This window comes from Dama dama, chromosome 7, assembly GCF_033118175.1.
Source record: "Dama dama isolate Ldn47 chromosome 7, ASM3311817v1, whole genome shotgun sequence".
In the NCBI taxonomy this organism is placed as follows: Eukaryota; Metazoa; Chordata; class Mammalia; order Artiodactyla; family Cervidae; genus Dama; species Dama dama.
The window spans coordinates 24,079,040-24,217,752 of record NC_083687.1 but is presented as its reverse complement, the minus strand read 5'-3'; the positions used below and the strand labels follow the sequence as shown (position 1 = coordinate 24,217,752).

Genomic DNA, 138,713 nt, shown 5'->3' with positions numbered 1-138,713 from the left:
ATCAGTTTATATTTTTTAAAAGAGATAATCCAAAAGAATGGAGAAAAACAGTGGGGGGGAAAGCAACATGTAAGATAAAAAATAGTTCATATCAAATATAAATGATCTAAGAACTCAAAAGACTGAGATTGTCAGATTAAATAAATAATACAAAACCCAAATATATGCTGTCTTTAAGTAATGCACTTTAAATATAAGGACGAGAATGGGCTTAAAAGTAAAAGGATGAGAAAAAGATATTCCATACTAACACTTGTCATAAGAAAGTTGGGAGAGTTGTATTAATATTGGACAAAGTAGATTCAAGAAAGAAAAATACAGCTAGGTATTTAAAAAGGCAATTTCATAATAATAAAACAATCAAGAGGACATAATCGTTCTAAATATGCATGTCCCTCATAACAAAACTTTAAAATCCATGAAGCAAAAATGGATACAACTGCAAAGAAATATAGGTAAATCCACAATTATGACAAAAAAAATTACCCCTCTCTGAATAGTTAATAGACACAGACAGAAAATCCCCAGTTTTCTCATTCAAATCTCAGGACATAAGGTTAAATATTTCCAGCAATTTTCTTTACACACTCAGAAGTAGAGGCTATAAAGAAACATTTGATTGCTGGTCAACTTATCATCGGGGCTTCCCCGGTGGCTCAGTGGTAAACAATTTGCCTGCAATGCGGGAGATGCAGGAGACGTGAGTTTGACCCCTGGGTCAGGAAGATCGCTGGAGGAGGGCATGGCAACTCACTCCAGTATTCTTGCCTGGAGAATCCCTTGGACAGAGGAGCCTGGCAGGCTACAGTCACAGGGTTGCAAAGAGTCAGACAAAACTGAAGCGACCTAGCACACACTCACGCAGCTTATCATCATTTCCAGGTGTTATATTAATCAGAACCAAATATGTGAATCAGCACTGTGAAGCAGCAATATTCTGGAGAGATTAATAGCTCTGGAGTCAGAGAAACTTGAATTCTCTCACACATCAACTATGCAACCTTGGGCAAATGGGTTAACTTCTTAGAGTCTCCGTTTTCTCATCTGTAACTATGAAGTAAAAATAGCATCATTAGGATCTGTTACATAGTGTGTTACCTATTATTATACAACAGTTTGAAAGAATTGACTCCCATTTGGTCTGATCAGAACTCTTTGTCTGTCCTTCTATGTTTTAGAGAAAGAGCTTAGTAGATGGGAACACTGTTAAGTGTGGAGATCATGGAAAAGATGTTTCTGAAACCAACTGTCACTTTTTATGCAAAGAAATATTGCCCTTTGTTCTGTGCCTGCAGCTGTCTCTTTTAGACTGTTCACATGTTTAAGACTTGGCTCAAGAAGGTTTTCGTAATGCCCACCAGACAGGATTATCTAGGACTGTGTTCTAGCAAGCCAAAGTCATGTTAAGCAAAGGAGTCAAGCCATTGTGTACAAAACATTTTAGTATCATGGTATGAAGTCGTGTGGTGTAAATCACTGAAACAGGAGCAGACCTAAATCCTAATCATAACTCTATTAGGAAGAAGTACATGACCCTTACCAAACTGACTTTCTGGGTCTTCATTGCATTACCTAAAAAATGACAGAATTTGATACACACAGTCACTCAGTTTCCCCAAATTCTGTTACTAGGAATGACTCTAGAACTAAAATGCTCAGAAGACTTCAATCATTCATTTACTCCTACATTTACTGACCAATTTAAATTCAGTAAGTTACCAGGAACTGTTCTGGACATAGTAGGGGTTAGAGGGTGGAGGAAATGGTGTGTGGAAGGGTTCTTGCTTTCAAGAATTTTTAATTCCTTGGAGAAAGAGAATAATAAACTTAAAAGTAAATATATAATAGAAAGGCAACTAGTAAAAACTTAAGGAAATACTAATACCAAGAAGGAAATATTTAGAGGGAGGGGACATGGGTGTACCTGTGACTAATTCTTGTTGATGTATGACAGAAAACCACAAAATTCTGTAAAGCAATTATCCTTCAATTAAAAAAAAAAATGTTTTAAAAGAAAGCAATATTTAAAAGATTGTTCAATCCAATCTACTATGAAGAATATAGTTATTTTAACACAAAAAGGAAGGATATTTCTTTCTTGATCAAGGCAATTAGAATGAGCTATATCCCAGATGCATGGTTAAAAGCCAGTAGCATAAAAAGGTGGCAAAGGCAACAGCAAAATGAAAAAATCAGCTCTTACAGAAGGGGAACACAGACATAAACAAATGAGAATGCTTGTCAGAGAACAAAAGAGGGGGGTAATGAGAAATGCCAGATTTAAAACTTTAAGTATATGTCAGGAGCTGTGTATCTGTTAATTCTTAACTAGTCACAACTATTCAACCATGTGTGTATTATTACTAATCTTGCTCAGTTTAAAACAAAGAAGCCCCAGTCACAGCTCAGACAAGAAAGAATCTGTCTGCAATGTGGGAGACCTGGGTTCAATCCCTGGGTTGGGAAGATTCCCTGAAGAAGGGAATGGCTACCCACTCCAGTATTCTTGCCTGAAGAATTCCATGGACAGAGGAGCCTGGAGGGGTACAGACCTTGGGTCGCAAAGAGTTGGACATGGCTGAGCAACTAACACTTTAACTTCAAGGCTCTAAGAGTTTGAGTCACTTGTTCAAGGTATGTGTTAAGATTTGCATGCAGTACTCATTAAGTTAAAAATCAGTGTTCTTTTCATGAAACACTTTTAGGAGAGTGAAAAGGTATGAGCTCCTCATTGCATACTCAGTTGCTTAGTTGTGTCTGACTCTGCAACCCCATGTACTATAACCCATCAGGCTCCACTGTCCACGAGATTGTTCAGGCAAATACTGGAGTGGGTTGCCATTTCCTGCTCCAGGGTATCTTCCCAACCCAGGGATCGAACCCCTGTCTCCTGCATTGACAGGTGGAACTTTACCACTGAGCCATCAACCTTGAAATTCTTGATGTGACATTGTTATCTGACCAACCAGAAACAAATCATGGTGTATGTTACTAAGCAATACCAGTAGTTGTATTATAAAGTGTAGAATTCACATTGAGGATTAAACAAGCAGTATTTCTCTGAAAATTTAAGATGAATCCCTGTTTTGCATGCATACTTAGTTGTCACTCACCTAAAGCCAGACATCCTGGAATGTGAAGTCAGGTGGGCCTTAGGAAGCATCACTACCAACAAAACAAGTGGAGGTGATGGAATTCCAGTTGAACTATTTTATTTTATTTTATTTTTTTATTAGTTGGAGGCTAATTACTTCACAACATTTCAGTGGGTTTTGTCATACACTGATATGAATCAGCCACGGATTTACACGTATTCCCCATCCCGATCCCCCCTCCCACCTCCCTCTCCACCCGATTCCTCTGGGTCTTCCCAGTGCACCAGGCCCGAGCACGTGTCTCATGCATCCCACCTGGGCTGGTGATCTGTTTCACCATAGATAGTATACATGCTGTTCTTTTGAAATATCCCATCCTCACATTCTCCCACAGAGTTCAAAAGTCTGTTCTGTATTTCTGTGTCTCTTTTTCTGTTTTGCATATAGGGTTATCGTTACCATCTTTCTAAATTCCATATATATGTGTTAGTATGCTATAATGTTCTTTATCTTTCTGGCTTACTTCACTCTGTATAAGGGGCTCCAGCTTCATCCATCTCATTAGAACTGGTTCAAATGAATTCTTTTTAACGGCTGAGTAATATTCCATGGTGTATATGTACCACAGCTTCCTTATCCATTCATCTGCTGATGGGCATCTAGGTTGCTTCAGTTGAACTATTTTAAATCCTAAAAGATGGTGCTGTTAAAGTGCTGCACTCAATATGTCAGCAAATTTGGAAAACTCAGCAGTGGCCACAGGACTGGAAAAGGTCAGTTTTCATTCCAATCCCAAAGAAAGGCAACGCCAAAGAATGTTCCAACTACCACACAATTGTACTCATCTCACACGCTAGCAAAGAAATGCTCAAAATTCTCCAAGCCAGGCTTCAACAGTACGTGAACCGTGAACTTCCAGATATTCAAGCTGGAATTAGAAAAGGCAGAGGAACCAGAGCTCAAATTGCCAACATCCGTTGGATCATCAAAAAAAGCAAGAGAATTCCAGAAAAACATCTACTTCAGCTTTGTTGACTATGCTAAAGCCTTTGACTCTGTGGATCACAACAAACTGTGGAAAATTCTTAAAGTGATGGGAATACCAGACCGCCTGATATCCTCCAGAGAAATCTGTATGCAGGTCAAGAAGCAACAGTTAGAACCGGACATGGAACAACGGACTGGTTCCAAATTGGGAAAGGAGTACGTCAAGGCTGTATATTGTCACTCCGCTTATTTAACTTATATGCAGAGTATATCATGTGAAATGCCAGGCTGGATGAAGCACAAGCTGGAATCAAGATTGCCAGGAGAAATATCAATAACCTCAGCTATGCAGATGACACCACTGTTATGGCAGAAAGCAAAGAAGAACTAGAGTCTCTCGATGAAAGTGAAAGAGGAGAGTGAAAAAGCTGGCTTAAAACTCAACATTCAAAAAGGAAAGATCATGGCATCCAGTCCCATGATTTCATGGCAAATAGATAGGGAAACAATGGAAACAGTGAGAGACTTTATTTTCTTGTGTTCCAAATTCACCACAGATGGTGACTGCAGCCATGAAATTAAAAGATGCTTGCTCCTTGGAAGAAAAACTATAACCAACCTAGACAGCATATTAAAAAACAGAGACATTATTTTGCCAACAAAGTTCTGTCTAGTCAACGCTATTTTTCCAGTAGTCATGTATGGATGTGAGAGTTGGACTATAAAGAAGGCTGAGCGCTGAAGAATTGATGCTTTTGAACTGTGGTGTTGGAGAAAACTCGAGAGTCCCTTGGACGGCAAGAGGATCAAACCAGTCAATTCTAAAGGAAATCAGTCCTGAATATTCATTGGAAGGACTGATGCTGAAGCTGAAGTTCCAATACTTTGGTCACCTGATGAGAACTGACTCATTGGAAAAGACCCTGATGGTGGGCAGGATTGAAGGCAAGAGGAGAAGGGGATGACCGAGGATGAGATGGTTGGATGGCATCACTGACTCAATGGACATGAATTTGAGGAAGCTCCAGGAGTTGGTGATGGACAGGGAAGCCTGGGGTGCTGCAGTCCATGGGGTCACAAAGAGTCAGACACGCCTGAGTGACTGAACTGAACTTAGTTGTGTCCAACTCTTTGCGACCCCATGGACAGTAGCCTGCCAGGGTCCTCTGTCCATGGGATGTTCCAGGCAAGGATACTGGAGTGGGTTGCCATTTTCTTCTGCAAGAATCCCTGTTTTATAAGAAAAGAAAACCCCTCCAGGCTTTAGGGCTTAATTCAGGTTAATTATAAAACTAGACAGTTGACTATAGTATAGCTCAAATTTTTTTTTTTTTTTTAGCTCAAATATTATTAGCACTGTTACCAAGTCCAAACTCACTCTGCTCACCACATGACAGGCCAATGAATCTGAGAGGCAGGTGTTAAGGCAAGGAATATGACTTTATTCAGAGAGCAAGCTGACCGAGAAGATGGCCAACACCTCAAAATGACTATCTGGTCAGGACCTGGATATCAGGGTTTTTTGTGGCTCAGAGAAGGGGGGGGGGGGGGGTGAGAAAACGAAGTAAAAAGACCTTTTAATTCTTGCAATTATCTCCTAGAATGACAAGCCTCAGGCAGGGGGATGTGTTAGTTTCTTTTCCTTATAGTCATTCACAGGTGGGCAGGGTCACATTGTCTCCCTGTGGGCTAAACAAAGGCACTTTAGATTAAGGGTCAGGCAGAGGGGGCAGGGTTCTCTGAGGCAGGCGTTTTGTGTGGTTATAATAACAAAAGGCAAAACTAGATTTAAAGTCACAGCAGGGAATCAAGTTTAACCCTTCCTCATTACCATTCCCCACTGTCAACATCTATCCCATAATCTTGTGGGGAAAGGGGGTGATGACCATTCTGCTTGTCAAGTGGATCTTTCTGGGAGTGTCTGCCATAGGTGCCAGTATTTCAAATGTTGAGATTTGTCTTCTTTTTGTTCCTCTTTGAACAGTGTCCACTTTACACCTGTAGACTCAGAAATATTTAACTTCAAACCCAAGAGGCGGCACATCAAGTTAAGAAATTTAGTGCTTTTCTATTTATGGGAAGATGCAGGAGTCAGGGCTCATTAAAATGATTTCTTTGGTATGTACCTCAGCTGTCTGAGACCCATAATCCTGTGTTTTCATCGTTTCCTCAGGATTCACTATTAGGAGTGACTACAGTCTGACTCCCCTTCCTTGGGGCTCACTGGCTCATGTTGAAGGTCTGTAATTGCTGATTTGTTTCTCAGGGCTCCCCTCTTGGTTATGGATTTGACCAGTATGTTTGACCAAAATGTTTGGGAGACATTTCATAACCAACTTTTGTCCCATGGTACTGGGAGGTTCATCCCAGACCAGGCAAAAATTTTTGATATGTCACTCCAAGTGTTAAATTTTGGACCAATACCCATCAATAATTAAAATTCTCTGGATTCTAACTATTAATATAATCCAGGAGACATTTTCCCTTGTTGCTTCTTCCCATACCAGAATCACACTATTACAATTATTTCATCAAAACATTTAGCCACAGAAGTTTTGTTGGAGGCTTGATTTACACATTGGTTACTGCAAGAGATAACAATCTTATAAATTAGACAGAATATAAGCAATGCAGTTAGTAATGTTAGGTAGTTAGAATAGAGAAAAGGAGTCCAAAATGGCAGTGGCTAAAAGACCTGGAAGGGAAAGGCCCATGAAAATAGAACAAAGGAAGGTCTGAGGACCAGAGTGAGGACCTCAGGTAAAACAAACAGCACTCCTGGCTGGCCCAATTTACATAGGACAGGCCCACGGAGAGAAAAACATATAAAAAGAGGAGCCAAAGCTCTCTCTCTCTCTCTCTCTCTCTCCCGCGGACTGGGGCGCTCTTCTCTTTGCGTCTTTGGATCAACTTGCCCTCATGCCTTGAAGATGGATTTTCCTGCTATCTTCTAAATAAAATAGAGCTATAACACTGATTTGTCTAAGGGCTATAACAATGTCTGTTCAAGACCTGAGAGCTATAACATGGTCTGTCCAAGACCCAAGAGCTGTGACACGCCGAGGGGGCTTTAATGTCCGTCACTCCAAATCTTTGTTGTGACGAGACAAAAACCGAGGAGCATACACTTGTGTGACAGTAACATTGACAATGACATAGCGCAGCAGGGAGACACAGCATGATTTGAAGACAAAGAATAAACATAAACAATGACTAGTATAATGGTTGTCATCTAGTCACAATAATTGAGAGTCCAAAGGAGATAGACCAGATAGGACTTTTGTATCTCAAAGATATAAGCAAGTTCTTCCTAGGATGACTTTGTTTCCCCCTTTCTCCCCCAAAGAACTGGGTGGCCACCCCAACGAAACCTAAGGACTGACACACCCATCCACCCCTGTTGGAAAGCTTCACCCCTCCTTCTCTGGTCTAGGGGAGAAGGCCTCCTGCTATTGAAGGTAGTAGCCAGGAGAAACCTTACAGAAAGTACTTCTCATTTTAGATGGAGCAATAATACCAGAGGTCTGTCTGTTACCAAAAAGTAAACAAACCAAACAGAACCACGCTAGCAGAAAGTCACAAGAAAAAGAAGTAAATGGCAAAGAGATGCCCAGAAATCCAAAAACCAAATGGCAAGAATGTCTCAAACAGGACACCGAATCCCACATAAGCTTGTGCGCTTCTCCAAAAGGTTGCAGTTTTCCTTTCTTGGGAGAGATCACCAAACGGGAGCTAAAATTCCCCACGGTCAAAGTTATCCAGGGCTCCTATAGGGGAAATTATAATTGGATGTCTAAAGTCCAAGGGAACCCCAAGGCCTGTTCTTTATCAGAGTATTCCTCTCTTTTGCAAAGAGTTTCTAAGAGCAAGATTGTCTAATTGTGAGTCATTCAGGGGCCATTGCTCTTCTGATCTTAGCATAACTAATATGGGCCCCAAAAATCTTTCCTTCAGGATAGATGAAATATTTCCCATTTTCACAAGTTTGATAATACCAAAACACAAAAGACATAGGCAAATTTCAATAAAAATGGCACAAACAGATTGCATCAATGCACCAATGAACTGGCTCCCAACTCAGGTAAATAAATTTACCCTACAAAACAAATGAACTCATTCCAACTAGGTACCTCACCCCATAAGAACTAGTTCCCCAGTGAACTGGTTCCCATTCAGGTAGAGTTCAGCAGCTCCTCCCCCTCCAACAAGGAGGCTTGTCCAACAAACTGGCTTGTCCCATAAAGGAAAAACCCAAATTGTGGGGGAAATATGTTCCTGGTGTGCCACCAGAGCAATTAACCCTACAAAATAAGTCTGTCAACTTGCAACGCAAAAGACACACGAAGCCACAGTCGTACCAGCTGAACCAGCTATTGAATTGGGTAGGCTTATCCTATGAACAAAATCAAGTTTGTTGACTCGCAATTTTTTTGGTTCCTTGTCTTTGTTATAGCCACGCTTTCCGGGAAACAAACTCACTCAGAAGGACAATGCAGATAGTGGAGTGCAGTTTATTACACCGGCGGGCCCAAGGCAGAGTCTCCTCTTAGCCAAGGACCCTGACCAGCATTTGTAAAAATCTTTTATACCCCATGTGTACGATGTGTACGTGTCCAAACCCACTACCCCAATTCCCTTGAGACTTACATAAACAAAGGAAGGGTAAATACAACTACAATAACCCCATCATTCACGTGTTATGTGTTCAAACGGTCAATAATCAATAAGCCCACAGTTACATTCCAAATAGTTAATAACCGATAAGCCTGTGCTTACATTCTGATAGATAGTGTCCGGAGGCAGGGGTGATTAGTGTCTGTTTTCTCTTAGGTGATGAGTGACCTGGATATGATCTTCAAGGTTCCCCTGTCCGGAGGGGGTCTTATCCTTCCATTGTCATTCCCACAGGCACTAAGCAGAGAGTTCAGAGTCCACTGGAGAGGTGGCCGAGCACAATCAGCACAGACAGGCCTGAGATGGAGTCCAGGCCCTATGAATTCCTTCTTCAGTCTCAGCTGCCAAGCGCTGGCAGCCAGTGTCACTTCAGGGAATCTTGAAGGAAAGATCCTCAGCATGAAAATGAACCCACCAGCTGCTTAGGGTCTTAACCACAGTACTCCTTGGTCTGAGCCGGTTACCCACAAACAGCAAGGCTCCTGGCTGGCTAAGCCAAATTTGTTACAGAGTCAAGCTCACTCTGTCTGCCACATGAAAAGCCAATGAATCTGAAGACCAGGTGTTGAGAAAGGAATATGACTTTATTCAGAGAGCCAGCTGACCAAGAAGATGGCAGACTAAAGTCTCAAAAATAACCATCTTGTCAGGACCTGGATGTCAGGTTCTTTTATAGATCAGGATGGGGAGAGGTGAGGAAACAAAGTAAAAAGACCATTTAATTCCTGTAAATATCTCCTAGAATGGCAAGCCTCAGGCAGCAGGATGTCAGTTTCTTTTCCTTACTGTCATTCACAGGTGGGCAGGGTTCCATTGTCTCCCTGTGAGCTAAACAAAGGCACTTTAGTTTGAGTCAGACAGAGGTGGCAGAGTTCTCCTATATATGATTATAATACCGAAAGAGAAAAACAAGGGCTAAAATCATAGCATGGATTCAAAATTACCTCTTCTGGGACACAGAAACGCTTTAAAAAAAAAATTTTTTTTTTTTTTTTACAGCAACCTTATATTTGTGATTTGCACTGAAAACTACTGCTGATTCTGTCTAGTTGCAACCACAAAGATTTCTATTTTTTTGAATAATACTTCTACTTAAAGATAATGAGTGGATTTGAATCTTCTTTCATACTTCCAGTTCTCAACCTGATTCTTCAGTTCGGTTCAGCTCAGTCACTCAGTCGTGTCTGACTCTTTGCGATCCCGTGAATCACAGCACGGCAGGCCTCCCTGTCCATCACCAGCTCCCGGAGTTTACTCAAACTCATGTCCCTGGAGTCGGTGATGCCATCCAGCTATCTCATCCTCTGTCATCCCCTTCTCCTCCTGCCCCCAATCCCGCCCAGCATCAGGGTCTTTTCCAATGAGTCATCTCTTTGCATGAGGTGGCCAAAGTATTGGAGTTTCAGCTTCAACATCAGTCCTTCCAATGAACACCCAGGACTGATCTCCTTTAGGATGGACTGGTTGGATCTCCTTGCAGTCCAAGGGACTCTCAAGAGTCTTCTCCAACACCACAGTTCAAAAGCATCAATTCTTCGGTGCTCAGCTTTCTTCACAGTCCAACTCTCACATCTGTACATGACCACTGGAAAAACCAGAGCCTTGACTAGACGGACCTTTGTTGGCAAAATAATGTCTCTGCTTTTTAATATGCTATCTAGGTTGGTCATAACTTTCCTTTCAAGGAGTAAGTGTCTTTTAATTTCATGGCTGCAATCACCATCTGCAGTGATTTTGGAACACCCCAAAATAAAGTCTGACACTGTTTCCACTGTTTCCCCATCTATTTGCCATGAAGTGATGGTACCAGATATCATGATCTTAGTTTTATGAATGTTGAGCTTTAAGCTAACTTTTTCAGTCTCCTCTTTCACTTTCATCAAGAGGCTTTTTAGTTCCTGTTCACTTTCTGCCATAAGGGTGGTGTCATCTGCATATCTGAGGTTATTGATATTTCTCCCAGCAATCTTGATTCCAGCTTGTGCTTCCTCCAGCCCAGCGTTTCTCATGAGGTACTCTGCATATAAATTAAATAAGCAGGCTGACAATATACAGCCTTGACGTACTCCTTTTCCTATTTGGAACAAGTCTGTTGTTCCATGTCCAGTTCTAAGCCTGATTCTTATTTTTATCTTAAATATTAAAATCTTCATGACCAAAGCTTCCAAGCAACATCTTCCTCCAGGACCCAGACCTTTACCAATTATTGAAAATCTACACATCCTTAATCTGAAGAGGCTATATCAAACCATGCTGGAGGTAAAGAAATAAATAATTGTTCATTTTATGTTTATAATTTCCTAAATCATTTTACCCTTGTGGGTTTACTAGCTTGTATGTATTTAAAACTGCCTCATATAATGTATAATGAGGTAATTAGATAAGATTCAAAATTAATAGAGCTGCTTTAGTTTTTAGTTTCTTTTAAATTTGTATATTTAAAAGTATTAGTTAATACATTTCTATTATTTAAGGTGACATTTTTATCCTAAAATATTTATGACTCAGGACTTTTATCTCAACTATTTCAATCTACGTATTTCATATGCACCCTACCATGAAGGAACTGATCTGTGATCATAGAGACTTTTCAGTTAACTACTCAAAACAGTACATGCAAAAGAAACAACCAAGAGCTTGCATGGTCCCAGAAACTGAGACTCGGAATTTAGTTTTGAGCTTGCATTAATTAGCTGTGAGAATTTATATAAGAAGTTGGCCTCTGTTTCCTTGTCTTTAAAATTACAGGGCTAGACCAAATGCTTGACCAGTTCTCTCCAATTTCCACTTCAAAGATTTTATAGTTCTTGACTGTGGGGTAAGACGGAAGGAAAGAAAGAAGGAGGGAGGAAGGGAGGAAATTTATAGCTTCCTAGCTTGAAAATCCTCACACAGTATACACTGAAGAGAAGACCACTACTTTACCTCAATGGGCAACTTAATAATAATACCAGTTTGTATTGTAGTTTTTATTTTACAAATAACTGCAAGGATTCCACTCACTTTGCACAACCACTCTAGGAGGAAAACAGGGAGTTATTTTTACCTCAGTTTTACATTTGTGTAACTCAAAACAAAATTCTGTCTAGTCAAGGCTATGGTTTTTCCAGTAGTCATGTATGGATGTGAGAGTTGGACTATAAAGAAAGCTGAGCACCAAAGAATTGATGCTTTTGACCTGTAGTGTTGGAGAGGACTCTTAAGAGTCCCTTGGACTGCAAGGAGATCCAACCAGTCCATCCTAAAGGAAATCAGTCCTGAATATTCATTGAAAGGATTGATGTTGAAGCTGAAACTCCAATACTTTGGCCACCAGATGCGAAGAACTGACTTATTTGAAAAGACCCTGATGCTAGGAAAGATTGGAGGCAGAAGGAGAAGGGGTTGACATGGATGACATGACAAGGATGACATGGTTGGATGGCATCACCGACTCAATGGACATGAGTTTGAGTAAAGTCCGGGAGCTGGTGATGGACAGGGAGGCCTGGTGTGCTGCAGTCTATGCGGCTGCAAAGTCGGACACGACTGAGTGGCTGAACTGAACTCAAAACAATTGGCTTTATTTACTAACTAAAGAACTAGGACTCGAGTTTTTTAATCTTGTAAAACTACTTTATGGCTTTTTCTCCTGCATTCAAAGGTCACATAGCACAAAGGTCCTCAGAACAATTTCTTTCAATAAAGTCCTTCATCTAATTCCATATACCCCAATCGCATTTATTTGTTTCCTCAATATCCCTGTCTTTGCTTACATATTAACCAGCTTAATCTCTGTACTTCTTAGTCTTCCATTTTTTTCCTCACTCCCACCGCTGTATTATTGCTTTGTGCTCATTTCACCTATGAAATATCTTCTCCCCACCTCTCCCTATGCTGTCTACCATTTTTCTTCCTTAAAATTTACCTCTCTAATTTTTGTTCTTTTCTGGAAACATGCCATATCCTCTTTTTTTTCTTTTTAACTGCTGGTAAATTGTTTTACAATGCTGAGTTGGTTTCTGCCATACAACTGTGCTCATCAGTCATCACTATATATATATATCCCCTCCCTTTTGAACCCCCCTCCTCTCCCTGCATCCCACCCATCTAGGTCATTAGAGCACCAGGCTGGGCTCCCCATATCCTCTTATCCTCTTACTACACAGTGGTCCTTACCTGAAGGACTCTGCCCTCACAGTCTCAGATCTTTATATTTATTTTAATTTTCACTTCCCTATAAGATTAATCTTAATTTACATTATCTTCCTAAATTGTAGCACCCTCCTGCAATTCCTGTTGCCATCCTAAAGTTGTTTTCTAAAATCAAGTATCTTAAAGAACATTAGCAGTCCCCATCTCATTTCCTACTTGAACTTTAATCCAGTTAGGACCACAGGTTCTGTCCCAGCAAATACAAACATATATTCTTTGCTGATCTTTGTCACTTACTAGCTGTGTGACTTCTTGGCCACCATACCTTGCCTATAACAGCAAAGATGATGATAAGATCTACTTCGTAGGTTGGTAATATGCATAGAAGTAAATAATGGTGCTGGGAATAAAGCTAAAGAGGCAACAAATGTTGGTTCTTACTATTTTTCATTATCAAAGAAAATGGAATTTTTTGAGTAAGAAGTGTTATGTGGAAAACGCAGAGCTAATTTGGTTTTTGGTCGTCATAGCATCTCACAAAAGGCAGGGCATGAGTATGGTTGTCAGGTAGTCAGGCCAGCGTGGTAGTCAGGAAATGTTTTACCTCTCTAGAACCCTGGATGGGCATTTTCTGAGACCAAACTAAATATATTAGGGAGCAGGACTTCCCTGGTGGTCCAGTGGCTAAGTCTTCATGCTCCCAAAGCAGGGGGTCCAGGTTGGATCTCAAGTCAGGGAACTAGATCCTACATGCCCCAGTGAAGAGTTAGAATGCTACAAGGAAAGATTCTTCAAGCCAAAATGAATATCAAAGATCTCGTGTGCCACATCTAAGACCTTGTGCAGCCAAGTAAGTTTTAAAAATAAAATAATTTAAAAAATAATTTAAACTACTAATTTATATATATTAGGGAGAAGCTATACATAAATTTCACAATATTAGGGCACTGTTACTACGAAAGCTCAAACAAAATGAAGCATAAGGATGGCCCATAGAAGATTGATAATACTGTAAATACGGCTTAAGCAGGTATAAGTAACCACAGGAGTATCTTTATAAACTAGTAAAGTAGTCTCATTTAATAAGGTCATAAAACTGGTTAGTTTGTTGAAGTTAAATTACCAAATATTGAGAACCAGTTCACTTGTTACTATGGCACAATGCTTTAGTTGTTTTTCTTTTTCTTAAACACCTAAGCTTCCCCAGAAATATATCTCCATTTATAGCATCCAAATGGGGCCAAGGAAGGTGGTGGAACTCTAGATATGAAATGGTGAAAGATGCCCTGGTTAATCACACTGATCAATTTGGGGAACAGTTTCAAATGCCTATATTTGAAAGACTTTTTGAAGGAAGAGGTAATAAACTCTAAACTTAAAATATATCCTTGTGGTTAAAACTATTAAATCAGTTGCCCTGTATTCTCTTGCATAATTTCTTTCATGATGCAATTTTTCCTTTATCAGCATATATATTACACAAATAGGATTTACTTCAGAGAAAAGTTATGATTTATGGTTTTATTCTTATTATATATAATAACTAGTTTTAGTAAATGAGTTAATTAGTAGCTAGCTACTTGCTGAAAAATACAATACCAGGGAAATGCAATGATAGAGAACAGAGACCACCCACTTAAAGAGGTCACAATCTAATGACTGCATAGACCCATTAAACAATACACTTAGTGTTGTAAATACACTGAAACATATTTTTACCTGGATAAAGTTGTTGCATCTTGCTCACGTGAATCTTTCTTAAACGCCTTGATAAAATCCAGATATTCTACTTTTATGGAATTTCATTAATCTAATGACTCTCTTACTTCCCTGTGGCTCAGTGGTAAGGAATCCACCTGCCAATGCAGGAGACGCAGATTCGATCCCTGGGTCAGGACATTCCCTTGAAGAAGAAAATGGCAACCCACTCTAGTGTTCTTGCCTGAGAAATCTCATCGACAGACAGGTCTGGCGGGCTACAGTCCATTAGGGTCACAAGAGTCAGACACGACTTATCGACTAAACGACAATAACAGCTCAACTTAGTTATTAGATGAGCTCTTTAACACTAACACTTTAAATCATTAACATTAGCTTAATAACTCTTTAAAAATGGAAATGATGTTACTTTGACCATTATTTTTAATAAACTAATATTGGCTCCGAGTAAATACCACTGAGACATTTTAATGCAACGATCTTTTTAAAAAGTTATTTCCCACATTCTTGTCCTCAAAACACTAATTCCATGAGATGGTAGTAGATATTCTGTGTGAAAAGGCAGCATCCGGGAATTTGAGAAATCCTACATGTTAGACTGAATCCTCTTTGGATGCATGGGTTTGTCTATTTATTAGCAAATTAAAGCTTCTGAGAAAAACACCAAAGCCTGTTTAATTTTATTTAATGACATTTTCCCTCACCTATAAGCCCTTGGGGCATTTCTTTTTCTTGGAATTCTCATGAATGTCTCATACAATCAGCACTGGGAAGCATTCAAGATTCTTAGTCTGTAGGTTCCAGGATTCACCTTCTCTTTTTCCTTCTAGAAATTTGGAACAGCTTCCTGTCTCTTGCTTCTGGCATCTCTGCTCTTTTCTACAATACCTTAAATATTGTTGGCTGACTTCACGATTATATATAAAATTGTTTTAATTTTTATCAATATCAAAGCTAGTAAAGCCACACAAGCTCAGGAGTGTTAAAATACGGTTCCTGACAAATCACACAGGGAGCCTGGCCCTGCCAACACCTTGTTTTGGACTTCCGGCTTCTAGAACTGTGAGAGAATATATTGCTGTTGTTTTAAGTAAAAAAAAAAAAAAAAAAAGCTAGTATTCTTTTTCCGCAAGCAAATCGTTTATTCTAAGAATCAAGCAGAGTTTTTGTTTTTTTTAAGTGACCTAACTGGTCATAGAAAACATTATTCAAAGAGGGAAATGACTACTTTCCACCAGTCTAATAATCCAAAACTATTAAAATGGGTCTATGCATTCTTATACCAATTTTGACTAAGCAAAAGAAAACTTTAATAATTTTGTTACCATTGGGCCATTTTAGAGTGTTTATTTCTTCATCTTAAATGTATTTAGGACTTTGGGACTAGTATTTAAAAGAAGTTCAATTACTCATGGTGCTAAATCAATGTTCTTCATATTTTCATCCCGATAAAGCTATACCTTGCTCATGTGGCTCTTTGCTAAATGTCTTATTAAATCCAGATATCTTCCAGTATTAGAGTATTAAAGGACCACAGAAGTCCCTCTATCTTTTAGAAAATAGCAGTAACCTCATAGCCATTCTGTATTCTAAAATGTGAACACTTAAATATCCAGGTGAGATAGTTTGAAGAGTCATATTGCTTGAGTTTTATGTAGTACAATATCCATAGACAGATTAACATTTTATTAATATAAGAATTGAATGTGAGCAGAATCGAACCTTCACCCAGGGTCTTTCAAAGGAAGGCGTACCCTGACATGAGGTAGCAGAGCAACTCTGCAAATATTTATCTTTTTCTTTTAGATTTTGTATTGAGAATAGCAAAGCTGGTTCTACCCCATTGCTAACACCTAGTGACTTAAGTGACTTAAGTCTATGCTAATTTCCAAATTTTGGCTATCAGTCAAACTCAGCAATTCCTTCCCTATCTCTTAAGCTTCCCTAGAAAAAAAAAATGCATACAGAGGAAGATCTGGGGCTGGGATCTGAGCCAAAGGGATAATGCCACCATCCCACAAACTCCATCAAGGAAAGATGTGGTTAACCTTAGCAACCCTCTCTTTCCTTAACTTTCTGAAAGTTATCATATGCTCCAACTCTTGTAAGAAATTTCTCTCATATGTTTATTATTATTTCCTTTTGGCATGCACAAATTCACTTGCCTGTTTAGTCAATAAATATTTACTGCACATCTACTATATGCCACAACATGTGTCTCTAGAAACTAGGAATAGGTGCTATATACAGATTATGTATGTATAGCAGTAATGTAGAAGCTTGCTTATAACCTTTGGTTGTGACTTTTTATTTGGGTAGTCTTCTGTCTCCTAATCTGTATATTTCCCCAGCAAGAGAGACTTTGTTTTTTATTGTTCACCAATCTCTTAATCACATCTAGCATGATGCAAGCATAACATACATATTCAATAATTGTTTATAGAATTATTTGTTGGAGAAATAGAATTTAAAAAAAATCTTCTCCAAATCCAGAAATCCTTCTCTCCACATAGGTAATAGAGAAAGAAAACAATTTTATTACTGAACTGCATTAAACCAGAACATGGTGTGCATCACATAATCTGCTAAGAAATTGCAAAAATAGAAAGAAATCTCACCATTTTATATAACCAAGCAGATACAACCCATTACAAAAATGTTATTAAGATAAAAAAGAATTAGTCCTCAAATAAGAGGATTTGATAGCACCATTTGTCACTGTTAAAAGATAAACTGAGGCATATTACCATTTGTCACTGTTAAAAGATAAGCTGAGGCATAGTAAACATTTTGAGTTTATTTGAACAAAAATCAACTTGAATCTGCCAGCATCCATTCTAGCAGCAAGGAAGGAACACCAAGGAGCTGTACAAAGTGAAAGACTTTTATAGTCAGAAGGGAGAAGGAATAAGGAAATTATTCTGGGCAAAAAGAACAGGGTTTTTATTTTAAAGTTATTTTCCTTTAGGGGATGGTAGGGGCCTATCAGGCAGATGACCTAACCAGTGGGATCAGGTGGTTCCTGATTAACTGGTTTTACGATTCCACTTATGGGACAACTGAACTACAATTAACTCACCATTTGGTGACTTGAGGCTTAGCCTAACCAACTCCATTTTTGGCCTGTTGCCTTGCTTTTAGCATCACACAGAGTTCATCTTAGATTCACTAGGTAATTGGGGTGACCATCTGTATCAGCTGGCTTTATCCACAGGAAAAGGAAATTTCTCATATCTTTTTCACAGGAGGTAGTTTTGCAACTTGGAGTCTTGCCAGTCACCAAAGTGAGGTGCCTCTCCTTTCAGAGATAACTGATGTTTATGTTCCAAAGAAATGGCTCCCGGGTCACTGAGAAAGATATTCCTAGGTCATAAAGCTGACCAAAGACCTACGTAGTTTTCAAAATGCTGAATATATAATTTAAAGCAAGGAGGTGAAAGTACTTACAAAGTTTTCTACAGTAAATACTCCAAGAGGAAGAGAAAATTCTGCCCTTACTTTCAATAGGGAGAATTTAATTCTTTTTAATTTTTATTTATCCTCAGAAATTAGATTTTAAAAGCTTTGAGGAAATAACTCAAGAACATTTTCTTTATTACAAGGAATTTTCTTCTCTCGTGGTGACACTTGGAAAACTATAAGAAGATTCACCTTGACCACCTTACAGAACTTTGGAATGGGCAAGAAGGCTCTAGAAGACAAGTTATAGAGGAAAGCCAGCATCTCATAAGGAACTTTGAGTCTCACAAAGGTGTGTAAAATAAAAAAAACATATTTTACTTTTTATGAGAAAGAAGTCAACAAAAGGTATACTTTTAATTATTTTGACAGAATTTCAGATTTGTAAAAAAAAATTCCAAGAATATACAAATAATTCCCAATATCTTTCTAGTCTTCTCCAAAATTCCCTAATGCCATCCTGTTACATTTGTTATTTTTTTCTCTCCCTCTTTTTCTGAATTGTTTGAGATATTCTGCAGAAATGCTGTCCCTTTATTCTTAAGTATTTTCATGTATTTTCTCAAAATAAGCAGACATTCCCTTCTATTTCCAAAGTCCTGTTTTCCAAAACCACAAAATTAACATCAACATGGAATCATTAACTAATCTGAAGAATTTATTCAGATTTCATCACTAATGTTGTAAACAAATCATGGGTCACACATGGCATTCAGTCATTGCGTCTTCTGCCGTCTTTAATCTGGAACAGTCTATCAGTTACAGGTATGTTTCTGATCCCTTTAAACAATGTAGAGATAATTTCAGGTTACTTTTATCAATATGAGGGGATAAACAAACCAAAAACTCATTTTCATGTCAAGAGTTTTCTCATTTCCTTAAGAAATTGAGCTCATTCCTTATTCAAAATGAGTCTATTTGAATATTATCATCACTGATGCCAAGTTGAATATGGAGAGAAATTATCAAAGGTAGATGACCCTGCGATGAACGCAGAGGAGAAACAAGCCTCGGGGACCCAGGTGCTAAATTAGCAGCCCCTGTGCATTTAGCAGAAGCTCTTGGCAGTTCGGAGAAAGTACATTCAGAAAAACCACTATTTCTTTTCGAGTGCTAGGCTGCTAACAGACATTAATTTCTCAGGGCTATGTATACACAGCCACCCATATGCCCTTCTGTTTGTGTATGAAGAAGAAAATATATTCTCTATAAGGATTCCCCCTTCGGCTTTACATTTAAGGTAGGCGCTGATGTTAAAAGTGAATCTTAGCAACTAGAATGCGCTTCACTTGAAAATAAATACATATCTGCTGATATATGTTTAATACTCTGAACAGTTTTCAGTGATACTGACAAAAATAGAACCCAGTAGCAGAAGAGGCTAAAACAAGGAATTGCTCTGGATGAAGTTCTTTAAAATACGATCATTTTAACCATCTAGATATCCTATTTTAAACTTTTAAAATTGAATGCAGCCTAGAAGGTTGAAATATTTCCCAATATAATCTGCATTAAAACTCTCCTACACACACATGCACACACACTGAAATGCCCCTCACCTGGCCCATTCTAACCTCTTTGAGTCAAATGCAGCTTTCCTTTGACATACATTTTAAGTTTTCCTTGTGGCAATCTTTTAACCAAATTCTGGGTATTTTTCGAGGTCCAGTGTAGTCTCACCTTTCCTTGTAGGTCATGGTCACCAATAATCCATTTTCTCTATGAAATCCTTCATCTGATAGTCTATCCCAATCAGTCTGAAATTGGTTTAATACTCTGTATGTGAATACAGTTTTCCCCTACCACCCAAAAGTAGACCGTTCCTACTAAGTCTTTCATAAGCCAGAATGGCATAAAAAAAAAAAAAAAAAAGAAGCAAATACCTTGAGATTCATCTTGATAAGGGATGCACAGAACATAACGAGATAAAGCACACACGCTCACAGACACAGTTCAAAGCTATGGCGGCTTGATGCTGAGTGTAGTTCCTCAGGAAGACGCTTGGTGGCGCCACTCAATCCAAGTTCCAGCTGCCTTTTCAAGGGTTTGCTGCAAAAACCAAAATCAACAAAACAACAGTAACCCCACTCAAGGATTTTGCTTTTTTTTGGTAAAAGCAAAAACCATCTTCGGATTTCTTTTGGTTTACGAAACAAATATTAATGTAGATCTTTTGTGAAAGTGAAGTGGCGTAAAGCAAACTTTTGAGAATCGGCCACCTGTTTTCCAAATCCGATTAATGAATTCTCTTGCAGGAAAGCCCCTTGAGGTCAAAACACTAATGAACGCTTCTGTGGCTAACATCCACGTGCTATGTTGCTTGTCCGTGTTGCTTGGAAAACAGTTTGACCACCAAGACACCCCATTCCTAAGACTCTTAACCTTGACAGATCCAGTGTGAAACTCATTGTCAGTCCTCCAACTGCCGTACCTGTATCCTTCTTATTCACTTTTACTTCCTCTAAGGTGCCCCTGACTGTTTTCAAGAGACCACGAAAAAGTACTTATTAGAGAATCACCATTTCAAAAATATACACTTTCTGAAACATTGAGTATTAACCTGCTTGGTTAAGAGATCTGATCAGTCTCCCATCACAGAATCCTGCATCAAGTATTCTATGTTGTAGGGATGGTGAATTACACCAATAAACAGTTTATTATATGGTTTTAGCAGATTCTTACCATCTTGACCCATCTTTGATCTGTCCTACTAGTTATGCATGGAATGTGGATAAGCCATTAATGAGCAAGGAAAACTCAGTGGAATCCACTCAGGAAAGTGAATTTTAACAGAAGAGGACTGTCAGTTATCACTAAATAAAACCTTAATATTTATTCTGAGCCATGTCAATGCACAATAGTTCTGCAATCCATTTTTTTTTACATTTACAGATCAAGTTGCTATCTTCTAGAATGTATGAAAAGAAGAGCTTTGTCAGTTAGTTCTCCTTTTCAATAATACCATGGACAATCAACCATATTATTTGACTTTGGAATTTATACTCTTAACATAAAAATGCAGCTTTGCTCTAAACACAAATGCTAGAGAACAGGGGGTTGGACAACAATGAGGACTAATTTTAACTATGACCTTTGTATCTCTGCTATTTATTAAGTCATTTGGCAGGGGTTAGGAATCCCTTTGTGAATCTGACCAAATATATAAAGCGTGTCTCTCAGAAAATGAATACACTGATAAACACTAAATTTAACAAACAGTGAACTTTTTAAGGGTCAGGGAATATTGGACTTAAGTGATACTTCTCTGAGACCTGTGGACAGTCAGCCTGTTGCAAATTTTAAAAAGAATTATTCTGATCCTGCAAGGGAACAATAGTCATAAATTTGTTGTTGTTGTTCAACCACTAAGTTGTGTCTGACTCTTTGTGACCCCATGGACTGCAGCACGCCAGGCTTCCCTGCCATTCTCTATTCCAGAGCTCAAACTCATGTCCATTGAGTTGGTGATGCCATCCAACCATCTCGTCCTCTGTTGTCCCCTTTTCCTCCTGCCTTCAATCTTTCCCAGCATCAGGGTCTTTTCCAATGAGTCAGCTCTTAGAACATCCGGTGGCCAAAGTATTGGAGCTTCAGCTTTAGCATCAGTCCTTCAAATGAATATTCAGGACTGATTTCCTTTAGGATTGACTGGTTTGATCTCCTTGCAATCCAAGAGACTCTCAAGAGTCTTTTCCAGCATAATTTGAAAGCATCAATTCTTTAGCACTCAGCCTTTTTTTATGGTCCAGTTCTCACATCTGTACATGACTACTAGAAAAGGCTTAGCTCTGACTAGACAGACCTTAGTATACTATATTGAACCAAAATAGTTTGACTTGGAATCATCTGGGATTTTGCAAGCAAAACACTTAGATTTATAACTCTGACCATAAAGCCAATATTGTTTTTATGTCTTATCTAAGCTCTAAGTACACATATCTATGACCAGAGGTGCCACATGCTAAATACTTTGGATACACAGAATTTATTGTAAGTCATAGCAATATTTGTTATATGTTAACTAAATTCTGATAAATGAAATCCTGTTGTCTAGTCCAGTCTGCCACTGTTAATTGAGATAAAATCTAAGTCTATAGGAGATGCTATTTCTGTAACACTTGTAGAAATAATGGTGTCCTTCTCATTATCCCAAGCATTACATATGTATATTTAATTTACTTTGTTGTTTTTTACTCTCTGAGCTTTTCAGTATGTTTCCTGTTTTAGGGTTCCTCTTAAAAACATATAAGACTATACTCAGGAATAAAGATGAATTATTTTCCTTTATAAGGATGACTTTCCTCCATCACCATCATAAACTTGACAAAAATGATTCAAGAAGCTTAACTGATGCCTTTTTGGTCAGACAGCAGGAGATAATGGCATTTTCTTCAGGGGTCACTTTAGCATATTATTTATTATGTGATTTAGTTAATAGCATCTTGAGGAAAAATACTTCTTTCAGAGAAGAAAGATAACTGGACTCAAGTTAATAATGATAGATTTGTACACTACAAAAAAACATTACTTACTACATTTTTGCATCCTCAAATATTTTCCACTTCTTTTCATATCACTCTCTGAAAAAAACAAGATATATGGAAGATCTCAGATATGCTATCTGGTGGAATTAATATTCTTTTTTCTTTGCAGTCATGAAAAATATGTTTCAATTGACAAACTTGAGAGATCACTTAATCTTGTTTTAAAGAAACAGTGCCAGGAATATTCTAATCACTTAATTAAAAACTTATTCCCAATCTTCCTAAATGAGAAATAGACTTTCCCAGTTTTTAGAATTATTTTTTATTAGTATCTGGGATGTGCTTTATCCTAAAATTCTGCACAGCAGTCTCAAAAAATTTCCACTCAATCGAGGGAAGAATGCAAGGCTTTATTCTTTAAATTCACATGAGCTTGTGATGATTACCCAGATAAAATTATTTCATCATTAATTATTCCTTTTCCTCTTTCAGAAAAAAGTTACATCTACTGATTATTTCAATGATGATACTTTGGTGGTATTTGTTAATAATCTGTTTGCAGCAGGTACAGAGAGTATGGTTTCCACCCTGTGCTGGAGGATTCTGTTTATGTCACAATATCCTGAGATCCAGAGTAAGCCTCCTAAGATTCAGGGCATTGCCTGAAGTAGAGGAAGCAGAAATCCGTTGGACTGGACAATACAGAATTCTAGAGCCATACCTTTAACTGGTACCCTTGAGGAGAGTTTGTACCTTTAGTCTCCTTGTGATATAAGAAAGCAGATTTGCTCTCTAAACATCCTGAGATGATCTGAAGGGTCCCCAGATGATACTAGGAATAGAGGGCTGGGGGTGGGAGCAATGTGGGGTAAAGATGATTCAGAACTCAGAGTACTTGGGTTTGACTTTCATATTTAAAGAAAGTGGAGAGACTGTTTCAACACCCGCTCCCACCACGGACTCTAACCATTCTCTCTTTTATCCAGAAAAGGTCCATGATGAGATTGCCAAAGTCACGCGGTCCACCCAGCCTCGAAGGGCACACAGAACTCAAATGCCATACACAGATGCTGTCATTCACGAAGTACAGAGATTTGCTGATATCCTGTCCGCACGAGGCTTCCCCCGAGCAACCACCACAAATACTGTATTTAAAAACTACTATATTCCAAAGGTAAGGGTTTAAGAAGGGGGATGAGGGGAGAGAGAAAGAACATCAGAATGCTGTTGGAAATCACAGAAGTGCTGAGATGAACTGTCAGGCAATCTCTGCCCTCACTCTGGTCCCTCCATCCTTCCTTCTTCCCTCCCTCCCAGCCTCCCCTCACCCCAGCCATTCAACCAGAGGCAACGGAATGTCTACATACACAGTAGGTGGTATTTGCTCGGTGTGAATTCATAATGTATTATTAATTTTTATGTCATAGCTGAGGAAGTTGGGCTGGCTTATTTTTGAGGATTTGTTTTGATGGGCTTGGTAAATTTAGTTTGTCCACTGACACAGTCTCTGGAGATAAAAGATCAAGGCTTTTGGAGCCCCCAAGCCCGCCAGGAAGGCTCACAGTCACCAAATGAGGACTTTAAACTCCCACCATGTGAAGTTATCAAAAGTTAAATAACATGCTGTTGTCACACAGCAGATGCATGGCTAAGTCAGAATTTGTTCCGAGTTCTGAATCCAAGGTTTGTGTTTTTCAGCAGGTACCAGATGAAAATTTGTTTGAGTATATGACTACCCTGCACTCAATCTCAAGTGCCATCTCCCCCTTCTCTATTTCCTGTTCCTTGTAGAATACACTGCTTCTCTAAAATTGCCAACTGAGGCCACCTTTTTAGGAAGGAATTTCATCTCTGTCACTAATAACACTTTTATCTCTAGGGCACTGAGGTCATCTTTTTGCTGACCTCTGTACTTTGAAATCAAACACAGTGGGAAAACCCAGACACCTTTAACCCTGAGCATTTTCTTGATTCTACTAGGAAGTTTATCAAGAAGGAAGCTTTCATACCCTTTTCAGTAGGTAAGGCATCTTACTTGACAAAGGTGATTCAAAAAATCTGAAGAGATTTGGCCCTGTCTCAAGGCCAGGGCTAAGGTTCTGTACTTTTGCCATGTGGCACTAAACTTCAGAAATATGGAAGAGTCCTCCCCTAGCTTTCAATCGGCTGTAGGACATTGGGCATTGGAATGACATTTTCTCCAGGAATCCTGGAAGATTCCTTGTGGCTGAGGCTAGGGCAGAGGCTTGGGAATTTGAAAAGAAAGTTGAGCAGGGTGACTATGGGCAAATCCACTTCGCTCCATCTATAAAAAGCCTTGCTTTAATTGTGCAAATACCAGTGTTTCTTTTAGAATTTCTTCTTCTTTTTTTTCTTTTTTTTTTTTTGCAGTATAGTTGATTTACAATGTTGTGTTAAAGTGTACTGAACTATGATTCAGTTAAATATATACATATATCTATTCTTTTTCAGACACTTTTCCCTTATAGGTTATTACAACATTTGAGAATAGTTTGTTGTGCTATATGAAATTATTCCAGTTTTTAAACATCTTGACATTTCTCCCAATAACTCATATTTTAAAAATAGACTAGCCAAACTCTCTTCTTGAAGGGCTCCAGCATGATCTAGGTTCTAGTCACACATGCAGCCTCAGGTCTGAGACTCGTGACCTCGTGTCTGGAGTTCTAGTCAGAGTCCTGTTCCTTCCCACCCTCCAATGCGTCACCACAGCTGACTCATCTCCACTGTGTGCTAGCTCACTTCTCTCCGTGTGTACCAGAACCTAGATACAAAGATCTCACACGAAGGTGAGCCCTCCTTTAGCTCACTTTCCTATGCGGTCTCATCACATACTCGGTTTTACCTGTCATAACATGTTTCACATTGAAACCCTAAAATTGTCTCCCTCAGGGGCGCCCAATTAATTTTCTATTTCCAATGTTTCAGCTAGGAGACAGAGCCTATAAAACTCACAAGGGGTTGACTGACTCACACATTCTGAAGGAGAAGAAATCACACACGGATGGTTTCCTTCTTTGTCCACACTAGTTTTGCAGATTTTTGATCTGTCTTATAACCCTTCACTACCATCCACCTCTCTAGGTCCCCAGATGTGGGCTGGGGAGTCACTGGCCAAGATGGAACTTTTGCTTTTCTTCATGAGTCTCCTGCAGAAGTTCACCTTCCAGCCGCCCCTGGGGTCTCCCATCTGGACTTGGACCTAACCCGGGATACTGGTATCATCATCCAACCAATGCCTCACAAGATAGGTGCTCTGCCCCGAGCCTAGGGTCTGCAATGCCAGCTCCCATCCCAGTTCTGGGTGTTATCTTGTGGTCCTCCACACTGACTGCACTGTTCTGCGTCTTGATAGCCGTGTACTCTGCCAAGTCCTTCAGCATTGCTTCAGCAGGCAGTCACAGAATCCCAGAGGCCTCTAGTGTTAAGTCAGATTGGGTTCCTCTGTTAATCTCTGTAGCAAAAGCCTCCTGACTGCCATTGCCCAAGACACTACACATCAACACAACATTTGACAAATAGAACCTTTACTTAGTGTCCTAAGGTTTTCCCCTTCAGTCCAAGAAACTGTCCTTTTCCTCCAAGGCATATGAGACATCTATGTATTACTAGCTCTAATTGCTTGGGGCAGGAGAGGGGGGTGCTGTATAATGCTTTGTCTAGAATGCTCATGAATATCTTAAAAACTGCAGCAAAGAAAATTCAACTCTTAAGCGAGGGTCTCATTAAACATAAGATATTGGCTTCATTCATTGGTTCAATCAATATAGGATGATTAATAACAGATCATTGCTTATGAGTATGACCAATTTGCTGAGGTCAGAAAATGAGGCTCCTGCTTCTGACATAACTGGAACTTGAAGACCACCCCCCTTCTCTATGTTCAGTGCTCTGAGTCCCAGTAAAGTCATACCCAAGGGACCTATGAGCAGAATAAAGAAATCATTGTTGGTTCCCGTGAGACACAAAGCATCTTTAGCCTTTACAAATCAAATGGATGTCCCTAATATCAACATAAACAATTCTCCCCTGCTCTCATCTGATTCCTGTCAAAGGTAAAATTGCACTGGGCAGGGTTAAACAGTAAAGGAAGGCTTTATTTAAGGCTATTGCAATAGGGGAGAGAGGCCAGAATTCAGTCTGAGCTCAATAAATCTGAAACAAGGGAAGGAAAGGTTTTTAAGTGCTAATGTGAGCTATTGGATTCAAGGGATTAGATCTGACAGAGTGCCTGAAGAACTATGGATGGAGGTTCGTAACATTGTACAGGAGGCAGTGATCAAAACCACCCCCAAGAAAAAGGAGTGCAAAAAGGCAAATGGTTGCCTGAGGAGGTCTTACAAGTAGCTGAGAAAAGAAGAGAAGCAAAAGGCAAAGGAGAAAAGGAAAGATATACCATCTGAATGCAGAGTTCCAAAGAACAGCAAGGAGAGATAAGAAAGCCTTCCTAAGTGATCAATGCAAAGAAATAGAGAAAAACAATAGAATGGGAAAGACCAGAGACTTCTTCAAGAAAATTAGAAACATCAAGGGAACATTTCATGCAAAGATGGGCACAATAAAGGAAAAAAACAGTATGGACCTAACAGAAGCAGATGATATTAAGAAGAGGTAGCAAGAATACACAGAACTATACAAAAAAAGATTTTAATGACCCAGATAACCACAATGGTGTGATCACTCACCTAGAGCCAATCTTCCTGGAGTGCAAAGTCAAGTGGGCCTTAGGAAGCATCACTATGAACAAAGCTAGTTGAGGTGATCGTATTCCAGCTGAGCTATTTCAAATACTAAAATATGATACCGTTAAAGTGCTGCACTCAATATGCCAGCAAATTTGGAAAAAACTCAGCAGTGGCCACAGGACTGGAAGAGGTCAGTTTCCATTCCAATCCCAAAGAAAGGCAATGCCAAAGAATGTTCAAGCTACTGCACAATTGCACTCATCTCACACACTAGCCAAGTAATGCTCAAAAGTCTCCAAGCCAGGCTTCAACAGTATTTGAACATGAACTTCCAGCTGTTCAAACTGGATTCAGAAAAGGCAGAGGAACCAGAAATCAAATTGTCAACATCTGTTGGATCATCGAAAAAGCAAGAGAATTCCAGAAAAACATCTACTTCTGCTTCATTGACTATGCTAAAGCCTTTGACTGTGTGAATCATAACAAACTGTGGAAAATTCTTCAAGAGATGGGAATACCAGACCACTTTACCTGCCTCCTGAGAAATCTATATGCAAGTCAAGAACCTACAGTTAGAACCGGACATGAACAACAGACTGGTTACAAATTGGAAAAGGAGTACGTCAAAGCTGTATATTGTCACCTTGCTTATTTAACTTATATGCAGAGTACATGATGTGAAATGCTGGGCTGGATGAAGCACAAGCTGGAATCAAGACTGCCGGGAGAAATATCAATAACTTCAGATATGCAGATGACACCACCCTTACAGCAGAATGCAAAGAGGAACTAAAGAACCTCCTGAAAGTGAAAGAGGAGAGTGAAAAAGTTGGCTTAAAATTCAACATTCAAAAAATTAAGACCATGGTATCCGGTCCCATCACTTCATGGCAAATAGATGGGGAAACAATGGAAACAGTGACAGACTTTATTTTCTTGGGCCCCAAAATCACTGCATATGGTGACTGCAGCCATGAAATTAAAAGACGCTTGCTCCTTGGAAGAAAAGCTATGACCAAACTAGACAGTATATTAAAAAGCAGAAACATTACTTTGCTGACAAAGGTTCATCTATGGTTTCTCCAGGTAAAGCTATGGTTTCTCCAGTAGAGTTGGGCCATAAAGAAGGCTGACCACCAAAGAATTGATGCTTTTGAACTGTGGTGTTCTCTCAAGAGAAAACTCTTGAGAGTCTCTTGGACTGCAAGGAGATCAAACCAGTCAATTCTAAAGGAAATCAGTCCTGAATATTCATTGGAAGGACTGATGCTGAAGCTGAAACTCCAATACTTTGGCCACCTGATACAAAGAGCTGACTCATTGGAAAAGATCCTGATGCTAGAAGATTGAAGGCAGAAGGGGACGACAGAAAATGAGATGGTTGGATGGCATCACGGACTCAATGAACGTGAGTTTGAGCAAGATCCAGGAGTTGGTGATGGACAGGGAAGCCTGACATGCTGCAATCCATGGGGTCGCAAAGAGTCAGACACAAATGAGTGATGGAACTAAACTGTGAGCTAGCGGAAACTGGAGTGTGGAGGGCGGTCAATGGGATGTGTCCTGCACACTGAATATTCTTTCATTTGCAAATGTTTTTCTCTAATTCTAGATCTGTGTTTGCTCATTTTTACCAACAGAAGTTAGGCTCCTACTCACCCTCAGAGCCTGGGAGATAGGGATACTAAGTTCCTCAAAGGTTACATTTCCACGGGATGTCTCCCATGTTCTTGAGACATCCCTGTATTGTAAAACTAGCAAGAGATTTTCAAAAATATTTACATCTTAAAGGGGCAGAGAAATAAATTTATAATTAAAAGTATTCTCAAGTAAATTCTCTAAGGAAAAGGGAGGTCAAGGTCTAGAGTCAGAAACTAGCCTGCTTAAGGTTAACCGTCCATGGGATTTTCCAGGCAAGAGTACCGGCGTGGACTGCCATTTCCTTCTCCAGGGGATCTTCCCGACCCAGGGATCAAACCTGCGTTTCCTGCATTGCAGACAGACGCTTTACAGTCTGAGCCACTAGGGAAGCCCTAATCAAGTAGAGAAAAGTACTAAGGCCTTGGTCATCCCAAATCCAGCATTCTCCACAAGCCCTTTTTAGAATGAGTCAGATGGGGGACTTCCCTGGTGGTTCAGTGGTTAAGAATCCACCTGCCAATGCAGGGGACACGGGTTTGATCCCTGGTCTGGGAAGATCTCCCGTGCTGCAGGGCAACTAAGCCCATGTACCACAACTACTGGGCCCGTGTCCTAGAGCCTGAGCTCCAACACAAGAGAAGTCACCACAGTGAGCAGCCCACGTGCCGCAACTAGACAGCAGCCTCCACCCACCACAACTAGAGAAAGCCCGTGTGCAGCTACAAAGACCCAGAGCAGCCAAAAATAAAATAAATAATAATTTTAAAAGAAAGAATGAGTCAGACTGGGGAATATTCAGGTACCCTGGCTTCCCAGTGGAACTAAATGATTAAAAAAAAAAAAATGGGGCTTGCCAATTTTAATTTGTTTAAGCATATCCAAGAGACAGCTGCATTTTCTGAATTGCTCATAATACATAATTGGTGTTCCATAATATATAGTTAATTCTAAATCTAAAGTCAAAATTAATTCATGGACTGCTTTCTTTTACGTAGAGATCAACAGAAACAGCTGTGATTCAAAATCAGGAAATCTGAGCTCTAATTCCAATCCTTTCAGTTGTCCATTTTTATGACTTTATGACTAGATATTGGCAGTGGCATACTTAGTGAATGTGACACCAGAAGCAGATGATTTTTAACATTAATATAAGAAATAATATTCAATAGTAATCACACAGTAAATAATTTTGATCCTTTGGTGAGTCTGATATAATTATTATATGTGAATAACTGTCAAGCAACTAATACACTTTAGTAAAACTGTCTAGTTTTTACATGGAGTAGAAATGTCTACAAAAGAAACAGAAACTACTAAATTATACCATTCGTGGAATGTTTCCTTTTCTTGATTCACTCTTAAAGAAAATCAATAAATAATGAACTTCATATTAATTATCTAAATCCAGTAAAACTGTTCATGAGTGAACTAAGTTTGCACTTATTAAACAAAAAATATTACATTTCACTGTTTCCCTATCTAGAATTTTATACATACGTCACAGATAATATCAGAACTGAAGTAACTTGAGTTCTCTTTCTTAATCACTACTACTCCTGTCTTACAAATTTATGCTGCATCTACTGTTGAAATACAGGAATATATAGGGGTTGGAGACAAAGTGTATTCCAAGTGAGTAAGATTCTGAAGTCTTAGGAACTTACTCTAAATGAATGCATGTTGCTGATTCTGTATGTGTATGAAAGAGACCGTGTGTGTGTGGCTGAGAGAGAGAGAGGGAGAAAGAGATTAATTAGGGGGACAACACTGAGAGTTCTTATGTTATCTTCCACACAGAAAAAAAACAGTAAAGGAAAATAAAAATATGCTCACTGGAGGCTTACCTCTGAACTGTTAAACTTCAAACAGAAATCACAGGAATTTTTTTACATTTTAGATTAACAATAGTTTTCTTCATAGACAAGTATTTTATCTTTTTATTTATTTTAAGCCCATAGCGATGATAAAAAAGCCGACAGGCTTTTAGTCCAGTGTTGTCATTATTTTTAAATCTCTGAATCGGATGTACTGCTCACTGTACTGCTTACAATGAGCAGGGGCAATCCCCCTGCTCATTGCCTGAAGGGAACTCAGTCACTGAATACAGATCACAGAACCTCCTTTCTTCTACTCCTATATTTTAAGATTATTTCACTTGTTAGGTTTGTACATTTTCCTATCCAGTTGGGATGCTGGGATGGAAAGATTGTAAAGCCTGAGCCCACATAACCTCTGGAATCTTGGCCAATATTGAGGCTGGCTTGGGAGGTCCATAGACCAGCACAGGGCTTCTCTCTGAAATATGGACATCAGTGGTCAGGGAATCCTTACACATGGTGGCTGCATTCACAAGGCCTCCCTTAAAGTCCTTTGATTTAAAAATTATCTGGTGCCCTGTATACCTCCTTGTCTCTCTCCCAAGTAAGCTGAATTCAGGGTATTCGTTTGTACCTACTTTTTCATAGACCCAGCAGGCTTTCAAAATAAGCTCAAGGTCACAAAATGTTTTAGAAGTGAGACATGTGCCTACGGATTATCCAACAGGCATGCAAATCAGCTTTAACACTCAGGGTTCTGAGCCTGGGGCAGGTTTGTCCAACAATAAATCAGCCTTAGGATTAGGTTTGTGCACTTAACAGCCTCAGTGATCAATGGATTGTGCCCTCTGCCTACATGGAGGCTGTGCAGTTCTTACTTTACTCTCAGTAAGATGGCAGTAACCCATTATACAGCATTTTGGGTGTCAACAGTCAGGGCTGCACGACGCCAAAGTATAGTTCACTCCATAAAGAAACTCCTTGCAATGCTACATTCTAAGAATTATAATGTGATTTTCTCCAAAAAAAGAATTCTGTGACTGGACCTTCCAGAACTCTGTAACTGGGTCTTCTAGTTTCTGTCTTCAAGATGAGTGATGAACAATATAAATGGGTAATAGTCAGATCACATGTGATAATAAATTAATAATATAAAAAAAAAAAGACAGAAAAACAGTCTTAATAAACACCACTGGTTTGAGAGACTGACCGCAAGTCCTCTGAAACAAAAAGTGAGTTTTTAAGCACTGAGGTTAGTTGGGCTCTGAAGTTATGAATGTGGGTCCTAACTCCCTTGCAGAAACTAGGAGTTGGGGACCTCATCTTTCTAGATGATATTTCAAAGGAATTGCTTCTGGTCCTTGAGACAAGACAGTCCTGTTCCAGGGTTGTAAAACGGGCACGAGGTCAGGAGATTTACATCTCAAAGGGGCAGAGAAAGAAATGTACAAGTTCTCTCAAGTAATGCTGAAATGCAGCAAGATCCTATGGTCTTCCTGCTGACAACCTCCACCTGCCTTTTGTCTGTGGAAAAACTTTAACCAAAGAACAAGTTTAATCAGAGAACTGAGAAAACACAGAAGCAAAGAAAAGCAGGACAAAACAACACACAAAAAAACAAAACAAAACAAAAAAACTTTGCTATTAATACAAAGCAAAGTTAAGGACTTTTCAAGTCCTTGCTTTTCAAGGGTTATAGATAACATTCTGAGCCATATCCTGTGAGCAGTGTTGCAGATACTGAAATCCCCACCAGGCAGAAGCTAACTACATGATGACCAGACTATAGCCATGACTTAAGCTGCCATAGTTCCAAGTACTGGCCTTCAGGATACAAACTGACTCTGGAACTGAAGATTAACTGTACTTAATCACGATGACACGAGTCAGACCACTGATGACCAATTTCAAGATGACTGTCAGAGCTGATGATGCTGTTTCTGCACGATGCCACCACCCTCTGTCTGCAAAAGCTCTAGCCCGCTGGAGTTGTCAGTGGGCCAGCATCTAAAATAAGGCAAACTGTCCTTTCTACCAACCTTGCTTCAGAATGGGCGTTTGAGTGGCCAGCAGCTTGATCCCACTTTCAGTTACAATGATCTAAGGAAAAGGAGCTCAGAAGCTATAGTCAGGGAAAAAACTGAAGTATAGCTTGAGCTGAGAATAAAGTTAACATCATCTTGGTCACTATAAAAGTTTCCCCTCTACCGTGCCTGCCTTCACTCCCCTGCCCAGTACAGGTGATATTAGCCGACTCCCTTTCTATAACCAAGCTCTGAATGAACAGCCTCTGTTTGTCCTATTTTTCAAGGCTGCAGCCTTTGGAAAGTACTCACTGGATCTTAGAAATCTTAAGTTTGAATTTAAATTAATTCCTTGCTTTGAAACTAACCAAGTCTTTTTTGTTAACTATTAGCTACATTTGTGCCTAATAACTGATTATAATTCCTTAGTCTTTCCAAAGTAAACTGGATTGTTTCTTTCCTTATCTTCATCTACAGAAACAAAGTTATAAAGATTTCCCCTCCCTAATTAAAGAGCAAAGTACTGACCACAGTCATAAGAAGTCAGGGTGTTCAAGAGTAGCAGTCTTTGTTTTCTTATCTGAATCAGTTGATTCAAATTCAGGCTCCACCTTCCCCCCACCCCTTCCCAATTCATTACCAGTGGCTGGCAAGTCCTGACTCAGCCTGTAAGTGTGGTAATTGGGCTTTCTTTAAAGACTTCCTGCCCACTTCCCTTAGGGAGATTTTTAAGTATTGTTTCACATTATTAGAGAATAAAAGAATCACATTTCTGAAATAGTTTGAGCTCCAATAACCAATCAGTCTTTCATTAGGAAAACCTTAGAATAATAAGGCTTAAAAAAGAAAACGACGACAAAACTTTTTAGAGATTGCTTTGCCAATTCACACAGCAATACATATTTCACTCTTTTGTAATCTCGAAATGTTTTCATAATTCTCCAAAGTGTTATTTCCACAACATTGTTAACAATTACTGAGGAATATAGAAAAAATAATTTTTTTTTTTTCATTTTCGTAAGTGACAGAGTAGGATACAGCAGTAAATATAGTATCTATGTCAAAACCTGTCAAGCTTTAATGTGAATCACGCAGGGCTCTTGACAAAATGAGAAATCCGATTCAATAGACTTAAGAGTGGGGCCTAGAATTCTGCATTTCTTAAAAACCCATTCTTCATGATGCCCAAGTTGCTGGTTCACAGACTACGCCTTGAATAGCATCCTAGTATGCATTACTTTATATGAAGACAATACTCAGATTTTATATATTGTTAATGCTCAGAAAAGTTGTATGTATATATGCACACATATACATACAATTAAAAATCAAATAAATAAAACCAGACTGGAAACATGCCAAATATTAAAAGAGATCTGGGGTCGCGGGTGAGTTTTTGTTTTATTTCATTTTTCCTTTTCCTCACAAACTAACATTTCCTTAAATTTTCTTGCAATGAATCTAACTTTTTCTGTTGACGGAGAGCTTTTTCTCTTTATCCTTTCCCTCTGTTTTTTTTTTTTTTTTTTTTTTTTTTTCAGCAAAAAGGCACATCAAGTGCTAGTGATGACCAACAAGAATAAGATCAGCAACTCTCAAAGTTGACGGAGGCTGTGGACAAAGGTTAAAAGAGGCTGACACTTGCCTGATCCACAGCAGTTATGTGGCTGTCATATGTGTCTTTGGCCACTTGAGTGGTCAGCTGGCTTCCAAAGTCGTTGCTGTGGTTCATCCACATAAGACAGTTGTATATGATCACATATTTGGTGAGGTGGAGGTAAGACCAAAGATCCAAGAGCCAGTCATTCTCAGAGACTTGGCTTTAAATCAAGTTGGCGTTGAGGATGCCCAAGCTTCCATTTGGATTTACTCCCAGGACACTGTTAACCGGAGGATTCCTCAGCTTCCATCCATGACAGGGTTCTATTCAGGGATCAGGAACACCTGTGAAGCAAACCCAACAGGACTTCAACGTATTACTTTCTACATCAGGGAGACAGATTTTAAAAGAAAATCTATAAGCATATTGTAGGCAGTTGGCAGGGAGGTTTATAAGTGCTTTAAAAATAATTTTGACTTAAAGAAAATTAACCCAAACATTTGGATTAAAGGAATTTGACTAGAATAAATACATTTTTGAAAGAAAGGAGATGAAATGAAAATTCTCTTATTCTGCTTTTCTGAGATGACAAGGGTGTAAGATTTCAAATCCCAGAGGGCAGCTAGACTAACCTGACAGGTCCTAAAGAAGGTACTCCAAGCTCATAGCTGCCAGAGAATCAAGCAGTCTGTGAATCCTCTTCAAAGGCTGTCAAGTGCAGGGCCTCTTAGACTTAGGGTCAATCTTATCACAAGCTGGGGAGAAGGGGGGCTATTACTAAGGAATTTAAGGAATGTATTTACTGATCTATTAAATGTTGGGAAAAGCTAGAAATAAGCCTCTTCTTTCAAGAATGCAGAAAAAAGCCCATAAAACCCACTTGTTTAGGAGCTATAAGTTTTTTTGTGTTGTGTGCCTTCTGACACTTTTTATTAAATAAAAGCCTAAAGTGAACTAAACAATAAGACAAACAATAATAAACATTAACCTTGAACATTTGCTATATGCCAAGCACTGTTCAAAATATTTTTCATCTAACTTAATCCTAGGAAAAAACCCTGTAAGGTTGATACTATTTATTATTCTTATTTAACAATTAAGGACCCAGAGGCACAGAGAGGTGAAGCACTTGCCCCAATGCACAGGGTTAGTTAGAGGTGGAGTGGTTTCAAACCAAAGTAGTTCAGCTCCTGAGTTTGCTTCATAGAGAAGGCAATGGAAAGATACTACTGTTTTGGGTCAACTTTAAAGAGGCTTTTCGAGAATTCCCTGGAGATCCCGTGGTTAGGACTCAGCATTTTCACTGCTGAGGGCGCAGGTTTGATCCCAGATTGGAGAACTAAGATCCTGCATGCCAAGCAGACAAAAAAACAAAAAGCAACTTTTCTTGTCTATATTCAAAGCTCAACCATGTGGGGCACATGTTGACTCTCAACAACTTATTAAGTCAGATCTGAAATTTGTTTGCTATGTTAAACCTCACATTGGAGCCAGGCAGGGTTGTTAGGTTAAAAGATAATTCATTTCATGGAGTCTATATTACCTTTTTGACCTACCAAGCAATTTCGAGCACAGATGAGCTCTCAAGATACTTAATTCCACTCAAGTGAAGGTCACACTGGCCTGAGAACTGCTAGGGGTGAGTCTCCAGGCTACAGGCCTGGCCAGACTCAAGAACACCAAGGTGATCTTAACATTTCTCATAAACATGAGACAGAAAACCCAGGCTGCCCTCACTCATCTCTGACTCCCTAGAACTAAGTCCTAAAGGCCATCCCCAAACTTTTACAAGAGAGATGACCAGATCATATTATCTACTTAGTAAGCATATGCAGTAACTAGCTGTGTGACCACTTGACCTCGAGGTCTAGGTTGGCTCATCTGTAAAATAGGGACGTAGCTTACCTGTCTTGTCTGGCAAGAGGTGGGTCAGGCCACATCTGAGGGTCTGTCAAGCTCTAAACTGAAAATAAGGGGCAAAGGAGGAGTCTGGGAGGGGGCCATGTTCAATAGTTCTACTCCTCAAGAGTCAGAGTCCCCATTTGTTTCATTAATTCCTGCAGTAACCGGATACTCCTTCAGTTCATCAGATCACCTCTAGAGAGGGTGCTTTGCTCCTCACACACCTTCAAACCTGGCCCCACTACTAGAGAGTTAATAAAGGTGGTGTTTAACAAAAAATTCAAAAAATAATAATAATAAAAAATGAGTTGTTTCAATAGCAGCAAAAGAAATTTTTTTCCCCAACAGCATCAAGAGAGATGTATTTTTGATTCGGTCTCGACTACAAAATCTTAATAAGAAACTCTGAATAAGATATAGTCATTTTATGGCAAACTATACATTTCTATCTACCTTTATTTGCAGTATTTCAAACATTAACTAAAATTTTCACATTAATGGCATTTTTACTTAACTAAATTAGATACTTTGGGGTAAAGTCCTTTTAAATGGCATTTCACTTTCAAAGTTTTGCCTTCTGTTTTCCCCCTTCTTTTCCTAGCGCCTGTTTACTTCTCAACCCTTGTGTTAGTCGCTCAGTCGTGGTGGACTCTTTGCGACCCCATGAACTGCCGCCCTCCTCTGTCCATGGAATTCTCCAGGCAAGAATACTAGAGTGGGTTGCCATTTCCTTCTCCCAAGGGATCTTCCCGACCCAGGGACCGACCTCTGGTCTCCCGCATAGAGGAAGTCCTAACACTTAAATGTGAAAAAAAGAAAACAAGAAGAAAGATGTGCGAATCAGAAGAGTAACAAAAAGATTTTGTTTACTGACTGCTTTGTTTTACACTTTATTCTTCCATTTCTTTTTACTTTCTATTCCAGCTTTAAAACAAGCCTCTCTCCCCAGATATTCCCACCTCCACCCCTTGGCAGAGAGCCGACCTCAAACTTCCCTTCTGCTTTCAGGTCTCATAGAGAAATGGGGCGGAGGCAGAAAAGTGACCAAGTGAGAGGAATTGCAAAATAAGAATTAACAAGAGTTTCTTATTTCAAAATTCCCGCGTTCTACAAATCTGAAAAAAAATATTTCTTTCCCTCTTCTGAGGTCGCCAGACCGTCACAGTATTTAAGCCACAGTATTTAAGGAGGTATTTGCTGCTTACAGTTCTTCAGTCTGCATTGGGTGCCCTGTGCCTTCCGGGAGAGCACGGCCAGACTCTGAAAATGTTCTTGCTGTTTTGTTAATCGCAGGTTGGAGCTTCCGGAAGCGCATTTTCTCGATATGCGCTGTTCCACCGTCCCCGAACATCCCCCGGGCTCCTCTAGCCCCGGGAATCTCCTCCGGGTATCCGGTCGGTGAAGCGATCTTCTCTGCGTGGACACGGTGTTCCTCTTTGTGCCGAGAGCGCGGGCTTCTCCAGGGATCCTGGCGCCCCGCAACGCGCCTCACTCCCTGTTGGTGCGGAAAGTGACCGCGGTCAGGGAGCGCTCCTCTGTCCGCGTGGTCAGGCTGCCCTTCGCCCAAGCGACCTCCAGGACTTCTTGTGTCACCTCATAATCCAAGACGCGCACGAGCAGGGGTTTGGGAGCTCGAGAGGGAGCGTCTACACGGCTGCCAGAAATTCGAATTTTCCGTGGAAAGAGAGAAGAGCGGTTGGGTGCCTGGTCCTGTCCTTCCGCCTTGAAAAGGTCCTCCTCATCGGCCACCTCTTCCCGCGCGGCGTCCCCCTGAGTCCCCAGCCACCTCTCCGGGTGCAAAAGAAAGAGCACTTTATCTCGGACCCAGGAATCACAGTCCGCGTTCTCCCGCTTCCCGCGGTCCTCGCGGGCGCCGCCCTGCCTGCGGCTCCATTCCGCCGCCGAGGGGTTCGGGGCGCCTGGGGCCGAGGGAGTCCCGCGCCCCGCCTCGCGCGCAAACAGCCGGGAGCGTTGCTCGCTGCGGAGCGAGTCTGCGAGATCTGGAGCCCCGCGGGGGCCCGGGGCCCCCGTCCCAGTATGAGGGCCATTCATTCGGTGGTTCTTCCACGGAATTTTGCAGCGAACGCCAGCGGAGCTCGGCAAAGCGCGGGCCCGCCGGCCGCGGGCGTGGCCTCGCGCGCCCCGCCTCCCGGGGCTCGGACTGGCCGCGGCCGCTACGGTGTTCCGCCCACGTTCTCCGGTATTCCGGCCCTTTAGAGGCGAAGAGCCTCCGCTCCCAAACACCGCCCCCAATCCCGCCCCTTCCACACCCCGCACAGTCTCCCCTCCCCCGCCTCGGATCGCACGTCTTCTTACCTGTGATCCTAGCCCTGCAGCTGTGGTCAAATTTCCGAGTCTCTCCGCTCTTTCTTCTCCGCTCTATACTAATTTCCAGCCCATCTCCAGATACGGTAGACACTTGGACTGCACACAATTCCCCACTTCTTCTTCGAAATGCCAAGCATAAAGTATGCCTTCTTTCCAAGGACTCTCCTTGGAGTGAAGGAAGAAGGAAGTAAACAAAAAACACTAATTTAATCAGGTTCTTCTGATAAAAGTTTCCGTGACTCCGAACCCACCCCACCAGGTTGCCAGGCTTATCGAATGTAGCTAGAAATGTGGAACCCTTTGAGAAATGGCTTTTGAGAACCCTTTGAGAAATATTTGTTGTTCTTCCATTGGAATGCGGGAATCAGTAGGACAGTGGTCACGCTGGTCTTCATTTTGGTTATGATCTTGCTTGTTCCAGGAAGGGGCATTAGTGCCTTTGATCAAATGGAAATAAAACCAAACCGCTAAAAGAACTTCAGAATTTAAAGTTTTGTGTTCATTTTTAAAGTTTCACTTTTCACTACTCCCCTACCTCCTCCCCGCCCCGCAACACACACACACTTCTCTTTAACCCCCCAAATTAAAATACATGTATATGAATCTCTGGGTAGACTTTCAGAATCTACTTATTACCAGACCTTCTGAATTGTGATGCTAGAGAAGACTCTTGAGAGTCGCTTGAACAGCAAGGAGATCAAAACCAGACAATCCAAAAGGAAATCAAGCCTGAATATTCATAAGAAGGACTGATGCTGAAGCTCCAGTTCTTGCCATCTGATGTGAAGAGTGGACTCATTGAAAAAGACCCTGATGCTGGGAAAGATTGAAGGCAGGAGGAGGAGGGGGGTGCAGAGAATGAGATGGTTAGATAGCATCACTGAATCAATGAACATGAATCTGAGCAAACTCTGAGAGATAATGAAGGACAGGGGAGCCTGGCTTGGTGCAATCCATGGGGACGCAAAGAGTCGGACATGACTTAGCCACTGAACAGCGGTAACAAGGTCCTCTGACACGCTTAACTTTGCTAAGACTAATGGGGAGAGCTAGCTAACAGAAAACAAAACTTAGTTTCTGATTTCCAGTTCAAACTTTGTTTCCAAGTCCTTGCTTTATCAGAAAGTGCTCAGTTTTCCTGTCTGCTTTAGAAAAATGACTACAATGGTGGAAATACCTACCTGTATTTGAAGGACCAAGTAGTATGGTGAAAGAGATATTTTGGAAAGAGAGGACCTTTTGAGATCTGCCAAGTCATTAAAAAAAAAATATATATACAAAGAAGTAAGAAAACCTGGGTCATACCTGGCTGATTTGATGCCTGACCTGGGGCCAGTTACTGCTAAATTGCAATTAACTAAAGTTTTTGAGTGTTTTAGGCACTCTATATATTTAAACTCATTTATTCTTCACAACAAACTAAGGAAGTCTCACTATTACCATAGTTTCCTTGAGAACTTTGAAGAACAGAGAGGTTAAAAATCAAGCACCAATAAACAGTGGAGTCAGGATTCTCACAAGTTTAAAGGCTTGATCCCATTTTATTAATAAATTACTTTCCTGTTTTCAACCTGTGACTTCATGTTCTTTTCTGTTCATCTGCTTAATCAGCCATCACTGAACTTATACTAAATGTCAGACACTATTCTAGGTGACAGGGACATGGAGGAAACAATTGCTTGCCCTCTTGGAGTTTTTATTCTTTACATGAGTTACATACATTGAATCCTCTGTCCAAAAATAGGAGATACTTATTAAGTTAACTTTAATGTATGTGAAAATCAACTGCAGGTTAATGCCGTCCCTACTCTCAAGGATTCTATTTGGGGAAGGGCTTAGAATGTGGACTCTTACCAAGACCCTCAACAAGCCTCATGCTAGTGGTCCATGACAACATTATGAGAAACATTACCAAAGATAATACTCTAGACCAGAGATAAACTCTAGGACTTTTTTTACTTTTTTGCTTTCAAGTGGCAATAAGAACACTGTGTTTTCCTTCCTTGCAGGAGTATTGGGAGAATTTGAAGAAGGTGTCTGTATTCTGAGGGAAGTATAATGTAAACCACAAGATTTGTAGATTTCAAATTTTCTATAGCCGATGGGGATTGGATGAGGGATTACAGTGGGGATGGGGAACAGGGAAAATCTATTTGCTGAGGAGTGAAGCTGACTCACCCACCACGTAACACCTGAATTTCCAGATGTCAAGAAGTTGTGTATTAATGCATAAAAGAATATTAAGAAGAAATGTCAAATAAATTAAACCTCAGTGAGAGAATGTCTAAAAAGAGTATAAAACAAAGAAATAGGCTGCTTGCCTTCAGGAGAATCGTGTCTGCCGTGCTTTAATATCTCCAAGTACATAAAAGCCTGATAAGGGGTGCTGGCAAACTGAACCCATTTACTTCCCTTCTGAATGGCCACCAGATGCAAAGAGCCAACTCATTCGAAAAGTCCCTGGTGCTGGGAAAGATTGAGGGCTGGGAGAGAAGGGGGCAACAGAGGATGAAATGGTCAGATGGCATCACTGACCATATGAACATGAGATTGAGCAAACTCGTGGAGATAGTGAAGGACTAGGAAGCCTGGCGTGTCACGGTCCAAGGGGTCGCAAAGAGTCAGACATGACTTAGCAACCAAACAACAACAAACTCTAATTTAAGGAAAATAGACTTTGTCCTAAAGATATTAGGAGCTGACAGATTTGTTGGCAAAAGTGAGAATACCAGACTTTAAAATGGGTAGAGATCAAAATTGTTGACGAGGGAATAGGGAGTTGGTACAATAGGAACAGATTTCTTTGCTGGACTGTATGAACTCCAACTCTCATACCTGCCCCCATGGCACTTACTGAGGAGTCAGCTTCCCACTCAGAAATACCCACCAGGCTGAGTTTATGCAACCTGCCTATCCCATGGCAATATGGGACCGTAAAAGAAAAGATGCAGAGAAGCCCTTGGCTTCTGTAATGCAAAAGCAAACAACTGGATTTACCACATAACAAAACTATACCATAGAGATAGGTCAGCATTCCAGAAAAGAAGACAGGGTGTCGTTAAGAAGTTTATAAAAAATTTGCTAATTATAACTATAATTAGCTATTATAACTATATATTTTAATGTAATTATAACTATATAACATATACATTATAACTATAATTTATATCTAACTGCTATAAACAGACTTTGGATATGGGAATGACAGATAGGGAGGGTATTCTGAATAAACATTATGAGCAATGGTACGATGGTGAATGTGGAGGCAAATGTAGAGAATAGTTTTGTCTTTGACATTTCTCTTCTCTCAAGTCTAAAATACTTTCCATGATTTCATCCATTCCCATGGCTTCAGTTGCAACCTGTACTCTGATGATTTGCCAATTTATATCTCTATTATAGACCATGATGCTGATTTTCAGACTTGAAGTAGTAGATTGCATTATTGTCTAAAATTATTTACTTCCTCATCTTGAAAGAGAGTCATACCCGCCAGCTTGTGTACCATGTGACTTGCAATACTCCTTATGGGAATAGACTCCTCCAACCCACCAATGTTGACATGACTTTGGCCATATGACTTGCTTCAGCTTAAACAGGTGTGACATTGGAGGCATCTGAGCAGAAAGGAAGAGTCGCTGCAAGATTGACCCAGGGCATTTCCCCATCATAGCTGCCATCTTGGCTGTGATCTGGGAATGAAGAAAGGACACAGCACAGATCTGGATAGTCTCAAACAGAACTGCAGCAGTTAATACATATTCTAAGCAAGAAATGAACTTTTGTTATGGTAAACCAATAAAATCTGAGGGTTGTTTCTTATCACAGCCTAACCTAGTGAAAAATTATTCTCTTCTATTTTTTATTTGACACTTTTTTTCATTGTCACTTGACAACTAAAATATTGCTTGCCATATCAGTAAACAAAGGATATTGCAGCCATCAAACCATCACTTTAGAGTCACCTGGATGGTAAGCCCTAAGGGCGTTCAGGATACATACAAAGGAGCTGCCCGTTGCCAAGCTCATCTAGCAGCCAGCTGCTACAGCCACACCAGACTGTGCAGCTGAGAAAATTCAGGATGAGAAAACACAAGCTATTGGCCCTAGATAGCTGAGGAGCATATCAAAGGAATGACTGAAGTGAGCCCAGACTCTTACATCTTCCCAAACGTAAAAAAGCACTAAATTCCTTAACTTGAGATATTCAGGTATCTTTTATTAACAGTAATTTTTTGATGTTTCAACTACCTGGTTATGTTGCCAAAAACTCCTATATGTCCTGGCTTCCCCCTTCCTCTTCAGGGCAGTCTTTCAATGTATTTGAGATGATATCTCCCAGACTTGAAGTTCTGAGAATGTCCACTGATAAAACATGACTCTCATCTTTTAGGTTCTGTGTTGTTGTTGTTGTTTTCAGCCAACTCACTCTAAACCCCAAATGTCTAAACTCAAACTCATCATTTATTCTCTTAAATCAGTCTCCTCTTTCAAGTGTTCCTCATCTCAAGGATTAATTTGACTGACAATTCTAATATCTTCCCTTTCCCTAAGAGGCTACACCCACTGCACATGTCTAATATTTAACCGAGTGTTGTTATATGTGTATGTGTGGATGTGTCTGTCCTCCATCTCCAATCCTCACAGCTTCAAAAATAAAGTCAGACTCTTAGGCATGACATAAAACATCTTCATAATCCTACTCCACCCTGTCACTGTTTACAGTTGAATAAATAAATAAAAGAAGAAACAAGACACCTAAATGAACACAGAGTAAGATTTGAGACCAAGGTGAGGTTATTGTGTATAAATAAAACCCAGTCTGATTACAGATGGACCTTGAAAACTATGAGCCTTTTAGAGGAGAGTCCAACCATATTTCCTTTGACAACTAATATTCTCATGGCTTGGACAACTCAGACTGTGCAAAGAAAATCTACCCTGGACTGTCAGGAGACTTTGATGGGCCATGTTATCTTGAGCAAGTCTCCCAATGTTGCCAAGCCTATGTTCTCATCTGCAAGATGTTAGTTATACCTGTCCTGTGTGCTTCCCAGGGTTGTCGTGGAGAACAGATGAGACCATTCTTCTAGGAGCACTTGGAAAACTATGAAACTTGCAAAATATTTTAAATTTATTTTTAAAATGTAATTATTGACTTTTTTAGAACTGGGAACCCAAAGCATGCTTTTGTTTTCATTTGTTTGTTTATTTGCCTGTTTTGCTATTTTTGATCACCCTGTGTGACTTAACAGGATCTTATTTCCCTGACCAGGGGTTGAACCCAGGCCCTTGGCAGTGAAAGTGTTGAATACTAATCACTCCACCACCAGGGAACTCTTCAAACTGCTTTTTAATGAAGTCCTAAAGGAAAGATTCAGAAGTCTAAAGTCAGAGAATAATTATCAGACTTATAATTTTAGAATAAAAGAGATAATGTTACTAGCTGTAAACTGAAGGGAAAAAGAGGAAGAGAGGGAATATGGCAGTTTTGGGGATATCAAGCAGCTTTGCCCAGAGGTGTGAAATAAAATGGAAACTGAAGGCAATTAAAAAAAAAAAAAATCTTTGTTTTTTTGTATTTTGTATTACCAAAAATTGTGTTCCTAGGAGAAAAGAGACTTAGTTTACCTAACATGTGGCCCTGAGACTAACTTGCTATATATGCATGATGTGTTTTGATTGAAACATTTAAGCACATTGTCTTTTCACTCCATAGAGAGGTGAAGGAAAGTGAAAGTCGCTCAATAGTTTCCAACTCTTTGCGACCCCGTAGACTATACAGTCCCTGGAATTCTCCAGGCCAGGATACTGGAAGTGGGCCGTTCCCTTCTCCAGGGGATCTTCTCAACCCAGGGATCGAACCCAGGTCTCCCATACTGCAGGTGGAATCTTTACCAGCTGAGTTATCAGGGAAGCCCAACAGAGAGGTGGTGACCCTTAAAAGATGTCTGCCTGGCACTTTGCAAGGACAAAGAATGCTAGGTGTGCCAGTTAGCTGCAGGAGATGATGCATGTAGCACTCTGAGTAGTAGTTGCTTAAAGGGGATTTTTAAACTATAACTCATTGTCAGCTGCCTACATTATCCAAAGTTTTAAAGTATATTCATCATCGTCCTGTCCTGTCAGAGATTAGGATTTACGACCAGGCTCTATCATTGAGTGTGAACAAGCAACTTATTAAACAGGAAATTGTGTCATTAGTAATTGAATTGGCATTTTATGATGCTATTAAAGAACCAGGGTTCTATACCCTACATTCATCTTGAGGGTAAACAAAATTTGATCTGTTCAACAGGGCACGTATGCTCAGTTGCTAAGTTGTGTCTGACTCTGCGATCCCACAGACTGTAACCCACCAGACTCCTCTGTCCATGGGATTCTCCAGGCAAGAATACTGGAGTGGGTTGCCATTTCTTCCTCCAGGTGATTTTCCCGGCCCCAGGGATCTCTTGTGTCTCTGGCACTGGTAGGTGGATTCTTTACTACCAAGCCACCTATGGTAGCCTGTAGTATTATTCCAGAGATAATTCAATTTTGACTCAATATTGGGTGAATTAATATTTATGAAATATTCCAAATAAAATAATTACGTAGATTAGTAAAATAAAAGTCATGATTTAATGTATCCAATCATGATTCACTTATAATCGAACATTTTTAATGGGGCAAGGCAATTGTTATTTTATTAACCAATGTACATGTAATCAGGTAAGGGGTATAACAGTTGTAGAAATCCTCAGTGATATTTTACACCTGGAGAAATTTCATTCCCCAAATATCTATCTGTTATAATGTGCTACGTTATATCAAGAATGGATAGAAAACACTGAGTCTCTCATTTACCAAGTCTGAAATGAGTTGACCTGGAGTATCCAGGAACTCAAAGAAACTGTTAGTAATAATCCCTCATTATCTCTTATTCATACTTTGTAATTCACCCCTCCAGGGCAAGGCTTGGGTAGAATGGTATAATAAGTTGAGCTGATCAACTCAACTCAAATTCAATTTTTGACTCAATATGGGTGAATTAATGAGTTTCTTTTCTCTACTACCCCTTCTTTCTCAACTCTTTTATTAAGGACAATCATGTCATTTTCAATGCCATAAATTCATTAAGAAAGGCATAGGATTTAGCCCTCCTTCAGTTTAAAACTTCTGATGTGTACCCTTTCCTCCTTTCTTCTGACCACACTTTGTGTCTCTTTTATCTCTCCTCTGCCCTTTCTCCTCCTATTTTTTTTTTTTTTGTCTTTTAAGCAGTTCCTTCCTTCCTTTCTATGGTGATATAGTGCAGAATTTGAGAGTGACTGATGGAGCTAATAATTCCTATACCTGCCATCTATTAGCTGAATAAATTAGTCTTGAGGATTTCATTTTTTCTTGCTCAAGGTATTCTTTCTTTTTCTCCTTTCCATTTTCCTGTTCTTCAGCTTTTTTCTCTAAGAGTTCTAGTCTCCCTGAAAGATATGTACAAAGATCTGACAATCAGGGGTGATCATTGAGTATGGTTACTTGTTGGCCTTTCCGTCAACAGAATCAAAAAACGATTGTATCTTAGATCTCAGTTTTATGGGGGCTTCCCTGGTGACTCAGATGGTAAAGAATCTGCCTGCAATGCAGGAGACGTGGGGTTCAATCCCTGCCTTGGGAAGATCTCTTGGAGAAGGGAATGACACCTCACTCCCGTATTCTTGCCTGGAGAATTCCACGGACAGAGGAACCTGGTGAGCTGCAGTGCATGGGGTTGAAAAGAGTCAGATATGACTGTGCAGCTAACACACACACATACCCAGTTTCATACATTGTTCAAAAGTCAAAGCAATATGAAAGGGATATATTCCGGAAGTCATTCCCATCTTTAACTCCACTACGTGTGTTCAGTCACGCAGTACTGTTTGACTCTGCAATGCCTTACTCCATTGTTTACAAGTCATTTAAAAATTAGTTTCTGATTTAATTTTCCTGTATTTTTGTTAGCAAAAGTAAGAAAAATTCACAGAAATCTATTAGATATACACTAATTTCCTCATTCTTTCTTATAGACTCTTGTACACGTAGTTTTCTTTTTCCATTTAAAAACATATCATGGAAATTACCTCAGGTTATATCACAGAGAACTTCCTTATGGTTATAAACACTTCATTGTGTAGATGTCTCATAATTCATTCAAATCGACTTTGAAGGATGGAAATTTAGGTTGTCTCTAAAAGCTTGTATTACAAAGAATAATATGGGAGTGAATAACCCAGGCAAACATTGGCTTTAGATTTGTGGAGGGATCCTCAGTCTAAATTTCTGGAAGTTGAATTGTGGAAATGCACATGTGTTTTATTAGATGTTACTGAACTCCCCTCAGTGGAGTTATAGCTTTCCTACTCCTACTATCAAATTTGTGTTATCAATATTTTTTATTTTTGCCAATCTGATAGGTAGGAAGAGATATCACACGATAGTTTAATTGCATTTTTCATTTATGTAAAGTTAAGCATCTTTTTCGTATAGTCAAGGCTATGGTTTTTCCAGTAGTTTTGTATGGATGTGAGAGCTGGACCATAAAGAAATCTGAGCACTGAAGAACTGATGCTTTTGAACTGTGGTGCTGGAGAAGACTCTTGAGAGTCCCTTGGACTGCAAGGAGATCAAACCAGTTAATCCTAAAGAAAATCAAGCCTGACTATTCATTGGAAGGACTGGTGCTAAAGCTGAAGCTCCATTCCTTTGGCTGCCCGATGCGAAGAGCCAACTCATTGGAAAAGACCCTGATACTGGGAAAGATTGGGGACATGAAGAGAAGGGAGCAACAGAGATCATCGACTCAATGGCCATGAGTTTAAGCAAATTCTGGGAGACAGTGAAGGACAGGGAAGCCTGGTGTGCTGCAGTTCATGGAGTCACAAGGAGTCGGACATGACTGAGCAACTGAACAACAAAGCATTAGGACCGTTTTGTTTTTCTGTAAATTCATCCTGCCTTTTGCTCATTTTTCTGTTGGGTTTGAGTACGTTTTCCTCTCACTGTTAAGGGCTCCTTATATTTTACTGAAAATAATTTTCTATTTGTAATATAAATTGCAAATAGTTTCTCCTAGTTTGTAATTTGTATTTTGACACTAGATTTAGTCTTTTGCCATTGAGGTATTACACACATGCACACATACATATGTATTTTATTTATCCAACTTAATAGTTTTATTACTTCTAAATTTGGAAAGATTTTTCTTGTATCTGAATGATAAAGGAAACAACCAATGTTTTCTTCTAGTATTTATATGACTTCTTTATTTATTTATTTGTATCTCGGATCAATTTAGAATTCATTCTTGTATAGATATGAAGAATGAGTACAATTTTATTTTACTTTTTTTCAGATTGCTATCCATTTGTCTCACTGCCACTTATTTAAAATTCCATCTTTATCCAAGTGACTTGAGATGTCACTTTGATCTTATTTTAAGCTTTCCTATGCATTTGTTATTTCTGGGCATTCCCGCTCCCACCCCAACACATTGTTGTGCATAATCATGTACCATTACTACACTTTACATGAGTTTTATAGTATGTTTTAATATTAGTGGGGTTAATCTCCCCTTTTAACCTATTTTTTTTTTTCAAAATCTGTATTGTTATTTTTGCATATTTATTTTCCATGTTCCTAGTCCCAGGAATCTGCTGGAAGGAAATAGTCCAAAATGTAAAAAAATTCTAATGAAACAAATAGAAACAAGTGCTAGCTCTTCGAGAAATAATCTAGAACTAAAATCTGACATCTAGTGTTTCGTGCAGTAACTGCATGGTACTAACTAACGTCTGACAGTCCTATTGCATTATAAATAATGCCTTTTAACAGTTTTCAGTTGAGTATTGTATACTCAAGCAGCGTTGGAAATGCATAGATCTGTTAGAGGGAGAGAAAGCTCCACCTCAATTAGTAAGAAGGGTAACTCAATGTAAGCTATTCTTGTTTGTAACTTTTAAAATCACAAGAGCCTGAATAAGGAGAGGGTGAGCAAAAGTTCACTCAAGAGGTGAGCCAACTTAGAACAGGGCTGGGAACATACATCCTACCAGCACTGCTGAGGTTGGAGGGGCTAAAGAAAAAAAGGAGAAGCTGGGAGTGGCTTCTGTCTCCTTTTCCTCTCATTGCCAGTTACAGTAAGATCAGAAAAAGCAAAGTGCTGTAAGCAATTGGGTTTTATAGTTGGAGCCAATATTTCTACCAGAGATTGAAAAACATGGGTGATTAGAAACCTGGGGGAAAGGAAGCTAGCTAGCTAGACTGCATTTTTCTTTCTTTTTTTTTTTTTAGGACTGGCCGCTCAGTTGATAAAGAATCCTGCAATACAGGGGACCTGGTTTCGATCCCTGGGCTGGGGAAGGGAATGGCTACCCACTCCAGTATTCTGGTCTGGAGAATCCCCATGGACAGAGGAGCCTGGCAGGCTACAGTCCATGGGGTAGCGAAGAGTCAGACGAGACTAAGCATAGTACAGCACAAAATAATTCTAGTGCTAACATCCCAGCTAGAAGGGAGAAATCATCTTTGAAGGTGGTGTGGTGTGATTCCATCAGTTGTGTTTTACTTTCAGTTTTAATTTTTCCCTGCTCCTAGTGAGACCAAACAAACTGACACGTGGGAGTTTGTAGGAGAAAGGCTTACTGCAGGGCTATGCAAGGTGGTTCATACCTTAAGAAGGTCCCAGCTCCTCAAAGTGTTTCAGCAAAGCACTTTGAAAAGTCAGGTGAAGTGGGGTGGGTTGCAGGGTCAGCTCCTGCACAGTTCTCCGATTGGCTGATGGCGAGGGAACAGGGTGGTGTCACATGGGTTAACATCAGTCCTTAGGCTCCAGGAGGCCTGGAGCTATGTGTTCACAGTTGTCCAGTAGTTAACATCTTCCATTTGGTGAGGGAGGGGGAGTGGTTTTGTATCTGCAAAACAACTCAGGAAATGTACAGCAAGAACTATTATCTAGGTACTTCAGAGAGGAGCTAAAGGCCTGTTCCCCTCCCCCCAAAGGTCCCACAGGGTCCTGCTCGGTTACATTACAGTTTACTGCAATTAGGGAAAACTAGGTATTATCAGACAACTGAAAGACAGGTAATTTATAGCTCTTTCATGTTTTTGTCAAAATTTAAATCACCAAACAAAAATTCGTGACAGAATTGCAAAGTGAGTAGAGTAGAAACAAAGCTTGTGTTGTTGGATGGATTCTGTTCTAGAGGATGTGTAAATGTCCTCCAAACTGCCCTGTCTTATCCTGCTCCCAAACTTTGAGCAGACTGAATTCTCTGTTTCTCCTCTGTATTTCTTCTCAGTGGGTCTGATGCAGAGAACTCTTATCCTCACTCAATGCAAAGACAATTGCAAAACCCAGTCAGCATCCACCTTGAGCAGACAAGCACACATCTCACGGTAGCTGAGGATGTTGTCTCTACTGAGTCCCCAAAGAGTTCCAAGCTGCTCGAGAGGCCAATAATAATTGAAAGTTCAGGCCTCATGGGACTTCCCTGGTGGTCCAATGGTTAAGACTCTGTGCTTCCAAAGCAGGGGGCACAGGTTTAATCCCTGGTTGGAAAACTAGATCTCACATGCTGCTACTAAAACCTGTCATGGCCACAAAAAAAAAAAAAAAAAAAAGTACAGGCTTCAGAATCTGACAAACCAGGCTCTGCTCATGACTTAAAATCTGCATAACTCTTGATGAGTCATTAAACCCCTGAGGCAGACTCCCCGTGATAAAATAAACACACACATATATTTATTACACATAAGTATATATAAAATTTGGCACAATTATCAGCATGCAGTTAAGTGCTAAGGAAACAGGAGGCACATTATCATTAGGAAGAAAGAAGGCACAAGGCTGTAATAATGAGACCATGTACCAGGTGGGAGTAACCCTCTGCTCATCAGTGCAATAGATACTGCATGTCCCTGGGGTGGAAATTAGACCACATTCTCCTGAGAGACCTACGGACTCCAGTTCCTTAGAACTCTTCCCTCCGGCCCCAAGGATAAGTCTCTAGGTAACCACTGGCTCAGGATAACCTAAGCGTATATTCACTCCCAAGGAATCGTTTTCATTATACCTGAAGCTCTCCTTCAGCCAGTTTACTTTTCTCAGAAAAAAAGTGAAAGTGAAGTCGCTCAGTCGTGTCCGACTCTTCTCCATCCCATGGACGGTAGCCTACCAGGCTCCTCCGTCCGTGGGATTTTCCAGGCAAGAGTACTGGACTGGGCTGCCATTTCCTTCTCCATTACTTTTCTCAGAATAAACACCTAAAATTTAGATTTCCTCTTATCTTTGTAGTTGAGATTTTTGTGACCTCCATACAATAAGAAACCATATAAGACATATATTTTCTATATGGCTGAGTCAACTTTATCCAGACTAGACAAATCCAACCATTGTTTGTGTCAGCTTTTATTGCAGATAGAAGAACACAGCTTGTGATGTTTATCTCTTCCTTTACTGTCCTTGAAAGATACACAGACAGAAGCAATTGGAACCCAAATTAAAAAAAAAAATACTGACAAGAATAAAAGATGAAGGAGATGTTGATTTTATTATTTAATCATTTAAATTTCTTTTACATTTCCTAAAAAGATACATGGTCTAATGAAAAGAAAACAGTTTGAAATCAATATAACACCATTCTGGCTCAACCTCTAGCACTGGTTATCTTTATAATCTTGAAGAAGTCATTTATTTTCTTTGGTACACAAATATTCATATGTAATGAGAATAAACTAGTTTACTATCTTACCACAATTCTCTGAGTATGTACGGATGCATACAGAAGTAAGAAAGAAGTGAAAATATATGTATATGTATGTTTATATTTGCATGTCAAATGCACACCTACATAAATAGGCCTCTTAGTTTTCCATGAGAAATCTGATTATGAACAAGTGGGCTGGAATAGGTGATAGGCAGTGTCCAGTTTCATGCTGAGAGCATCTGCTTCTAGTTTTTAAAATGCTTGTGTGTTCATTCCTCCATCCAAGGCAACTGAGAAATGGAAACTTGTTAGAATTACAAATTTTCAGGCCTGACCTCAGACCCATCCTCAAACACTGAATCAGGGGCTGTGGGGAGAGACTCAGCTATTTTTGTTGCAACCTGCCCTCCAGATGATTCTGAAGTGCACTAAAATGTGAGAACCACTACATTCAAACATTCCCAGGGAAGAACTATAGGCTAGAGAAGAGACAGGAATTAAAGGGGGGGAGGGGAGAAGGCAGGATAGTCTACAGAGAACCTGAGTCACAGGTGGTAGGAAGAGATTTGGGGAGACAGAACAGTGGCAGGCACAGGAGAGTGTTATTTATGGTTGTAGGATGCCGGTGTGGTTGTAGAAAAGCGGGCATAAGCCCAAGGGCAATAATAATGCAGTATCCAGGTAGGCCCACGTTAGTCATTTGTTCTCATGCAGTCATTTCTGCTCCTGTGCTAAGACCGCTGGCTTTAGAACCTTCTTCCTGCAGTGGATCCTAAAGGAAGATAGTTATCCTGTTTCTAGTCACAGCTGTTTCTGACCCCTATCGTCACTACCGTAGAAATCTGAGACAGGGAGAGTTAGGGCTTCCCAGCCTAAGCCTGTTTGTCTTCTGGTCTTTTTCAACAATTTAAAGTCCCCCTGATTCTAGTTTTAATTTTTCCCTCATTGGCAGCTAAGGAGTGTGTGTATATTCAGAAAAAGGAAGAGAACTCCTGGAATTCCAATGGGCTAGGGGTGAACTTGCCCAGAGAAAGACGGAGGTGTGAGAATCAGCCTATGGAACCGACAAGGCAAGAAGTCACCATGGATGCTCTTCGCGAGGTTAATGGATGTCGTGTTGTTATCCACGATGTTGCCTTGACAGGGGAATCCCCGGCTTTGCAACTTTCTGGCCAACATGAGGATCACCAGCCGATTATAACCTTTCCTGCGATGCTCAGGCATGGTGTAGCCATGGCACATGGTGGCAAACTGGTCCATCAGAGACCAAGACACGGGGTTCCCCTTGTCATCACGGACACACACACTGGGGAAGCAGGAGATGAGGTTGGCGATGTATCGGCGACACTGTTCATTGCCGCCCCGAGACCAAGTCTGGTTGAGTAAGTCAACATCAGCAACACTCAGGTAGGTTAGTCGTAGGGAAGAACTCATTCTTGAAGAAAATGACACGGGAAGAAATATGAACTCGGGATCACATGACCAAAAACAAGTATTTCTCTCTCTTTTATTCACTTCAAACCTTGGGGGATACTAGTTCTCCCACCAGGGATCAAACCTGGCCCCAGCAGTGAAAGTACCCTGTCTCAACCACTGGACCTCCAGGCAATTCCCCAACTACCTCTCTTTTTACATTGATTCAAACTGAGAAAGCATCCTGGAGATAGTGCCTTGCAAATACTAGAATATTTTCAATAAATAAGAATCCATCACTTACCACTTACAAACATCTTTTAAGATTTCATTTCTAACAGGACGAAACACTCATTATATTGAGTCTAAGTCTTTCCTTCAAATTTTATGCCCACTTGTTATTGTCCTCAGAATAGTTGAAGGGAAGGGTTTCATTTTTCTGGAGAATAAACCTCAGACTTGTTCTTATTAAGTCCTGAGTCTGCTGACACCCTCTCTGAGGCCTTGAACAAGTCCAGATACTTGGGCCCCTAACCTTTTTCTTGGTAACAATAAATGTTTTAGGATAAGACTCCTATATTTATGCAACCATGTCCAGAAAAGAAATATAAACTGCTTAATGTTCTAGACATTTGTAGATGCTTAAGAAATGCTAGCTCTTTCAGACCTTTCCCTAAACATTCTGGAAAAACGTTTCAAAATCCATGAGTGTTAAGATTAAAAAAAACAGAAAGGACAAAAATGGTTGCAGTTTCTAAGAACTGAGACAGGTTACTTAGTTGCAAGTCTCTGGGGGGCTGGTTGTGTTTTGAGTTTTCTTTCATGCTTGAAGTTATCAATATCCTAAGACCATCCCCAGTTAAGAGGCCACTGATATCACTCTCACTATGTCCTTTTTTAAAATGACTTGACTGCTCCAGGTCTTAGTTTCAGCATTTTGGATCTTTTAGTTGTAGCAGGTGAGATCTAGTTCCCTGAGCAGGGATTGAACCTGGGCTCCCTGAACTGGGAGTGTGAGGTCTTAGCCACTTGACCACCAGGGAGGTCCTGTACTAGGCCTTTCTTTATGAAGTACAAGTTTGTGTTTTCTTTAATTAGTGGTTATGCACTGTTAGCTCATATTTCAGGTATTCTGTGAGACCTGGAACTGGGCCATTCGCCTAACCACTAAGCAGGGGGAAAGAATATAAATAAATGCAAGCAATAACTGGCTTAATAGGATTTTTTCATTTAATTCTCGAAAACAAACTTTAGAACAAAGTCAAAGAAGCTTCAGGTAGTTATGTCACTACAAATAAAAACACTAAACCATGTGTTTCAGGAGGGACATTCGAGACAATGACCTTGTATGTGAAGGGCGGGTATCCAAAATAAAGTGTACAGATTTGGGTAATGATTTAGGTTTTAAAGACAAATTGTCTAACTTCCTATGCAGAAAGGAGCAACTCAAGTGAAAATTTGATTAAAAAAAATCTGACGGGGGATTGAGGAAAATTTTAAATAACATTTCAGGGATATGACAGCAAACAGACTTCTTGTTCAGTAGCTCAGTCGTGAGCAGCTCTTTGCAACCCCATGGACTGCAGCATGTCAGGCCTCCTTGTCCTTCACTATCTCCTGGAATTTGCTCAAATTCATGCCTATTGAATTGGACAGACTGTGGGAAACTCTAAAGGACCAATAGCCTGATTTTTTTTTCAACCAGAAGTAACATAAGAAATAAAAAGAGATGAAAGGGATACCTGTCTGTCAAAAGAAACTTAAGAGAGATATTAACCAGTTGCATATAATAACCAGGTGCTTATTCGAAACAAATAAAGTGCTAAAAGTTTTATGATAATTGGGGAAATGTGACTACTAACAGGTCATTTTATATTTAGGAAATAGTGTTCACAAAATTTTAAGGAAAGAGCCAACAAAGCAGGCTTACGGCCACTGTTTTTAGAGAACCTGCTTGCCAGGTTGGCCTTTGGCTAGGTGTCTGGTACTTTTGGATTACTGGAGGAGTCCTGCCATTCCCAGAACTGGTGAAGAGTGGTTAGCTTGGCCTGTTTGTACAGTCAATGTAATTTATGCTGAACACCTGTTTTCCTCCTGGGAGTCTAGGAAATCTGTGCGTGCTTTGCAGAGGACACCTCCAATAAAAAAAATCTTATCTGTGTTGTCACAACTCATTGCTGGGAATCAAATGCATACTGTCTGACTCTGCTCAGGGAGGCCTCTGGGAAGCTTGTGCCTGGTTTCTTCTGGACTTTGCCAAAGCACCTTTTTCCCCTGTGCTGATTTTGCTTTGTATCTTTTCATTATAATAAGCTATAGCCGCAACTAAATATATTGAGTCCTGTGAGTCCTCTTAGCCAATCACTGAACTTGTAGGTGGTCTGGGGGACCCCTGACACAGAGGTGATGTTACTATAGCACTTTAATAAAAAAAATTCTTGGGAATTCCCTGAGTGAATTCAATGTGTTCACTTTTGGGGCCAGGGTTCGATGCCTGATGGGGGAGATATTAATAAGATCCCACAAGCCATGCTATGCTATGCTTAGTCGCTCAGTCATGTCCAATTCTTTGTGAGCCCATGGACTGTAGCCCACCAGGCTCCTCTGTCCATGGGGATTCTCCAGGCAAGAATGCTGGAATGGGTTGCCATGCCCTCCTCGAGGGGATCTTCCCAACCCAGGGCTCGAACTGGGGTCTCCTGCATTGCAGGCGGATTCTTGACCGTCTGAACCACCAGGGATTAATAAGATCCCACAAGCTGTGAGGCCTGGCCAAAAAATAAATAATAATAATTCTTTTGGAGATATAATATATAAGTATAAAGGAATAATATCTAAGATATTTCCTTTAGAATAAATCAGGGGGTGGAAAAGACAGAGGTCTGGATAAAAGATTCCTAACATATAAATCTAGTACTTTTTGTATATTTTTAAAATATACATGTATATTTAATGAGCACAAGCTTGGTTTTTTTTTTTTTAATTCAATTAATAGGAAAATGTATTGTTGAAAAGGTTACAGTTGGAATTGAATGAAGAACAAACAAAATTGAAAACTGCATTATTTTGTGATTGAAAGAGGCAGATTGTTTAAGGGTTTTTTTTTTAAGTATATTGGTTTTTGGAGGTTAATTGCACTAGTTTCTCAACTCTTGTGTTTGAAAATTTTCATAACTGAAAAAGTAACAATAAAATCCAGTTGCTTTATGTGACTTAAAGTTTCCCTTCTTTTCTAGGTTTAGTCTTGTTTTGCTCAATAATTACTTCAACATACACCACAGAAGTGAAGAAAAGTAACATTCACTGAAGCGGGTACTTTTCAGGTATCAGGTTTCATTTGCTTACAAGAAACACGCCAAGAAGATATTATAGATTCATTTTTACAAAGAACTGATTGAGGCTCAGAAAGATAACCTGGAGAAGAAACTGGCAACTCTCTCCACTGTTCTTGCCTGGAGAATCCTATGGACAGAGGAGCCTGGCAGTCTAGAGTCCATGGGGTCGCAAAGAATCAGGCACACACACACACACACATGCAGAAAGGTAAGGCAAGATGGAAAGTAACTAGTGAACAACAGATCAGGGACCACGAAGTAAAAGAACGCAGATATAAACCAACACATGTTCTGAAGGGCTGGATTCTGGAATTAGATTTGATTGTTTCTGGCTCTACAGTTTGCGCCTGTGTGTTATTTCAATTCTGTTCAAAAAGGGAATAATAATGGTACTGCTTTATAGGGTTGTAGAAAGGATTCAAGAGACAACATATTTAAAACTTTAAAACATTTAGTGCCTGGCATAAAAGACACGTAAGCCAGTTAAACGCCTTCATCCCTGAAACAACAAAAAACAATTATAACCACCTTGGGTGCAGACAGCAGAAGTTATTTAGAATTATTTGGAGGAGGATGATGCCCAAGAAATGATTTTTTTCTGTGTATTCTGTGAAAAAACTGTCCATAGTTAATTACTATGGACAGAGACACAGATTTGATTTTGCAGGAAATTATGAGCAAAAGGAAAAGAGTAAACACACACACACATTTAGATTCAGTCACCTAAATCCAACATCCCAGAATATTCCCTAATGGTATTAAGTACTCCAGGTACTGCAGTTTGTACATCCATAGCATAAGTGCTCCCCCAGAAGGAGAAGCTTGGTTTACATACAAGGAACGGGTGTCTGCAGTTGAAATCCTAGATAGGCAAACGGCCTTGAAGGAAGCTAGCTTTACATCCACCTGCTTTGAGTCGGCAACAGCCTTGGAAACATCATATAATTCACCCTGCAGCCCTGTATGTGGAAACACACAATGAAAAAAAAATGTGGACGCTTTATCTGAAAATGCCAAAAGGAAATTTGTTATAGTATTTCTATACTTGGTATAATCAATACCACCAGTTTCCCACCTTGTATTATCCTAACCACCTTGTATTCTTATATGTGTTATCAGAGCTACTCCTTTGTCTGATTTTCAAGTCTTGTATGATATTTTCAAATATCCATGTTGATCATGATCTTCCATGGGAATTTCTGATGGGACTATCCCTTAAGAATTTGCAATGTCTTATGGGAACTTTTATTTTCCTGACTTCTAAGATTGCTCTTAAGCCCCTGAGGGTAAGGGATGTTTTCTAGCTTTAGAAGTATGAAAGAGCTTCAGTTTATTTGGCAGGGCAATCTCACTTTAAAGACTGTCTTTCAGTCTCCTGCCTAAATGCCCATCATGGCAATGTCAATATATAAACTCGGACTGGTGAGGTTTATTCTGAACTTAACTTACCCAGAACTCACTCGTTTGTCATAGCTATACTGTATTCTCTATAAACCCTTATTCAGTTCTTCTTGCATGTAAAGCTGGGCACAGCTCCAGAGTGGTACACAAGAATGCCATGGTCTCTGTTCTGATGGTAATTACAGCATGGCACACGGGGCTTGTTTACTTAGAACTGACTGTCTGCTTCTCCAAATGCTGATCTGCTCTGTCCTTTCCATTCTGGCTGCTGATGGCTTGAATCCTCTGGAAACTGACTTTCCCACTTCCTTTCATATCTAATTGCTTGTTTCCTTCTCCTAGGAAATCACTTCCTCTTGAAGAAAACATGAATGGCAGGTCCTGGTGAACACAGACTGTGCTCTGAGCCTTGGCTTCTCCATCAGGGAGTTAAGTCTAAGAAAAGATAAGCAAGTCTTCAAGTTAATGCTATTAAAATTATAGATGCTGTGGCTAGCACTCCATATTAAAACACTGAATTACATCTAAGTGGCAGTGAGCGGTGCTGACTCAAGGTGTGGATGGTAGTTCCAACAGAATTTATTTCTCCTAAGTTAGACTGAGTCAATTCTTTCTAAAAGTCATCCTAACATTAAAACATAACCTTTTAGACTTTAGATGTAACAGGTAACAAAAACTGCATAAAAGGGATAGCTTAATTAATAATAATTGCATACATTTTAACTACTTCTAAAGCCACAGATAGAATTTGACGAGCTCCCTTGTATGGTATCAGTCTCCCAATCTTTTAATCACAATTCCTTCTCTCTCCTCCAAAATAATCATTATAATAATTTTTAAGATAACCATTTTCTTGTTTTCTTTACAGTTTTATTATCCAAGCCTGCATCCTTAAACACTGTAGTTTGATTTTGCCCACTTTTTGTCCTGTGAGTCTTTTCATCAACAGATCTTTCGATTCCCACTAAACTCCTCTCTCCCCCCTTTAAAAACTTCTTTTGTCAGCGAATCCTGCTGGTTAAGGCCTCTAATCACCAAACCACAGGATTTGTTGTTTAGATTTTGCCGATCATCTCTCCATGGTGTTGTGGATCACGTCCTTCTATCTGTTGACAGGGTATCATTTTTAACAAATGATTTTCTCCTTTCTCAGGAAAGAAGGAACCTCCGCTTCTCATTCTGCTATTGTTCACTCCACCTCCTTAGAAGGGGAAGGGTTGCTAACCGAATAAGCCAGAACTTGAGGACATTTTTTTGGTTCATAGTTACCAGTGAGCAGGCCTTTGAAACTTTCAGGCTGGTCCTCCTGTAGACAAGCTGTCTCATCCATGCAGCTAGCAGTGAGCAGCGAGCAGGGTCTGTCTGGACAATTGTGCATATTTTTGTTTCTTGCCCTTGGATATGGCAATGGCAAGGAGTTTGGCTCCTCTGAGTCTGTTAGAGGATTAACCCTGATTTAACATTGTTTATGGATGGTTCTTAGATTAAAAATGACAAAGGCATTCCCATGCAGGGTGTGTTCTTGCTCTAAACACCCAGTAATGAAGCAGCTTCACTGCCTAAATCCTGATCTATCCACCAGCCCAACTAGCAGGCTAGTTCTGACCTAGCCTGCACTGCGGCAGAAAGTAAAAGGCTGTTTATGTCTAGCTGATAGGCTTTTAGGGAGGCTCATGATTTAGAGATGTTATAGAAATGCCACCTTTTCAGGTTCTCTGAATAAGAATAGTAAAGACCCTGATGACTTCTTAGAAGCTATTCAGTGTCCTAAAGAGATTATAGTTCTTACCACAGAAACCTACAGTTGAGACCACATCAGAAGTCAAGAGCCTGTACTACTCTACATGTTAAATGAGGGGTTTTACCATTCCAGCTATACTAGGTGCTATAATTCACATCTCTCCCCACCAAACCCTCAGGAAAGATGACTATCAGTTAAAATGTGTATAACTCACAACTAATAGCTCAGCTTCTGAAAAAAAGTATTGGCAATTAGAGGGATGGTCTCTCCATAATGATGAATTCAGGGGATTTGAGGATATTAACCAATAATACCAAAATCCATCCAGTTACTGCCATGACTTTTCACTTTAAGGAGGAGATATACTCATTTCCACATTAAAGTAATCCTGGGGAGATTTTTCTGAATTGTTAGTTAGATAAGCAAGTGGTTGAATTATGCCTCACTTCTAACCAGCATACCAGGGGTAAATCTGTAAATGTGTGAGAGAGTTTAGAACTGCCTCTATAAAGTCTTTTTGAGCATTTGCAAGGGGATTTTTAAAAAAATATATATAACATCCCAAGTTTTTAGGTTATGAATTTACATAAATCATTATAGGTGGACAGAAACTTTTCTTGTAGAGGGCTCCAGCTATTTCTGGCTGATAAAAATTACCAGAATTTACATATCTAACATGGGGGTTCCTACCTTCTTGTCAAATGATCAAGGAACTTATTTCACTGGAAGAGCTATACACAGTAACTTCATTGCCTATATCAACTCCCAATCATTATAAAAAGTTGAGAGAGCAGGTGATACACTGAAGCCAAAGCTATCCATCCAAATAATCAAAAGTCATAATCTGTTTCTTGGCCTGAAGTTCTTCCAGAAGCATTGATGGCTATGTAGTTATCTCCTTGGAGCCCACATATACTCTTTCCTTATAAAATCATTTCAGTTTATCCTATGTAGACCAGATGATTATCTTTTTCAACAATCATTTGCTTTAGAAAGAACAAAGGCTTACCTATTGGCTTAGACTTAAATTAGATTTACTTTAAAAGATTATGATAGGAGAGGGTTAGGAGTAGTAAGGAGAAATATCCTGTGATATTTACTGATACCATTTTTTGGAAAAAAAAAAAAAAAATCGCTTAAAAGCAGCCTCATTTAAATGACCTCCGCCAACCACAAAGGCCAAACCTCATTAGCAATAAAAAAAAGTATTGCTACAAGACTGTAATACATAAACTGTTAATATATAAAATGTATGTAAGTGTATTTGTACATATGTGTGCTTATATGTGTTAAAAGTGCATCATATTTATATATCTGATAGATATGATAAAAAGGAGAAAAAAAATGCCTGTCTAGTGTCTTGTACTTGACCCACCCTGTATTTGAAAAACTTGGTCCCAGTTGATAACACCATGTTCTTCCAACAGCTGTCGGTAAGCATTGACATCTTTGTAGAACACAGCATAGGCATTAGTATAATGGTCCAGGTTGTCTGTCTCAGCCTAAGACAGAAGACATAATTACAGACACATAAAACACATCCTCTAGATATAGAACTCCAGTACCTTCCTAATGAGGTCAGGACACCACCTTTGATCAAGTGAGCCTCTCCTTTGTCTCAGAGGCAGAATGGGGAGGATGCTGTCTTTTTTAATCTTCTTTCGTATTTATCCATATGACTAAAGTCAATGATCATAAGGAATCATCAACCCAGTGGGAAAACTAGTGTGTACAAGCATATCTGCTTTATGCTTCTAGGGATTGTCAAACACTAGAGAAAGCATCCTAGTGAACACATTTAGACTGGAGGTTTCCATATGTCTGATACTCCAAAGCCAGTCAAATTAGCAGCCAATGGTGAGGTGTATAGCTTGTTAAGCTACAATGGTTACAATTTCCCCTTTACTTCATCTTTTCATTCCAGTTGGCACCAATTCTTTTTTGCCTTTTAAAACTGTACCTCTTTCTGCCGCCGTGTGATGATGGCTTTGAAGTCAGGCCATGAATCCAATACTACTTCCTTTTGAAAGGGATTCCCACGATTTATGTTCATCACTGCTCCATAAACCTGAGGCAGAGAACCCAGAAGAATGGCTAGTCATATTATTAACCATTTCAGACGCTTATTACTCTTTTCATTTCTTGTACTACTGCAAACTTATGGCCATGAGGGGAAATTATAAATAAACACACATATAATCACAACCCACACTCATATAGACTTCTCCCTTGTTATTTCAAAAGTGCACATGAAAACCGTTAAAGTGTCTATGACAGTCTATGAAAATGCTCCCAAAATGTAGTGTTTTTTTAGCACAATGGTGAGAGGTACCAAATCAATAGGCTTACCAGGCAGGGACTTGGAACATAGGTCAGTAATACTTAATGAATCAGCATCTGATGTCTAGATTTAGAGTTCATATATCTTTTAGAAGTTCTATGGATAATTTTGATGTGCAGCTGCTTTTGAAATTTACTACACTATCTGAACATCATATGTGAAGTACAACTACTCTTTCAACCCTGAATTACAATTAAATATCACTTGAGACTGAGATACTGTCCCCCAGAAAAAAAAAACCAAAAGCATATCCTGCATTTCAGATTTGATAGAGCAGGTCTGTATAAGCATCCCCTGAGGGTTGTAACTATGTCTTATTCACTGTTCTATCCATGGAGTCTGACAAAGATGACCAAAGGCTTATTGACTAAATAATACTGAAGTATCTTAGAATTCTGTTCTGTGACTTTTCACACTTTCTTCTCCACTAAGAATCAAAGATGTCTGTCCCACAAAGCAACTTTCCTATGTTATCTGTGTGCTTCTAGAGAAGATAAAGTTGTGGTGGTAAAGAGGAGAGCTAAGCTATAGGCCAGTGTTCACAGCAGCATCTTTATAATACTGTAGACAGAAACTGGAAACAATATCCGGCCACAGTGGAATAAATAAATAAATCGTGGCATATTCCTACCACGGATTACAAAAGAGCAACATGGTATTGAGCTTGTCCAGCCAGAGAAGCTAAGTTCAAAAAGATACTTACTGTGTGATCCAATTTATACTACATTCAAAGACAGGCAGAATTAAATGATGACTTTAGAAGTTAATAGTGGTTGCTATGGGAGACCAGGGAAAGATATTGACAGGAAAAGAGTATGGAGTGGGGGAAGAATGGTGTTTGATGTACTGTTCTTTCTTGAATGGAGTAGAAATTACATAGATATTCACTTTGAGAAAATTCACCGAGCTGTATTCTGTTTTGTGCACTTTCTAGTGTTATGTGGGTATGTGCCAATTTACTTCCGTCCTATGTGACTCTTTGTGACCCTATGGACATGGCTCTCCAGGTTCCTCTGTCCATGGGATTCTTCAGGCAAGAATACCGGAGTGGGTTACCATGCCTTCCTCCAGGGGATCGTCCCAACCCAGGGGCTCTTATGTCTCCTGCATTGGCAGGCAGTTTCTTTACCACTAGCACCACCTGTCAAGCCCTTTCTAGTGTTATTATACTTCAAAGAAAAAAGTTAAATTATAAGGGCTTCAGAGCCTACATTTTATCTCCTTTATCACTATCTTAGTTCAAATCACTCACCTCATCTCAATGCCTAGAAGATGATCCAACTCTCTTCTGTCTTACCCAAACTGAGACCTCACTCAAATTCTTGCATAGACTGTATCTTTCCAAATGTAGTCTAATCCTAATGTGCAACATGGATCATACTTAGTGAAAATCCACAAACGAAAGTAACCTGGAAAGGTCATGCTTGTTCTCTTCATGATTAAAGTCTGGAATTCATGATCTTACGTGTATGGAGTAATACATTTATTAAAATAGTTTCACATGAGGAAAGCATAATCCTTATTCAAGAATGGAACTTAAACATGATTGAAATGTTCAACACAGTTAGAAGAAAAAAAAACTTCTTTACAATATTCAGATTCTGAAAAAATAACTAGCTTGTAAAGATCAGAACCAACTGAAAGCTTTGGCATGGGTTGAAACCACAGGGGGAGGGAGATGGCAGTGGAATTATAAAATATGCAGCTATAAATTCCAGTGGATGGAGGAAGAGGAAACAACTGAGACTATGTTTTCTTTATCTTTTTTATTCACAAAAGGACTTAGTGTTTCCTGAAAGGGTATTTTGAAACAGTGGTCAGAGAACAAAGCCAGGCATTATATAACAATGAAATCATTAAAGGAAGATAAAGAGATTTAGGGATAAAAAGACTCAGGGTAGGAAAAATAAGAAATTAGGAGCAAAGAGCTAAGCAGCTATGAAAGAGGAGATTTCTCAGAAAGGCATCTATGCCTATACGGTTCATTTCCTTAATTCTTACTTCAGATGTTGTTGTGAGAGGCAGGCATTTCCAAAAAACACTCAATTTGAAATGTGATAATTTAGATTTAAATCTGAATTCTAGCACCTGGAAATGGGGAAGTTATTCAGTAATATTATCTGTAAAATTATAATATAAATATCTGCCTATTCAGAGGTTTTAATATTACAGAGGAATTAATTTTAGAGAGGGATTGATTAGGTGTTTTTGAAGCTCAAATGAGATAATGTGAAAGATATTTAAAAAAAATTATACATACCATTCAGATCAAGTCAACTAATCTGAATTTAGAAGTTTTTAAAAAATAAAAATTTAACAAGTAAGAAATTACCCTTCTGCTATTTAATAAAATTTAGAACTGAAATTTACTTCATAAATAGTCCAGTCCAGCACAGCCTGAATTTTCCTACAAGTTGTCTAGCAAGACTGTCAAAAATATAACTTACTGCATTGTATCCCCAATCCATTGAATCAACCTCTAGCAGGAGGGGACTGGGAAACTGTATGTTTACTAAGTACTCACATCTTACCATCAAGAAAAGTTGGGAAACAGCTATAAGTCTGATGTTATTTCACAGATTAATAAAACAAAGAAGACAGAACTATTCAATGTTTCATACCTTAAGTGATTCAGGAAAGTGACTCTTCAGCATTTTTTCCAGGATCAGTAATTTGGTAGAACAGTAAAGAACCAGCATGTTCTCTGGAGAGTGGAGAGCTAGTAATTCCACCCCTAATTAAAAACATGAAAGGATGTATTTAATTTTTGTCTGTTAGTATTTAAATCTACCCAGAAAGATCCTTGAAGTTTTTCTTTGTCTTTTTGGTTCATTTGTTTGTTTGTTTCTTTAAACTGGGCTTCATTCATTTTTTCTCATGTAAAATGATATGGTGGCTACAACTAGAGCCAGGGTCTTCTGCAGAGAAACTCTGGTGTGGGTCTTAAGATGGTTGGTGAATTCCTAATATGAAGACTTGGTGAATACCATCTCTTTCAGGAGTGAGCTAGTTGTAGGTCTTGGAAATGGCATCAAAAGTTATTTAGTGGTGTTGGAGAAGAGTCTTCAGAGTCCCTTGGACTGCAAGGAGATCCAACCAGTCCATCCTAAAGGAGATCAGTCCTGGGTGTTCATTGGAAGGACTGATGCTGACGCTGAAACTCCAATACTTTGACCACCTCATGCAAAGAGTTGACTCATTGGAAAAGACCCTGATGCTGGGAGGGATTGGGGGCAGGAGGAGAAGGGGACGACAGAGGATGAGATGGCTGGATGGTATCACTGACTCGATGGACATGTGTTTGAGTAAACTCCAGGAGGTGGTGATGAACAGGGAGGCCTGGTGTGCTGCGATTCATGGGGTCACAAAGAGTCGGACACAACTGAGCGACTGAACTGAACTGAACTGAACTGAACTCCCTGCTTTCACTGCCAAGGACATGGGTTCAATCTTTGGTCAAGTAAATATGTTTCAGCAAGTGCATCCAAAAAAAAAAAAAAATGGCCTTGGGAAAGTTGCCCATGGAGGCAGTACAGCCCCTGGCAGAGGTACAGAAAGTCACCAATTCAAGCTATTGTCAGTAATTTCTTAGACACAGGGGCTGGGATGATGCTAGTGCCACTGGGGACAGGGATGTGGTACTCCAGGACAAAGCCACAGCAGCCAGCCACCTTTCAAGGGTTGCTATGGGGCTTGTCAGTCTCCCCAGTAGCCTCACTGCATAGGGATGAGGGTGTAATTCTTTTTTTTTTTTTTTAATTGGAGTGTAATTGCTTTATGATATTGTGTTAGTTTCTGCCGTATAATGAAGGGAATCAGCTATATGTATACATTATCCCCTTCCTCTTGGACCTCCCTCCCACCCCCTCAATCCCACCCATTTAAGTCATCACACAGCATGGAGCTGAGCTCCCTCTGCCCTACTGAAGGTTCCCAGTAGCTAGCTATTTACGTACGGTAGTGTATATATGTTGGGCTTCCCTGGTAGCTCAGCTGGTAAAGAATCCGCGTGCAATGCAGGAGACCCCAGTTCTATTCCTGGGTCAGGAAGATCCCCTGGAGAAGGGGTAGGCTACCCACCCCAGTATTCTTGGGCTTCCCTGGTGGCTCAGACTGTAAAGCATTTGCCTGCAATGCGGGAGACCTGGGTTCAATCCCTGGGTTGGGAAGATCCTCTGGAGGAGGGCATGGCAACCCACTCCAGTATTCTTGCCTGGAGAATCCCCGTGGACAGAGGAGCCTGGCGGCCTACAGTCCATGGGGTCGCACAGAGTCGGACACGAATGAGTGACCAAGCACAGCACAGGGTATATATGTCAATCCTGGTCTTCCACATCATCTCACCCTTCCCTTCCCCTCACTGTGTCCCCATGTCTGTTTTCTACCTTTGGGTCTCTAGTCCTGCCCTGCAAACAGGTTCATCTTGTACCACCAATCTTTTTTAAGATTAATTCTGAATGCCATCTTCCTCTGAAGAGGGAAGAAAGAGAGAGAGAAGGAGGCCCTGGGATGTGTCAATCAGAATCACTGGAAATGGAAAGTTCACAAAACTGGATCCTGGGGAGATGTGAGTGTCTACACTGGGTTAAGTCTTCTGTTACACATGTTCACTGTACTCTGAATTCTTCCTTCAGGACAGGCCAACAGTTGTAACTTTATATTTATTTGTGTTTTCTTTGGTATAAGCCTGTCTTAAGGAGCCTATGAGCTGCATGAAGAAAGACCCATGTCTGCTCTGTGCTCCGCTGTATCCCCAGCACCTACCACAGGGCCTGGCACACAGTAAGGTCGCTGAAAGTAGTTGTTGAATGCATGATATGAAGCTCAGAGGAAGAGTCTTAGGTTAAGTAGGGAAACTTCTTTTCACAATGTGGGGCAAAGACCAGAGAAAAACTTGAGTGGGTCAGGTGTTAAGAGGAGAGAAATACCTAGCTTAAAGATGAATCAGATGTGAGCAAAGGCGGAGGCTCATTTTAGTCCTATAAAATTAAGGGATGTAAAGGGCCTAAATGTAACGTACACAACTCCATGCATTCTTATCTAATTGCATTTTGTAGATTTTGGGGGCTCTGTCCCATGGCTTTTTGTTTCCAAGAAAACTTCCCCCGCCGCCCCCCACCCCCCATATTTCCAATCAGGTCTTGACTGAATTAGAGAAAAAAAAAAGTTTTTTTTTTTCCCTCTATCCAGTGTGATAGAGTTTATCCAATTTACTCTTTTTCCCTACCCTGAGCAGCCAGGCACTTGGATGCAAAGATAACTAAACGTTGAGAACCTAGGCTTCTGCTGGATTATTTCTTTACAATACATTTTTCAGACAGAGAAAGCTACTTGACTTCTCTATGTGGCATCTCTGTGTGGCTATGAGATACTCAGAATGTATGACTGTAGATTTATTTAAAATCCATCATCATAAATCTCTGTCATATAGTTTATGTGAGTCTGAACTTCTAAGAAGCATGTTTCTTATGATCAGGCCCCCTGGGCTCCAGTCCACTGAAGGGTATGTATGTCTGAGGTGTTTGCATTCCCAGCAAGAGTCGGAAGAGATATGAAGGACTGTTAGCCCTGAAAAGAGGAAGTTTTCAGAGTTGAGGATGAACAGATAAGGAAGTATAGCAACTATCTCCTCATCCTGTATCTGCTTGACTCTTCACTCATTCACCTCATCTCTAAATGCAATCTTAACTTCTTAGTAAACCCTTAGGTTAAACACATTCACTAATTCTAAATCAAAGTCTTTTGAGAGAAAATGAAATGATTTTAAAGGGAAGTTGATCATGTTTCTCTTCCTAGGTTTGATGTTCAGAGATCTTTTTGTATACAATTATGTAGTAAGGTTGCTAGTGCAAAGAAGAGGAATTCTAAATACTTGTAGCTGATTTGCTTATTAATTGCTTGGTTTGTTCCCCGAAGGGTTCAAAACCACTTATACACACAGGAAAAATACATAAAAAATTAAACTAAAATAAAAATTCCTGCTACCGGAAACACAAAGATGCAAAAGAAATACGGAGTTACGAGTGAAGTAGGCAGGCAAGGCATATAGAGTACAATCTTGCATGTAGGGTTGGTCCTCTTTATTCATGGGTTTCATATTTGTGAATTCACCTACTTGTTAAAAGTTATTTGTAACTTCAAATGAGTACTGACAGTGATCCTGAAGTCATTTGTGGACATGGATAGGGCAGTGAAAAATTGGAGCCTCCCAATGCCCACATCTTCAGCCAGTTGAAGCTGAAGAAGCTGACTTCTTGTTCAAGCTCCCCTACTGCAAGCAAGTCCTTTACACGTCTAGTTAGTGCTGTGGTTTTTTTTTTGTTTTTTTGTTTGTCTTAGTTGGGATTTAGTTCCCACACCAGTGATGGAACCTGCAACTCCCTATTGGAAGCGTGGAATCTTAACCACTGGACCACCAGGGAAGTCCCAGTGCCGTGTTCTTTTGCATTTTTGCTTTTTGTTGGCTATTTCACTGTTGAAAATGGCCCCCGAGCATAGTGCTTAAGTGCTGTTTAGTGTTCCTACGTGCAAAAAGGCTGTCATGTACCTTCCTAGAGAAAATACATATATTGGATAAGTTTCTTTTAGGCATGGGTTATAATGCTCTTGATTGTAAGTTCAGTGATAATCAACAAGATATATTAAGTAATGTGCCTTTAAATGAAAATACACATATAACAAAGTTATGTATTGATCTGCCGATAAAAACCTTGTGACCAGAGGCTTGCAGGAATCTAATCTTGAATTTTCCTTAGGATCAATGGTTCAAAAATAATTAAGACAGTGTTCACAGGTGACTTTTTGAACCTTATCAAGAACAATGAAAATCAACTATACTTGCAGGTAAGGGTCCATATTTTACTCTAAGCTTTCTAGCAGCTAACACAAAGAGAAATAAACATGATTCAGACTGCCCATAAAATTATCCTTATACTTTTTACCAGAGCATTTGCTCAAATTTCACTTAGTCATTTCTAAATTAAGTCCAGTTCTCTAACTTCTATATAATCAAAACCTACCTTGCTCTGGCTTCAGTTTATCTTTCTAGGCTAACCAGCTCTTTTGACTCACAAATTTTGCAGGGTCACAGATTGGTGACATTAAAATCAGAGAGACAGTTCTATGGGTTCACACAAAGAGGACACTGTAATTAACATACAACACTAGACAATATCCTTTAGTGAAAAAGTGATAAATTTCATAAGGATCTTTCTTTATTAAAGATGAAGATAAATTTTAAAGCTAACAAAAAAGAAAACAAATTCTCAGAGAATAAGAATGAAAAATAGTCTCATAAAATATTTTTTATTTGGAATCCCATTAGAAAGTCATAATGACAACTATTAACTCTGAAAAGTGTAAGATCAGAATGTTATATGGGCAGGAGGAGGAGGGGATGACAGAGGATGAGATGGTTGGATGGCATCACCAACTCAGTGGACATGGGTTTGGGTGGACTCCAGGAGTTGGTGATGGACAGGGAGGCCTGGCGTGCTGCAGTTCACGGGTCGGGCATGACTGAGTGACTGAACTGAACTGAACTGAACATGACTCAATTATAAATTCCCTATGATAGGCCAATGTTCTTTAAAAAATTATTTTATTGAAGTATAGTCCATTTACAATGTGCTAAATTCTGCTGTATAGCAAAGTGATTTGTTATACATATATGTACACTATTTTTCGTTATGGTTTATCACAGGATATTGAACATAGTTTCCTGTGCTATACACACATATATGATATGTGTATACGATATGTGTATACGTGTATGTGTATATATGATTCTATATATGATAGCTTGCATCCACTCATCCCCAACTCCCAATCCATCCCTCCCCACCGCCACCTCTTGGAAATCACGTCTGTTCTCTATGTCTGTGAGTTTGTTTCTAAATAAACACCTGTTCTTGAATAGGAAAGTAAAGGTTTGTACCTCCTTTAGCCAAAATTTTATCACTAGCAGAGTCACTGTCTCAAGGAAAATAATTATACTCAACATAAGTTTTAGGAACTGAGGTTTCTTGAGGCATTTGGGTGCCCATCAGGACACAGCAAGCAGCTAAAATATGTTATTAATATTAATCAGACAAGAAAGGCACGGCACGCTCCTAGAATTCATTCTTATAAATAAATAAAACATAAGGTCTCTGTTTTTATGTTGTGATATGCCATTTATGGGCTTCCCTGGTGGCTCAGACGGTAAAGAATCCACCTGCAATGCGGGAGACTGGGTTTCATCCCTGGGTTGGGAAGATCTCCTGGAGAAGGCAATGGGAACCCACTCCAGTATTCTTGCCTGGAGAAGCCTATGGACAGAGGATCCTGGGGTGCTACAGTCCACGGGGTCACAAAGAGTCGGACATGACTGAGTGGCTAGCGCAGCACACCACGTTATAATACAATAGTGAATGTTTGTTAAGGAGGAAACAAAGAACTTCTTACAGTACTTGTAATCTAATAGCACTGATTATTTTTCAGATGATAGTTTTCCTGTTTAGAGAGATTCTTGTCTGTTCCTCTAGTGTGCCCATGTCACGATGCAAATAATTTTATATTTTGTAAGGCTTATTTTCTCCATATCAAAACTTAAGAGAGCAAAGAAACAAAAGCACCCCCAAACCCCAAAACAACAGCAAGAAATTATCTTTTCCTGTAAACCTAAATATAGTTTGGTCTTCCTATACAACATTGAATTTCATCTCTCCTCTTTCTATGTCTCCCATTTCTGCTTGTAATTATAAACAATGACTTGATATTTGTTGTTCTAATGAATAAATGCTTACCTAATGTTGAGAGTTCAGTCTGAACTGAGGTCTTAAACTGCGTGGCAGTGCAGTGTCTTCTTCTGTGTCCAAGGCTGGTTAATTCTTCAACCTTACTTCCCTTCTATGCAGAAAGAGGAGGGCAGGAGAAAGACAGGCTATCCACAACAAGAGGAAGGGAGGAGTTTATGACGTCAGGTGAAAAAAATCACCATGAGTATTTTCATTCCTCCTCTTTCTAATACATTTAGTATTATGGTGTAAAAGGCACTGAAAACTCATCTTGATTTAGAGATGGATGTTTTCTAGACATAAAACCTATCTTTCTGACAGGATACAATGGAAAAGAATAAAAAGGAATGGGACCCAGACAAATAGGAAGACAGTACAGAGTGCTTATATATTTTTGTCTATTCTGAAGAAAATGATTTTGCTGCTCTAAACTTCCAAGTCTGAAAGAGAGTGATCTCTAAGGAGGCCCCTCACGGAACAGAGTATTTTTTGAGAATTTAAATTCCTTTACCTTGGTCTTTCAAATGAAAATTCATTCAGAATTTACTCGGCTCCACTGGCTGCAATTGCAAGCACCACGGGCATCTCAGCACACAATACCTGAGCCTCAGGATAATAAATAGTACGAATGTCTCAGCGGTATGCAGACAGAACTTCAGTTTGAATGTGGTCACTTGGGAGGATACTGTTTACCATGTTTAAGTCTGACAAAGTCAAGATCAAACCTAGAGATGTTAGGGCATTCTTTATTTGAAGATGTTGGTTTAAGTAATACAGTGGGTAGTTGGTAGTTGAAAGTGACTGGAAGAAATTGTTTCAGAGGACAATTACAGGATAAGTAAGAGCATTTTTGATCCTGTAAGAGCATTTTTGATCCTGGTATACTGATAACTTTTTAAGAATGGTGTTACCCAGGGCAACCTATACCCATGCATGGTCCTAAGGGGCCTATATAAATCTAATCTTTCCTGTACATTATTTAAGGAAAATGGATTTTAAAAAATGAACAGAAGTTGTTATTTATAGAACAGAAACTATTTTAGGTATGAGGTATAGTATCAGAGAAAACCTTAAAAAGTCAGGGGCCAAGTTATTTATGGACTTGGAGGGACATATACATTTCTTCCCAGGTTTAGAGTACATGTTCCAGAAAAGAAACTTCTATTATTTTTACAAAATTCTTTGCTCTTTATTTAACATCTGAACTAACTAGAATAGTAGCTTTTTGCCATATGAGAAATAGCTAAAAAGGAAAAATATATCTTTTCCAGGAAAACTGCATTGGATGAAGATAATTAAACTTGAAATAGATTCATCAAGTTAACCTAAACTTTTTTTTTTTACTTTATTTCTTTTTTTTTTTTTTCTATTCACAAAGAAAAAGCTCCAGTCCATCTTTTAATTTGTTTGAAAAATTCCTGACATTACAGAACTAAACTGAAATGTATTAATATTCCACTCTTACATTTCCATGACAAACAAAAAAAAAAAATTCATGAGCCAAAAAAAAAAAAACCAGGGAGAAGCTTATAAAACTAAATATGGATCTCAGCATTAACAGCTGAACAGAGAAAGGAATTAAAACGCTTTAATTAAAAAATCACGAGTGGATGATAAAGTGTGTAGAAACTGAAAATTTACAAACTATTTAAAACCTGGAATCGCTGACTGTTCAGAAACTACACAGATGGATCATGGGTGGTGGTGAACAGCAGAAAGGGATTATGGATGAATCTGCATTGTTCTAGCTGCTCCCCATGCCACCCGTCTCCGAGGAAAGCCTGACATTGATTAGATATTGAGCCAGGCTAATGCTGGCAGCAGATCCAGTGATGGTAACCTGCCTATCAGTAGATCCTTCCACTGGGTTCGCAATTTTGATCTGCGCCCCAGACATCTGACGGATCTCATTGATTTTGGCGCCTTGACGCCCGATTATGCAGCCAATCAAATCGTTTGGAATGGTGAGTTCATGAGAAGTAGTCTGAGCAGATGCATCCAAACCTGCACTGAATCCGGTGTTGCCATGCGTCATGGGAAAATGAGACTGTTGCATTGCCAACTGGTGCAGCTGGGTCAAATCTGGCTGTGGAATGGCATACTGTCCTTGAATGGTATAGGCCTCTAGAGGTGGTCCCTCCAGGTCAGGGTTGAGGCACATGGACGGGGTGGTGTGGGGAAAGCTTGCACTGTCGCTGCCTGTGCTGTACCTGTCCTGACCACCTGCAAAGATGACCGGAGAACTGGACGGCTTGGGCCGGTACGGGATGGTCACGCCCTTCGGGGGGGACTGGGAGAGAGTCTCCAACATAACCACGCAGATCTGTTTCACACACTCAATGATGGATTGCGGAATGCCAGCAATAGTGATGGCCCGCTCAGTTGAGTTGGGGAGCATATCCCCTGCCACTTGGACCTGAGCCCCTGTACTCTCTCGTATTTCCTTGATCTTGCAACCACCTTTCCCAATGAGAGAGCCACACTGACTAGCAGGGACCACCAGCCTCAGGGTGACTGGGGGTCTACTGGCAGCTGTGCTGTTGGTCATAGAGCTGCTGATGTCCTCTTCCAGTTTGTCAATGATCATAGCAAAGGCTTTGAAGATGGCATTAGTGGGTCCAGCCAAAGTGATAATCCTTTCAGGACAATTCCCTTCTGAGATGTTTATACGTGCACCACTCTCCTCGCGCATCTTCTTAACTGATTCTCCTTTCTTTCCGATGATACTGCCAACTTCCTTTCCATGCATAAGTAGCCGGATGGTGAGAGTGACATTTAATCCACCTTCAATCACACCGGTGTCCATGTCGAGCAGTGTTCTGAGGAGCTGGACTTTGAGTGGTCAAGTCTTTGGTCACTGGTGGGGGTGAAAGCCAAAAACTGCAGGCGCGAGGCGACCGAGGGGAAAAGGGGAGCGGGCGGGAAGGGGAAGGGCGGGAGGCCGGGGGCGGAACAATAGGGGCGGGCGGGAAGGCGAGGGGGGCCCCGCGGGCGGGCGGAGGAGGAAGGGGGGGGTGGAGGAGGAGGAGGAGGAAGGGGGAAAGAGACCCCGGGGCGGGCGGGAGAGGGCGCAGGCTGCGGCTGCTCAGGCTGCTGCCTCTGCTGGTCTGGGCTTTACTTTATTTCTGTACAGTCATTAGCAAGTAGAACATCAAAGAAGAATTTTAATGCAGGTTATCTGAAGCAGAAGCTAAGTGATGAAATCAGAAAGAAGAATGGGTAGAACAAGACAAAAAAAAAATCAAAATGAAACATTGATCATAAAATCCCACAAAATGGGAGAATTTGGGTAAATATATATATTTATATATATATATATTTGGGTGTAAAGAAAATTTTTTTCAAATACATTTAATTCTACAGTGGAATGATAGGTTACCAAATATCCATAACCAAATGAAAATTTTTAAAATTAATTTAATTGGAGGATAATTACAATATTGTAATGGTTTTTGCCATACATTGATATGAATCAGTCATGGGTACACATGTGTCCCCCCATCCTGAAACACCGACCTGCCTCTCTCCCCTAACCTAAACTTTTGACTCTTGAAATTAAAAGGAAAAAAGGAAAAAAAGGGGAAAAAAAGGTTTCTAATGTAAGATAAATTTAAGATTTTCTTTTAGAAATCCAACTGAACAAATTCATAATACATATTATCAAATATTTGTACATTGTTCTATTAGGATTCACTCATTAGCTTCAGAACTACCTTCTATTTGTAGCTTATCAGCAAATTCCTAAGAAGTCAAAATTATAATTTTTTTCACATTCTAGCTCAATCACTTACTATTCGAGTGATCTCAGTTACTTAGGTTCCTTTGCCTCAGATTATGCAGGATGTGAATAACACTGATTACTATGGGGTTTGATCCCCAAAATTAGGATTAAATATTGGTATAAATACATGTATACATGTAATGGGCTTACAACAGTGCCTGGCATGTAGCACAGAACAATAAACATCAGCCACTTTATCACTGTTATTTTTGTTATATAGCTTTCATTCCATTTGAAAATCTACCTTAATTTTAAGGAACTCTTTAGGAGTGGAAATGATTAAAACTGATTTTAAGGCACATTTGTTTCTATTAGTTAAGAAAAAGTTCATTAAAAAAAAAAGTATGACAGTTTTATTGTTTTTTTTTTTTTTTGGCCTTGCCACACAGCTTGTGGTAGCTTAAACCCCTGAGACCTGGGATGGAATCTGGGCCCTTGACTGTGAAAGCACCAAGTCTTAACCACTGGTCTACCAAGGAATTCCCACTTTGTTGTATTTGGAAAATGTCCCTCCTTGTCCAATTTTAACAAATATGACCAGTGTTTGGATTTGGCTTCTACAAGCAGCAACCACTTTAATGAAAGTGGTTGTGTGGCGGTGAATGGCAAGAAATACATTCAAGGACAGCAGCTCTTTTTGATGTTTTCATTAAGTTTTATTGGGGTATAGGTGCTTTGCAATGTTGTGTTAGTTTTTCCTGTATGATAAACTGAATCAGTCAGCTACATATATACATATATCCCCTCTCTTTTGCATTTCCTTCCCATTTCAGTCACCACAGAGCACATCGCAAAGTTCACTGCATCACTATTTACAATAGCCAGAGCATGGAAGCAACCTAAATATCCATCAACAGAAGAATGGATAAAGATGTCATACATATATACAGTGGACTATCACTCAACCACGAAAAGGAACGAAATTGGGTCATTTGTAAAGATGTGGATGGACCCAGAGACTGTCCTACAGAGTGAAGTTAGAAAGAAAGGGCAGCAACTCTTAACAAGAAAACTAGTTAGGACAGAAAAATACATCAGTCACTTTAAAAAGAATAAAGTGCACACGGGAAACATGAATTTCTGTTTTTGCTTTCCTTCTTTCTTCATTAAAGCTGAATATTTCTTGACAGTGAATGAAATCTGAGAGGATGTAGGAGGCTTCTGTTTGGGAACTACGCCAATCTAAATGACTCAAATATTAATTCTGACAGGTGCACCTGCATTTATTTTCAGTAAACAATGCCAAGATATTCTATCCAACCAAATTAAAGAGAGTAAATCCTTTAATTTTAGGTCACTGAGCAGGTGTCTCATATTTAGGCAAAACCTGTTTGTTAAACATGCCCAACTGAAAGTTGTGACAATGGGAGAATTAATACAAAATAATGACTTTAAAAGACTGACAGTAAGCTGTGTTTCTGTTAACGTATCTGTACAGGTTGCACTCCCCCCGCCCCCTGCCAAATGACACCATTTGCCCTCCTTCCTTCAGCAGCATTACTGGGTACCCATTTTCCTGTATGTTCAGCAACTTTCCCTTTCAGTCTTCTTCAATCTTTTCCAATTCAATAGTTGAAAAAGTTTTGTCTTCACTTGCATTTACATGACTTTTAAGGTTGAAAATCTTTCAAGTATTGATACTTATTGACTACTTATTTCCTTTGAGAATTGCCCATTTTCCTATTGGTATTTAACCTGTTACTGGATTTTAGAGCTTTATGAATAAAAATATTATTTGTTTTATATATGTTGCAGATATTTTTCAGTCTGTACTGTGCCTTTGGCTCATTTTTTAAAAAAAATTTTATCTTAAAAAGTTCAAAGTCTTATGTAGTGATCTACTGATTCTTTTTTCTTTATGGTTTTATCTTTGTTTATATGCATAATACAGGCATACCTCATAGATTCTGCAGGCTCAGTTCCAGATCACCACAATAAAGCAAATCTCACCACAAAGCAAGTCACACCAATTTTTTTACTTTACAGCAAATATAAGTTCCATTTACATTATACTATAAGTCTATTAACTGTAAAAAAAACAACGTAGACACCTTAATTAAAAAATAATGGTGTTCAGAAAATGGCATCAATATTGCTTGATCCAGGATGGCCACAAACATTTGTAAAAAATACAGTATCTGCGAAATGCAATAAAGTACTACAAGAGGAGTAGATCTGTAGGGGTTTAGACACACTAACATCAATAATTCACTCATAAATCCTTTTTAGTTTCTATTTTTCATTTATTTATTTTGAATCTATTCTGTCATAAAGTAGGAGTATTTACCACCACCACCCCTCCACCCCCTGGGCTTTCCAGATGGTGCTAGTGGTAAAGAATCTCTGCCTGTCCGCCCCCCCACCCCAGTCAATGCAGATGTAAAGAAACATGGGTTTGATCCCTGGGTGGGGAAGATCCCCTGAAGGAGGGCATGGCAACCAGGCCAGTATTCTTGCCTGAAGAATCCTTCGACAGAGGAGTCTGATGGGTTAGAGTCCATATCTTGCACAATCAGACACAACGGAAGTGACTTAGTATGTATGCACCCATGCTCCAGCCCTCTCCCCAGTGGAGTTAGCTAGTTTCTTCAAGATCATTTACTGAATAATATATTTTCTCTACATTTTATTTGATATGCTATCTTTATCACAGGCTGCATTTTTATAACATATATCCTTTGTTCCAAAATATCTTTTAGAATCTAAAGTTTCTGCCATCAGTACTTATCACTGAAGAGAACATGTATCATAGTTGGCATGGCCTTTGTAGGTGAGAATTTAGACAGATAAGAATATTTCAAGAGGATAACCATCTGCATTACTGGGACCTTGTATAGTTGGAATTTCAATTTTATTTGGGTCTGTTATTAACTCTTAAACTCTTCACAAAGAGTACACCAAAATTCAGCATTTGAAGAAAATATTGTATATTTTGCCTACTGCCAGAAGATACTGTATATATCTCAAAATTAGGTCATGTACTTTTTTAAGTTATGCATGCATGCATGCTAAGTCACTTCATTCGTGTCTGACTCTGTGTGACCCTATGGACAGCAGCCCACCAGGCTCCCCTGTCCACAGGATTCTCTATGCAAGAATACTGGAGTGAGTTGCCATTTCCTTCTCCATTTCTAAGCTATGAGGGTAGTATGACCAGTTTATGTGTGATAAAGAACTGTCACTTAGCAACAATGGTGAACTGAAATTCCTGCTGACTTTCAATCACCTGTTAAACAGATGTTCTGACAGAACAGTAGACTTAGTAACTCCTTTATCCTGCCAAAAACGATGATAAACATCACGACTAATGACAAAAATCAGTGCGTTGGGGCTCTCCTAGCATTCAAGGAACACAAGACTATAAACTTCCAAGTGACGGTTTTTTAAGTTTTAAGACATTTTGTAAAAGCTTTTTCTTTTAGTTGCTTTTCCTAGCACATAGTAGACAGTTCAAAGCATATACAATCATGTTCTCTTTAAATGCTGTACTACAGGTTTCCTTTCTCAAAGACCTTCCTTCCCTTAAACTCTATGAATGTCCTTCTTGACCATTATTTCCTAACAGGATGTTGCTTCTGACCCTTTTGCTGAGCTGCCCAACCCCAATGACCACAGTGAGCACTAAACCCGACTTGTTTAACCCAAGCTGTGTTCCTGGTGGTCTCAGCCTGGAGGACATCACCAGAATTATTGCACCTTCTAAATGAACTGACTAAACATCCTAGGTTAGACAGAAAAGTAATTAAATTAGTTATTTTATTTTACAAATACTTAAAAGCAACCCAGACAGATACCCTGTGATTGGTTAAAAATGATTTTTAATATATTTAAGTGATAATATCTTCACATGTATATGCTTATTATCATGAGGAAAGGTTTAGAAAGAAGGGATTTTTTTTTTTTTGGCTTGGTATTGGGGTCCAGTCCCAGCAGGATCCAGGAGAACCCTCAGGATGAACGGCGTCGGCGAATGAGAGAGAGACAGACAAAGCTCGAGGCTGAGTCTGAAGTTTATTTTTGCACGGCCCCTTTATACCCTTAAGAACATCTTTTGGGGGAAGTGCATATTGCTTACACACAGGTCATCTCAAAACATTATAGCAACTTGACCTTCAACAGAAACGGGATGTCACCCACATACTTTTCGTTCACAAGAGTCTTTCTTATCATTTGGCCTTCAGGCCTGCTAACATTTTATGGCTTGCACCTGGTGTGACTTAAGCAACTTCAGTAGCCGACCCTGTTTTTCTTTTGATTAATCTATTTTCTTTCTAATAGGCGTCATCTCTATGGGAACTAGATAGGATTACATTTTTACAGAACAGAAATGCGAAGGACTGCAGAAACAGCAGATATAGCACAAAACAGGCTCTTAAGTCTAAAAGTTAATTACCTGCAAGAAGTCGCCAGCTAATCTCTATCTAAAGTATTTTCTACTAGGCACATTTGTGGCTATCATATTTGTGGAGCTTTTCTCACCCCACGAAGGGGCCTATGCTTAATAGTTTCTTTTGTTAGTGTACTGTGCTTAGGATGTTTAGAACAATCATGCGCATTTTTGCAATGAGAGCACACATTTATCAAACAAGCCAGAATGCCAGCAAAAGGGTTTGAACTGAAGCATTTCCTTCATCCCTGGCCCCTTCATAGGGTACCAGCGTCCAGGAGATTTATTAATTAGGGTTTTAAGTTGGTCTTTATTCAATGAAAGAGGAGCAGGAGAGCTTTTGGCAGGCAACACAAGAATCCGCAGCAGGGCAAACAACAACAGCAGATAAGGGGGGAGGATATAGGGTGGGGTAGAGACCGAGAACAACCTGGAGGGTCCCTTATATCCTGGACGGCCTTGCCTGTCAGGTTTTTTCCTCATGACCTCGTCATGGGCAGGATCTCCCATAATGGCTCCCGGCAGCTTGGCATTTGTTTTAAGGGAGTAAATGAGCTTGGGTTTCTTTTTAACAATTTTATGAAATAAAGGTATGCTCTGATGAGAGTAGAAAATAAATATTCAACATTTATTCACTAATCTAAACAAAGAAACAAAACGTTCATGCTGCCTTTAAAGTTAAAGACACCTGGCAAATCTTAATGAAGCCACAAAAAGTCTAGGGTGTTGTGTAAAAGAGCAAAGGCATTTGGGGATGTTGCGAGTTCCACAGGACCAGACAGAAAATGCAAGTCATCAGCTAAAGAACAATAAGGATAGCAAACGCTTATGTTTTTATGTGCTAGGCACTATAAACTATTTACATATATTAAATCATAGTATCACACTTGCTTTGCATTAAATGATAAACAAGCTCTATCCAGCCATTATAAACCATCAGATTGTGGCTATTCTCACTATGGTTATGGGCACATAACTGGAGATACAGTAACATAAATGTGAGTTCCTAGGCTTGTGAACTGATAAAAACAGTCTTTAAGGCCTACATTAGATGCTTATGGTAGATCTATAGAGGTTAATTTTAAAGTGCGTATCTGAAGAAGCCTAAGCCTCTGCAATATCACATAGATCAACATTTTTACAAATTCATAAACATTAAATTAATATGGGACAATCTACAAAAAAACAAAACAAAACAACTCTTTAAGAGGCATCCAGTCTTTTATAGACTTCTTCAATGAAGGTGAACATGTGCTTCATCTGGGATGAATTATGGAGAACTTCCAAGTCCTTCAGAAGACTGTTCTGATTTGGAATTAGCGTCAGAATTTCTCTCTGTGGGCATGATAGAATAATTCATTTTTTATTGATATAGAACTGACATGAACATTATACTAGCTTCAGGCATACAACATAATGATTTGATATTTGTATACACTGCAAAATGATCACTACAGTAAGTCTAGTTAACATCTATTACCAAACATGTTACAGATTTTTTTTTCTTGTGATGAGAACTTTCAGATCTATTTTCTTAGCAACTTAGCAAAACTTAGCAAAAGTACAATACAGTATTAACTCTAGTCACCAGCTTATACATTACATCCCCCATGACTTATTTATGAGTGTGTACCTTTTGACTTTACCCACGTAATTAGTTTTTAACTTTTCACTATGAAAAATGTTATATGTAGTGATATGTTATTTAGAGAGAATGAAATAATCACTCAAATGTGATTATCTATCAACTAATTGCCATTCTTCTTTTAAATCTATATTATTCTGTTTCCTCTCTGCCCAATTCCACTCCTCTCACCCTACATAGATTTTAGACTGGAAAATTTTTGTTAAAAATTTTTTTGAGAAAACATACAGACTTTCTACCAGGGTAAACAGTGACACTACAGTATCTATTGGGGACCTTTGAAAAAAGATAAGTCACCAGTGTGCAGCCTACTACGAATAGGACGTAGTATACTATTTTAGGAAAAGTTACATGTCATTACTAGAAGCATGAACAAAGTAACTGTTAGAATTTACTTCCAGAAACCTATTCTATAGCCATGACTATACAAATGTGTAATAATGCATATACAAAGGTGTACATAGCATTACCTGTACTAGAAAAATTATTTATTTCCAAACTCTCCACAAATTATCTTATGGCACATCTATATAATGGAATATTATACAGCGACTGACAAGCATGAGATGTTCCAACTATGCCATCATATGAGAAAAATAATTTTCCCTTACAGTTTACATCATAGGTTTCATTTGTTTAAAAGCAGCAGCAGCATGTAATGTTTTTACATATATGAAATTTATAACTGGTGATGCAGTTAATATGGTAAATTGTAAGTACTTACCTGAAGGATGGGTGCTCTGAGACTCTTTTGAGAAAGTTCAGGAAGAGAGAGCACCCCACTATCTATTTGAAACATCTAAAGTAGAAAAAGAAAGCTATAGATTATTTTGTAAAGCTAGATTGTTTCAAAAAGTTGACTTCTCTTATTACACTCAAAAGTTGTCTGGGTAAAATCTAATAATGAAAAATTATATCCAGATTCTAGTAATAACTTTTTTTTTTTGGAACAATTACCTGTTTTATCTTCTTTTCTTCTTCTTCCACCTCACTTGTCAGAACATGAACTTTGTTCTTTAGGCTGTGAATATCCCCAGTCATTGACTCTATAGTCGCTACCATTTTATCTGTTTCTTCCTGCATCAGAAAAAGAAAGCTAATGTTTTAAATTAAATATACTATTAAGTGAAACCCAAACATTTTAAAAAACATCTTACATATTGAAACACTTCTGGAAGAAACTGGTAATTTTCATTTTTCTTTCAAAAAAGTCTCCCTAGAGATTGATTTACCAATGGAACAAAGATGTACAGGAACCTTTCCTCAAAAATTTACCAAAGCTGCTGGTATCAGAGATCCTGGAAGACCTATGTGAATTTAGCAGAACCTAATGATTCACAGCAGCAGGTACAGCCGCATTCCTTAAGCAGTAAGTAATAGCAGAGAAATTCTAATTTAGGAACATTTGAGTGCTATTTTCATTTGCCAAAAGAAAAAGTGCTGAACATTAGGGCAAAGATAATAACAGAAAATGAGTGGCAGTTTCTCACATAAAAAGAACATAAAATGTATGGAGGAAAACAAAAGAGAAAATAAATGAAATAAATACAGTAATACCAGGGGTGTAACGACTGTAGGCCACACATAAGAGTTAGCTAGCTTCTGGGTTTCTAAATGGTATTAAGTATTGCATTGCTTTCAAATCTAGTCCTAGCAATAGCAAAGGACAGCGCGGCCTCTGGGGATCAGGGAACAAGTAAATAAGCCACATAGAAGCCACACGAAAGTAATGAAGTAGTAACTCTGAAATCCTGATGAGCAATATGGTTGGTATTTACATTTAACATCATTTTCCAAATACTGAAAGCAGAATTGTTACTGTCAATTATAGTAATCTTCCTTAACAAATATATTATGGCTTCTAGAAACCATTAGAAAGGGTACCTGGAGAGGTCTGCAACTGCTCATGGGCTGTTTTTGATTGGTTCAAGAGCTATGAATGACTTTTACATTTCTAAAGGATGTTAAAAAAACAAAAAAGACTGTGCAAAGAAAACTAATGCGACTCATAAAGAGCAAGATGTTTATCATCTGGCCCTTACAGAAAGAGTGTGCTGATTCCTGAGTACCCAAAACTCTAGGTCTGTGAGCTCCATTTACTAGGCCAAACAAGGTCACAGGATCTGATACAAAACATGGAGAACAATGTATTATATAACTTAAATTTGTATTATATAATTGAAAGTAGAACTTAAATGTCCTTACCAAAAAAAAAAAGTGAGGTGACAGATGCATTAATTAACAAGATGGGGGGAAATCCTTTCACAATGTACGTATACATTAAATCACCATTATGTACACTTTAGATATCATACCATTTTGCTACTTATATCTCAAATAAAGCTGAAATTTAAAAAAAAAGCCATATTATGCTGCACAACTGTTCATTAAGAGGGGAAGCTAGTGACAGTACTGAAAATATACTCTTGCAAAGTAACATTGGAATGAAAGGTAAATATTATCTCACATAATGAATAAAGTGAGAAAACTACTAAAAAACACCACTGTATAAATTTACAGGAGTCATGTATAGATGTGAGAGCTGGACAATAAAGAAGCCAGAGCTTATGAACTGTGGTGTTAGAGAAGACTCTTGAGAGTCCCTTGGAAAGCAAGGAGATGAAACCAGTCAATCTTAAAGGAAATCAACTCTGAATACTCTTTGGAAGGACTGATGCTGAAACTGAAGCTCCAGTATTTGGCCATGCAAACAGCTGACTCACTGGAAAAGACTGTGGTGCTGGGAAAGACTGAAGGCAGAAGGAGAGGAAGGTAACGTGCATGAGATGGTTGGATGGTATCACTCGGCAAATACCGGCAGATGGTGAGGGACAGGGAAGTCTGGCGTGCTATAGTCCATGAGGTCTCCAAGAGTCGGACATGACTTGGTGACTGAACAGCAACAACGTAAATTTACAATACATGTAAATTTACAAAATATATTAAGTTTACAATATATTTATAATATATAAAGTACAGATTTATAAATCTGTAATTTACAGATCTACAAGTAGATCTGCTGCTTACAAATAAACCCTTCCAATTTTATTCTCAATCACATGGAAAAGCTGGAATGACCTATTTGTGAATGCTGACTTATTAGAACTCACTGGGGATGCATCCCCTGTTTAAACTACCACCACCTTGTATTACTTTACACCACCTTGTATTACTTTACAAAGTTGACCTGCTGACAAAGACCAGATCTACAAACTACTTCAAAACAGCAAACGGATATATGGTCCAATCTGTTTTAGCTTTAATAATTAATTAATAAGCCCCTTAAGATTGCTTTTCTTAATTGCTAAAGTATCCATTAATTAAAAGCCTGCTGTTTATCCTAACAGCAAATATGATCTCCCATTACCTTCCACAGGATAAAGATCAAAAATCACATGCCCTAAAGTTGGACTAATGGGACTGCATCACAACCGTGAGCACTTTGTCTAAAGTTCAGCTGAAAGTGCCAATATTTCTCTTTTTCACATTTGTAAAACAAGAAATATAGCGCAGGCCTCTTTAAGTCATTAAGGGCTATAACTGTAAAGTGCTTAGAACAGTGACTAGAATGTAGAAGGCTCCTGTTACATGTTATCTATAATGATTATAAAAATGATGATGATGATTGTGTTCTTCTTGTCAATAAAGTAGCATTGAAGGACAGAAAAACTAATGTTTTGAAATTCTACAGCATTTAGTGATGAATTCCTATAACTTGCTAATCAAAAATAAGAAGACAGTTCATTATATTTAAAGTCTGATTAAAAAAATAAGGCTGCTACTTAATTACAAATATACTAGAAATAGTCTTAACTTTACAGGACCAAAATCGAAAGGTTTTGCTTTGATTAAAAAAATAAAGTTAATAAAAAACCTGGTCTGAGACGTAGTAATAGTTATTAGAAGAATAACATAATTTTAAAAACTTTTAATTAAATCTCTTCCCCTTTCCCCTAATAATGAATTCCCTTTTCAAACTTCATACCTGCAAAGATGCCAGACCTTCCTCATTAGCTCTGTGCTGTGCCCTTTCCATTTTCAGTAGACTTGACACATGAGATAAATCTTGCAGCTTTTTGGGAGGGACTTTCAGGGTTTCACACAGTTGCAGCAATCTTTGGAACAGAATAAAAACATAACTGCTTATTTTTGAGTACCATTAGTATTGTTTTTGTTTTGAAATACCGCAGTCCCCTTTTTCTTTCCCTCATATTTCTAAAGGCTGTAATATTCTTTTATTAACAGTGGCTAATCTTAGCAGTTAGCCTCCCCCCCACCAAAAGCCCTGATGAGTCTTCATTAAGTCTTTCGATTGATTAAGATTTACCACAAATCATGGGGTACCTAAGCTGCTTTATAAAAGGGAAAGTTTCTATTTTACACATTTAACAATTGATTATTTATACACAGTTTAAAATAAACTAAAAATTTCCTTGTATCTTCTGAATGTGTTTCCTGGACTATTACAGTACATAAGTCTATCATTTAATGTGAATTTCTGGTAAGAGATGGAACCCTATTCTGTTAGTCTTAACTATGACTCTGAACTTTAAATCTCAGTTGTTTCATAGAATGTGACCAATAAAAGAGAATGCCTGTATGTTGCTCTAAGTTAATGATTTTTTCCTAACTTAATGAATTTAAAGAACACTTAGTTCCATGGAGTTTAACAGAAACAAAACAGGGATTAGAGTGCTTCATTAAAAAGTAACAAAAAAAAAAAATCCCCTTCAAATCTGGTTAAGTCACCAAACAAACTGACCTGTGACTAATCTCACTTCCAGCAGACAGCAATACAGCTTTCCCAGGTTTGATTCTTGAGTTCCACGAGGAAGAAATCAAGAGGCAAAATCTAAATTTGGTTCCTTCTGTCTAATAACAGTGTATCTGGATCCTAAAAAAATCCTACTACTTGAGATTTGCAGGCAATTAGAACAGTGGAACCCAAGATTTGTCTTCCCGGGATCTTACTCAAAATATTAATTTTTATAAAGAAAAAAGTTGGTTGTTTAAACTCTATCAATCATACTTTCCATTAAACTGTCAGGATAAACTTCAGCTATTTGCCCATAAGCACAAAACTGTCTGAATTTTTGGTTTAAGTAAAATAAAGATTCCCTTTATAAACAGTTTTTTTTCTAAAACTTTATCAAACCTGTTCTGCAGAAAGGTCATTCACTGTTCCAAATGTTCTAAATTTGTAAGTTATTCTACAAAATCTTATTAAACTAAAAATATAACCAGTGTTTATCATGTGACAATATACCTATCATAATACTATGTCAACAACATCTAAGCACCATTTACAACATCTATATAAGTCAGATATCTATATCTATATACTTATAAGTATACTTATAAGATAAACTATAAATATATCTATAAACCAGAATTCCCCAAAATATGTTCCTCTAGAAAGTGTAGTGGCTAATTTTTATTGACTAGCAACTCTATTGTTTCATGACAAGGAAAAGCATATATGATTCAATCTATATCAATCATAACAGCTCTTGCCACAGAATCAATACGAGAGGCAAATCACCCAAGCCAATCAGAATCCATCACCCAGAATAGTCTAACCGAAGCTAAGAGGCTAAGAGCTTTCTTTTGCCTCTTTCTTCACAAGGCTTAAAAGATAAACAGGAAGCTATCTATATATACAGTTCTAATCTATTGAGGACAACTTGTCTAAAAGAATGAAGACAACATGTAGACAGAAGCAGAGACAAGACTAATTATAAAATAAAGAGTTCCTGTGGTAAAGACTAACTTGGAAGATGCTGGGTTGGGAAGATCCTCTGGAGAAGGAAATGGCAACCCACTCCAGTATTCTTGTCTGGGAAACCCCACGGACAGAGAAGCCTGGTGGGCTACAGTGCATAGGGTCTCAAGAGTTGGACATGAGTTAGAGACTAAACCTCTACCACCAGGTTAAACAAAATGAAAGAATTTACTGTAGGATTTTAATATGTTAGAATACCAGGAAACATAATCTCTATCACTTTTATTCACAAAGTATCTCTAAGCACAAGTGTCCCAACTATACTTGGAGAGATGCCGTGCTGAGTCATTCAGTCCTGTCTGACTCTGTGACCCCACGGACTGTAGCCCGCCAGGCTCCTCTGTCCATGGGGATTCTCCAGGCAAGATTACTGGAGTGGGTTGTCATGCCCTCCTCCAGGGGATCTTCTCAACCCAGCGCTCGAACTGGGGTCTCCTGCATTGCAGGTAGATTCTTTACCAGCTGAGCTACCAGGGAAGCCCAGAGAAATGTTGCTAGAGAAAAATTTGTTCAGATTCTAATTAGAATCAATTTGCTAAGGCTACGCTCTGTCACATCAGTAGAGGGGAAAGTATCTTGAGTATTGCTACTTTGGGAACTAACGAGAGCGCGCTGTGAAAGCAAAAATGAGGAGACAATAAGCAGTCTTTGAAATATGTATCCCCACGGCTGCTGTATTGTGAAAAAACAGGTTATCTGTTGAACAGAACTGAATCCTTTCTGATGATCCAGTGTGATCGCTGTGAAGAATAGCTATTACATACTAAAATATTCTCATTTATACACTCCAAACATGGCTCCCTGCCCCACCATTAAAAAGATCATAAATAGCTACACTTTATTTATTTTTCCTACATTTTTATTATATATTAGTTTAACTACTAAATTTTTAGTCAGTCCTTCTTCTTTACTAACAGGTTGTCATTCCTGTAAACAGTTTACAAGTTCACTACTAGTTGTCTTTCTTTAATCTCTTCAACCTGTCTCCACAAACTCTCACACCCATCCACTCCATCCCATCTTACCCTTTCTATTTTCTTACTATTAATATCATTGAGAATTATATTTAAAAAAGCAGTATTTGTGCTCACACTTCCCCAGAATAAAGTGCTAGGTCACAAACATTTCCAGGCAAACCTGAGGAAACTAAGATGCAGAACATTCTTCTACAAAAAGAAAGCTGGAAGTAGGTGCTTTGGATTTTCAGATTCTTTATAAATTCTCTTAAGTTTAACTTACTTCAGAATTCCATGCAACAGCAGCTTAGGGCAGATAGTAGGAAAAAAGAAGTCACTGAAAATTATTGGCAGTGGTGACTTTAAAGACACTTGGAGGACTTCCCTGGTGGCTTAGTGGTAAAGAATCTGCCTGACAGTGCTGGAGACGCAGGTTTGACCCTGATGGGGAAGATCCCACACGCCTCGGGGCAACTCAGCTCCCGTGCCACAACTATTCAGATTGTGCTCTACAGGCTCGGAGCTGCAACTACTAAAGCCTGTGTGCCCCAGAGCTTGTGCTCTGCAACAAGAGAAGCTACCACAATGAGAAGCCCAGGGACTGCAGCTAGAGAGGAGCCCCCACTTACCACGGCTAGAGAAAAGCCCACATAGCAACGAAGACCCAGCACAGCACAGCCATAAATAAATAAATAAAATTATTTGAAAACAAAACAAAACAAAAAACACTTGAAAAGAAGCCTCCATCTGTGATCTGCCAGAAATAAAGGGCAGTAGTATCCTGGAAAATTATACTTGTTACAAATAATGTTATATAATATGAAGAAACACACACAAGGGTAAGTATCAAATGAGAGTGGTGAGCTGTTAACTTGCAATTGTTTAAAATGAAGCTGAACAGAGTTACAGTTGACAATTTTTTTTCAAACTTCAACACAGAAAACTGAACTTTGCAAGTAGGTGCTTTTGATTTTCAGATTCTTTGGGAACTTTCTTAAATTTATTTCAAAATCCCATGCAGCAGCAGCTTAGGGTAGAATACATATTCCCAAACCATTCTTCTTCTTAAAACAACAAAAACAAGAGAATGAAAACCCAAAATTAAAAACTTACATATTCCATAAATATCTGTTCTGGTAACACAAGAACAGACTGGATATTTACCAATTATGTTTCAACTGTTTGTTTAATTGCATAACTATATTACCTTTTCTTTAAGAAATTCAGATGATATTGAATTTGTTCTTTTTCTCTAACACTGTTACTCAGAATTGCTCTAGAAAAGAAAAAGTAGGGATTGAATAAATATTGGGATTGAATAAATATTAGTTTGAAACATTACTAATATAATCTGTTATTTTTTCTAATTTCTTTCAGTGCCCCTTCTTACTAACCAGGCAGAATCAATCATTTTATTTTGCATCAGGGACATTTAAAGCAGAGGAATAATCTAAATTCTTTTTTATCACATTATATCATTGTAACTAATTTATATGCCTCTTCTCATAGATTTCAGCACCTCGATGGAAGAGTCCTATCTCTGTATTCCTTCTAGCACTGGCAGCTTCCATGTAAAGTATCAATTTGAGCAAACTTCTTCCTAAAGTATCCCTCTTAACAGAAAAAAGTTATAAGTTTACAGAGAGCAGATTAGAGCATGTAGATTGCATTTTTATTTCACTGATAAAATTCCAAGTTTCTGACATTTATAAAGGCTTTTTTTTTTTACTGAAGGCTAAAGAGAAAGAGAAAAACACTGTATCACCATAAAATAGACAATAATATTTAAAAGGATACTGTCTGTAGGAACATAAGTAGAAATGAAAATAGTGAGGTGGAAAAAATTTCATACTCACATTACTACCGATTCCATCATAGTTTGCAAATGTTCTCTGCTACTCTTCGAAAGAGGTTGCCAGGTTTTTCTCTTGCTGGATGCGATCTTTACCTGTTTTAGAGTAGTATGCTTTGTCTGTCTTGTCACTGGTCAAAGAAAAGACTGTGGTCAATCTAGAAATGTGTATATTTTTATTTATAAAGTGACTCAAGGACAAATTTATCTAAAAAGGGCCAATGGAATTAGGAGAACCACAATACTATAAAGCTGTATTAGCTGTTCCTTTTTTTATTGCACAGTCATAAAATGCCAGGTGTTGAATATGAATATATTATTGTGTTAACTTAAATACTATTAACTGATATTGCAGACACAAACCCAAGACAATTTTAAATGAAGAACCAAGCTGCAATGATTAGGATTCAGCATAAAAGTCTGGTTCTCAGAAATGACCTGAATTAAAGGACTTATTGAGAAGACTAGGAAAATGAATTCTGCCATATGTTGGATGGCAACTGGAACAGAGGCAATTAACCAAACCAAAATAGATACTGAGTGTCTGGTAGGTTACTGACATTGTTCTACTTATAATAAACAAAGGAGATACACTGTTGGTTTACATGAAGATTCATTTTGGAGAGAAGGGAGATTAAATAATTACAGTTGCAGGTATGCAAAGCATTACAAAAGAAAACGCACTGTGCATTATGTAAGTATAAAACCAGAGGACCTAACCTGTTCCTGGGTGAGGAGCTAGAAAATTCTTCCATGATGAAGTGATGTTTAAGTAAAGATGATCACTCCAAACAAATTTACTCTAGACAAACTTAGCTCCAAGGACTAATCTAAACAGGGGTAGCAGAACAGGATATTTGTCTCAAAGAGAAATCAGTAGGTGTGTTTCTATATCACAAATCAGAATAAGTCAGACTGTTGTATACTTTGAACTTCTCTAGTTCCTTTCAATTTAGAAACCCATACTGTATTTTGACAGTGGTGGTAAATAAAATTTCAGCTGGCCTAGGTATCTGACTAACCAGCACTATGTATTCTTGCAAAAATGAGAATGCTACCATTTATTACTATGTTTTGCTTATGCAGAATCCATAAACAAGATGCTGAGAACTTTTTCATAAATAGATACAGCTTGAGAAAGATACGATGAAAAAAAACATAGAAAAGAAATACCTTCAGAAGACAGATGTTTTGGATGATTTTTATTTTTTTTCACTGTGTTTCTAACCTAGAGAGAAAAACACACAAACATGCACACACAATTAAGCACTAGATAAAAATATACTGCTTTTGCAATAGATTTGTCATGTATGTTGGAGTGAATTCATATACCTTCTGGAAAGATGAAAAAAGTATATTGCTACTTCTACAGCAAAAGGTATGTATTTATCACAAGTGGAGGATACACTAAAGCAACTCCCGAACAACAGTGATGATGTATAACAGATTTTCATATGGTGCTAAAGAATGTTTTAAAGAAATCATTACTCATTTTGCCTGTGAAATAGTGTTAAATACTTTTCCTGCAAAACAAAAAATATAGGCATTGCCTAATACAGAGAAAAAAATGCTGATTATTTCTTTTATAAGAGAGGCACAAAATTATGGCAGGAAGAAGCTAATTCCTCTCCAACTAATTTTTCTCTAAATAAAAATCTCCTCCACCAACTGACAGATTCTCTTGGCTTTTAATATATGAATGTCATAGAATCTGTACACTTTATTACCACTATTCCTATTTGAACACCTTAGCAATGTCCCATAGCATCTTCCCCAAAGAATTTTCTGATTAATATTTTAGAAAAGAAGTAAAAAATCTTTATCTGCAACTTTTTATAAATCATGTTGCAGCAGCTCCCCATAACCATATATATGGAATATAAATTACTATAATTTGTAGTAAAGCTGACCTTTAGTCTTCACATACTCTTTTGTACAGAACAGATGATATTTTTACCAGAGTCCTGAATGATAAACTCTTTGAATGAGTCCTGAATGATTACCTTTTTCTCTGATATTTTTGCTTCTTCATCAATTTTTCTTTTTGGATTTCTTTTTAACTGTTGAGACTTTTTCTTGGAAGCATTTGCTTTGCTAGACATCTTGATTTAAAGGGAACAATTGTAACAGTGTTTCAAATCTGTTAAGATGAAAAGGACACAGAAAAATGCTTAAGACTTGTTTTATTACAAATATTCTGTTAAAAAGACTACTTATAAATGTTCCAAATTTGCCTTTGAACAATCAGAACGATAGTTTTGGGATAGTATTGTGTGTTTTTAAATCATTTAAACATATTTTAAAATAAATAATGTTGGTTCTCATTAAAGATGTCTAATTCAATTTGATTAAAAAATTTCTGACATTTGTATGGCCTTAAAAAGTCATATAAGACCACTTTCACATTTCTTACTTTATACTCCCCCATACATAACATACATGTTATCTCCATGCTTAAATCCAAGAAAAGGGAAATATAAAGTGCTGAATTGTTTTTTTTCTGGTTACATATAACGTCAACTCGGAGTAACATTCAGGTCTTATTTTAGGTTTAATGGATTCATGATTCATTGTGACTCAGCACACACAGAGACAGATTTACGCCAAGGATGGGAGGAGATAACTTTTAGGATTATACCATGAGTCTACACTGTGGAAATTCAGGTGGCAAATTCCTTCTTAAGAATTTAAGATATAACTCTTGCTAGGTTGCAAGAATTATAACAAAGGTTCTTCACACCAAACTCATCTCTGCTAAAAGAAACAGAGGAATAAAATATTCATTTCTGCATTAGACCATAAGGAGTAGACAGTTTAGAGTTAGGTACCCGTTAGGTACAGTATGTGGACATGCACACACTGCCCCCTCAAATATGTGTGGTGTGTACATTACATACACACACACACAATTAGATATATAGATAAATCAGTCACATTTCTTTTCTAAAAATTCAAAGTTAATTATGTTAATACAGTAATATATGCAGATTTAGAGACAGACAAAAGTATGTACTCTGGATAAATCTATTCCCTCAAATTTTAAAAGGAAAAGTTCAAACTTTCCCCTCACCCCCAAAATGGTGGGAAAGAATCAACTGAGAGATCATGAACCATACTTAGGGACTACATGTCAAATCAGTTACAAAACACACTTGTTGTTCAGTTGCTCAGTTGTGTCCGACTCTTTGCAAGCACATGGACTGCAGAATGCCAGGCTTCCCTGTCCTTCACCATCTCCCGGAGCTTGCTCAAACTCACGTCCACTGAGTCGGTGATGCCATCTAAGCATCTCATCCTCTGTCGTGCCCTTCTCCTGCCTTCAATCTTTCCCAGTATCAGGGTCTTTTCCAATGAGTCAGCTCTTTGCATCAAGTGACCAAAGTATTGGAGCTTTAGCCTCAGCATCAGTCCCTCCAATGAACAATCAGCATTGATTTCCTTTAGGATTGACTGATTTGATCTCCCTGCAGTCCAAGGGACTCTCAAGAGTCTTCTACAACACCGCAGTTCAAAAGCATCAACACTTCAGCACTCAGCCTTTTTTATGGTCCAACTCTCACATTCACAAAACACAGTGGAAGCTAAAATACACTTTACTCTGCTCTTGAACAATGTGGTACCTTATACTACACTAGTCTCCTCTGCTTCATTCTTGAAATGTCTAATTCTCTTAACTGAACACTCATGCCCTTTACTTCCCCTAATTAGAAACCAACCATATGAGAGCTTTGCTTGTGGACCTCTCCTGGAAGGACTGCCATGTATAGGAGTTCAGGTTGTTCACTGGAGAAAAGCATCCAGGTGAAGGAACCACTGAGGACTAAGATTTACTCCTCATTCCATTCAGGAGACTAAAAATGGTACAAATTCCTTCTTACTCCTGTTATTGAGAGGTTAAGTCTATGTCCCCTTGTCTTAAATCTCATAGACTCTGCAGCAGTTTAAGTGGTAGAATATCATAGAAATGATTCTGTACCAGTTTCCTGGCCAAATATGAACAGACTAGTAGCTGCCACTACCCCTTGCTTGGAATATTTGCTCTTGAAACTTAGCTAACACTGTGATGAAAGTCAACATGGAGAGGAACTGAGGACCTCGCCAAAAGCCCCAGCTGAACTTCCAACCAAGAGCTAGCATCAACTGGCCAGCCTCGTGCATGTACCTGAGCCAACAGGCTGCAGCTGTTGGCTGCATGGAAAAGTCATCAGTCAACCCCACTAGCTGTTTCCAATTCCAAATTCAGGAAGAAAATAATGCACTAGTTCTACCTGAGCTTCACTCTCCTGTCTGTGCCCACCCTCCTCTCATTGTGAGCCATCTGCTTCTGAAAACCTTCCTAACCACTTTCCCTCATTGCTCTCTAAAAGTCTGTGGGCTCTTACGGTCTCTCTCGTTTGGCACTTAATTATAGTTTGGTTTTGTTAATCATTTTTCTTGATATTCTTTGTTCAATAACATGTAATTTAGTGCTACTCCAAATTTGATTCACATACTGTTACAGTCTTTTTAAGTACAGAATAAAAAATATTCATTTAGAAACTTTTATAGCAATTTGACAACAATTTTAAGTATGTTGCTGCTGCTGCTGCTAAGTCGCTTCAGTTGTGTCCGACTCTGTGCGACCCCACAGACGGCAGCCCACCAGTATCCTCTGTCCCTGGGATTGAGTATGTTAGGTCTGGTCAAAAACTAACTGGCTTTATTTTTTTAAAGTTTAATTTTTCTGGTAATTCATTTAAAAAGAGACTTTTTAAGATAAGTTTTAGAGAAATTAAGCAGAATTTGAATATATCCACCCCACCTTCCCTACTATCAATATTCCTTACCTGAGCAGTGTATTTACTACAATCCATGAACCTACAGTGGCACATCATATCACCCAAAATTTATGGCTTACACTGGGGTTCTTCCTTGTATATTTCATGGATTTGACTAGTAAATTTTTTTTTATTGTATTTTACAAAAGTAGCAGTTGTGGTGACTAATTAAAAATTAAAGTAACAATAACAAAAAAAATTGGTCCTTTACCACAGACCATCTGAAAAGCTCTATTTTCATTGATACATACTTGAAGCAATAAGCAAAGAAACTAAAGAGCTTCCTGATGAGGATAAAAGAGGGGAGTGAAAAAGCTGGTTTGAAACTCAACATAAAAAAAACTAAGATCATGGCTTCCAGTCCCATCACTTTATGGCAAACAGAGGGGAAAAAAAGGGAAGCAATGACAGATTTTATTTTCTTGGGCTCCAAAATCACTGAGGATTATGTCTCCAGCCACGGCATTAAAAGATGCTTGCTCCTTGGGAGAAAAGCTATGAAAAACCTACAGAGCCTATTGAAAAGCAGAGACATCTGCTGACAAAGGTCCGTACAGTCAACCTATGGTTTTTCCAGTAGTCACATATGGATGTGAGAGCTGGACCATAAAAAAGGTTGAGCACTGAAGAATTGATGCTTTTGAACTGTGGTGTTGGAGAAGACTTTTGAGAGTCCCTTGAACTGCAAGGAGATCAAACCAGTCAATGCTAAAGAAAATCAACCCTAATACTCATTGGAAGGACTGATGCTGAAGCTAAAGCTCCAATACTTTGGCCACCTGATGTGAAGAGCTGATTCATTGGAAAAGACCCTGATGCTGGGCAAGACTGAAGGCAAAAGAAGGGGAAGGCAGAGGATGAGATAGTTGGATAGCATCACTGACTCAACAGACACGAATTTGAGCAAACTCCAGGAGATAGTGAAGGACAGGGCAGCCTGGTATGCTGCAGTCCATGGGGTATCAAAGAATCGGATGGACACGATTTAGTGACTGAATAACAACCACAAGTGGTAGTAGGCAGAGACAGATATGAAAACAGTTCCCTGTGTATAGTCAACTATACACAGTGCAACAAATGTTAGACGAGTGCATATCTCAAACTGGTGTGTGCATGGGGGGATATACGGTACTCAGTGAAAAAAGCAGTACATGAATTACATTTTGAAATATTTAGCCAGAAGAAAGGGAAGTAAAGTATCTGAGAAGAAAAAAGGCCCATTGGCAGGACAGCTCAAAAGAAGTCAGTCTGTTCAGGGAAAATTCAGAGAGACTTTGACATGTGTAGAAACAACGGGCAGAAGAAAGACTCGAACTGTAGTTTGCGGCCAGACTACATACTGCAGTAAAGAATGTATTCTTTACCCTGTAGGAAACAGGGAAGCATTCTAAGTTGTCTTGGTTTTTTTTTGTCAGCTTGCTGAAACTCGCGGAAATCACCAATCTAAATCTCTATGTGGGTACAACAGGTGAACACGACGTCTGCCAAAACTTACAAATACGCAATGCTTACTTTTTGCAATTGATGCCTCGGGGTAGCGACGCTGCCAACCACAGTTTCCTTAAGGCTCCAAGGCACTCACCACTAACGCTGCACTTCGCTCCACGACTGACTGCGGGAAAGAGTAAGGAAGCAGGACGAAGATGAGGATGATTCGGGGAAGGGACGGAGGAAACATGTGTGGCTTCACTCCCTCTTTGCGAATCAAACAGTACTTTGTTTATCCCTGGCTGCAAAAGGCAAACCTGTTCGGATCTCCCACCCTCTTTTGGAAAGCCATCTGAAACTCCTCAAACACAAGCCGCCAAATTTGTCACAAACGTGTTGGCCGCAAAACTCATCCCCTAAACTGGAGCCACCGGCGAGCGAAGCGCTTTCACTACTCACAAAAACTGATCATTGAATCCTTTCAGGAGCTGCGCTCACAGCATTTCGCGCTCAAACCTTCCAAAGCTGCAGAGGCCCGGAAGTGAGCACATAGAAACCGGAAAACGCCAATGGGGGTGGAGGTCATCTATCCACGCCCCCTAACGTCATCAGGAGCGCGCCCACGAGAGCGTGACGGGATTGGTTGGAAAGAGGGCGGTCGGCCGACGCCCCCATCCCATCCCATCCTCGTTGGCCTTGGCGCTTGCTTGGTCCCGGGCCCTGCTTTGGCGACTTCTGACTTGCAGAGCTCGGGGTGCTGAGGTCCAGCCGTATTCTTCCAAGGTCTCGGTCCGAGACAGGCCGACCCGTGAGTAAGACCGTGCACCTTGAGGCACGTCTGCCTTTCAGATCCCTCCGTTCTTCAGACTCCTCCCCACCCTTAGTTCTCCTCGGAGAAAGTTGTCCTTTCTCACTTCCCAACTCCCAACCTCCTCCTTCTTCACTGCTGAGAAGGGATCCCACTCTCCTCTACCCGCTTCTTAGGTTTAGATGCCCCACTGGCCTCTCTTTTTCAGTGAGGTCCGTGGAAGTTCGGAGGTACTGCAGAAAAGAAGGTGCTTTTAATTTCCCAGAGGCCATATTGCCATCTTCCCTGGCTACCCAGGAACCCCGAAGTTCCTCTGGGCAGAGAGCGATTGTAGGATTCCAGAGGAACATGCTCTCTCCAGAGCTGCCTCCTTCGAGGCCGCGGTGATTGTGAGGGTTTTTTGTGAGAGGTGGCGGAATTGGAAGTTTCTTTCTGAGTACAGATAAAGGTGATGGTGAGAGATGGAAAGACAGGTCTAAACTTAGATGAAAGTGTAAACTGCTAACTTGTTCTCGTTTTTATCTGAAAAGAGAGCAATCTTTTATACGCACCAAACTCTGAGTAATATATTTGTGTATGTGTGTCAAATTTTAAATCACTTGATGATTTTTCTCCCAGTATTTTATGTTTAATGACTTATTTATGCTGATACTAAATTTAATTTGCATGCTCTGTGTTGTCCTCTCTACCTAAATTGGCCAGACATTGGAGGCGGCTAGCTTTTAAAGTGGAATCATGTGTAAACAAATTAGAAAGTGATTTGATTCAGAACTGTATGTAGGTGTTTTACCCACATTTTTTTAAGGGTGTGGCAGATGTTGCTTTATCATTAGGGCAAATGTTGCTTCATCGTTGCTCTTTCACACATTTTAATCACCCATAACTTATTATATTTGCTTTGCATGTTATTTCTTTGGTTGCTGAAAGTGTCTGTTGATGGATCTTTTGAGAAAAGTTCAGAATCCTGTTTCCATCAGCCGAAGTTGTGTTCTTTTCTAAAAATGATGTCTATTTCCAGTCTTTACCAATTTGCCATGTGATTTTCAGGAAGTCACCTACATAGGGCTCTTTCCTATCATTTATCCAGGTTTAGGAAAGCCCTACCTGCATTTTGTAAAGCCCTACCTGCAATATTGTAAAGAGCAGTATTGTGTAGAAACCTGAAATGTTAGGTCCATGAATCAAGGCAAATTGGAAGTGGTCAAACAGGAGATGGCAAGAGTGAACATTGACATTTTAGGAATCAGTGAACTAAAATGGACTGAAATGGGTGAGTTTAACTCAGATGACTGTTACATCTACTACTGTGGGCAAGAATCCCTTAGAAGAAATGGAGTAGCTGTCATCATCAACAAAAGAGTCTGAAATGCAGTACTTGGTTGCAGTCTCAAAAATGACAGAATGATCTCTGTTTGTTTCCAAGTCTAACCATTCAGTATCACAGTGATCCAAGTCTATGCCCTGACCAGTAATGCTGAAGAAGCTGAAGCTGAACGGTTCTATGAAGACCTACAAGACCTTCTAGAACTAACACCCAAAAAAGATGTCCTTTTCATTATACGGGACTGGAATGTAAAAGTAGGAAGTCAAGAAATACCTGGAGTAACGGGCAAATTTGGCCTTGGAGTACAGAATGAAGCAGGGCAAAGGCTAACAGAGTTTTGCCAAGAGAACGCACTGGTCATAGCAAACACCCTCTTCCAACAACACAAAGGAAAACTACACATGGACATCTCCAGATGGTCAACACCGAAATCAGATTGATTATATTCTTTGTAGCCAAAGATGGAGAAACTCTATACAGTCAGCAAAAACACGACCAGGAGCTGACTGTGGCTCAAATCATGAACTCCTTATTGCCAAATTCAGACTTAAATTGAAGAAAGTAGGGAAAACCACTAGATCATTCAGGTATGACCTAAATCAAATCCCTTACAGTGGAAGTGACAAATAGATTCAAGGGATTAGATCTGATAAACAAAGAGTGCCTGAAGGACTAAGGATGGAGGTTCAGAGGTTCGTGACATCCCCAAGAAAAAGAAATGCAGAAAGACAAAACGGTTGTCTGAGGAGGCCTTACAAACAGCTATGAAAAGAAGAGAAGCTAAAGGCAAAGGAGAAAAGATATACCTGTTTGAATGCAGAGTTCCAAAGAATAGCTAGGAGGGATAAGAAAGCCTTCCTCAAGTGACCAATGCAAAGAAATAGAGGAAAACAATAGAGTGGGAAAGACTAGAGATCTCTTCAAGAAAATTAGAGGTACCTAGGGAACTTTTCATGTAAAGATAGGCACAATAAAGGGCAGAAATGGTATGGACCTAACAGAAGCAGAAGATATTAAGAAAAGGTGGCAAGAATACACAGAAGAACTATACAAAAAAATCTTCATGACCCAGATAACCACAATGGTGTGATCACTCACCTAGAGCCAGACATCCTGGAATGTGAAGTCAAGTGGCCCTTATGAAGCATCATTACGAACAAAGCTAGTGGAGGTGATGGAATTCCGGTTGAGCTATTTCAAATCCTAAAACATGATGCTGTAAAAGTGCTGCACTCAATATGCCAGCAAATTTGGAAAACACAGTAGTGGCCACAGGACTGGAAAAGGTCAGTTTTCATTCCAATCCCAAAGAAAGGCAATGCCAAAGAATGCTCAAACTACCACGCAGTTGCATTCATCTCACACACATGCAAAGTAGTGCTCAAAATTCTCCAAGCCAGGCTTCAACAGTATATGAACCGTGAACTTCCAGATGTTCAAGCTGGATTTAGAAAAGGAAGAGGAGCCAGATATCAAATTGCCAACATCCTCTGGCTCATCAAAAAAGTAAGAGATTTCCAAAAAAACATCTACCTCTGCTTTATTGACTATGCTGAAGCCTTTGACTCTGTGGATCACAACAAACAGTGGAAAATTCTTCAAGAGATGGGAATACCAGACCACCTTACCTGCCTCCTAAGAAATCTGCATGCAGGTCAGGAAGCAACAGTTAGAACTGGACATGGAACAACAGAGTGGTTCCAAATCAGGAAAGGAGTACGTCAAGGCTGTATATTGTCACCCTTCTTATTTAACTTATGTGCAGACATAAACACTGGGATGTATGAAGCACAAGCTGGAATCAAGATTGCTGGGAATAATATCAATAACCTCAGATATGCAGATGACACCACCCTTATGCCAGAAAGTGAAGAAGAACTAAAGAGCCTCTTGATGAAAGTGAAAGAGGAGAGTGAGAAAGTTGGCTTAAAGTTCAACATTCAGAAAACTAAGATCATGACATCCGGTCCCATCACTTCATGGCAAATAGATGGGGAAACAGCGGAAACAGTAACAGACTTTATTTTTTTGGGCTCCAAAATCACTGCAGATGGTGACTGCAGCCATGAAATTAAGAGACGCTTACTCCTTGGAGGAAAAGTTGTGACCAGCCTAGACAGCATATTAAAAAGCAGAGACGTTACTTTGCCAACAAAGGTCCGTCTAGTCGAAGCTATGGGTTTTCCATTAGTCATGTATGGATGTGAGAGTTGGACTATAAAGAAAGCTGAGTGTCGAAGAATTGATGCTTTTGTACTGTGGTGTTGGAGAAGACTCTTGAGAGTCCCTTGGCCTGCAAGGAAATCCAACCAGTCCATCCTAAAGCAAATCAGTCCTGAATATTCATTGGAAGGACTGATGCTGAAGCTGATGCAAAGAACTGACTCATTTGAAAAGACTGTGATGCTGGGAAAGATTGAAGGCGGGAGGAGAAGGAGATGACAGAGGATGAGATGGCTGAATGGCATCACCGACTCAATAGACATGAGTTTGGGTCAACTCCGGGAGTTGGTGATGGACAGGGAGGCCTGCCATGCTGCAGTTCATGGGGTCGCAAAGAGTCGGACATGACTAAGTGACTGAACTGAACTGAACTGAACACATATATATGGAATTTAGAAAGATGGTAACAATAACCCTATATGTGAGGCAGAAAAAGAGACACAGAAGTATAGAACAGTCTTTTGGACTCTGTGGGAGAAGGCTAGGGTGGGATGATTTGAGAGAATAGCATTGAAACATGTATATTATCAGGTGTGAAACAGATCGCCAGTCCAGGTTTGATGCATGAGACAGGTGCTCAGGGCTGGTGCACTGGGATGACCCAGATGGATGGGATGGGGAGGGAGGTGGGAGGGGGGTTTAGGATGGGGAGCAAATGTAAACCCATGGCTGACTCAAATCAATGTATGGAAAAAACCACTACAATATTGTAATTAGCCTCCAACTAAAATAAGTAAATTTTAAAAATTAAAAAAATTTAGCTTATGTATATTATGTATAATATACATATAGGTTAGTGCATATATCATAATTGTAAAATTTGATGAATTTCCACAAACTGAACACATCTGTGTAATAGGAATTCAGATCAAGACCATCACCCTAGAGCTCCTTTCTTCCTTTCTCAACTAGTCACCACACATAACCACTCTTCTGACATCAAAGATTAGTTTTGCCTAATTCCTAAACATATTTTTACAGCTACATAAAATTCTATAATTTTTAAATACTGAAGTTACTTATTTCTTCATTGATGATGTTTCTAAGTTTTCCTAAGTATAAGTAAAAGTACTAGGGAATGTGTATTTTATCTAATAATTTTTCCAGGAATAATGATCATGGAATGGCATGGTCATTTCAGAGATAGATTGTGCATGTTTCTAGTTTGCTTTTTTAAATAGTTAAACTCAGCTAATACTCCCACCAATTGGATTCCCTTTTGTTTTATAATTCCCTAACAAATGTTGGGTATTCTTATTTTTGTTTAAAATTCACTAAATTGATAGATAAGAAGTGGTATGGAAAACAGAATTTTGAACTCACTTGTTTTATTTATTGTAGGGAATGATGAATATATTAATAAAATTTTCCACTCAAAATCCTTTTCAATACTAGGCTCTACATGTTGAGACTGTATGACTCTGATAAGCATTAAATAATTCAGAACTTTCAGTACTGCTTTTCTGTGTGGAATTTTGATAAGCTACTTTATTTCTGTATTTCTTTGGACTTTAATTTCTACATCTGTAAAATGATGAAATTGGACTTAGTTACATAATATAAGACTCTGGGTAATTATCAGGAATATATAGCTTTGATATTAGATCAGTTTATAGAATAGAAGAGAATTTATATACATGAAATTTTATATACATATATTTTGCATAAACAAAACATATAAAGAAGTATATTTTATATGAACATAAAAAGCAGTGTTTCTAATCTATTGAAGTGTGGGAGATGATAGATTTATAAAGAGGGAAACAGAGCTCTTTGGTATGGAATGCTGAAGAGGCCATTTAATCCAGTTTGTAGTTTCAGGGACAGACTGTGCATGTATTAGTTAAGTGCTCTGCTTTCCAGGATTAAATAGTAACTCTTTGCCTCAATTTCGTCATCTGTGAAATGGGGATAATATTAATATCGATGCCTATTTCTTGGTGGTGTTTTGAGGATTAAAATTGCTACTCTACATAAAGTCCTTAAACAGTATCTGTCACATAGAAAGCCCTGCATACCAGAGGTTATGCCTTAGCCAAAATAGTGCCTACTAGGTCAATGGAAGAGCAAGGGCAAGTCATGGAACTTTGACACACAGAAGGCACTGTAGGTAATCCAGAATTTCTAGAATACAAAATGTGTAGATGTCAAAGACAGAGGTAATTCTGAGAGATAAGCAGGGATCAGGGCGAAGGGGGCTTAAATGCCTGTTTTATTCACCACTTTTTCCCTCCAGCGTCCAGTACAATGCCTGTCATAATATAGATGTTAAATAAAAACCTTCTGAGTGAAAAATTTATTAGGAGGCTATGCTGCCTCCTCTACATGATGCATAGCCTTTGAAGAATCTTCAAAGAAGTGTGACATGATCATCTCTGCATTGGTGTCAGTGTGCAGAATGGATGAGAGGGGCTAAGACTGGTCAGCACAACCAACTAAGAGGCTCTTGAGGAAGAGGACTGTACTAGAACAATGATAGTAGTTGTCGGCATGAGGGACCAGAGTTATAAAATATTACGTGTAGGGAACAGAAAAGGAGAAGAGATGAAATCATACTTATTTACTCTTTTTTCTCTTTTCCTTTCTCACCAGTAAGCTCTGTTTTGCCAGTTTCTTGAATACATGCACTGTGCTTCTTTTTCTAGGTCAGTTCTTGTTCTTGTTTGGCGTGTTCCATGTTCCATCATGTTGAGGGCTAAGACTCGGCTTTTTTTGCTTTCACCTCATCACCTGAGGCAGCTGAAAGGGTCATCAGGCTCCAGGCTTACCTGGCAACGACTTCTGCATCAGCAACAGCCCCTTCATCCAGAATGGGCTGCCCTGGCTAAAAAGCAGCTGAAAGGCAAAAACCCAGAAGAACTAATATGGCATACCCCAGAGGGGATCTCCATAAAGCCCTTATATTCCAGCCGGGATACTAAGGACTTCCCTGAAGAACTTCCAGGAATGAAGCCATTCACACGTGGACCGTATCCCACCATGTATACTTTCAGGCCCTGGACCATCCGCCAGTATGCCGGTTTCAGTACTGTGGAAGAGAGCAATAAGTTCTATAAGGACAATATTAAGGGTGAGATTTTAATGTGAGACATAGTATTTATGATCAAACATAACACTTCCTCATCTTGGCTTTTTGAAGGGAGGCTAGTTAATCTCTATAGAGCTAATAGTCACTTTATAGTCTAGTAGTCAAGGCTATACTCTGAAAAAAAATTTTTTTTTTCAGCTTACATGGTCAAAAAACTAGATAACCCAGAATAAAGTGCTCAATTCTTGAAATAAAACAATACCTAAATGCACATTGTATAAAAGGAATTAGGTGAAGTTATATGAAGAAAATTCTGAGACGTTGGCTTTGCCTTTGAAAAACTTTTAATTAAAACTGTCAGGATAAGAATGGGAGGGGAAAATGTTTCATGAGATGATCACAGAAAGGAATAAACAAATAATGTGGTACAAATTTTAGTTTCTTGCATGGTTTTTGTAATTCTATTTCCCATTAAATTTGAATGGCCAAGACAAGAGCAAAAATAAATGAGCATACAAGTACTAAATTATGTTAACTGTATATAAACAGCTATATCTTCCAATGCATCTTAAAAATATTTCTATCAAAAGTTGTTAAGATAAAAAAATCCTCAGATGGACATGAGATCAATATGTTTTATTCCTTCTATTCTTTATTATAGTGAAGTCTGGAATTCACTTTGTGTGTTTTTTAGTACATGGGAAACAGCAGATTCTTAGGAACTAAAGTACCTTTATGTACGTTTGTTTTGAGCATAAAGATTGTCTATTATCAAAGTATACTGTGATGAGAGGAATCAGTACTTTTAGTAGTGTTAAAATCAGTTTACTTTGATGCCAGACTGTTTAATCTTACCTAATTTTTCTTTATGTATTTAGCTGGTCAACAAGGATTATCAGTTGCCTTTGATCTGGCAACTCATCGTGGCTATGATTCAGACAACCCTCGAGTTCGTGGTGATGTTGGAATGGCTGGAGTTGCTATTGACACTGTGGAAGATACCAAAATTCTTTTTGATGGAATTCCTTTAGAAAAAATGTCAGTTTCCATGACCATGAATGGAGCAGTTATTCCAGTTCTTGCAACTTTTATAGTAACTGGAGAAGAGCAAGGCGTACCTAAAGAGAAACTTACTGGTACAATCCAAAATGATATACTAAAGGAGTTTATGGTCAGAAATACTTATATTTTTCCTCCAGAACCATCCATGAAAATTATTGCTGACATCTTCCAATATACAGCAAAGGTATCCTTTGTTATTAGAGGTTTTACTGTAGTTTTTAGAATGTAGGAATTTTTATAAAATACCATAACCTAATTTGAATTTGGTAATTGAGTTTGAGTAGTAGTTATAGTATAGTCAGGATGTGGGATTTGTGTTTGTATCTATATTGTTAGCTTTTATTTTTTAGTCTTTAATATACTAGTTTTATGGTCTGTCATTACCTATAGGAGTCTGAACAGTAGGCCTTTATTGTATTTTCTTTATTGTTAAAATTTTTATTCTCTGATAATTGTTAGAATCAGGGAGGGCTCATTATTTACACTTCTTTATTTCTCTCCACATTTCAGAATCAATTGAATAGACACTGGTGTCAGATAGATGGGAATCAAAATAGCAACTTTGTTTCTGCAAGAAAACTGAATTAGAAGATATCACTTGTATCTGCAACCACAATAAGATCCCTAATATTTCACCCCTGAAGTAGGTTCATTTTCCCCAGAGTGGTAGGAAAAGAAGGTTCTTATAGTACTTCTATATTAGCAGCAATCCTTCCACAGGGAAACAGAGCTTCTTCATTTCCTCTAAGTAATTCATTTATACTTTCCCCCGTCATTCACACTTTACTTTTTGCAGGCAATGCTCTTTTCTCATCAACCTTAAAATTAGACCATTATTTCACAGTAAAGAGCAAATCATTCTGTCATCAAATCTTTTTTTTTTTTTAATCTCTTTACCTCTTATAATTGCTATTCTCTCGTACCCTTGCTAGCATTGACAACTCTCCTCATTTGATATTTAGCCTTTACACTTTTCCATTTTATTCTTTTCCATAGATTCCATCTGCCTATGTGAATTGTATAGAATTATACATGCCTATCACCTTTTTTCAATTCTACAAACATGCATAGGAGGATTTAGTTGAGCAGTAAATGACAAACACACACACAAATAGCAGTGTCTTTAAGTAAATAAAGATACTAAGAGAAGTTCTCTTTCATCTAAGAGAAGTTGGAAGGTAGGCTGTCAAGGTCTTGGTTATATGGAAGCTCCACAGCCATAAGGATTACAGTCTCCTTTCATTTGGCTTTCTCCTCTATTTTTAGCGTGCCAACTCATGGTTAAGGAAGTAGGGAGGCGGACTTTGTTTGGGGAGAGGGACTCCACCCCTCTGGTTAAAGGTGAACTTCCAGAAGGAAGGAACCAAACTTCTACTTCCATCTCAGTGGACACACAGAGAGGAGATTGGAAATGCAGAACACATTGGCTCTCTGAATGCATGTTCACATACAAGAGGAGAGTGGAGAGTGGTTCTTGGGGTAGATAGTAGCAATCTGCCATTATGGTCTTGGACTTTAAACCTTGTGAAAGACTCTCATGTCACCTACAAGTTCAAAATTGCTTTATGTAATTCTTCATGTAAGTGATAAATGTGCTAGTTTCAGGTATTGATGAAATATGTTATGTTGAAGTACTTTGTAAACTTTTTTTTTTCTTCATAAGCCAAAAGCTCCTTATTGGCTAAATTAATCAGAAAATCTGGATTATGGGCCTCAAATACCCTAAGCACTATTCTTCCTGTTCATGACTGCTCTGCTAACCCATGCGTGGTTATGTTATTCCTTTAAAAAAATTTACCTGTGGCAAAACACATATGATGTAAAATTTACCATCTGAGTCATTTCCAAATAAACCATTCAGTGGCTCTAAGTCCATTCACTTTGTTGTGTAACCATCACCATCATCCATCTCCAGGATTGTTTTCATCTTGCAAAAGTGAATCTCCGTGTCTGTTAATAATTACTTTCCATTCTCCCCTCCCTTTGGCCCCTGGCAAACACCATTCTACTTTCTGTTTGTACTTATAAGTGGAATCGTAGAGTATTTATCTTTTTGTGTCAGGCTTGTTTCACTTAGCATAATGTCCTCCAGGTTCATCTACATTGTAGCTTGTGTCAGAAATTGCTTCCTTTTTAAGACTGAATAATATTCCAGTATTCTAGTATTTCTGTTACTCTTAGAGAAATTCTCTTAAACTGCTCTCAGTAGGGAAGCACCTGTTTGTTTCCTTGCTGCTTTCTTTGTAACTCTAAATGTGCTCAAGTAGTCTGTCAATGTCATGTAATTCAGTCCCCTTATTACTTTTGTGATGAATGTTTTTCAAGAGCTGTTGGTTAGTTATGAAAGGTATTTGCAAGTGTAAAATACAGATAATCCATACCATACCAACAACTAACTTTTTTTGAATAACACTTTATATATAGGCATAATACTAAGTGGTTTTGGTGAGTCATTTCTTTTAATCCCACAACTCCATGAGGAAGGTAGAATTATGATATCTATTTTAAACTTTAGGAAGCCAAAGGATAACAAGGTTGAGAAACCAAGTCCTACAGTCCTCTGGCTAGTTAAGTGATATGACTGGAATTTGAGCACTCTGACTTGAGTTCACATTCTGAACCCACTAAAATGAATATCTGTGACTTATTATTTACTATTTATTTTTTATTAATTCTTGGAAGGAAAATAGTTTTTTTTTTTTTTGGTTCTGCAGGTTCTGTGTGATATGTACCCTACCTAACATGACATTTTAGGGGAATAGTGGATTAGTGATTGTGGTAGAAGGAACCTGTCTGAGATATCCTAAGCATTAAATGTCATAGTAAATCAAACTGAAATCTTTGAATTTTAAGTCATGCGTTTTTCATGTTTAGTTTTCATATACAGTACTAGCACTGAATCATTTTCTTTTTTTCCTCCACTGTGTATTTATTCATCTTCAAATAAGATAATTAATAACTAGTTAACAATAATTAAATTTATGCATCTTCAGCAGATATGCCCAAAGATTTGAGGTCTTAGGACCTCTTATGAGGTCAGAGGCATCAGTTTCTAAAGATGTCATCATTCAGTTATTGGGCCAAAGGTTACATTCCTAATCTCAGCCAACTAATTTCAGTGTTTAACTTTTGGTGCTGATCAATAGTTGATGATTCCTTTTCACTAGGAAATAAAACAGGTACATGTAGTCCTTTGTGGTTCATTGGATGAGCCATTTAAACTGAAAAATGAATATAACTAAACATTAAATATTTTCAGTTAATGTTATATCTGAATTGAACATCATTTTAAAGTAATATTGTCTCATAGAAAATAAATTTTATGGAACCTTTTTTATATTTTTATTTAAAGTTGTGTTTTTTTATTATTTTGTATAGCACATGCCAAAATTTAATTCAATTTCAATTAGTGGATACCATATGCAGGAAGCAGGGGCTGATGCCATTCTGGAACTGGCCTATACTATAGCAGATGGGTTGGAGTACTGTAGAACTGGACTCCAAGCTGGCCTGACCATTGATGAATTTGCACCAAGGTGAGTAAATTAAACTCAAATATTACCTCAACATTAAAAAGTTTATAGGACTATTTTATGAGTGTATAGCAAAATATATTGATAAAATGAATTTGTGTATATAAATATACCAGATTCTTTTAGGGAATAAGCAAGTACTCTTTATAATTATTAATAAAATTCAGAGTTAAGTTTGACCATACTTCTTTGTAAATTAGAGGAATTTTATTCTCTGCTATTCTGAAAATAATTAACTGACACATTTTGAAAAATAATTTTAAAATGTAAATATAATTTTCAAGACAGATTTGTTTTCGTTCTTTTAAAAGACAGGTCCTCTATTTTAGGTTTAAGGTTATTGAAGTACATATGCTTTGATTTTAATTCAAATTAAGTTATTTGAAATTAAAATCTGAGCTTTTGTGTGCGTGTGTGTGATGCAATTTGTTTTATTTTCCATTTTATAATCAGATTTTGGACTTAACATTACTATTTTAGGTTGTCTTTCTTCTGGGGAATTGGAATGAACTTTTATATGGAAATAGCAAAAATGAGAGCTGGGAGAAGACTCTGGGCTCACTTAATAGAGAAAATGTTTCAGCCTAAAAACTCTAAATCTCTTCTCCTAAGAGCACATTGTCAGACGTCAGGATGGTCACTTACTGAGCAAGTATGTATGAATTTTAAGAAGTCATTTGTTTTCTTCTAAGCAACTTGGCCTAGGCAAGAAATGTATTTAAGAACTTTTCTGCTAATATTTGAAAATCACAATTGTTCTGAAGCATAATGCATATTTAATGTTTGTTTTTACACAAATTATAATAAAATTTGCTCCCTGTAGTGGTTAACAATATAAAATAATTTAAATCTTGTATGGAGCTTACTTGTATGGCTGTGTGTGTTACTTTTTTGAGTAAAAAATAAGTGATGATGAGGAAGAAGTACAGTTATAATTTAATATCATCTTAAGTAACTTTAATGATTAAAATTCTTATCACAAAACTTCCTCATTAAAGTTGGTGTTATGCATACTTTTTATGTATGTGTTACATGTTTAAGTAAGCATCCAGCAAATAAACCACTTAAAAACTCTTGTCACTTGGATAATCTATTTTAATTTCATTTAATTAAAAAATTATATAGTGGTGATCTTTTTAACATGCGTTTTCTTAATGTATTGAATTATTTTGATATATTAAAAATAAGTTATAACTTTAAAGTTACATTGCTTTTATACATTTAAAAGCAAATAAAAACTAGAAGTATCCATATTAAATATGACTTCAGGTACTTATAAATGGAAAAATACAATTTCAGTGTTGGAAGGAACTTCAGTAATCATTTTTGTCTTAATCCCCTCATTTTTACAGCTAAGTAAACTAAAATTCAGAAAGGTTTAGTGACTTGCCCAGATCACAGTTAGGAACAGAATAAACTAGAAATCATATTTCCTGTCTTATAGTCCATTCTTTATCTGTTTTATTAACAAATCATTGCCAAATTTTGGCCACCTCATTAGAGTAGATACTTAAAGGTATACAGTAATTAGGAAATAGTTAATTATGAGATGAAGGATATTAATAATCTAAGTAGACAATGTATTACACTCCTGATGCTCATATAGAAGATTATTTAGGTGATAAAAAATAAGCACAACAAATATTTAATATTTCAAATGATTATAAGAGGCAATGTTTTATTGCTCCAGCATGGACTAGGCACTTGGGCTCTTAATTCTAAGTCTAGTTTGTTTCCTAATTTGTTTAAATTTATTCGATATTCTGAAGACTAAGGCAGATTTTGGCAAAGAAAGTATGCATCAGGCACTCCTACTCATATCATCATTTACAGCTGCAGTATATCAATTGGCTTGTTTTGCTTTTTACTAAATGTTTTAGGATCCTTACAATAACATCATTCGTACCACAGTAGAAGCAATGGCAGCAGTGTTTGGAGGTACTCAGTCTTTGCACACAAATTCTTTTGATGAAGCCCTGGGTTTGCCAACTGTGAAAAGTGCTCGAATTGCCAGGAACACACAAATCATTATTCAAGAAGAATCTGGGATTCCCAAAGTGGCTGATCCTTGGGGCGGTTCATATATGATGGAATCTCTCACAAATGATATTTATGATGCTGCCTTGAAGGTGAGTTTCTCCTGTTTGAAACTTTGCTTTCAAGATTTACAGATTTATGAAGATTTATAGATTTTTGATTTATAAATGAAATCATTTATAGATTTGTATTAGGATTTATAAAGTGAGAGAAAAGGAATTTTAGATTTGACTTTATTTAAAACATTTAATTTAAAAATATATTTTTATTTATATTATTTTATTCAAAGAGTTAAAAAAACAACTAATGTTAAAAGGCTATAATAAAATAAGCAATCCTTTGTCCTCCACTTGCTTGTTTTCATGCTTCCTTGAGTCAGCTACATTTTTTGTTTGTTTTTGTTTCCATATTTTAAAATTACATGTGTATACTGTTCGTCCTAACTCAGTTAGGTTTAGACCTTATCTATTGCTTTGCTAGTATGGTGGTGTGGTATTTTAGCTGGATCTTGCCCCTTCTTTGCCATACCATAATACTCATGTGTTATAATTATATATCAGTGTAAAACCTTCCTAAAGCCCTCTAAATTCTCATTTGGTTTAGACTGGTTTCTCTCTGGACCATTACTATCCTTGGACTTCCCTTTGTTATTACTCTGGGAATTCTTTTCACTTCTGCTATGTTGAATCTGTATCTTGAATCCTGTCTCTTTGTTGATTATCCCTTGTTGTTCTGAAGCACATCTTATGAGAACCTCCTAAAAATGGTACATGAGAAATGAACTATTTGAAAGTTTGGATGCTTGAAAATGTCTTTATTCTACTTTCATATTTGATAGTCTGGTTTGGAATTTTTCATTTGGGAGTTTGCAAGCAAATTTGTAGGCATTCACCTACTTTTTATTCCAGCTTCCAATATTTCTGTTCAGAAATCTGATGCCATTCTTACTCAGGCTCTTTCTTTTTGAAAGTTTTAGGATCTTTTCTTTATTTTTGTATTGATTGATCTTTGGTATGTGTATTTTTCCCTACATTGTCCTTGACCTTTGGTGGACATTTTTTCACCTGGCCGCTTTTTCATGTTTCCATGGCTCTGGGAAATTGTCATATACTATTTCTTTGGTAATTCCTTTCCTGTCATTTTTCTGTGGTTTCTCTTTTTTAGAACTTTAGAAATCATGTTCTGACATTCTTATAATGCATCTTTGAGGTGTTTTTTTTTCTGTTTTTTTGAAGGAAGACTCCTCAGCTTTATCTTTCTACTTAAATACTTTAAAATTCATATACCATGTTTTTAATTTCTAAAAGGTCACTTTTACATTCCAGTTTTTCTGCTTGCACGTCATACCATTTGTTTCATTAATACAGAATCTCTTCTTTTCTGAGGACAGTTATATCTTCTGAAGTTTTCTTGTATATCCCATGTTGTCAGTGTTTCCTCTGTGGACCTTTTTGTTTGCAGTTTTACTCAGAATGCAGGGTTTTGTTTCATGCACATCTTATCCTTGCCTCTTCTGGCACTTGATGTTTCATAGTCCATTGCTTCTCTAGTCTAGTAAGTTTTGGTTTTCCTGACAGAAAGGGAAAAGGTAGTTACAAACTCTCAAGTGGTTTCCATCTTTTTGGCTTTCTAAAAGATTCTCGGCTTCTGGTTGAATCTAGTATAGGTTTCTCTTTCTTAAATTTGTCAGGGGAAAGCCAGTTTGACCTTGTTTCTTTCTGAGAAGTCATATCCCATTCCACCATCCATCTTCCACTATCTCATGTATATATGAGGTGTGATTGAGGGTTTAGATGTTTCTTGATGTCAATAAAGATAGAGTTATATCATTATTCCTCAAATAAAAAATCACATGGCATTTTGAAATTGTTTTTTAGAGTCTTTATTTATGTAACCATGGAAACTATTTATATAACTAAAATTAAAGACTACACAATTAGTGTTATCTTCTAGTGTTGGCTTCTAAAACGAGTGAGAGGTGTTGTGTTTTCCAAAGTGTACTTGTTAGTTCTTCTGTTGTCTTTTTGTTTTGTTTTGTTTTGTTTTTTTCTTGATTTTTCAAGTTAATTAATTTATTTTAATTGGACGGTAATTACAATATTGTGATGATTTTTGCCATACATTGACATGAGTCAGCCACGGTGTACAAGTGTCCCCCATCCCGATCCCCGCTCCCACTTCCCTCCCCATCCCGAGCCCCCTTCCCACCTCCCTCCCCATCCCATCCCTCTGGGTTGTCCCAATGCGCCGGCTTTGAGTGCCCTGTTTCATGTATCGAACTTGGTCTATGGGTTTGGTGTGACTTTGGGCAGCCTGTATATTAATGCTCAGGGCTATGTTCCTGTGTTGCTGGAGAATTAGCGTGGTATGTCTTGCTCTGGAATTGTTGGCTCTTGGGTGGAGTTTGGATTCAGTGTAGTTGGAGTCTTTTGGGTGAGTTCTTGTCTATTAGTGTTCCCTGGAGTCAGGGGTTCTCTAATGTTCTCAAGTTTTGGATTTAAGCCTCCTGCCTCTGGCTTTTAGTCTTATTCTTACAGAAGCCTCAAGATTTCCCCATCCATATAGCACATGGTAAAACATCCTAGATGATAAAACATCTACGTTAATGGTGAAAAGATTCTCCACAGTGAGGGACACCCAGAGAGGTTCACAGAGTTACATGGAGAAGAGAAGAGGGAGGAGGGAGATAGAAGTGACCAGGAGGAGAAAGGGGGAGTCAAAAAGGGAGAGAGCAAGCTAGCCAGTAATCAGTTCCCTAAGTGTTCTCCACAGCCCGGAACATCCAGAGAGATTCACAGATCTGAGAAGAGATGAGAAGGGGGAGGGAGGAGAGACCTGGGGAACAAAAGGTAGAGTTAAAAGGGGAGAGAGCGATCAAGCCAGTAATCACACCCCTAAGTGAAAGTGGGTACTGAAGATTAGATTCTTAAAGGTACAAAATTGATAACAAATACCAAAAAGCAAAGATTAAAAATCTAGAGTAGAGGTTAGATTCTCAAAAATACATATTAAAAATACAAAACAAAACCAATCATAAAAATTATAAAAATATATATATGAAATTTGCTTTAAAAATAGGGTCTTTTTATTTTTTTGCAAGGTCATTGTAGGTTATAAAAATGAAAATTAAAGGAGTAATAAGTAATTTAAAAAATTAAAAAGTGATCATAGTAAAAATGTATCTAGGAATTTCTCTGGAGCTGTTGTGAGCAGTGAGGGGTCAGTTCAGTTTCAGATAGCTCCTTGTTCCAGCTTGTACTTCTTCTCAAGGTCTATAGGCCCCTTCCAATGCTTAGTCAATGTTAACCTCAGGATTTTAATCTGTTGCACCTGTCACTTCCAGAGCTGTTCCCTCTTGTTTATTTTGGCTTCCTCTGTTTGCAAGTCTCTTCAGTGTCTAAATTCCATCCTGACACAAGGGTGCAAAGGTGGTCACTTACTTAGGCTCACTTGTTCAGTTGTGTTGTGGGGAGGGAGGGATACTGCAAACAAATATCGCTGAAGTGTGTGGGGAGTGCTTGCTGTGTAGGGAACACACTGGGTTTGCTCCAGCTCAAGGCAGCATGTGCTTCCCAGGTCTAAGCCGCTCGGGTTCTCCAATACTATGCAAGTGCATAGACTCGGTTGGGCATGCGTTTTGGGTCTGAGCAGCTCAGGCGACCAGGCGCTTGGCCAGCGCACTGTTCCCGGTGGGCTGTGCGTCTTAATCACCTCCCCGGTCTTGGCCGCTTGGTTTCCCGGGTGCGCCACGAGAGCGTTGTCTGAGGTGTGCTGTGTATCTCCTCTGGGGAGCTGATCTCAGGCTGCGACCCTCCTGGCAGATGTCAGCCTCCAGGGTCCCAGGAAGACGTGGTTAGCAGCTGGGAGCCTGCTCACAGTTTGGTGGAGGATGCCGGTCTCTGGGGCTGAGATTGCAGCAGCCCATTGCCTTCTGGTTCAGGCTGTCGCGTGCCTGCCTCTCTGCCTCCTGCGAGGGGTAGGGGCCTGTATGCAGCCAGCTAGCTCTCCTTTGGTATTTGCTCAGTCCTTTGTTGTGTGAGCAGGCCAGTCTGCACGTTAGAGCCTTTCGCAGTAAAGTTCTCTCTTTTTTTTCTCTCTCTGGAGATCCCACAGTTTGGGTTGCCATCTCATGTTAGCTCCCTCGGATTGTCCTCAGGGCATTCATGCCCGGTCCGTAGCCTAAGCACCCATTATGCAGCCCGTGCCTCCCTGTCCAGCGCCCGCTTGCTGGCGGCAGATGCAAGTGTCTGGGCTACTTCTCCACTGGCAGTTGCAGTTAGGCGCATATTCTGTGGGTTTTTTTTTTTTTTTCCTCTCCCAGTTATGTTGCCCTCTGAGATTCCAAAACTCCCCACAGAGCTGCTTGTGAGAGAGTTTCCTACTGTTTGGAAACTTCTCCTTCACGCTACCTCCTCAGGACGGGTCTCCGTTCCTAACTCTTGTCTTACTTTTTGTCCTTTATATTTTGTCCTACCTCCCTTTGAAGAGAATGGGCTCCCTTTCTGGATGCCTGGTGTCCTCCGCCAGCATTCAGAAGTTGTTTTGTGAAAGTTGCTCAGCATTCAAATGATCTTTTGATGAATTTGTTGGGGAGAAAGTGGCCTCCCCATTCTATTCCTCTGCCATCTTGGGTCCTCTCCCCACTTCTGTTGTCTTTTTAAATGATTTTTAAACACAGAATGTCCTTTTTAATTGATGTAATTTGCATATTTGCATTGTGTTAGTTTAAAGTGTACAATGTAAGAATTTAATATTTGTATATATTGTTAAAGAATTATCTGAATAGGTTTGGTTAACATCCATTACTACACATAGTTTTTCTTGTGATGAGAACTTTAAAGATCTATGCTCTCAGCAACTTTCAAATCTATCACACAGTATTGTTAGCGCTGCAGAATTTCTAATCAGTGATCTTGTTAACTTACTTCTTTTCTCAAGAAACATTTACCACTAAAATAATTTATAATTTTATTAACTTTAGTATTTACATAGCATAACATGTTTGTACTATTTATTAAAATATTTTCATATTCTCTTCTAGTTTTATTAATGTATTTTTCTTATTAGCTCATTAATGAAATTGAAGAGATGGGCGGAATGGCCAAAGCTGTAGCAGAGGGAATACCTAAGCTTCGAATTGAAGAATGTGCTGCCCGAAGACAAGCTAGAATAGATTCTGGTAAGACAAAGTAGAAAAGCTTTTATGCGAAATGCAGTATTTAAAAAGAAATATTAATTTCTATTTGAAGATAGCATATATAGTTAATAGAACAAAAGTTATGGATAAGTGAAACTTGGATAAAATGTTTCTCATGAATCTGTATGTATCTATCTCTGTGTTTGTATTTTTGCATGCCTGGATACACATGGGAAAACATGTATAAAGTATATTTGGAGGCATTATAAAGCAGAGTTTGTAATTCTAGTTTATCGTTTATAAATTTTAAAGTTTTTTTGGTTTGTTTGTTTAAAAATGGTTGGCTGTAAGGGAATTAAACTACTAGAAAAGCTCTTGCACATTTATCTTCTACCTTATAAATCTTAGATGGTAGCTGCTACTACTGCCTTAATTTTGTAGTGTTAGAAGAGAGTTTATCAGAAGCTCTGGGAAAGTTTGGGAGAATAAGAAAAGTCCTCCCTTACAGATATTCTGATATATACTCGTCTTTTCCCCTTCTACCCTTATTCCATATTGGTATTTGCTGATCTTTATTGATGTCTATTAAGAGTTAAGAATACTACTTAAAAATATCAAACTTATAAGAAAAGTATGTGATGATCAGAGCATTACTGTTAGACAATTATTTGTGAATAGAATCTACATATTATTTTCCTCTGGGAAATTGACAGGTTTGGAAGTAATTGTTGGAGTAAATAAGTACCAGTTGGAAAAAGAAGAATCTGTGGATGTTTTGGCAATAGATAATACTTCAGTGCGTAAGAAGCAGATTGAAAAACTTAAGAAGGTAATAACAGGTATCATATTTTGAATTTTTTTTTTTTTTTTTTTTGGTATGCTGGGCACTGTCCATGCCCTCACATGTCCTGCTCTATTGTTACAACCACCATGTGAGGTGTGTATTATTTCCCAACATTTTAGAGATAAAGAAACTGAAGATAAGGGAGATTGAGAAACTTGCCCAGGATAAATAATTAGGCAAATCTAAGTTTGTTGATATTAAACATTCACCTTTTTAATCATAATATCTGCCTCTGTGAAACTTGTGAAAGTGAAGTCTCTCAGTCGTGTCCGACTCTTTGCGACCCCGTGGACTGTAGCCTACCAGGCTCCTCCGTCCATGGGATTCTCCAGGCAAGAATGCTGGAGTGGGTTACCACTTCCTTCTCCAGGGGATCTTCCCGACCCAGGGATCGAACCCGAGTCTCCTGCATTGGAGGCAGACGCTTTAACCTCTGAGCCACCAGGGAAGCCCTTCTTATTAAAAACTGCTCCGTAATAATAATAAATCAATAATTTATTGATTTGAAGTAAGGCTTAGATGGTTATGCAGCTCAAAGTTAAAAACAAGATTAAGTTCAGAGTCCATATTTGAACCCAGGTCTTCTCACTGTAATTTATTTTTGTGTTCCTGATACTACTATGAAAGAATTATTTGCTTTCAATTTTTTTTTAATTCAAATATATATGAATAGTGTTTCAGTAAGATATAATTTAGAATGAAAGATGTTTGTTTTGATTGGAACTAGAGTACTGGTATAATTTTTTATTTCCAGTTTCTTACTGAGATGAACCAAAGTATACGAAGTACTAAAATAGATAAAACATATTAATTCTTATTGTTGTAACCTATATATTTCTATTGTATGGAGCTACTTTGTCTCATAATCTCTGGCTTTAGTAATTACTGCTATTTCTAAGGCAGGAAAGTTGAAGTTCCTTAATGATTTTCTCTGTTTACTATCCTTGTGATTAAGATAGCACTTTCCCCCGCCTCAGTTCAAGTATTCTTTTAAGAATCTAATAGACTTTGTCCGGTTAGACTATATGCAGAACATTCATCTTCCGTTTGTTTTTTCTATTAGAGTTAATGGCAGATGTTTAATATTATTTCTTTTTACACCCTCATTCAGGAGTTAATTGTTCCTCCCCCACATTTTTGCCTTTTTTTTTTCTAAAGAGTGTTATTTAGGATGTAGCATTCTATTTCCAGTGACCACAAAAATCTCAATATTTATTATATTTGGAAAACTCCTTGTTTCCTCTCTTGTACTTAAATTTTCTTAAACTCACAACTTGAGGGCATGCAGTTACCATAAATGATAATATAACATTTTTAGATAACAGTGAGAAATTCAGTAATGATAATGGATTTGGTTTGTTCTTTGCCTTTAATATAAATTTTCTAATCCACCTCTGCTTATAAATATGATAAAATTTTAGTGGCATCTTAAGCAGTATCATATTTTAGACTCATACAGATGTGAAAACTTGTAAAAAGTTGAATTTTAGGTAACTTTGTTTAGGCATGTGGTTGGGTCCAGAGCTAATAAACTATTATATAACTAAGATATTTCTAAGTTTGATCTCTTAGGTACTTGGGAGGGTCAGCACTATTATTTATTATTGCCCTGATTGTTTCTGAATTATCAGTGTTATATAGAATTTGCCATTACTTTAGGAAGTTCTTAAACGTTGAGGGAGTGAATAAATGAAATGAATACCAAATGTAGGATACATGTTGTCTCTCTTTTTTTTTTCTTTTGCTTTTGAAGTTAGGATTTTGAAACAGTTTCCATATGATACATGTGTGTGTGTATGTATGTGTATATGTGTGTGTGTGTGTGTGTGTGTGTAGGTATAATCTGATCTCTGTTTTATTTTCTAATCACACAAACTGTCCCCTTTCCTACCTGTTTCTGTAAGGTCAAATCCACTAGGGATCAGGCTTTGGCTGAACGGTGTCTCGATGCTCTGACTGCCTGTGCTGCCAGTGGAGATGGGAATATTCTCGCTCTTGCTGTAGATGCAACTCGAGCAAGGTAAAGGATATGTAAGTTTGAAGTTTTCCAAATACTAAAAGTTGACCAGTTTAGCTTTTCAGAATCAGTCTTAAATAAGAGATTGACTCTATAAACCATGTGAACATAAAAGAAAATAATTGGAAACCAAAATAAAATTAATTCTTTTTTTTTCTTAAATATCTGTGTTTTAAAAACATTCATCCATTTTGCATGGAGTATATTAATAGCTATATTTCCCTGTGGCTCAGCACATTTGAAGCTCTTGTAATAAACCAATGTCACTGATTTACAGATTCAAATTTGATGTTCTTTCGAGTATAGGAAAACATTATTATGCTCATAATAAGCAAACCTGCCCTTTGTCAAAGGTGGACAGTATCTCTCTCTTCCTGAGCTGTGTACTATGTGGACATCTTTGAAAAGTTAGTCTAGAATAAAGGCAGTTAGTCCTTTGCCTTACAGAACATGCAGAAAAGCAAGTGACCCTGCAAAATCTTTTCTCCCAATATATGATGATGTCACTAAAGAAACTGGTGTTGCTTTTATTGTTTATTGCTTAATATAATTAATATAATTAATGAACTCTTAAGTTGTTTCAGCTGCTTAAGGGATAGAATGAATAGAATGTAACTTTTTTGTTTGTTTTTCAGTTTTAATTTCTTAAATAAGATGACTTCTCTGCTTAAAATCCTTCAATGGTCTCCCATTCCTTTTAAATTAAACCCTAATCTTACTATGGCTTGTAAGACGGCTGAATGTAACTCTTGCCTACTTCTCTGACCTTGTCTTATCCTGCTTCCTTTATTAGTGTCCCCAGTTTCCTTCTTTCTGTTTTTAGCACATAACATATATTTTCCTACTTCTCAGAGTCATTGCATTTAGCATTTCCTTTTTCAAACACTTTTCCCTCTTAAGTTCCCATGAGTTTCTCTTTCTCATCATTTAGATCTTAGTTCAAAAGCTGTATCTTCATGTCTTCAACTGCTTTAAAACAGCTTTCTCAAGCACCTCATTCTATTTTGCCTATTTTAATGACTTTATAGTACTTACTACCATACGAAATTATCTTATTTATTTGTTTGTTAGTGTACTGTGTGTATACTCTGGGTGATATGCTCTGCAAGAGTAGGTTTTTGTTTTGGGTTGTATTTATCACTATATCTTTAGCACTTACCAGTGCTTGCCCCATATTAGGTACTTAGTACATGTTGAATGAATTAATAAACAAAAATGAAATATGCTATTAATAAAAGATTTACTTTTTGTCAAAGAAAAACTCACTGTGAATATTGCTCTTTGCTCATTTATATTGCTAAGCAGTGAATTGCTCAGTAACCTTTAGATACTTGTCTATTAGTAGTTTTTAGGTCATTTGGTCATTTTTCAGTTGACAAATGTTGAAAAGAGATCACATTGTATAAAGGTATCCAGAGTATTTTTTTCATAAGTATTCTGAGGAAAGATGCAGTCATGAATGCAGTAAAGAGCATTCAGATTTAGGTTTTTGACAGTAGTAATAAAATATGTCTAAGTATATTGAATATTAAGATAAATATTATACCCCAAATAGTGATGATGTCAGAACCTCCATTTAATATTTTAGATGTACAGTTGGAGAAATCACAGATGCCATGAAAAAGGTATTTGGTGAACATAAAGCTAATGATCGTATGGTGAGTGGAGCCTATCGCCAGGAATTTGGAGAAAGTAAAGAGATATCATTTGCTATCAAAAGGTAATGTGTGAGATTTCTTAAACCAGAATGCCATCTTTTCTGTTAACACGGTTCTTGTGTATCTACTGTGGGCTTAATTTTCTCACATACCACTGGAAAATATTGATATTTGACTTATACTTTCTTCTTTAATCTGTAGCTTTACTAAAATAATATTTTGAACTTTGACCTCAGTCCCCTTTAGGAGTTTCTCATTTAAAGCAAATGTTTGTTTAATTAATGTTGATATTGCTTCACATCCTCCAGGCACTTAGATTTCAATCTCCTTAAGATGGTACACTTTTATATTTGCTTAGCTTTCATTTACATTGTTTAATCCCTCAAATAATTATAAAATATTTGCTTTTCCTATTTGAAAGTAAATATTTGGTTGCCATCTATGAATAAGTTAAAATCAGTCATTACTGAACTGACAGTAAGTAACACAGTCCAACATGAGTTGGAAATATGAATTACTATAAATTCACCATGTTTCTATAGTGTGAGTAGTAGCTTCCTGATGATTGGTTTTCTCAGCCTCTGTAATAAATTTTCCACAATTATGTCACTACTCATATATGAGATAAATATCAAAACAGCCAAGGTGAAAGTCATCAAAATGGCACGTGTTTTTTTCTTTTAACAAAAGTAAATTTGTTTCTTAGTGCTTTTTCATCTGGGGCGTACATTTATTGACTTAAGCAAGCAACTATTTTGATAATACATTATCATAAGATATCACATTGAGGCCACTTGGAGGAGTTCACACTTGTGAATGGTAAGTGAGATATGGACAGTCCAAAACAGTTAGTGAGTCAAGAATATGTACAAATAATTCTGAAGGCATTTTTTAGTTAATATTTTACTATTTCTGCATTACTCTGGAGACTGTCTTAAGAAGTTATAAAGTTGTTGTTTTCTCATCTTGCTTCACTGTGATGTTCTCAGTGTTACAGACTTACAGTGTTTCAAATTCTCTTCTAGGGTGGGAGATGGTAAACATATTCAGGCTTTAATTGAGTTCTTGATGTAAAACAAAGATATTAATAAAATATGAATAAACAGATTAGGTGTTTTTATATAAACTTGAAAGATTTGCTGCAGGTAAATTATAGTTTTATCTTACCTTTGGGCAATTAATGTATAACTGTTATATTTTATTTAATTTTTGGTATCTAATGCCTTTATTCTCACTTTTATTTGCTAGCCCCTTAAATATAACTCTTCTATAACATCATAATCTTGAAGGTCTGTGATGCTATTTCTTTACTGACTTCCTGTCCTGAAGGTTTCTTTCTAGAAGTGATACTCACACCTGCTAACACTAAACTGTCTTTTCTTTTCTTTTCTTTTTTTTTTTTTAGGACTCTTAAGCCTTAAAATATATTTTAAAATGTTCCTTAGGGTTGAGAAGTTCATGGAACGTGAAGGTCGCAGACCTCGTCTTCTTGTGGCAAAAATGGGACAAGATGGACATGACAGAGGAGCAAAGGTTATTGCTACAGGATTTGCTGACCTTGGTTTCGATGTGGATATTGGTCCTCTTTTTCAGGTATTGAAAACTGTTGGGAGGAATTTCAAGTGCTGTTGTTACCTGCTGCAGATAGGTCAACTGAAATGAAGACTAAAGAGTATTCCCTGAATTTTTATTGGGAAAGAAGTAAACCTTACTCTTGAGGCCCAGCCTTTATTGAGTCTTCCATTAGTTTTCCTTTTTGGGATTTTAAGATGTTGCTCACAAAAGCTAGAAAAAATTCTTATGATAAAGAGTTAGCCCAGACTTCTGGGTATGTGTCCTTAAACTGTATTGGTAGATAAATATGTAAATTGTTTAGAGTCTGACACATTTAATGTGAGTTTTGTTAAGAATCTTAAATATATTTCATATTAAATAAATTGTATACAATGTATTTAGTTTGCTTTCAGTCTTCTAAGTTCAATACTTTTCCATTCTATTTTCTTACTCACACTTTGGTATCCCTTTGCTGTAGTTTATTTGTTTGCTTATTTTAAATAGTGACCAAATATAATGCAAATATTTAGTGGTTAGCTTTTGGGAAATGTTTTTTCATAAAACAAAAGAATTTTAAAAAATTGTTGTCAGCCGTTGGAACCTAAAGAAATTTTACAAATAACTGAAAGTTCATTTCCCCATCAAATACCATCTCTAAAAATATAATTTGTCTTTTAGTACTGTCAGCTTTGTTACCATAATTCTGCATCATTTTAAAAAATAATTATAAAAAATAGTTATAGTTATCTGTAGCTGAAGGTACAATCATGTGGTACTTTGATGACTGATTTAATAAAAATATTAGATTTGATATTTTAAAAATTGCAACATTTGATAATTTCCAGTTTGACTTATATAAACATAAGGCATGGAACTGAATTATTCAAATGGAGTTTTAATCTGATAAATCTTGGTAGCATGGATGATATGAATAACAAATCATGCTTAAATTAAATGCCTTATTTTTAAGAAATCAATAGCAAGAATATGCACATTTTTAAAAGGTTTTAATTTCATGTTAATATTTTTCACAGACTCAACGTTTTACCAATATGTTATATGACTTTCCTTGGGATCTTCTTAAATGTGGTTCCATTAATGAATATCAGTTTGGTTCAGTCACTCAGCCGTGTCCGACTCTTTGTGACCCAATGAACCGCAGCACTCCAGGCCTCCCTGTCCACCAGCTCCTGGAGTTTACTCAAACTCATGTCCATTGAGTCAGTGATGCCATCCAACCATCTCATCCTCTGTCGTCCTTCTCCTCCTGCCCTCAATCTTTCCCAGCATCAGGGTCTTTTCAAATGAGTCAGCTCTTCCCATCAGGTGGCCAAAGTATGGAAGTTTCAGCTTCAGCATCAGTCCTTCCAATGAACACCCAGGACTGATCTCCTTTAGGATGGACTGGTTGGATCTCCTTGCAGTCCAAGGGACTCTCAAGAGTCTTCTCCAACACCACAGTTCAAAAGCATCAATTCTTGGGCACTCAGCTTTCTTTATAGTCCAACTTTCACATCCGTACATGACTACTGGAAGAAGGAATTAATGAATATAGAATCCTTTGTTTTTGCACTAAAATTTTGAGTCTTAAAATCTTGCCAAACTCCAAGAAAATTCACAAATTTTTATCGTATTTTTTCTGCTTATAATTTTGCAGTGGTTTCTCAGATGGTCTTATCCTTCCTAGTTGTCTTGATTTACATTGTATGTACCGTGAGAGACATGTAGGTACTTTTTTTTATATGAAATGATTTAAATTCATGTACATTATCAAAGCAATGTCATGGACTCATAACAAAGGAGATGTGATCTTTGTTAATTCATAATTGAATGTTTGAAAACATCCTTTATAATTTTATATCCCAGTAGTAAACTAAGATAATAAATGAGAGACATGGCCTCACCTGAACCATCCCTTCTCTTGTTTATACACTTCCCTGGATGCTATAGCCCCTTAACTAGTTTCTACAATTCTGCTGTTATTTTGCTCCATGAAGTGAAAGTGAGATTGTTATTCGCTCAGATGTGTCTGACTCTTTTTGAACCCACGGACTGTAGCTTGTCAGGCTCTCCTCTGTCCATGGAATTCTCCAGGCAAAAATACTAGAGTGAGTAGCCATTCCCTTCTCCAGGAGATCTTCCTGACCCAGGGATTGAACGTGTGTCTCTTGCATTTCAGGCAGATTCTTTTATTATCTGAGCCACCAGGGAAGCCCTAGTTTGCTCCATATATTACTGTTAATTTCATATTTCCATGGAAGAACAAGGTCCTGGTGCTCCATAGCCCACCATCTTGTGTCTTGTCATTCAATTTTTAATCCAAAGGTTCACTTTTTATGTTGCATTTTAAGTTCAATCTTTAATTCTTTTTTTTTTTTCAATCTTTAATTCTTTCTAGATCCTATCACATGTTACCTCTCAGTTAATGTTGGTAATGAAGACAACAGATGTATTTTTTAAAAAATTATAATGAAGAGAGAATATATTTTGCCTATATCCCCACTTTATCTTAAAGATTTTGTGGGGAACTTCATCTTGATATAACTTAAATTTAATTGATAGATGGTAGAGCTAGAAGCAGACATAGCACTGGTGTTTATTGCAACAATTGGATGAGGTGGTATTTGAGAATGGTGAAATATGAAGTTATATTCACATCAAGATTTTTAATGAGAAAAATTTTGAAATGTCGACTGAAGTAGTTATAACACTTTAGAAACACTTTTTGGGGTTAATGATGATTTGCGTCTTTACTCTGTAACTGTTCAGACTCCCCGGGAGGTGGCCCAGCAGGCTGTGGATGCAGATGTGCACACCGTGGGTGTGAGCACCCTCGCCGCCGGGCACAAGACCCTAGTTCCTGAGCTCATCAAGGAACTCAACGCCCTTGGACGGCCAGATATTCTTGTCATGTGTGGGGGAGTGATACCTCCGCAGGTATTTCCATCTCCTACGTTTTCTAGTCCTGTACTGGGACTGCTGAGTAACAGTAGTTTGTATGTAATTATTTAATTTACTGTATGCTTTCTCTAAAAATGTGTTGCAGAGTTCGAGCCAAATTAGAACCAAATTATTTCCTAGTGCTTCTACTAAGTAAATTCTACAAAAGTGGTCAGTGTTATTTTCTGTTTAGACTATATTATAATTCAGTATGCATGCATGCGTGCTAAGTTGCGTCAGTCATGTCCAGCTCTTTGCGACCCCATGGACTGTAGTCCATCCTCTGTCTACGGGATTCTCTAGGCAAGAACATTGGAGTGGTTGCCATTACCTCCTCCAGGGGATCTTCCCGACCCAGGGATTGAACTTATGTCTCTTAGGTCTACCTGCATTGGCAGGTGGGTTCTTCACCACTAGCATCACCTGGGAAGCCCTCAGTATGCATAATTTAATAATATATAATGCTTCTATGAGAGAGTTGCCTCCCTCCAAATTAGTCACCTAGATAGAGATCTGTCTTCTTCATATTCAGGAAGCACTGATGGAAAAGGAAAGGCTAAAAGTAATAAAATCTCACAACTGGAATAGAGAAGAATGGTGAACACACAGTGAGGCTATCAGTGCTCCCCAGGGAAAATGTGAACATCCCTCATCCTGGCAGTGAAGTCAGTCCTTTAGCTGATCAGTCCGTAGCACTTGCTTCCGTTGTTTCAGAGTTGCTACCTTGTTCATTTCCTCCATATCCCCGTCCCTGAATGCTGCCCTAACTTAGCACTGTATCAGTTACATGGCCCTATAAAACCCCCTTTTTAATGAAGCTAATTCAATTGGAATATAGTTTTCTGAGAGCCAAAGACACCTAATTCAGACATAAATGGAATCAGCCTGTCCTGAAAATTATGGCTGAATGGAGATGTGGATTCTAGAACAAGCATGAGGATCCTCTTAGGAAAAGATAAGTGGATGCTAAGTAACAATAATTAATTTATCAAGGAGACAGGAACGCTGTCCATATGTGACCTTGTGCCGTGTGTGCTTAGTCGCTCAGTCATGTCTGACTCTTTGTGACCCATGGACTGTAGCCCACCAGACTCCTCTGTCCATGGGGATTCTCCAGGCAAGAATACTGGAGTGAGTTGGCACGCCCTCCTTCCAGGGATCTTCCCAAACCAGGGATTGAACCCAGGTCTCCCGAATTGCAGGTAGATTCTTCACCATCTGAGTCACCCGGGAAGCCTGTGAATACTGGAGTGGGTAGTCTATCCCTTTTCCAGGGGATCTTCCCGACCCAGATATATGACCTTACCAATCAGTTAAAATAGTTAAGATATAACCTGGGTCTATTTCCAATCCAGTTTTTAATAATGTCAAATTGTGTTTTTACTGAGAATGGAAAAAATATTGAGTTACAAAAATTGTATATGAGATTGCTCCTAAGCATATGACCGTACGTACTACAAAGGCCCCACTGCTATATAGCAGGAACCTGTCAGTGAAATGTGACTTGGTGCCCATGTCTACAGTTTTTCTCCTTCTGCTACAATTCAGAATATAAAATAATGAATGTATACACTACTTATGCATTGAGAAAATACATACGTATGAGCTTGTGAGGTTGGTTATAATGTGGGACTGGCAACCAAGCTGTGTATTACTTCTTTCTAACAGTGCAGTACTTAATGTGGTATAGTCAACATAAAAGTGGTTTTGTTCCCTGGTGGCTCAGATGGTAAAGAATCCGCCTGCAGTGCAGGAGACCCAGGTTTAGTGCCTGGATGGGGAAGATCCCTTGGAGAAGAGAATGCCTACCCACTCTAGTATTCTTGCCTTGAGAATTCCGTGGACAGATGAGCCTCATGGCTCATCAGATACGACTGAGTGACTATTTAATTTTTATTTATTAGTCAACACAAAGCTGTTTTTGTTAGCACATTTGCCTCTTATTTTGATAAGTATAGTTTATTATTTGAGAATATAAAGGGCTTTAATTCTTTATTACTGTCTGACTATGGAACACTTCTATCTGTATTGTGGTTTTAGAGCCCATAATATTAATACCTAAGCTCTTAGGCATTATATTAAAATGTAAGACCCAAAATAATTAGGCAGTACAAAGTAGTGGCATTTTTCAATTGATGCCAGCCAGGATGGTAGGGGGTTTGGGGGAGAATGGATATATGTATATGCGTGGCTGAGTCCCTTTGCTATTCATCTGAAAGTACCACAACATTCTTTTTGGTTATACTCCAATACAAAATGTTCTTGGTGTTAAAAAAAAATAAATTGAGAAGAAATGCAGGCCTGTATACAAGGGGCTGACATTTCCAAGACGTATATATCATAGAAGTCCCTGGATATTTAAATTACCTAGAACATCTGTGGGTGTTTGCTGTGCTTTTTCCTCATGAGTTTAAAGATGAAGGATCATTTTTTATAATGACACACTTGTGTGTTAATATGGGCATCTTTTTTAATATAATGATATCAGTTAACACCCATGCATTTTTCTCATTACTTGTTTTCAGTAAATATATAAAATGATGCTATTATTCAGCTGAAAGTCTCTTAGCTTTTAAATTAGAGAGCACTAATGTATGGCTGTTAATCAAAATGATTTAACCATTGCCATTGTGGAGCTTATAGCAATAATATATGTAAAGTGCCACTACAGAATTATGGTATTACAAGAATATTACAAGGAAATAATAGAGACAGAAAAGAAGTATTTGGGGGATAATTAGCACGACCATGTAATTTATCATCTCATGTGATCAGTTTTGAGAATAAAAAATGGATACTACTTAAAAGGGTGCTGCAAAAACAAGCAATTCAATTAAAAACTGGGCAGAAGATCTGAATAGACATTTTTTCAAAGATGACAAATGGCCAACAGGTACATGAAAAGATACTCAACATTACTAATTATCAAGGATGTGCAAATCAAAACCACATTGAGATATCACCTCATATCTGTTAGAATAGCTGTCATCGAAAAGACAAGAATTAACAGGTGTTGTTGAGGATATGTAGAAAAGAGAACTCTTATGCACTGTTGGTGGGAATGTAAATTGGTGCAACCACTATGGTGAACAGTACAGAGATTTTTCAAAAAGTTAAAAATAGAGCTATATATGATCCAGCAATTCTAATGCTGGATATTTATCTGAAGAAAACAAAAACACTAGCCTGAAAAGATATATTCGCCCCCTCCCATGTTCATAGCAGCATTATTTACGATATTCAAGACATGGAAATAATCTAAATGTCCATCATGGACATGGATGGATAAAGAAAATGTGACACACACATCCACAGAGGAATATTATTCAGCCATAAAAAAAATCCTTATTTTATGACAACATGGGTGGACCCTGAGGGCTTTATGCTAAGTGAAAAAAGTCAGACAGAGAGATGCAAATATGGCATGATCTTACTTAGATGTGAAAGAACGGATTGGTGGTTGCTAGAGGCAGTGGGTAGAGGGAAGGTGAAATGAGCAAAGAGGGCCAAAAGGTACAGGCTTTCAGTTATAAAACAAATGAGTTCTGGGAATATATGTACAGTGTGGTGACCATGGTTACTAGTACTGCACTGCATATTTGAAAGTTACTAAGAGAGTAGCAAGTAGCTTTGTAACTGAGGAGTAACTTTAGAGACCAAGGACTGACGACATTGTTGTTGTTTGGGTGCTAGGCAGTGTCCGATTCTTTTGCTACCCCTTGGCTGTAGACTTCCAGGCTCCTCTGTCCATGAGATCTCAGGCAGGAATACTGGAGTGGGTTGCCATTTTCTTCTCCAGGAGACCTTTCCAACCTAGGGATTGAACCCACATCTCCTGCATTGGCAGAGGGATTCTTTACCACTGAGCCACCAGGGAAATCCTCAAGTACTAAGTAACTAAGAGAGTTACCAAGAGCTCAGTGTTACATGGTTTTCAGTAAATCTTAAAAGTTCTAAACTCATATGTGCACACACAAAATTTTTTTACTTATTTATGGTAATAGATGTTAACTATATCTACCATGGTGATCATCTTACAATGTATACACATGTTGAATCATTAGGTTGTACACCTGAAACTAATGTCAGTTATACCTTAAAAAAAAAAAAAAAAGACTCATGGGAAAAAAAGGTATTGCAATAGTAAGCACAAGCCAGGATGTCCTGGAAATATGATCACCCTAGTGAATGAGGATTAGGGCTTTAAAGCATGTCCTCAACTTGATATAGCTCCAAATACGCTGATGTTAAAACAGTCTAAAGCCTGGAACAATATTTGTGCCTGGGAATCTTTTTTCACTCAAACTTTGTGGTTAAAACAAACTAACAAACGGCAACAACAACAGAGAATTTTTTTCAAATGAGTTTGAGCAAACTCCAGGAGATAGTGAAGGATAGGGAAGCCTGTCGTGCTACAGTCCATGGGGTCACACAGAGTCGGACACAGCTGAGTGACTGAACAACAACAACAATTTTCCTTTACAGAAAATCTAATTCCAGCATGAAGCCAGACTCAAAGTACTGCCGTTCACTAGCTGCAGACAAAGCACCTTGGAAGAAATAAATAGCCTTGTAAATCTGAACCTATAATGTGATACTAAATTTAACACAAATAATGGCAAATAGTAAAAATTTAGGTGAGGTAATATGGTTGAGGGTCCAGAAGTTCTCAGCCAGTGGACCATACAGCTTCCCATCACAAACAATACACTGAGGTATTTGGAAAATGGGCAGAATGTCTTTTATTCTTTTATTTTTTTTTTTTATTTTATTTTTTTTTAATTTTTATTATTATTATTTTTTTTTTCCAGTGGGTTTTGTCATACATTGATATGAATCAGCCATGGATTTACATGTATTCCCAATCTTGGAGTGTAAGGGTTAGGGTTGGGGCAGGCCCAGTCATGGAGGATTTTTTTAGCCCCAAATGCCAGTAGTGTACCAGATGAGAAAGTTTGTGGCACTGAGGATAAAGAAGAAAGGACAGGATTCATTGTCCTTTTGTTTCACTTTCTGGAAATAGAAATATTGTCTCTTCTATTAATAAAATAAATTCTTTCAACAGGATTATGAATTTCTGTTTGAAGTTGGTGTTTCCAATGTATTTGGTCCTGGGACTCGAATTCCAAAGGCTGCCGTTCAAGTGCTTGATGATATTGAGAAGTGTTTGGAAAAGAAGCAACAGTCTATATAACATCCTATTTTGGGGTTAACTTTTTTCTAATCTATTCTTTCAGTAATGATCAAAGAGGCCATGTCTTCAAATTATTCAACACCTAATATGTGCTTTCCTGAAAGCTTTACATTAAAATACCTTACTTATAAGAATGCTGTCATGCTATGTGTGTGTGTACAGTTTAAAAATTAAAATTATCCTTAAAATCTCTCTATAATACATGCTAAGTACTTTGTTAGAAACTCGAGAGAAAGGTATTATTTTTAACAATTGTTATATTTCTTTGAAATATTTCTTATAAATCGTTTACTTTCTGTTTTAAGAATTAAACAATGCCTAAAGCAATTTGACTAGTTCTATTTTTTCAGTTCAGTTCAGTCGCTCAGTTCAGTCCGACTCTTTGTGACCCCATGGACTGCAGGACACCAGGCCTTCCTGTCCATCACCAACTCCCAGAGTTCACCCAACTCATGTTCATTGAGTTGGTGATGCCATCCAACCATCTCATCCTCTGTTGTCCCCTTCTCCTCCTGCCTTCAATCTTTCCCAGCATCAGGGTCTTTTCAAATGAGTCAGCTCTTCGCATCAGGTGGCCAAAGTATGGGAGTTTCAGTTTCAACATCAGTCCTTCCAATGAACACCCAGGACTGATCTCCTTTAGGATAGACTGGTTGGATCTCCTTGCAGTCCAAGGGACTCTCAAGGGTCTTCTCCAACACCACAGTACAAAAACATCAATTCTTGGGCACTCAGCTTTTTTTATAGTCCAACTCTCACATCCATACATGACTACTGGAAAAACCATAGCCTTGACTAGTCCTATTCTTTAATTTGGTTTTAATTGATTTAAACACCAGAAGATATAATCCATATGTAAATAAAATAATTATACCTATCTTGGAAAACATAGTAGGAGTGTTTATGAAGGGACTATATTGTGATTGTGGTCCTACCAGAATTACTTTGATACAGGTATTAAGTCAGACCCGAAGTTGGAATGGGGAGACAGGAAAGAAATAGCAGAAATTCTTCAGGTGACTTTGCTTTCATCTTAGACATGAACATGTGACCCTGTTATTTCTGGGCTTGGCTTAAGACCCAGGAGAGTGGATCTTCATGAGTAGTCCTTAAAATGAAAGTTCTTAGGCTCTTACTTAGCATGGCTTCCTCCAGAATGATGATATGAGTTAGGAGTGTAGAAGGGCTATTGTGTATGTATCTGAAAAGACAAGTGATTTGATTCAGTCTGAGTCTGAAGACTTGAGAACCAAGGGAGCCCATGGTGTAAATCCCAGTCCAAGGGCCAGAGAAGATGCAATGTCACAGCTCAAATTAGTGAGATGGGAAAAAAGTGGTGAATTCCTTCTTTCTCTACCTTTTGTTTTTGTTCAGGCCCTCAACAGATTTCATGGTGCTCACTCACATTGGGGAAGGCAGTCTACTTTGCCAAGTCCACTAATTCAAATGCTAATCTTATCTAGAAACACACAGACACACCTAGAAATAATGTTTAATCTGGGTACCCCATTAAGTTGACATGTAAAATTAACTATCACAGAGCCCTTTAACACTGCCGATGGAGATGTGCAATTATGTAGCTACTATGGAGGAGGAAATGGCAAATCACTGCAGTATTTTTGCCTGGAGAATCCCATGGACAGAGGAGCCTATTGGGCTACAGTCTATGGGGTTGCTAAGAGTTGGACATGACTTAGCAGCTAACCACCACCATCGAAGATGACAGTGCTCAAAAAAATTTAACAGAATTACCATATCGCCCAGCAATTCTACTTCTGGATATATATACAAAAGAATTCAAAGGGACTCAGATACTTGTACATTAATATGTGTGTATTAATGTTCATGGCGGCATTATTTACAGTAGCCAATAGGTGGAAGCAACCCAAGTGACCAGTGACAGATGAATGAATAAGCAAATGTAATAAATACGAATAATAGAATACTATTCAGCCTTAAAAAGGAAATTCTGACACATAACAGATGAATCTTGAAAACATTATGCTGAATGAAATAACTTCAGTGACAAAAGGACAAATATTGAATGATTTCACTATGTATGCATGCGTGCTAAATCACTTCAGTCGTGTCCAAATCTTTGTGACTCTATGGACTGTAGCCTGCCAGGCTCCGCTGTCTGTGGGATTCTCCAGGCAAGAACACTGGAGTGGGTTGCCCTGCCCTCCTCCAGGGGATCTTCCAGACCCAGGGACTGAACCTGTGTCTCATATCTCCTGCATTGGCAGGCAGGTTCTTTACCACTAGCACCACCTGGGAAGCCCAATTTCACTTATATGAGCTATTATACCTAGAATAGTCAAACGCATAGAGCCATAAAGTAGAATGGTGCTTGCTAGGGCCTGGAGAGAGCAGGAAATGGGGAATTAATGTTTAATGGGTTCAGTTAGGAAAGATAAAAAAGTTCCATAAATGAATTATGGTGATAATTGCACAATATAAATGTTTTTAAAGCCACAGAAATATATGCTTAAAAATGGTTAACATGGTAAACTTTATACTGTGTATGTGTACTGCGTGCTAAGTCGCTTCAGTCATGTCCAACTCTTTGTGACCCGATGGACTGTAGCCCACCAGGCTCCTCTGTCCATGGGATTCTCCACGCATGGAGAATACCAGTATTCTAAGAATACTACAGTGGGTTGCCATGCCCTCCTCCAAAAGATCTTCTCAGCCCAGGGATCAAACCCACATTGACAGGTGGGATCTTTACCACTAGTGCCTCCTGGGAAGTACTTATGTGGTATATGTTTACCACCATTAAACATACTTAGGACAGCCCTGGTATATGGCATGTTTTATAAATGTTAGGGTTATTATTTTAAAAGGAATGAATGCTAAGGCATGAAACTGGGAAGGTAGGCAGGGGTTGATCTCACACAGAGGCTTGTACAGTTAAGGGATTCAGACTTTATCCTGAAGATAAAAATAATATAAGGATTTTTACCAGGGAAATAATCTGATGAGATTTGAGTTTTAGCATAGCAGCTGTGTGAAAGATGCCTTTTAATGGAGGCAAGACTGGAGATAAGAATTAAGAGACTGTTGCAATAATATACTAGAGAAATTCTAAGTATCTAAGCTTATCTGCTTAGGTGCTGTTCAGAGATGGAAAAGATGGAGAGGCTATGATCTTATACTGGAAGACTGAATTGACAGAATCTGACTTTTATCTAAAAAAAAAAGTAGGCTCTCGATCACTTAGGTATTTGCTGTGTGGAATTTGCTGTTCCATCACTCATTTTAGTTGTTCTTTTGTGGACCCTTTTTAAAATGTGCAGTGATTTCACGACTGGATACATAGCCCTAATGTCAACATTAGGAAAAGGTTGAATTACAGGATTTGTTTTCTGATTTTTTGGGTCAATATCAGAGCTTTAGAAGCTTTTCTTTCTTTGGACGTGTGTCGGGCTTTAGAATGATGTTGACATCCTTTCCCTGCAATTTAATGGAAATTTGTGTTTTATAAATTATAGTAGTAATATCAGAAGTGGAGGAGAGGTTTGAAGAGGCATACTTTCTGAGCAAAACCTGCATGGAAGCAGGAGAGATAAAGTAACATGAAAAAAGGATGAATTCCCCCTCTGATTTCTGTTTCAGAGAGTGGGGAGTTTTGTAACGGAGGTAGTGGGGAGGGTTGATAACAGTTCTAGATCTATATTCACAGACAAGACTATGTCAGATGTAACCACCACCCTCCACCAGTATCTGTAAATTCCCATCCACTTTATGCTATTCAATAATCCTTTTTTAAAAACAGATCCTGGTGGTTGGTGGTTTAGTTGGTAAGTCATATTCAACTCTTTGTGATCCCATGAACTGTTGCCCACCAGACTCCTCTCCATGGGATTTCCCAGGCAAGAATACTGGAGTGGGTTGCCTTTTCCTTCTGTAGAGAATTTTCCCAACCCAGGGATTGAACCCGTGTCTCCTGCATTGCAGGTGGATTCTTTACTGACTGAGCCACCAGGGAAGTCTATGTTAAGGCATAAATGTGCTAGCATAGACCATGTTTGTTCTACCAGAAATATTTTTATTTTAAATAAGGGGAAAAAACTTACCAAAGTGATGAATATCTAAATAAACTTATTTTTATTCGATAGACACTCAGTAAAAATGATGAAGAAGATGATAACAATGATGACAGCAACTAATGTTATTTCTACCAATTGATAAATCCTGACCCATTTCCAACAATTATGGACCGTGCTTTAGACCATTTGACAAAGATTGATTTTTATAACTAGCCTGAAGTTGAGAGATAATATATATATACACATTTGTTACTAAGATACTCTTGTCTAATTTGTGGTTATTATAAAAAAATGTTTTCAGCATTCAAAAGTGTTTTCAAAGAAGATTATTTTGGTTTTCCTGATTAAATGTTGTTTTCTGACTCTCAGATCCTCCTTTCTATTTTATTTTTTCAACTGTGCCTGTAGGTGTCTCCCTAAGTTCAGGATTATTCTATCTCTCTGAAACAATATTTGAAATGATGCCCATTCTGGCAACCCATAGGTGCTATAAACACTCTCAGAAAATCTCTTTGATAATCTATTTAGATACACCTAATGTCATCCTTGGTGACTGAGATCTGTGATAAAACTAAATGTTGGTGATCGTTCATGAACTGTGCTGCATTTGTGCTAACATGATTAGTTCATTAGTAGAAGCTAGAATATGACCTTGAATATGAGATTATTATTGAATTCTATTCAGTAAATCCATCCCTAATTCACACTGACTCATTTTAACTTACTAATTCTTCATGACCTGTTTCCTCCCTCTGCATTCAAACCTCTTATTGTTATATTGACCTCCTGTTACTATTTACCATGAGATCGGAGAGTGATGATAATAAGAGAATTCACACACAACACAGTATACAGATTCCTTTAAAAAAAAGAAATGCAGAATTTAATAACTTCTCTCAGGATTATTCAAATATCCTTTTGATTCTGAGATCATGGACAAAATATCAATTTAGATAAATGCCGTAAATTTATGTAATGTATGCTTCTATTGGCCAATTGTCAAGTTCTAATGTGGTATTACTTTTAGAAAATAAAAATGTGCAAGATTTCCATGAAATAATCAAGCACTAAAATAGCCTCAAGCTTGTAGTAGGGTAACAGTGATGATATTCTCAGATTTTCTGGTCTATCTTTACTTCAAACAGTCTGTCCTATTAGTCTCCTTTAGTTTTCTCATTCTCATTAGACCATATGGTCATCAGAACAATGCTAGTGACAATTTTCTGTCAGATTAAGTGGTTACTTGGACAATAAGTTTTGAAGGACACTAAGCAGATGGCTCTCTTTGCCTATAACATGTGCTTTGGTTCAAGGCATCAATACCTCTAAAAATATTCTTCAAAATTGCCAATACATCTGATAAAAGCCTACTATTCATTTTATCATGACCGCACCCCCCTATTGCCTTGTGGCTTCTTCTTCGTCTTTGGATATAGGGTATCTTTTTTGGTAGGTTCCAGCAGGTTTTTGTTGTTGTTGATGGTTGTTTAGCAGTTAGTTGTGATTTTGGTGTTTTTGTAAGGAGTCAGCTCACATCTTTCTACTCTGCCATCTTGTGGTCAATCCTCAAAAGTCTAATATTCAGTTGAACATTATATTTGTTTCTGAAAGCGTTGACTGAGAAGACCACTGCTAATTCTGCATGGGTTGTGGCACTACCCAACTCCAGAGAGAGGCTTTTACTTTGTAGTCTTGAGTTTTCATAGCCCTGCATACTTGGTATTGCTGTTTTCCACCTTGAAGGGGCGATAATGGCAGAGCCCACGTCAAATGTTTGTCTTAAGGATTAAATGAGATAATGCATGTAACCTGCTTTGAACTGTGCAGCTTATAGTGAAAGACCAATGAATGTTTTCTATAGTAATTATTATCCTTTATGCTAGCCTCACTTCTAGCCCTTGGAAATGAAAATAATGTGTACATATGATGTGGCACTTCTTAAGGAGCTGGTGGCCAGTTTGCAGGAGATAAACTCATGGGAAGATTGTAACTGCATGGTGTCAAGGAGGTCTCAACGTCATTTGTGTGAGAACACAAAATTTCTGACTCTCATCAAAGTCACTATTCAGCTGGACAATTAATTTGTAGGCCAAGAGAAGAAATAATCAACTAGTATGATTTCAAAGATACCACCCCCAAATACACTTTCTTGCATGCTTAGTAGTGCTAGAAATGCCTATAAAAGTAGGCCACATCCTTAATTCCAGTAGGAACTGAGAATAACTGTAAATAATTCTGGGAGACGTGCTAACAATTCATAGTAGATGTTTTCACACACATGCATTTTGATCTGGGAGAGATTATAAAGAAACTAAGAGGTAAAATGGGTATTTATGTGAATAGTAGATGGGGGGTGGACAGAGAAGAAAGGAAAATTGAGGCACATCTTTTTTTTTTTTTTTTTTTTCAAATTCAATCTTGGTCTCCACCAGAGAACAAACTCAGGCTTGGAGCAGAGAAAGTGCAGAGTCTTAATCACTGGACCACCAGGGAATTCCCAAGCCACATTCTTGCAACTGAGTCCCCTAAACAATGGGAAATTGGCAAAAAAGTTTGTTTTTTTTTTTTCAGTTACCTGTGTATAACTTATACTCTCATCCACTCTACTATCCCACTATTCCCAGTGGGTTTGCTGAGGCCAAATTTGATTCAAGAACAAGAAGACCCCAACATATGTCCAAAAGGACACTTTGCTAAAGAGAATGTCAACAAGAACTGTGTGCTCCATAGAGAACCAAGGATGGAAAGAAAATATGTATGTCTGAGAATGCTGTATGTACATCTCCTCTATATAGACACATTTCTTCTGTCAAACTCTATTTGCATTAAATAGTTTGAGTATTTTTAACATGTATGTGTGCATGCATATGTGTGTGTGTGTGTGTGCATGCACACGCGCGCAGGCGCGCACATCCAAGGGTGAAAAAACCTCTTTTACTTCTTATCTTTGCTGAGGGGCCACTAAATGGTACTGAAGGCGTGCAGGTGATGTGGAAGCAAATTAATTAATTGTGGGTACTGATGGGTATAAAGCTTTCTATTTTTAATTTTTAAAAAAATTTAATAGTACACATTTATTGAGCAGCTTGGGTGTGCCTGCAGCCTCTCCAGGGTCCCTGGGAAATGAATGATGATAAGAGAACAGAATCTAAGTACCCTTGGCCTGTGTACCCCAGGACGTTAGGTCAGGGCCGTTTGGTCCCCGCTGGGCCCCTAACAAGGCGCAGGGCACACAGTAGGGCTCTCCAAGTGGTCCCGGAAAAAGCACGGGAAGCGAAGTGCCGCGCCCCGCCAGGCGGGAACAGACCCGGCGTGGCCAAGGCGTCTCAGGGCTTCCGGGATCCCCCCCTGCGGCGCGGGAGGCCTGGAGGAGGCTCCAAGACAGGCTGTACCCACGTCCTGGCGTTCCCCCCGGGGCCGTCGCAGCTCAAAAGACTGATTGCGGTGAGTTAGCCGGGTTGGGGTCTCTGCCACTAGCCCCGAAGCTCTCTCACCCCGCCCCTGCGCCTTCAACACTTTTGGCTCCGATTTCTGGCACCTTCCAGGTTCTACTTGCAGGTCTCCGCTCTTCTCCATCTTTGGTTCCCGCGGCCTTTTGCAACCTTTAGCACCAGACCCTGGACTCGCCTTCCCATTTCTGGGCGCTCCGTCCCAAGTGGGTCGGCGGGGGCTTCTGAATCCTTGTAGCCTATCCCCCGAACCTGGAGCAACCCTCCCTGTGTTGCCCAAACCTTTCCAGATTCCTGGACAGCAATATGGTAGAAATGAGTATTTTCCACAAGACTCTTGTACAAGCACAGGATTTTATTAGAAGAGAGAGCCTGTGCACAAGGGAGAAGAAAGCAGGGGGAAGGAAAGTTCCAGGTCCTTGGGGCAAGATGCTTTTATAACACATGGAAGGGTTTGTCTCACAGTCACTGGTAATTTCCAGAAATCGTCATACTTCTTTGATCAGCCTCAAGGGGCTCCAGGGTGGCTATCAGGAGTGGAGAGTGCTTCTGTGGGGGGAAAGAAATGCAGGAGAATTTTCTGCAAGAAAGCACAGGAAGAGATAAGGTGAACATCTATAGTTGAGCTTTTTGTCTTGGGGCAACTAGGTATACTCATTAGTGTAACAGAGATAAAGTTAATCTTTTAAGCCTGTTTTTTTCCCTCCTCTGGGACGCAGGCCCCCCGGGGTCTTTATTCTTTAGCTTGCAAGGCCTATTTTGCCCATGATCTTTCCTGGTGCTTTCCCAAAATATCTGTGCTCTTGTCTTCCTTTCTCAGATGCAGTCAGCGACTCCACCAGAGCCTGGGAAAGCACTCGTCAACCCCACTCCGGGGACTTGGGCTGGGGAGGGGTGGCATCAGGTCACCCTCTGGGGTCCTCTATTTCTAAGATTCAGATTCCAATATGAAAATACATTTCTTTTTTCTTTTTGTTCTGTTGACCAAAAGGCTTCTCTAGGTGTGTGGCATTAAAAAAGAAAATTATTTACTTTTTTTTTGACCCGTAGTTGACAGACAGTGTTGAGTTAGTTTCTGGTGTACAGTAAGCTGATTTGATATATATATATACATATATATATATATATGTACATATATACTTTTTCAGATTTTTTTTCCATTATAGGTTACTGAAAGAAAGCGAAAGTGAAAGTCGCTCAGTTGTGTCTGACTTTTTTCGACCCCATGGACTAGTCCAGGGAATTCTCTAGGCCAGAATACTGGAGTGGTAACCTTTTCCTTCTCTAGGGGATTTTCCCAACCCAGTGATCAAATCCAGGTCTTCTGCATTGCAGGTGGATTCTTTACCAGCTAAGCCACAAGGGAAGCCCAAGAAAACTGAAGTGGGTAGCCTATCCATCCCTCTTCTAGCAGATCATCCTGACCCAGGAATGGAACCAGAGTCTCCTGCACTGCAGGCAGATTCTTTACCAAGTGAGTTATCAGGGAAGCCCTTATAGGTTACCAAAAGATATTGAATATAGTTCCCTGTGTTACACAGTAGGTCCTTAATTGCTTATTTACTTTATATATAGTAGTGCTTGTTCTTCGTCACTCAGTCGTGTCCGATTCTTCGTGACCTCATGAACAGTAGCCCACCAGGCTCCTCTGTTCTTGGGAGTTTTCAGGCAAGAATACTGGAGTGGGTTGCCATTTCCTTCTCCAATATATAGTAGTATGTATATGTTAATCCCCAAATTCCTAATTTATCTGTCCCCTCATCCCCTTTGGTAATCATAAGTTTGTTTTCTGTCTATTTCTGTTTTGTAAATAAGTTCATTTGTATGATTTTTTTAGATTCCACATGTAAGTGATATCATATGATATTTGTATTTCTCTGACTTACTGCACTTCATATGGTCATCTTTAGGTCCATCCATGTTGCTGCAAATGGCATTATTTCATTCCTTTTTTAACAACTGAGTAATATTCCATTAAGTTCAGTTCAGTCGCTCAGTTGTGTCCGACTCTTTGCGGCCCCATAAACCGCAGTATGCCAGGCCTCCCTATTCATCACCAACTGCCAGAGTCTTCCCAAAACCATGTCCATTGAGTCGGTGATACCATCCAACCATCTCATCCTCTGTCATCCCCTTCTCCTCCTGCCCTCAATCTTTCCCAGCATCAGGGTATTTTCAAATGAGTCAGCTCTTCCTATCAGGTGGCCAAAGTATTGGAGTTTCAGCTTCAACATCAGTCCCTCCAATGAACACCCAGGACTGATCTCCCTTAGGATGGACTGATTGGATCTCCTTGCAGTCCAAGGGACTCTCAAGAGTCTTCTCCAACACCACAGTTCAAAAGCATCAGTTCTTTGGTGCTCAGCTTTCTTTATAGTCCAACTCTCACATCCGTACATGACTGCTGGAAAAACCATAGCCTTGACTAGACAGACCTTTGTTGACAAAGTAATGTCTCTGCTTTTTGATGTGCTGTCTAGTTTGGTTTCCTTCCAAGGAGTAAGCCTCTTTTAATTTCATGGCTGCAGTCATCATCTGCAGTGATTTTGGAGCCTCAAAAAATAAAGTCAGCCACTGTTTCTACTGTTTCCCCATCTATTTGCCATGAAGTGATGGGGCCGGATGCCATGATCTTGGTTTTCTGAATATTCCATTATATACACACACACACTCACATACATACCCTTTTGAGGCTTTTATGATTGTGTACCCAGGAAGTAGATTCTCCCATCAGCCTCAGTTAATCATGTCCAGCTGTGGAAAGAACATGGACTTGGACATTAGATTGACCCAGGTTCTAGTTTATTGTCTTTACAGATGTTGGGTGGTAGGTCACTTCATCTACTTGTCTTGCTGAGCCTCAGTTTTCTATATACTTTAATGCCCATTTTGAATGTTTTGTATA

At 38.6% G+C, this 138,713-nt stretch overlaps 5 protein-coding genes and 1 long non-coding RNA gene across 8 annotated transcripts; 1 reads left to right on the top strand and 5 right to left on the bottom strand.

Moving 5' to 3' along the window:
- Positions 1-17,408: 17,408 nt before the first annotated feature.
- On the bottom strand, positions 17,409-38,858 carry LOC133059576 (uncharacterized). The gene is made up of 4 exons (XR_009693584.1): positions 38,559-38,858; positions 22,601-22,648; positions 19,952-20,117; positions 17,409-18,848 (listed from the first exon to the last, which is right to left on the bottom strand). It is a non-coding gene; the product is annotated as an uncharacterized LOC133059576 (long non-coding RNA).
- On the bottom strand, positions 34,272-38,363 carry C7H6orf141 (chromosome 7 C6orf141 homolog). Its single transcript, XM_061146898.1, has 2 exons — positions 37,448-38,363; positions 34,272-34,684 (listed from the first exon to the last, which is right to left on the bottom strand). Exon 1 carries the CDS (start codon positions 38,292-38,294, stop codon positions 37,731-37,733), a length of 564 nt encoding a protein of 187 aa, XP_061002881.1. The 5' UTR covers positions 38,295-38,363; the 3' UTR covers positions 34,272-34,684; positions 37,448-37,730.
- A 12,340-nt stretch (positions 38,859-51,198) lies between the features above and the next one.
- GLYATL3 (glycine-N-acyltransferase like 3) lies at positions 51,199-70,376 on the bottom strand. The gene is made up of 6 exons (XM_061146102.1): positions 70,310-70,376; positions 64,145-64,257; positions 61,143-61,250; positions 60,558-60,684; positions 56,876-56,999; positions 51,199-52,727 (listed from the first exon to the last, which is right to left on the bottom strand). The coding sequence occupies exons 2-6, from the start codon at positions 64,220-64,222 to the stop codon at positions 52,301-52,303; spliced, it is 864 nt and encodes a 287-aa protein (XP_061002085.1). The 5' UTR covers positions 64,223-64,257; positions 70,310-70,376; the 3' UTR covers positions 51,199-52,300.
- Positions 70,377-71,872: 1,496 nt separating this feature from the next.
- Positions 71,873-73,234, bottom strand: LOC133059574 (poly(rC)-binding protein 2-like). Its single transcript, XM_061146897.1, has one exon. The coding sequence runs from the start codon at positions 73,104-73,106 to the stop codon at positions 72,045-72,047; it is 1,062 nt and encodes a 353-aa protein (XP_061002880.1). The 5' UTR covers positions 73,107-73,234; the 3' UTR covers positions 71,873-72,044.
- Positions 73,235-78,073: 4,839 nt separating this feature from the next.
- Positions 78,074-95,494, bottom strand: CENPQ (centromere protein Q). The gene is made up of 10 exons (XM_061146896.1): positions 95,408-95,494; positions 95,033-95,132; positions 90,707-90,843; positions 89,877-89,931; positions 88,708-88,834; positions 88,059-88,127; positions 84,099-84,228; positions 81,071-81,190; positions 80,838-80,912; positions 78,074-79,803 (listed from the first exon to the last, which is right to left on the bottom strand). The coding sequence occupies exons 3-10, from the start codon at positions 90,803-90,805 to the stop codon at positions 79,672-79,674; spliced, it is 807 nt and encodes a 268-aa protein (XP_061002879.1). The 5' UTR covers positions 90,806-90,843; positions 95,033-95,132; positions 95,408-95,494; the 3' UTR covers positions 78,074-79,671.
- A 98-nt stretch (positions 95,495-95,592) lies between these two features.
- Positions 95,593-128,634, top strand: MMUT (methylmalonyl-CoA mutase). Of its 3 annotated transcripts, none has more exons than XM_061146895.1 (13): positions 95,593-95,760; positions 101,949-102,373; positions 103,210-103,577; positions 106,772-106,929; positions 107,407-107,578; positions 108,807-109,055; positions 114,031-114,142; positions 114,814-114,929; positions 116,849-116,964; positions 118,550-118,681; positions 120,065-120,212; positions 122,943-123,110; positions 128,179-128,634. In XM_061146895.1, exons 2-13 carry the CDS (start codon positions 101,989-101,991, stop codon positions 128,305-128,307), a joined length of 2,253 nt encoding a protein of 750 aa, XP_061002878.1. In that variant the 5' UTR covers positions 95,593-95,760; positions 101,949-101,988; the 3' UTR covers positions 128,308-128,634. The 3 variants fall into 3 exon arrangements, with proteins under 3 accessions (XP_061002878.1, XP_061002877.1, XP_061002876.1); XM_061146894.1 differs by having other exon boundaries at positions 95,593-95,780; XM_061146893.1 differs by having other exon boundaries at positions 95,594-95,756.
- Positions 128,635-138,713: the final 10,079 nt, after the last annotated feature.

What these genes read in the sequence shown, in the direction of transcription:
- C7H6orf141 (XM_061146898.1), bottom strand. Translation starts at nt 38,294, where the DNA reads ATGAATGGCCCTCATACTGGGACGGGGGCCCCGGGCCCCCGCGGGGCT.
- GLYATL3 (XM_061146102.1), bottom strand. Translation starts at nt 64,222, where the DNA reads ATGCTGGTTCTTTACTGTTCTACCAAATTACTGATCCTGGAAAAAATG. An exon ending in TCACACGGCGGCAGAAAGAG is followed by an intron (nt 60,685 to 61,142) that starts GTACAGTTTTAA and finishes CTTCTGTCTTAG; the next exon opens with GCTGAGACAGACAACCTGGA. An exon ending in CCAAGTTTTTCAAATACAGG is followed by an intron (nt 57,000 to 60,557) that starts GTGGGTCAAGTA and finishes TTCCACATACAG; the next exon opens with GGCTGCAGGGTGAATTATAT.
- LOC133059574 (XM_061146897.1), bottom strand. Translation starts at nt 73,106, where the DNA reads ATGGACACCGGTGTGATTGAAGGTGGATTAAATGTCACTCTCACCATC.
- CENPQ (XM_061146896.1), bottom strand. Translation starts at nt 90,805, where the DNA reads ATGTCTAGCAAAGCAAATGCTTCCAAGAAAAAGTCTCAACAGTTAAAA. An exon ending in ATGATGGAATCGGTAGTAAT is followed by an intron (nt 88,128 to 88,707) that starts GTGAGTATGAAA and finishes TTTCTTTTCTAG; the next exon opens with AGCAATTCTGAGTAACAGTG. An exon ending in AAGAAAAGAAGATAAAACAG is followed by an intron (nt 80,913 to 81,070) that starts GTAATTGTTCCA and finishes TTTCTACTTTAG; the next exon opens with ATGTTTCAAATAGATAGTGG.
- MMUT (XM_061146895.1), top strand. Translation starts at nt 101,989, where the DNA reads ATGTTGAGGGCTAAGACTCGGCTTTTTTTGCTTTCACCTCATCACCTG. An exon ending in AGATTGAAAAACTTAAGAAG is followed by an intron (nt 114,930 to 116,848) that starts GTAATAACAGGT and finishes TGTTTCTGTAAG; the next exon opens with GTCAAATCCACTAGGGATCA. An exon ending in ATATCATTTGCTATCAAAAG is followed by an intron (nt 118,682 to 120,064) that starts GTAATGTGTGAG and finishes AATGTTCCTTAG; the next exon opens with GGTTGAGAAGTTCATGGAAC.